General features: G+C 39.5%; 1 protein-coding gene across 5 annotated transcripts; it reads left to right on the top strand.

Moving 5' to 3' along the window:
* Positions 1–56,580: 56,580 nt before the first annotated feature.
* On the top strand, positions 56,581–139,115 carry LOC101870626 (TLE family member 1, transcriptional corepressor). Of its 5 annotated transcripts, none has more exons than XM_034072683.1 (20): positions 56,581–57,444; positions 58,098–58,198; positions 59,906–59,969; positions 60,063–60,107; positions 79,383–79,445; positions 80,365–80,439; positions 101,156–101,357; positions 102,096–102,112; positions 109,108–109,224; positions 112,326–112,379; positions 113,902–114,054; positions 114,757–114,901; positions 115,603–115,793; positions 117,082–117,158; positions 123,953–124,202; positions 125,942–126,189; positions 136,882–137,029; positions 137,437–137,587; positions 138,369–138,445; positions 138,603–139,115. In XM_034072683.1, exons 1-20 carry the CDS (start codon positions 57,421–57,423, stop codon positions 138,708–138,710), a joined length of 2,310 nt encoding a protein of 769 aa, XP_033928574.1. In that variant the 5' UTR covers positions 56,581–57,420; the 3' UTR covers positions 138,711–139,115. The 5 variants fall into 5 exon arrangements, with proteins under 5 accessions (XP_033928574.1, XP_033928573.1, XP_033928571.1 ...); XM_034072682.1 differs by having other exon boundaries at positions 101,153–101,357; XM_034072680.1 differs by having other exon boundaries at positions 80,365–80,469.
* The last annotated feature ends 5,064 nt before the right edge of the window (positions 139,116–144,179 follow it).

Genomic DNA, 144,179 nt, shown 5'->3' with positions numbered 1-144,179 from the left:
GTTCCCTGCACTCACACAGGAACTCATTTGAATACATGGACTAATGTATCATTTACGAATTCTGTAAGGTCTTTTATTTAAAAAATAAACAAAAAAAAAAAGGAACAAATCACAATAGGACAAAGCTCCCAGACCTGGGAAGAAACACATGTTTTCAGAAAACACATCTAAATTAAGTTTAATACTGATTTAAGGTTTAGAATATTATTGTCCTATCACTGAAACTATACCCAGTTTTCTAGTGAAAATCCCAATTTCACATGATATCACTGACACAATAATTTCCTGAAGAAGAATCTAGTTTCTGTCATTTTATTTCAGGTCTCACAGAATACTCTAAATAATCAGTTCATGTAACACACCATAGTACTCTTTAAAAATTAGACCTGCCTCTTAAAAATAGGTCTATTTTCATTGTAGTGGGGTTTCCGTGCATCTTTAGCTCTCACAGCACCAAAGACTGCACAGGATTTCTTAAAGACAAGTGATACCGAGAGCAATATTTGAGGGTTTGAGGGTAAAGATAAGGATTCCTAAATCCAGGCAACCATCTAAAAGACATCTCACTAAAACTTCTCAATAATTCTCTCACAAAACACTTTTAAGATGCAGAACATACTCTAAAAACCTCTATGAGCCCCTTGAGGCCAAATTACAGTAGAAACAATCTAGATGTTTTGTAAGCAAGAGTAGGGATAGTTCAAAACAAGACAAGAAGGTAAAACACATCATAAACAAGCATCAGTTTTTATGCCTTTCTGAGTATAAATCTCTGATGAACAACTCCCAGTACCTTCAAGCTGTGGTGCTGTAAGGGAAAGCAAAGTGATCTGGCTCTAGTGGTTTTCCTTTTATAGTCATAAAGGAATCTCATAATGGGCTATCCCATCAAAGCTATTCTATCTGTCCCAAAGCCATTTATGTAGACTGTGTCTACATAACTTTGCACAAGAATGTTCACGCTTGCCAACATACCAGTAGATATCTGAAATCTCTGCTTAGACCTTTAAGCTCCACTCTCCTCTGCTGAGCCAATTCTGCAACTGTAGATCTTAAGAAATATGACTGAAGAAAAAAATATAAGGCAGCAGTTGTCCTTACTTTACAGGAACTTACTTGGAAAAAGGACTTCTGCTAGATTGAGCACTGATTTTTCTAAGCACTTACCTGGTTTTGGTCACATAACCCTAGTGTCTGCACAAGGAGAAGAAGAAATAGTTGAGTGCTACTGACAGCTGGGTGGTTAATGTTTTCTCTGCTAGATGTCAGCACTCGCTTCTATCTGATTGCTGCAAGCAGTTTTCCAAACAGTAGGCAAAATCCTGCCTCTGCAGATTTCAGTGACAAAACTCAGCTGACTTCACTGGGCTCAGGATTTCATTTAGTACCTCCGTGTTTTAAAACTCAGAATTTGCCAGAGGCATACAGTCCTTCAGAGATAAATAATTCTTAATAAAAACAACAACTCCCCCTCAGAAAAGCCCAACAAAAAAAGCCAAACGGAACAAGAGAGTAAAACCCATTGCTTTCCCAGCAGCTAAAAATCTTTTATTGCAATGAGTACAACAGCAAATAATCTTTCTCACTGTATCTTGAGGGGATTTAGGGTGTATGTGAAGTGTAATCTCTCACTGGATCACAGCAACCAGTTTGTTGCATTCCAGTGAGAGACGCTGTTCCTACGTATGCAATTGGATGATCTGTAGTAAGTGCTGTCTTGGTGTTTGCTGCTGCTGATAGCTCCATTTCCCATCAGTGAGGCTTCACCTAATCAGGGAGGTTTTGGGTTGCTCTTAGGCAAAGTGAATTTGCCTTTAGTTAATAATTCCAATTTAACTACATAAAAATATAAAAATAACCAATAATGATGTAAGAATAAATGAACAAGTTAAAAATTGCACCATTAAGCTTAACAGCTCATTGTGTAAATTCAGTCCCACTGTCACTAACCTCAGGTACTCAACACCCACAGCACTGACAGTCTCTAGCGAGTACCATGGTGGTTGTTTAGACAAGTTGTAGGTCCTAATAGCCTGGAGAAGGGTGTATGAACCTATATCCCAGCAAAACTTTTACTTTTAGATGATGCATAAAATATTGGCCAAGTTGGGGCTTTGGTGTAATTCTTTGACATATGTTTTTGGTATGCAAATACAGTTCATTCAAAAGATGACTAAATATTTCCTCCTCACTTATCCTGAGGAGGAAATATTGAAATAATGTCTGAAAAAAAAAGCAAAGGACTAAAGGCAAAGGACTTCTAAAGAAGCAAACCCCTTCAACAAGGATCAAAAGTACTGGAATTAGATGAATTATATTACCTGTAAAGCCAACAGCTACTGCTGTCATATATATATATACACACATTTATTTCTGTCTAATCAGGAAGTGTCTTTCTACAGCTCCATAACTTGCATGTACATAAAAATTGTCTGATTGTATACCTGGAATGACAGAATTTGAGTAAAGAGTTGTACAAATTGGCAGCATTGTTTAAATGCACATGCATGTACAGCCTATATAAACAGGACAAGCGTGGAGCCGTCATATTTTTTAATCTGTGATTAAAACAAATTGATCTTGTAGCCCTCAAGTATTTTTATATTAATGACATAATGCCATTAGTTGCTTAGTTTTAAAATCTTCAGCACACTTTATGACAAGTGAGAGTCCAAAGCAAGGTCAGATTACTATATCTTTTATTTACCAGGTTCTGCCTCTAAGGCAGAAAAAAAAATCAAAGTTTTTTTCATTACTGTGTGTTGGCTGTATTTTACAGCATAGGTTTTGAGCCCACAACAAGATAAGTACAATTAACTTGGCATGAAAATCATACTGTTTTCTACAGTACTGTTTTTTAACAGCCCAGTGTTCTATTTGGCTAATCGTTTCATGCAAAGTGGGATGGCAAACATTGAAAATACATTTTGTTCCCCATTTGAACATTGTAGCATAGTTTTTTTGTGATTTTTTAACATATTTTTTATTTTCATGCAATGAATATGAATTTATTGCTTGAATTGATGTTGACTTTGAACTGTTTCCAAATTACTCATTACTGCCATATATTAAAATTGATCAAATAAAAATATATAAACATGTACATGTTCATAAATATATGAACATGTACATGTAAAAAAACCTAACACTTTTCACATGAATATTTCTGTTTCATTCCATGTTAAAATCTTGGTGATTTGGGTGTATACTCTTAAGATGCATAACACAATAGGCTTCCCAAATAACTTTATACTCTATGTTGAGATGCAAGTCTTTTTTGCAGGAATTACGAGCACTTCTCATTTCTTGGTTCATTATTTTCCTCTTAAGGTTTTCTATTTCTTCTAATGTGTGAGTTTATTTCTATAGGAAAACCAGAAATAAACAAATGCATTTATTTATTTTTTTTTACTTGGCATATCCTGATTCAACAAGTCAAAACAAAACAAAAAGGAAAATCTTAATTTCTTAAAGATGGGGAAAAACGGAATCATATACATGGCTTTGGGTGAATACAACAGATGTTAGTTCCTCCAACCATAGTCTACAACACCAAGTATTCCTTAAAGACTCTGTGGGGAAGTGGCTTCCAAAATGCCTGGATTGTCATGATATTGCATTTGAATTCTAACTATTACTCATTTCAGTTAGGCTCAGTTTCAGGAAATCTGAGAAGCTTTGAAACGTATGTGCCTACATTGCTAACTGTCTCCCCTACAGCCCCCTCCTCTTCCTTTCATTATCTTCTCCCCACAACCTTTTCTTCATTTCCCTCGACTTCATTCAGCTTTCTCATGCTGGCATCCATAATGAATAAATTCACTGGTACAGCTAGGAATATATTACTGTTGAATATTCCCTGTGGCAAAGTTTCATCAAAATTGCTTATCAGTGACAGATGCCTGCTCAGAGATGCAAAACTGCCTAACTCAGCCCTCCCGTTCCTACCCAGTTTTCTGAAATGTGAATGAAAATGGAGGTGGAAGGACATCAACCTTTGCCTCTGCAGTACAAACCTTGTAAGTGTTCTAATTATTCTGATTCCCATCCAGGCTGCTGGAAGTTTACGTATTACATGTGCTCTGGCACCCACAAGCCAGCAAAAATAAGGCTGGCTTGAATAACCTCATTGTTTGAACTGCTTTCCAAAATTAATACTCTCAGGACATTCTTTCAGAAAAAGAAAAGAAATAGGAAATAACACTCTCAACCTGTAAGAATAATTCCTGGTTCACTCATGTTCACACACACACAGTACAATGCCAGCACTTTCTCTAATGACAGATTCATTTCTTTGCCTCCTCTATTTTGTTCTGTAAGAGGAAAGTTCCTTCTGCTTTAATATCACTAAACCACATTATTTAAAATTTGGCCATCACTTCAACATCACTTCAACAGAAATAACACTCTCAACCTGTAAGAATAATTCCTGGTTCACTCATGTTCACACACACACAGTACAATGCCAGTACTTTCTCTAATGACAGATTCATTTCTTTGCCTCCTCTATTTTTTTCTGTAAGAGGAAAGTTCCTTCTGCTTTAATATCACTAAACCACATTATTTAAAATTTGGCCATCACTTCAACAGACAGAGTTTCAAGTGTGATACTAATGTGAGTAGATTTGTTGCCATTAACAAATGGCAAGATACTTGGGATATGTACTTGGCAAGATGGCAAGGTACCTGGGATATGTGTCCATGGCAGGGGTGCGAAACTAAATGATCTTTAAATACCCTTCCAACCCAAACCATTCTACTATTCTGTGATTCTGTGATATGTGCTCTTGAAATCTTGCACATAATTTCTGCCTCTGGGAATGCAAGAGGGTGCAGGTACCTTTCTACTCTGTTGTTTTACAGCTGCAGTTTGTGCTAGGATTTCTGTGTTAGATGAAAAGAACATTCACCTGGTTAGCAGTAAACAACACAGGATAGACTTCTTAACCAGTTATTCACCCTAAAATACCCAATGACTGAAAAGGGTTTCAGGCACCAGCTTCCCAGTGTGAGTTCACTAATGTAATGCCTTTGGCACGGTCCCTTACAATGTCCTTCTCTCTAAAATGGATTGATACTGATTTGATGGATGCATTGTTTGGTTGGATGAGGAACTGGTAATGATCACAGCTCAGTGTGCACATGGAGATCAGTTACAAGTGGTATCGCTATGGGGTCATATTAGGACCAGTACTGTTTTATATCTTCAACGACATAGGCAGTAGGATTGAATTCATTATCACTAAGTTTGTTGACAACACCAAGCTTAGCAGTGCCACTGACACACCTGAGGAATAGGAAGCTATCCAGAGGCACTTGGATAACTTTGACAAGTGGGCCCATGTGAACCCTTTGAGGCCAAGCACAAGGTCCTGCACGTGGGTCAGGGCAACCCCCAGTATCAATAAAGGTTGAGGGATGAAGGGACTGAGAGCAGACCTGAGGAAAAGATACTGGTGGATGAAAAGCTGGACATGAGCCAGCAGTGTGCTCTTGCAGCCCAGGAAGCTGACCACATCCTGTGCTGCATCAAAAGAAACATGGCCAGGAGGTTGAGGAGGTGATTCTGCCCCTTTACTCCTCTCTGATGAGACCCACCTGGAATCTTCAGTACAGGAAAGACATGGACCTGTTGGAGAGGGTGCAGAGAAGGATGCAAAAATGACCAGAGAGATGGAGCACTCTCCTGTGAACAAAGCACTGAGAGAGATGGGGTTGCTCAGCCTGAAGAAGACTCCAGGGATACCTTATTGCTACCTTTCAGTACTTGAAGGGGGCTTATAAGAAAGATCGGTACAGACTTTTTAGCAGGCCCTGCTGCCACAGGACAAGGGGTGATGGTTTTAAACTAAAAGAGGGGAGATTAAGACTAGATATCAGGAAGTAATTTTTTAAGATGGGGAAGGTAAAACACTGGCAAAGGTTGCCCAGAGAGGTGGTAGATGCACAATCCCTGGAAACATTCAAGGTCAGGTTGGGTGGGGTTTTGAGGGACCTCATCCACTCTAGATGACCTTTAAAGGTCCCTTCCAACCCAAACTATTCTGTGGTTCTATGATTCTGTGTGTGCATGGAAGGGCATAGCACATGCCTTATGCAAGGCCCTGCTTATAGGTGGAGATGGAGTTATGAAAGCCTGTTTTACCAAAAGCCATTGAAAGACATGCTCAGACCTACAAGTCTGTGCCACTACTTAGCAAATCTGAGCTGCTCAGTATTTCTTCTGAGGAAGGGTAAAAATATGTGGTTTTGCTGCGCACAAACCACATGAAACCTGGTCATTTTTGATGTGTTGGTTTGGGGGATTTTTGGGGGTTTCTTGGTTGTTTTTTCTTTTCAGATATGAAAAGCATCCCCCTACTGTCAGGTTGAACTATTTTATATTAAGACTGTAGAGCCAAGAGGCAGTCTCCAGACAAAGCAAATGTATGTCTTTCCTACAGGGACTATGTTGTAATAGAAGTACCTTGTACTGAGGATTCTCAGTACTCTCTCTTTAAAGAAGCATTTCCAGAAAAGTAAACTACTGAAACATCCATACATTCCCACTGCAAAACAGTTTCCTTTTTTTTTTTACTTCTAATTTTACTCCTTCTTCAAAGTCAAACATGGAGTGTAAAATAAAACAAACCTGAAAACAAAAAAAGCATTCTGCAGTTACATTACTTATAATACTGCTGTTTGCAACATGCTGTGTACCTGGGTTCAAAATGTAGTTTGTTCTCTTGCCAGTATTTCTGCTCTTTTTTGGAACTACTGCACACTTATTGGCAACTGTAGATCTCCAGCACATTCTTTAAATTCGAGCTTGGAAAAAAAAAATTAATAGGAATACAGCAAAAAAGAGAAAGAGACTTTAAAGAGAATTGTTACGGGCTTGCAGTACAGAGAAATACAAGAGCGCTTATACTACTTACAGCAAAGACTCTCTCAAGTCAGTTTCCCAGACCAACTTGCTGCAAGCAGGAAATGTTGAAAGCTGCTGAAAACAGCTTTCCCTTTCCCACTCCATTTCTCTCATTCCTTCTCCTCTGCACCCCTATGCCATTAATTCAGCTTAAAGATATTTTGCACAGGTGTTTATGTAACTGTGATACACTGGGAAAATTCCAACTCCGATTGATTCAGCTCAAAGATCTCCTAACTGCACTTCCATCAGCACAGTGGGGTGGTCTATATTCATAGTAAATGGCTGGTTTAAGAAATTCTGCAGGCTTTCTCTAACCTCCAAACACAAGCTCCTTAGCACTGCTGTGTATCAATGACTCCATTGCTTGTAATGAATTTCCTGTTAGGAAAAATATTGCACCCCTGATGCAAGCAGGGTAAAAGTTTAAGTGACTGTCTTTTCCCTGTGGTTTCTGCAGAAAACACATCCCCAATTGTTTTACCATAAGCTAAGTTGGTTCAACCAGTTGCCACTATAAAATTAAAAAGTGGCTGAGGAGGCATTTAAGTCCCAGCTATTCCGAAACATTACCTTGCAAGGTTGCAAAAATTAATCTTAAGAAATAAAATTAGCTTGTATAGTTAAGGTAATTATTTAGCATTATAGAAGCTAAATGCTGAATAATTTTTTGATGCAAAATAAAAAAAAATATTTTGGGAAATTGTTCTCTTGGCAAAGTTACATACATTCATTTGAAACAAAGGATCATTTAAAAGCAAAATAAAGGAATCTGTGGTGCACATAGTCATTGAGAGTCTTTGGCTGTAAATTCTCCTCCCTTTCCTCTGTGGAAGCACATGTCTTTGCCTGCTGTTCATCAGCCTTGATTTTGATGGGGTGGTTTTTAGTCAGCTGTCTCTATCATTTTGGCACAGACAAAAATCCTTTAAAAAATGTTACACTTCATCAAAGTGTATCATGAGACTTCACGGTCATTATCTCAATGGTCGCTCTTGATGTGCTACAATTGGCAGGGCCACAGACGGTGGGGGGTGTATTAGAAGAAAGCCAGTGTTTCATGTGGAAAGCTGGCAAGCCTCTCCAAGCTTCTGTCAACAACTCAGCGGTCTGATCCGATGCACTGAGTGCTGATTATGCTCTTGTTTCTGTAGGAAGTAAACAAGAAAATGAATTCCACAGCACAACACAGCCTCTTTGTATCTTCAAAATGGTGTGGCTGGAAGCCAGCCAGACTCGTCGAAAGTTGGGCCATTTGTGTCATCAGGGCCCTGGTACTGATGGAGGCTTTGATTACAGCTTGGATCCAGCACTGAGACCTTTCATGGACAACCACTCAGCAAATAAAAGCACTGATAGGTTGTTGGGTCAATTTAGCCATAAGGGTGCAGAGCAAGGTCCTTTTGAAAAGACTAATGGATTAGCTACACAACCAGTCCCACTGTAGGGCCTTATTTCTCAAGTAACTTCATGACTGCTTTCCAGCTTGGCAGGGACTCTCTGCCTCTAAAGCTAGCTCCACCGCATTCTTGTTATCAATAGTGCAGCTCAAAGGATTAGACACAAAGAGCTTTACAATTTAATGAAAACAGCTGTTGAAACAACCATTAAGGCAAACAATAGCTTGCATGAAAAACTATTAATTATGCAAAGTTATGCAGAGAAAGTAGAATACTCTTTTATTCATAATCACCTAATGTGACTGACAGAAAGTTAGACACCTTCTTCACTGTTGATTTAAAGGCTTCAGCAAGTGGTGTTGCTTATAATAATATTCACCATTTTTTATTTTGTTAACATTTGAGCAGCTAATGGTTTAAAGCCTGTGAATTCTCTGTGGCATGGCTGCAGCAGGAACAAGTAAAACAGTAATCTACCAGCTAATATTTCAAGTCAGGGCAATGCTGAGCTCTAGAGTTTACTGTGCTACTTTACCAAAAACAATGCTTTATGCAAGCAGCACACCATATCACTATTTAAATGTATTCTTCCTTTTTTTAACCTGCCTCCTTTACACAGTTTTTTCCATCATGTGCCTTTGTATGGATGCCTTAAAGGCAGGCACTTGGCCAAATCACTCACCACAGGTTACTTCAATAATATCCACTTGTTGCCCTCTCTTCTTTCATTGAACTGTTAGCCCCCTACTTTCTTGTCTTCCTTCTCACTGACTCTCAGAAATTCATTGCTTCTCTATTTGCAGCCTCCATCCTTGACTAGCAGTGCTGAGAATTGACTTATAGTCTTTTAAATATGGTTTGTTCCACATCTTGCCTTTTTACAGCACCTTGAGCCATCATACCAAGAAGTCCCATTTAAGATATCATTAAATTTGCAGATTTTAACACTGTCTTGTGCCTCCAACTACTATTTATTTCAGGCTGCCAGTTAATTGGCATGCTCTAACACTCTTATTAAGCCAACTTGAAAATATAGCTTCAAAATGCCCTGGGAATTTAACTAATTTCATGCTAGAACCTAATAAGTAGGATCTGACGCACTTTCATATCTTCAGTAATCCATTAGGTGACTGTAACTACTTTCAGAGACTGGATGAAAGCTTTATTAGTCATAGGGTCTCTAAACATGTCACTAGAATTTAGTACAGCATCAGCACTAAAACACAATTGACTTTCTGACTAAGTAGACCTGCAAGGATGACCCAGAATGTAGTTTGGTTATCCATTTCAAAAGCTTTCTGCTAAACAAGATTATAATTTTATTCAAGCATTCATTTGTGTTTCCTTAAGCAATTTTAATTTAGGAACAAATACATAGTAGTGACATAAACTAAACTGAACTAAAATAACCAATCCATACTGGATCAGCTCTGCAAATGATGCAAATGGAGTTGTGCCAAATTATGTTATTTAAGAATCTCACCCAATATTTAAATTACTGTCCTGTAAATCTACATCCTTCTAAAGTCCACTGCATAAACTTTCTTCCCTCCCCCACTTCATCTGTTAAATATCTTCCTTTCCCCCTTTTTTTCCACTCACTTTCATAAAGCGAAGAGTTGTTTTACCCAAGCTGGCTGATGCTTTAAGAGCAGATCTTCTGTCACCATTGTGTCAGCCTGTGACAGTTCATTAGCACATTTGCTGGCAATAATCCAAGTTAATGTATATTTGTTTAAAATATCAAAGATAATTTTATTATGAGAAAATGCAAACTCATTTTCCAATGATAGACAGAAAGCAAATGTCCTATACATCAAGTTGCAATTTATATTTTCTGCTGTAGACTTCTAAACAGCATCTGAAAATTTAATGCAATTACACCAGTTATCCAGATGTGATCTTTCAAACATTGTGGGTTTTGGGTTTTTTTAACTTTTTAAAAAAATTTTAGCAGTTCTTATTCAGTGGTACTTCTCATAGCTGTCACGCTGGCACAGTGCCCCCATCTCTTCATTAGTCATTCAGCTCATGGAGCTTAATTGGACAAGGCTAGAGTGAATTTGACAAACATCACAGCAGCAGAAAAAGCAATCACTCTTTCAAGATGAAAATTTGTTTGATGTCTTACTGTGTAACTCATTTACTCTCCTTGGGCATCATGTGACCTGAATGTTAATCAGCCATTGATTGGCTTCTCTCCCTGGACAGTCACGTGGCAAGAATATTAATGGGCTGGGACTGGTAGCAGCACGGGTAGGCAACCTTTGGATTGGCTGCTAGGTTAAGATAGGGAGATAAGTGGGTGCTTGATGAACACTTGACAGAACTTCACAGAAAATTAAGGCCCTAAAATAGCATGAGAAAGTCTTGTCAAATCAAGCATGATTATCATTGAATGCTTAAGGAATTCATCATCTGCATGAAATTGATACACTTCAGCACCAGCAGACCCTGCAGTCAGCAGGGACTCATCAGACTTTTATTTATATGTGTTCACCAAATCACATTAATTCTGAGAGCTAAAACATGCCAAAGATGAAGGTTATTTTCTGTTCAATCTAATTTATCTATGACAATAATCATCACTAATAATATGTCAAGTTAGATTGCAGTCATTTTATGCATGCATGCTGATTTGGAGAATAGTGTTAAACCGTGCCATAGTAATTAACAATTGGTAAAGGTGTGCAGGGCTTGAAGTCGTCAGCTTATCTAGATGGAAACTTATTTTATAGAAGGGATTTATAGATACATATTCTTCCTTAATTCTGAATATAAATTACAATCTGTAAGAAGCAGATGTAATTTTTTTTTATTAAGACTAATAAGAATTGAAGAAAGTGTGTCCCTTTCTCCAAATTATTTTAGGCCAAATTCTTCTCCTTTAGAAATGGAGTTATACAATGGCTTTATAAGAACCAGCAACTGATTCTTTGTTCTATGTATTTTCCTTTTTCTTTCTTCTGTGGGTTAACTTTCTCATAATTTACCAACTTCCAGCTTTTAGTACAGATTGAGCAAGGTTCTTTAAGTACTTATGCACAAGTCTGTTCATTGCACAAGCAGTAACAGCAGCTGTAGTACTGTAATTGCATGTATTATAACAATGCAACAATTCTGTAACAATGTCACAATTCTGTAACATCTGTCGGTGTTATTAATTTAGTACCTTCAGATCTCAAAGTGATGTTGGTGGGTGGTTTTATTTTTTGTTGTTGTTGTTTTGGGGGTTTTCTCTCATTTTTTATTTTAGATGAAAGATCAGAAATTGTGCAGATTAATGCTCCCAGAATCCCATATTCTTACAGAATTAAAGCAATAACTGCTGAAACACTCTTTAATAGGAATTACTTTTTTTTCACAGTAGGTATTTCATGGTAATGATTGCTTTAGTAATACTTTTACAGTCTTTTGACTTATAAAGTATTACTGTATTACAAAATACTTGTTTTTAAAATGTCTGATTGGTAATGAAGTTTTAAGGGAGCATTCATATCCCTTTTGGCTGGTTTGGCTACACGATTTTGCACACACACATGCATACATATACACACACAAAAAATCATGCTTTGGCTTACAGAATTATATTTTAAAAATAAGGGGAAAATAATCTGTTGTTTCTTATTTTCGCTACTCTAATCTCTTGTGATCCTGGTACTGCTTCTCTCTCTCTTTGGAGGCCCTCTTTATTGATTAAATGAATCTGCTTGAAAGGCTGGTTCCCAGGCTCTTTGATCTAATCCGATCTGATCTTATCCAATCGCTTCAGCAGGACATTGGGGAATTAACAATAAGCAGCTTTACCACAAGTGTTTAATAACTCAACACAATCTCCCTATAGCTCCGAGCTGCTCATGTTCTCATCCAGTCAACAGCTCACGGTGTAACAGATTGGACATCCCTCTGAACCTGAGGAATTTTCATGCACTGTGAAACTAATCGCTTCAAGTTCCTTCATAAATCACACAAAGCAGATTTCAGCATCTTAACAAATTGGAAAAAAAAAAAAAAAAAGGACGTGGGGCAGAATTCATCCACTGAGCTAAAGACCAAGAAAGGGAATGTGGAGGGGAGGAGGTATAATCTAAATTCTGTCATCTTATTTAATGTGTTTTTCATCTGCTTAACTTTCACAAGCATAAAATAATTCAGGCAGACTAAAGCTTTGCAACCCTTCAAGCCCTCACTGGCCTTATTTTTTAACCCTGTATGATAGAAAACATGTGGTTTCTACGGCAGTTGTGTTATTTTTGTCCCTGTAACAGTCCTTGAGTTTGCTGCAGCATGTAATTAGGCAAGTAAGGTGATGTGGAGAGGCAAGATTCTTTTACTTCCCATTGTAGATACATAGAAACAGAGAATGGGAAAGCAGAAGGGATACTTAGATCAAGGTTATTTTCTTAAAATTTGAGAGTAGCTTCATCTTCAGAATAAATCTAGTGTAAGATTTGCTTAATCCTTGGACCTTCCCATGTTACAGCCTTCCAAAGAAATTGAGTTTTATTTCCACTTTCCAAGCATCAGAAGAAGAATCAAAGCCGTTGACATTTAGAGTCTGTCTGACTATCATCTCCAAACAACCAGACAGACATCTGAGACCGTGTAGGAGGTAAGGAAAGACAAGTGGTGATTCAACAGAGAATATCACCCTTGAGAAGAAGTTCACTGAATGAAAGAGATGGCAGACAGGCTGTTTAGACCCATGAAGAAAGCATTAAAAAAAGTGGCAGTTTTACTGTATATCCAGCTCATGTGGTCAATGCCTTTGGGATTCAACTGAACTAGTTTAAAATTTATCCAACATCCCAAAATTAAATTCACTAAGTCCTTTTACACAGTTGCAAAGACTCCTACAGAGTCAACAAATAGTGCTAATAATGAAAATGCACATATCAACATACATTAACCTGAATGATTTGTGAACCTGCTTCAACAAAGTTTTGAGTTTTAAGCACACATGAAAGATGTTTATTGGTTCTGTTACCAACATATTTATCAAGTTAAGAAACCTGGTTTTGTCAAATAGGTTCTACATAACACCAATTCCATATCTAGCTACTAATTTAGCTCTTGCTTTGGAAAGCAGTTATCTACTGTCAGAAAATTCCTTGCTGGATTCCTTAAACTCAGAGGTTACTCCACGGTGGAGCTTGTAACTGAGAATGAATGCCTAGCCAAGATACTGTAAAGGTATCTCAGCTTGTTCAGATATTAGATCAATGGGAACATCTAAAATTATTGAAGCTACAGCTCATTTTCAAATAAATCTTTGAAATTCAATGTTTAAATTCAAATACAGGTATGAAATTCAAATATAATTCAGTGATTCTCTTACTACTCTGTTATAAATACTACTGAAAATATCTCCATAAAGGATTTAAGGTGAATAGGAAATTATTTGATCTATAGTTTAGTCAAGGGGCATTAAAAAAGCCTTAAAGGTTAACTGCAAGACTATATATGTATTGTTGAAGCCATGTGAATCTCTAAACTGACAGCAAAAAATGGTCATATCGCCTATATATGGAGTCATCTTTTTTGTATAGGTTTGTTTCCCAATTACAAAGTTTTTTGTCTAGTTCATATCATGTGCCACCATGAAAGAGACCTTTAACTGCTCTCTCTAGCTCAATAGCAGTCACCAGCCACCACAGACTTATTTATTCTGTATTTACTTGATTTGATATTAACCAGTAATGATGGCAAAGCCACGGAAAACTTTGCTGAGAGTTATGATATGTTGATCATTTGAAAACTAACCACAGAAACTAAAAAATATTATGAGCTCATCATGGATGATTACTGGAAACCAGTCCAAGGAAGAAACAAAACACAGCATACCATCTTAATACAGATGGAGATATTTTCTTAGCAATGAAGAAATATTGCTAGAATTGATATACTAAAAGATCCAACAGGGGCGTTAATTCTGCTGCTATTGTGCTTGGAGATCAGTGGAATTTAACATTGATTTATAGCGTTTACACCTAAACATTTTCCAGAAATGTTGCTGCATTTGGTGACTGAATTTTTCAAAAGTCAGCAAATTAACAGGGCTGATTTGTGTTCATGTGCATTAAAAAAAAAAAAAAAGAAAAAAAAGGATGCTATTCCTCTTCATCCAAATAACCACCAAAAAAAAAAAAACCAAAAAAAAAACCTACCCAAAACCAAAAAAAACCCACTAGACTTGGAAAATAATTCTGGAAAATATTGTTGTCAGACTGTTTTTGGCTTTCATGATAATGGCCAAGAATTTTCCAACAAAACATTTTTTGTCAGACCACTTATTTGATTAAGGCTTTGCTGTGTCACAGGAGACACAATAGTTCATTTTTATGAACTTTTGATGAAATACAATCAACATTCCTTTGGAAAGCTGTTTCTTCTGCCATCTCACCTGTTGTACTACCTTGCAGGTTAAAACCTAATGCATTTCAGTAACATACATGTTATATAATTTGCCCCTAAGGCACTGGACTGTGGATGTAGACAGCTTGATTTGTGAAACTCATAGTATTGTGAAACCAGGGTCTGGAAGCCTGTCGTGGTTTAAACCAAATCCGCACAGTTCGCTCACTCACTCCCCCCTTGCTCCCCCGACTCCTGGAGAATTAGGAAGGAGAATCCAAAGAATGTAGCCCGCACAGATTGAGATAAGAACAGTTTAATTGCTAAGGTATAACATAAATCACTACTGCCACTACTACTACAAATAATAATGATAAAGCAAACAACTAGCGAAGAGAATACAAACCTCACCAGCCACCGACCCATAACTCACTCCACCCTGCCCGGCCGAGCACCGCGTGCTACCTCCTCCATTACCCCCAGCGCTCCACCCATTCCGGCTCTCTCCCAGTTGCATCCTGGGCATGACGTGCTATGGTATGGTGTCATGGGTTCAGCAGTAGCTCATGCTCTGCCAGGGAGGAGGGAGAGATAGGGCGCCTGATCTGGGGAGTCGAGGAGGTATTCCATACCACAGCACGTCCTGCTTGGGGAGGGGACTGGAAGCTGGCCGGGAGGGAAGGGGTTAACATGCTGGGCTGAGCTCGGGGAGCCAACTGGAAGCTGGCTAGGAGGGGGGCGGGAAGCTCTCTCTCTTCCGGGCTGGCCTCGTGGTGGCGGGTGGTATCGTATTCTCTCTCCCTGATTGTCTCCTCTAACATTGATTTGTTATTGGTACCGGTAGTTATTTCTGTTATACCTTGATTGCTGGACTGATTTTACCTCGATCCGTGGGAGTTGTATTCCTCTGGCTCTCCTTCCCATCCCTCCGGGAGTGGGAAGGTGAGGGGGGGAGGGGAAACAAAGGGGGAACTGTGCAGATTTAGTTTAAACCACGATAGTTTTTGGCGCCCAACGTGGGGCACAAACCCACGGAATAACAAATCTGACAGGATTTATAGTCATTTGTCACAATGCTGTTTTATTGGCTCTCACAGTTTTTTCTCTTGATCTCACGGTTTCAGGATTGTACCAATTACTTTTCATATATATTAGCTGTGTTAGTGTTTATCAAGTATGGGGTTTGGGCTAAGGTTCTGGTCTCATTGTACTTTATGTTAATGACTTGTAATACAATAGAAGCATTGATCATGAAACTGATCTGGTTTATGCTCCCGGTATGGTCACCAACTTTATATTTTGGGAGGTATATAATAGAAGTGCTTAGCAATGTCACATCTTTTTTCTCCTTCTCGGGTGGTCAACCTGTGAAGGAGACATTCTGCTATCCTCCCAGTGTTCTCTCCAGATGATCTACAACATCATTTGAGGGTTTTGAAGTTTTTGAATGGCCTTTTAATACTGTTGAGGCTTGTATGCTGATTGTGATGGGGATCACCATAGCAGCACGCATACAGAGTGTGTTTTGCTCACAGTTATTTCATCTGATTTCAAGAGTTAAGCAGAGTCAGGTTTGGTCCTGTATTGGGGTTAAACAACGAAATAGGAGGACCAGGAGATCTTCCCAGAGGCTGGACAACCATGAGTGGCAGGGTGTGTGGGATAGTATGGGCAAGCATCTAGGTCAGTGGGCCCCTCCAGTACTTTGGAATTTTACTCCTGAACAAGTGAAGAATCCGGAAGAATTAGTAAAACACCTAAATGAGGTGTGTTGTCGTCCTGGCCATAACAGTGATGGACAAATTACAGCAACGTGCTGGGGCTTGGCCTATGCTTATAGGGCCTTGATCGACATTATCCGACACCTTCAAAAGGAAAAAAATGCCCCTGGATCTGAGAGCAACACAGAAGTCAGCGCAGCTGTTTCAACTCCAAGTACAGCAGCTACACCATCCCCAGCGGCAAGTACAGTTGCTACCCAAACTTCAGCTGTGACAGACAGTGCAGCTACCCCAGTAACGAGTACAGCGGCTATTCAGCCCTCGACTGTGACAGATAGTGCAGCTACCCCAGCAACAAGTACAGTTGCTACTCAAACTACAGTGATAATGACTGCATCTGAACTAGAGGACCAAGTCGTACCAATATCGGTTGCTCCTGTACACAAGAGAAAAACCAGAAAGGAGGCAAGAAGGAAGAGGCAGGATGAAGAAACTATGCATCCACTACCTGGTCTAGTATCTGATCAGGGGTCATCATCACACGACAAAGAAGAAGAGGTGACTTCTCGATCTCGGACCTCAACTGAGCTGCGGAATATGCAAAAAGATTTCACCCGTCAATCAGGGGAGCACATCATCACCTGGCTGCTCCGATGTTGGGATAATGGGGCCGATGGTCACAAACTAGCAGGTACAGAAGCCAAGCAGCTGGGATCACTTACTAGAGAAGGGGGAATTAACAAAGCAATTGCAAGAGAGAAAAAGTCCCTCAGTCTTTGGAGGCGGCTTTTGGCAGCTGTGAAAGAAAGGTTCCCATACAAGGATGATGTTATGAGTCGTTCGGCCAAGTGGACTACTATAGACAAAGGCATCCAGTCTCTGAGGGAATCAGCTATCGTAGAGATGATCTACCACACCAAGCCGAATAATGGGAATGTACCCATAGACCTAGATGAAGTCGAATGCACACGACCCATGTGGCGAAAGCTTACACGAAACGCACCGTCGTCATATGCCCATCCATTGGCAACGGTAACCTGGAATGACATAGCACCACTAACAGTGGATGAAATGGTTTCATAAACTCCGAGAATTTGAAGACAATCTTACCCCTTCCATCATCTCAGCTGTGGAAAAACTGTCTCATGATCTCAAACAGTTGAGGGACGATCTCTCTGATTTATCCAGCTCCTCACGTGTGCCAACACGCATTTCAGCTATTAACAAAAGGCGTCCTATTGCTCGAGAGAGAAAATATATAAGATATACACCACGGGCCACCCTATGGTTTTACCTGCGGGATCACAGAGAAGACATGACAAAGTGGGATGGAAAACCTACTTAAGCCTTGGAGGAACTTGTGAGGGAATTGAAGAGAGGAGCAAGGGCCATGACTGATCGCCCCATGAGAGCTGCAGCTTCAGTCTCTGGTGAACAGGTTCCCAGATGGAGCGGAAGAGCTGATGTTACTCCACCTCCTGTGATAAAGAAGAATAATCCCTTTCAACACGACTTAGGTGTCCAAGATTGTGATGACGATGACTATTGGAGGGGCCCTGCCTCCAGCCAGGTGGAGGTAGGGGACAATCGTATTTACTGGACTGTGTGGATCAAATGGCCTGGCACATCAGCCCCACAGAAGTATAAGGCTCTAGTTGACACCGGTGCACAGTGTACCCTGATGCTGTCGAACTGTCAAGGGGTGGAACCCATCTATATTTCTGGAGTGACAGGAGGGTCCCAAGAGTTGACTGTCCTAGAGGCTGAAATTAGCCTGACTGGGAAGAAATGGCAGAAGCACCCCATTGTGACTGGTCCAGAGGCTCCATGCATCCTCGGCATGGACTACCTCAGGAGAGGGTACTTCAAAGACCCAAAAGGGTACCGGTGGGCTTTTGGTATTGCTGCTTTGGAGACTGAGGAAATTGATCAGCTGTCCACCTTGCCTGGTCTCTCAGAGGATCCTTCTGTTGTGGGGTTGCTGAAAGTTGAAGAACAACAAGTGCCAATTGCGACCACAACAGTGCACCGGTGGCAATATCGCACCAATCGAGACTCCCTGATTCCCATCCATAATCTGATCCGTAGACTGGAGAGGCAGGGAGTGATCAGCAGGACCCGCTCACCTTTTAATAGCCCCATATGGCCAGTGCGAAAGTCTAATGGAGAGTGGAGACTAACAGTAGATTATCGTGGCCTGAATGAAGTCACACCACCATTGAGTGCTGCCGTGCTGGATATGTTAGAGCTGCAGTATGAATTAGAGTCAGAGGCAGCCAAGTGGTATGCCACGATTGATATTGCCAATGCATTTTTCTCAATTCGTCTGTCAGCAGAGTACAGGCCACAGTTTGCTTTTACTTGGAGGGGTGTCCAGTTCACTTGGAACCGACTGCCCCAGGGGTGGAAACACAGCCCCACCATCTGCCACGGACTGATCCAGACTACACTGGAACAGGGGCAAGCTCCAGAACACTTGCAATACATCGATGACATTATTGTGTGGGGTGATACAGCTGAAGAAGTTTTTGAGAAAGACAGGAAAATAATCCAAATCCTGCTGAAAGCTGGTTTTGCCATAAAACAGAGTAAAGTCAAGGGACCTGCATGGGAAATTCAATTTTTGGGAATAAAATGGCAAGATGGACGTAGACATATCCCTACAGAAGTAATCAATAAGATAACAGCAATGTCCCCACCAACTGATAAGAAAGAAACACAAGTTTTCTTCGGTGCTGTGGGGTTCTGGAGAATGCACATTCCAAATTACAGTTCAATCGTAAGCCCTCTCTATCATGTGACCTGGAAAAAGAATGATTTCAAATGGGGTCCTGAGCAACAACAAGCCTTCGAGCAAATTAAACACGAGATAGTTCAGGCAGTGGCCCTTGGACCAGTCCGGACCGGTCCAGATGTGAAAAATGTACTGTACACCACAGCTGGGGAGAATGGTCCTACCTGGAGCCTCTGGCAGAAAACTCCAGGGGAGACTCGAGGTCGACCCCTTGGTTTTTGGAGTCGGGGATACAAAGGCTCAGAGGCCAGCTATACCCCAACGGAGAAAGAGATATTGGCAGCTTATGAAGGGGTTCAAGCTGCTTCGGAGGTGATTGGCACTGAAGCACAGCTGCTTTTGGCACCCCGCTTGCCAGTGCTGGGCTGGATGTTCAAAGGCAGGGTCTCCTCTACACATCATGCAACTGATGCTACTTGGAGTAAATGGGCTGCACTAATTACACAACAAGCTCGGATAGGAAATCCCAGTCGTCCAGGCATTCTGGAAGTCATCATGGACTGGCCAGAGGGCAAAGATTTTGGAATGTCACCAGAGAAGGAGGTGATGCGTGCCGAAGAGGCACCACCATATAATAAATTGTCAGAAAGTGAAAAGCAGTATGCCTTGTTCACTGATGGGTCCTGCCGTATTGTGGGAAAGCATCGGAGATGGAAGGCAGCTGTATGGAGTCCTCAGTGACAAGTTGCTGAAACTGCTGAAGGAGAGGGTGAATCGAGTCAGTTTGCCGAGGTGAAAGCCATCCAGCTGGCCCTGGACATTGCTGAGCGAGAAAGGTGGACAGTACTTTATACTGACTCCTGGATGGTGGCAAATGCCCTGTGGGGGTGGTTGCAGCAATGGAAGCAGAGCAACTGGCAACGCAGAGGTAAACCCATCTGGGCTGCTGCATTATGGCAAGATATTGCTGCCCGGGTGCAGAAGCTGGTGGTGAGGGTACGCCATGTAGATGCCCACATACCTAAGAGTCGGGCCACTGAGGAACACCACAATAACCAACAAGTGGATAAAGCTGCTAAGATTGAAGTGGCTCAGATGGACTTAGATTGGCAACATAAAGGCGAATTATTTTTGGCCCGGTGGGCCCATGACACTTCAGGCCATCAGGGCAGAGACGCAACATACAAATGGGCTCGTGATCGAGGGGTGGACTTAACAATGGACACTATTGCCCAGGTTATTCATGAGTGTGAGACATGTGCTGCAATTAAACAAGCTAAACGGTTAAAACCCCTTTGGTATGGAGGACGATGGCTGAAGTATAAATACGGGGAGGCCTGGCAAATTGACTATATCACACTCCCACCAACCCGCCAAGGCAAGCGCTATGTGCTTACCATGGTGGAAACAACCACAGGATGGCTGGAAACATATGCTGTGCCCCACGCCACTGCCCGGAACACTATCCTGGGCCTTGAGAACCAGATTTTGTGGAGACATGGCACCCCAGAGAGAATTGAGTCAGACAATGGGACTCATTTTCGGAACAACCTTATAGGCACTTGGGCCAAAGAGCATGGCATTGAGTCGGTATATCACATCCCCTACCATGCACCAGCCTCTGGGAAAATTGAACAGTACAATGGGCTGTTAAAAACTACACTGAGAGCAATGGGTGGGGGAACTTTCAAGCATTGGGATACACATTTACCAAAGGCCACCTGGTTGGTCAACACCAGAGGATCTGCTAACAGGGCTGGCCCAGCCCAGTCAGAACTTTTACATATTGTAGAGGGGGACAAGGTTCCTGTAGTGCACATGAGGATTTTGCTAGGGAAGACAGTCTGGGTTACTCCTGTTTCAGGCCAAGGCAAATCCACTCGTGGAATTGCTTTTGCTCAAGGACCCGGATATACTTGGTGGGTAATGCAGGAAGATGGGGAAGTCCGATGTATACCTCAAGGGGATTTGATTTTAGGGGAAAACAGCCAATGAACTTACTTATATGTTGTTGCTTGCTGTGTAATATTTTTATAGTCCATCAACTAGATGTCTTCAGGTCACCAGCGACTGGCCCTGACTTCCCTCTAACCATCGTCCCAACAGAGAATGAACTTTGATAGAACCAGATGAGTTCTGCAGTAAAAGGATGATCAACATCAGTAGGCAACAATCCAGCACTGCACACAGACACTCCTGCTACAAAAGACTATTACAAACCTAACATCATGGACCAAATGGACTCAATTGCATTATAGGGATTGGTCCATGTATTAAGAAATGATTTCTTTTTATCTGTCTGGGTGTACGCAGATGTATAGATATATATATATGTATATCTATAGGATGGTATATTGAAAATGTGGGATCTGAGCATGACGTGAATGGTATGGAATAAGGGGTGGATAATGTCATGGGTTCAGCAGTAGCTCATGCTCTGCCAGGGAGGAGGGAGAGATAGGGCGCCTGGTCTGGGCTAGTCGGGGAGGTATTCCATACCACAGCACGTCCTGCTTGGGGAGGGGACTGGAAGCTGGCCGGGAGGGAAGGGGTTAACATGCCGGGCTGGGCTCGGGGAGGCAACTGGAAGCTGGCTAGGAGGGGAGGGGGGAAGCTCTCTCTCTTCCGGGCTGGCCTCGTGGTGGCGGGTATCGTATTCTCTCTCCCTGTTTGTCTCCTCTAACATTGATTTGTTATTGGTACCGGTAGTTATTTCTGTTATACCTTGATTGCTGGACTGATTTTACCTCGATCCGTGGGAGTTGTATTCCTCCGGCTCTCCTTCCCATCCCTCCGGGAGTGGGAAGGTGAGGGGGGGAGGGGAAACAAAGGGGGAACTGTGCAGATTTAGTTTAAACCACAACATATGGAATACCTCATTGGCTAGCCTGGGTCAGTTGTCCTGTCTCCCCTTCCTCCCAGCCTCCCCTCCTCCCTGGCAGAGCACGTGTTCAGAAAAGGCCCTGAACAAAAACACCCAAGCAGTACCTCAAAATATGCTCGCTATCAAGCAACTGTTCCCAGCCCTGAAGTCAAAACACAGCTCTGCACCAGCTACAAGGAGAAAAATGACTGCTACGGCTGAACCCATGACAAAACCTGACAAAACCCAGCAACTCAGCAGGAAGCTTGGATATCTCAACGATGAGGACTTGAACTTTTGTTCACATGACTTCCATGCTTCCTTATGGAACCAAACGCCAAATCTCTTCTGCTTTTATGTTTTCTGCACAGACTATTTTGATTAATTCAGAACTAGTATAATTTTTAAGGGTGATTTTCCTATCCATGTTGGGTTTGGATTTGTTGTTTTGGTTTTTTTTTTAACATCCAGTTAACATTAAAAAAAAAATAAATTGAACTCTGGGTAGTAGTTGTTTTAGGTTTAGTTTTAGTTTTTAAAAGTTTTCCAGCAAAATAGGAATGATGTTTTCGACACTATGCTTGTAACTGTTGGATCCAGCATGACTGCATGGTTATGTCATTTCAATGTCTTTCAGAATCATAGTTCTCCAATCTTGTTTGGTATTCCCATGCAGGACAATAATGGGAATGGATGCTTGCCTATAGCTGGTTTCCCTCTTGGTTTATTAAAAATGGAATGAAGAAAGATTCAGAATTCTGCCCTCATTTGAGGGCCAAATGTTACTCAGAGCCTTACACTTTGAAACTACAGCAAGGCTAAAGACATCAGTCTCTGGGGAAATCTGTCCTGTAAAGCAAGCTGCACAGGCGTCCTTAGCTGCACAGACTGAAATAAAAATAAACATACTGTTCTTGTGAAGCTGGTTTATCAGAGAGTGTGGAGACAGGCTAAAGGTTTAGATGTTTATATTCATCATGCTCACTGCTCAGTTTACCTCTATCGAAAAGATATCTGACAGGATAAAGACCATGACTGACAGCCAGTATCTCTGGAATAGTGCAACTTTAAAGCCTATTAGTCATTGTAGAAGTGCTTTTTGTATGAAATAATGTAAGAATATGAAAGTAAATTAAAGGTCTTAACAATTTTTATCATTTTCTACTCCAGCTTCCAAGACTTCCAAGACGCTTTTTTTGCACAAGCACAACACATGTTTACAAGAGTATAAGAAGAATATATAGAACTCTAACAACAACAAAAAATACTGTATTTTGTATATAAGATAAAGGGTAAGAGCAAATCACATATGGAAGATATTAATCATGGTTATTTAATGACCAGCTGAAGGTAATTCACATATCTAAGGAAGAAAAAGGTATAAGAACTAAGTGAAGAAGTGTTAGGTCATTTATCCAGCTGTACTGCCTTTGCCTGGAAGCTACATTTCTGCCCTTAGCCTATGTTTGCACACCAGTGTATTGCACTGTGTAGGGCAAATCATATTTCATAGAATGAAGAAGGTGATGAACATGTTTTCTTAATGTTACATTGATTGGGTGAGCCTGCAAAGTCTGAAGCAATGGTGTGCAGAGATACTATGTTTGAAACTGAACCAAAGCAGTGAAGTCACATCCTTGCATCGTAGCTCATGGCTGAGCAAGTATTTTGCAAGGTGCCATGCTGTGCTATATTGGCACAACACATCTTTGAATATGGCATAGGTTCTTTTTGCATGCCTTACTAAAGAATTGCAAGCCACCAGAGATGTTTTGCCTGAGAAGTATGAGAACAGTACCTATTTTTGTGTTTTTCTCCATACTTTACTTGTTCATATTACTATCGCTGACATTTGGAGAATTCCTATGAACTATACTGACTACTGTGTCTGAACGCATACTTATCAAAGCTATAATGTGTAAGCTACAAGGCAGGGCATCAGATTTTTCCTCTTTCTTATAAGCCTCCATATGAAAGTAATAGGATGTAAAATCCAACAAAAATTTCATGTTCTGCAGTAGTAAAAATATATTTTTTACTACTTTAAGTAAAGTATCATGAAAGCTTTGGAAAACAGGCTGTCTCCAAAAAAGAACATCAGCCTTTGACCACTGTTTTAGATTTAAAAATACAGCACCAGCATTGTAAGATATTTCCTCCTTTCAAGGTCACAAGACAATTTTGAAGTGCACACGGTGTAGTTATGCAATGAGTAACTAAAACCTAAATTCATAGCAAACACCTCTGTTTATATCAGAAATGGTAGTGCATTGTACTCAGGGCTTAAAGCTGAGCAATTGAGAAAACCATGAACTATGACACTGATTTTCAAATGTTTTCTCCAGGTCAACCTTGAACATCCAGAGTACTATTGTTAAACTGTTAGGTTACATTTTCTTTTTTATAACTATATATATATATAAGTATATATAAACATAATTATATTTATCTTACTGAGGTAAATGAGCTCCAGTGTTCTGAATCAAGGAACTTACCTGATCAGTAAGCCTTAAGTTCTTTAATGTTTATGAGGACAGGAATCATGGTGCTTCATACCACCTGTGCAGTTATCTAAGCCAGTTCCCTAGGAGCTTCAGGCCAGATCATTTTAAAGGTGTCAAGATGCCTAAAAATATGATAGAAATAAAGTCAACATACAGGGATCCTGCAGTCTTTGAAAATTGAAATAGTGAAAGGATTACTTTCTCCAAATCAACATGACTACACATAAGCTAGTTTTTGGGACTTTCCTCATAGTAAACCCAGAAAGAGAATTCTAGGCTGTCATTCCTCTCACCCTGATTTGAAATGAGTCACATGAATCATATTTTAGAATTTCCAACTTCTCTCCATTGACACTCAGAGGTTCCTAGCTGAAACAAAGATGTTCATACTGTAAGCCATCTAGGTGAACTATATTTCACCTTTGGTGCCCACTTGCATCTCCCAGTGTAATAGAAAATCTACAGATCATCCCAGTGTGTTTACTGATTCTTAAATCCTGACTCTTCAAGTCCTTCACAAAAATTGTTGCTACCCTTCAGCTTCCCCAGTTAGATTACTATCTCAGTCATTACAGTGATATTCAAGATTTTAAAATTATTAGAGCAACATATAAACACATTCTTGACAACAAATATTGCAAAAAGCGTTTTTTCCTAGTAGGCTGAAGCCATTCATATGTCAAAGAGCATACTGTTGTTAAAAATAAAATTCTCCAAATGAAAGACAAAAACTGGAAAAGAAGCCTACAATATAAAGGTGCATCATGTTTTGTCTGTTTTTGAAATATCGCCAGACTAAACCATTAAATGGAAATTTTGTTGCACAAAGTCTGTAGAATTCAACCACAAAGCCACTACACCAAGAACGCTGTGCCAAAAAAAACATATCAAGACTAGTTATAGTCAATAAACTCTCTAAACCAAATTAATGTTCTTCATGCTTGGAACACTTCCTGATGTCAGTGAAAATACAGATGACTTTGCTTATATATGGGGAAGACTTTTGGAGTCAATCTGTCAATAAAAAAAAATAATAATTCCAAATTTAATATAGGAAAAAAGAAGGCCAGGAAATCCTTTATCCAGTTTAGTAGATTTCTAGTGGGTAAATTTGCATCAGCTAAAGTACGCATGGGATTAAGTGTTACTGTAGTGGGCCAAGAATCTCTTTTGTTTCTCATGAAACTTGGATGCAGGGATGTAGGAATGTTGAGCAGTGCAACTGAATAGTTTGTATGATTATATATATACATATACGTACATATAGATATGTGTGTAAAGTCTGGGGAGAAGACATACAGGCTCAGACTTGAGAAAGGAGGTAACATTCATGTGCCATGACCTATAACAGAAGTACATTGTCTGTTTTTGAAAAACAGGCATTTGTTATTTCTCCAGTAAAAACACATGCGACTGAGAGTGAAAGAAAACTATTCTAACACTGTGGTGGGTTGACCCTGGCCAACAGCTAGGCACCCACAATTCTTCTTGCTCCCTTTTGCCCTGCTCAGCAGGACTGGGGAGACAACAGGAAGAGCAAAAGCAAGAAAACTTCATGGGTGGAGAAAAAGACAGCTTAGCAAGTGAAAGGAAGATAAAAAATTAGTGATGCAAATGTAATCAATCACCTCCCACAAGCAGACTGATGCTCAGCCAGTCTTTGAAGAGCAGCCACTCTGGAAAACCTCCGAACAACACTTTTGTTCTGCTGCACCAGCTTTATTGCTGAGCATTTCATTGCATGGTAAAGAATTTCCCTTTGGTCAGCCTGGGTCAGCTGTTCTAACTGTGTCCTTTCCAATTTCTTGCTTGGCTTCAACCTACTCACTGTGGGGTTAGAATGTGAAAAAGAGAAAGCCTTGACACTGTGCAAGGACTACTTAGAAATACATAAACCACTGGCGTGTTATCAGCACCGTTCCAGTCACAAATCCAAAATACAGCACAATATTGTCTGCTAACAAGAAATTCAACTCCGTCCCAGCCAGACCCAGTACAAACATTGAAACTGTTAGGTGGCAGAATGTGTAGTGCATTCAAACAATTTCTCTCTATTATAATACTATCTAGTGGCATTTCTTTTATCAGCAATCATAACTATGTGCTATACAATGTGCTTCACTCAAAAGGACTCTGGTTTTCTTTGGTGCATTCCAGTTTCTCTACAGCTTCAATCCTAGAAAAAACTTATTCAAAATACTGCTTTACAATACATAATCCATTATCAGTCTGGTTTAAGGATTTCTGCCAGTTACCTAAACCACAGTGAATAAAAGAATGTATTACATTGTCCTGTATGTCTTTCCTTGGTCTGCTTCAGAAACACATTAAGACAGTAACATTGTTCTCATTTGGAGAGGAAACAGATCTCATTATTCACCTTCTTGTAAAATTCATATTCCTAACAGACAGCTGAACTTCCTACTTAAGCAAGGTGATAAAATGGTTAACAGATTTGTTGAAAGTGACTGGTAACAAAGAGTCAATGCTTAATGTAATCCTCTTCAGAAAGCTAGTTGCTGTTCTAGCCACAGTAATCAAGGTTGTCATGTCAAATTAGGTTCTTGATCATCTTTGCATAGCTTTATGCATCATCACAGGTTCAAATACAAACTCATGGTAAAATAGCTTTGTTAAACAAAATGAATTTTGTTGGATATTTCATGCTTCTCCCCTCATCTCCAGCCTAACACACACGTCTTTTTCTATACTGACCTAACTATTTAAAAATCAGACTTTGTGGGTGATTACATTTTCAGTTGGGGAAAGAAATAATTAAAGACTGACTGCGATTATGCTTGATTCTATAGCCAGCCTTTTTAGAATTCTTCTCATGAGAGTATTCTTACTGAACCCAATGAGCTTTCATAGGCAAGTATTTGAAAGACCAGGCTTTAGTAGGTCAATAGTGTTTATACACACAGTACAAAGATTTATTAGCAATACTTAGAAACATTCAAAGACCTAGTAGCCAAAACACATTTATTTTTACAAGCATCTATGAAATAAAGACTAATACCCTATTTCATGGAGGAAATTACTGACAAGCAGGAAGATCAAGCTGGTCTTACCTAAGCTAAATTTAATGATTTGGCAATGAACCTTGTACCATCCTTAGCCAGAGGAATATCCCTTATGTTGTTCTTAAGAAAAGTGATGAAAAATTTTCTGGAGAACAGTAGAATTTCTACATGGTTTCTTCTGGAAACAAAATTCCTACAAGAATTTTAAAGTTTTGGGGTTTTTTTGCTTTAATTTTGGAATGAAACATAGAAATAAGTTAAATGTTTGATCTACTAATGTTGTAAAGTTGCACTCTATTTCTTTGATTTCCCAGATTCAAGATAAAAATGATACAGTGAGGGGGGAAAATCTTCTATTTTAATGGAAATCCAACTTTGTTCTTCAGAGATTTGCAATGGCCATTTCACCAATGGTACAATGAAAGCTGCTGTATTTTACCTGCATCTGCTTGCAACAAATGATTTTCTGTGAGCTTAAATTATAAAAGTTCTTCAGAGTTTAGCAAAATTCATAGAGTTGTTAGCATATCTTCTTGTATCTGCAAAACCCATTAAAAAAAAAAAAAAGGTTTTCTTGCAAGCCCAGTTTCTGGGATTCATGAACCTAGTCATACACATAGTTTGCAGAGGACACACAGAACCTTCATGTAAACTAATGCAGCATATTTTAAAATGACTTTCAAAGAATTTGAAATTAATTTGAAAATAACCTCTGTATGCATATGATGCACAGTTATATAATAAAGTAAAACAGATAACTCTTCATGGAACATTCATTAAAAAAACTGATGGACATAACTGGCTTGAATGTCTTTGTTTCCAGAACATTAAAAGCCACACCTTCTGTAGCTAATCACTAATTCTATATATAAGACTATATATTAGATGGTCTATGTCAAATGTTTCTTTGCTTTAGTCTGTAGAAAGTATCATAGCTGAGGTTAAGGATTTATCTTTCAGTTACCATTTGAGGAAGAAAGCAACAAGAATTAATATTTTCCCTATGACCCCGAATGTATATTCTGGCATCTTAAGCTTGGCCTTGACTCTACTCGCATTCTACCAAATGGAAGAAAAGAAAAAGTCTGGAAAAGTTATTTGATTTTATTTGCTGTTTCTTAAGAAACAGGAGAGCTAAAGTACTACTGGCAATAAATTAATTTTTTCCTGAAGCATATACATTAATTTATTGCATCTCACATAGTCCTAAACAACTAGAAAACTAGCAGAAACACCTGGAACTGTTATCTCCCTTTTGTAGGAGGAGGAATAATTCAAACGACTTCCAGTAGGAAGAATTGTTTGCACATTTTCCTGCAAACTTCCACCACCCTGTATGAGGTAGTATTGTGATCTAATTCATCATCTGATTGTAATTTCACTGACTCCTGGCACTATATTCTAAACTTTAAATGACTGTGATATTTCTTTTGATTTATGAGCGAAAGCAATTATATGTAATCAGCTCTCTAAGGAATACATAGATATTTCAGTGGTTTAAAACACAATTCTTGTCCCATTATTCCAATACAATAACTTCCCTACTGTTACTTTAAACATTATACATAATTTCACTTCTTTTCTAATAATTGGAAACTTATGCAATTTTGTGGCTTAATATTCCATATGTAAATATAGGCTAATTGAAATTCCCAACTAATAAATGTTCCTAATATCATATTCATATACTGAGGATATTTCATACAAATACTTGGTTGCATATGAGACATCTGAATTAAATTTTGCTTTGAATTAAATAAAAAATTAAGGTGCTTTCTTTTTAGTTAATTAGGTTTAAAAAGTCATACTAGACATTGGAAAAGTGAATGAATTTGTACAGCAAGTTTAAAGCAACTAAGAATATCAGAACATGCATAATCATATTGTTCTTCTTCAATTTTATTTACAATTCATACTGTAAAAAAAACAACTCTGGATAACAAACTGCAATAGTTGGTAGGTAGAGGCAGAACAGAATCATGTTATAACAGATTCATGTGTTTTCTTGTCAACATTCCTAAAAATGTCTCTATTTCAATGTATATATGTTGTAAGTTATGTCCTCAGCTTGCTCATGGTATATATTACTGCTTATAGCTTCTAAAAGGCAGCAGGTGTAATATGGCGCTAGTAAATTTTCTAGTCAAAATAATTATTATTTTAAAATAAGACAATAATCTTGTGAAAATGCAAGCCCACTGCACTCTTTTGTATACTGTATGTTTTGTAAGAAACACAGCTGCATGGCAACCGCCAGGTATCTTCAACACTAAGCTAAAAAAGCCACTAATACTCAAGCCCCTGAATGTGAACCAACACTTCAGGCAGCCCTTTTGCAATTGCCTGCAGGCTGTGTCATGGGTAACTACCTGTCCTCCTCTCTGCACCAATGGTCTCAGGTGATAGAGCTCAGGCAGACTTTCCGCAAAAGTACTGGCTGAAATATCTAGACTAATAAGGCATTAATCAGACTACCAAAATGGTAAATTGGGAAGGAGGAGGAGAGCATAAAGTGCAGTAATAGGATGCTAACTCTAAAACCGAATGACAGCTGTAGCATAGCTTTATGCATTGTTCTACTGTTTCTCACATCATGCTAATATATAAAAGGGTGATGGAATTTGTACTGTGTCAATGTAATTACAAAAAAGCCTGAAAATTACCAGCTACTGACCTTGAGAGTACACAGACATCTGTAAATAAATTGCTACTGGTTTTATAAAAATTTTTAGTGTCCTCTGAATGGGTCCCAGTATTTAATGGGTAAGTACTTTGGGGAACCAGCCTTTGACACCTGCACTGGGAGGTGCAACACAGCTATCTGTGAGTTTGCAATAGCACAATGCTTCTTCTGGCCATTTACCCACCAGTGTTTTCTGTCTGTAGCCATCAAGAAGGTGGTGAAAGTGTATGTGATTTCTCTTTTCTCTGAGGCACTTTTCATGACTGAATTTGCTAAATTGGAAACATCACGTGCTTTGATGCCACAGAAAAAAATTAACCTTACATCTGTACATACATTAGGGTTGTGTCTGCATACAAAAACATTTTACACATCTGTCTTCCCAAATAGTCTGACTTTTGTCTTAATGCACATGGCTTTGAGATGTCAGCAAATTGCCAAGAGCTGAAGACTTGGCCAGGGTAACTTTGGTTAGCAAATTGGTCAGCATGTGTTTCCAATATGTATGCTATTGGCTTAATTAGGTTTAATTAACAAGTGTTTATGTCTGTTGTAGGGGACAATGGGTATCTAGTGAAGTCTTATTTATTTGCAACATATGGCATTCTGGTGAATGATTGCCAGAATAACGACAATGAAGCATTTGAAAGAACTTGCTTAGCTCAGACTTTGGAATACTAAACCTGTTCTTCATATGTGTGTATAGTCTGAGATATGCCTCTTACCTCATTTCTATGGAAGTGGATCTAGTGATCCTTTCTGCACCTTATGACCTAAGGGGATGGGAAGTGGGAAGAAACTGTCATAGTATTAAAAAAGTAAGCAAAAACTTGCATATAAAACAAGAACGGTGACAGAAAGCATAACTAATAGTATTATTTTCTTTTTAAATTTACAGAAATTCCTCATCTCTAACTTGAGTTATGTATGTCCTAGACTTTACAGTGACACCTAAAGAAGTAGGATTTCCATTTCAAATGACCCTGAAATTTAGCATTAGTTTTAAGTAACTTGTAAAGTAGGTCACAATTAGAATCGCAAACTTTATACAACCACAGATACTAACTCTAGTTAAAAAGATTTGCCCCTAAAATTTATCTAAGAAAAAAAAATAGCCACATACCACATAGTAACAGAAGCTGGTCTAAGCAAACACAGATTTTGTAATACAATGCTTTTTAAAAGGATTGGCCAGTAAAAGCACCAACTGCAGAACAATAGTTTGCCATTAAAGTTAATCTTCTGATCCAGGGTCAATGCTGACTGCATTTGTGTCTGGATTTTAGCTAGAAGCTTGTTGGCAGTTTAACTGCCTCAGAATAAAAATCTTTATTATTTCATGGAACCATCTTGAATTTTGCTGGAAACAGTAGGGGTGTTAGCCATCATCAGAGCTCTCTTTCTTTTCTTTTTTTTTTTTTTTTTTTTTTTAATTACAACTTTGAATTCTTGCTCTTGGGCCTGTACTTGCAAACCAGCAATGGAAAAAGAGTCACACCAGTTCCGGCACCCCTGTGGCATAAAGTGGCATGCAAACTGAATTTACAGGCTTCTGAGGAGGTCTCCTTATAAATGGAAATTTCCAGGGGCAATATTTCGCTCTGGCTCAGTCTTCTCACCATAAGCCACACCCCTTATATTACTCTACACCATACCCTTCCCCATCCCTCAGAGAAAAAGAGATACATTTGCAGTCTGTAGGCAGCTCCCCCAGCTCCTCTCCCTGGGTCAGTGAAGTATGTAGTCTGTCTCTGTGGCTCTCAGCACAGTCAGATTTTTGCATGCAGCCCATAGAGTCAGGATCTTTGCCCACTCATGCACTGCACAGCTAAATTTACTTGCCTTCCTTTTCACAAACTTCTGCAAGCTTGAGCTTGACCACAGCTTAGCTGACAGTCCAGCATCTTTCTCTCTTAAACATTAAAACTGTTTCCATAAGGCCATGTTGGCAGCTCTGCACCTCAACAGAAGCTATCATACTTCTGAGAGTACTCTTAAGAGGCTTAGAGGAAATCTGATCACATCCTCATGTGCACACCCAGGTTTGAAAAACTATAGGTAAAACCTTTTACAAGATAAAAAAGCTTATAGCTTATTTCATGGTGGTGGTGCTTGAAACTCTATCAACGAGGCTATTCTTATCTCTAGTTTGAACACAATTTAATGTGATGATGGTAAATGCAACTGTATCTTTAGATTATATTTTATTATTGATTCACATTCCTACACTTACTCTCTTTTTCTTGTTTGTCTGCTTGAACAGTCTGTTTTCAGAGTTGGTCTCTAACTTTGCTTCACAAACACAGAAATTTGCAGTTCAACTTTCCTAGAAGTAAAGAAAAGGTCTTCAGGAAGTTTTTAAACAGGAAAAGCTTTTCCCTTCATTGAGTCAATGTCATCTTACACATTAAAATATGCAAATGGAATAAACACTTGTTGGAATTTAAGAAATTAACTACTTACAAAGATAGCTGTTTGTTGCAAAAGGAAGGATGCTGATTACTGTTATTTTGCCATGTTAGCAGTCAGATTCACTTCTCAGTTGTACTCATACAGTTGCTTATATTTTTTTACTTTCAGACCAATACTATTGCTCCCATATATTTTCTACTTAACTACATTGGGCAGCTCCTCTAGACAAAGAGCAGCACTTGCCTGTAGAGTTTAACAAAGATCCTGGAGTATAAAATAACAACAGGCATGATTAACTGCTTCAGATAACCAGCAAGTAGCCCTAGAACACAATCACTAAATACAAATTTTTTTGAGGTGGGGAGTGAGTGTTATATTCTTAAATTACAAGCTATTTCTTTTCTTTTTTACAGAGCATAATGCATAAAAATCCTAGAGGAGGTGAACCTACTACTGTGGTCTACTTCAAAGTGGCTATTATTTTTTCCTGCCCCTCCTTACATTATTTCTCTACTTTACAGATAATTCCACTAAAGCTAGAGCAGTTATTTAAAAATAATAGATTTGTTCAACACAAAGAAGTGTAAGGAAACTGATTCAGTATATTTAATTTACCATAGTGTCATGCCACTGCCAAGAGTTATTATCAAATACTGAAATTTATTTACAAATGACAAGTAAGATATATCAATTTTAAGGGACTGCATCATTCAGGGGTTTGGCAATAGGACACATACACTTGATTGCTGGTTGAAGTGTGGACAGTCACAGGATCAGTAGTTCTATGTGACTGCTTCTGTGAAAATATTCTATCAGTATATAATTTATAAAGAGATGTCACAAACCTCTAAATCATTGAAATTTAGCCAAGGCTGGCTAAAAACAGATGGTATCTCAGTTTCTTGTTCTGAGAAAAGACTATAAAGTACTCAGAGTGGGCAAAAGCTCACAAAACTAACTTTTATAATCCCAGCAATATGCTTTCAAGAACAAAAGGGAGGAACTATTTTCCAGTAACTGAAGTGCTATTATTTATATGCCTTATTTTGACACAGGACAGAGATGATTTTAAAACTATCACAGTCCTTCAGTGCCTTAAGAGCCCATGATTCACATGAAGTTTAAAACTCAGCACAAATGAAGCCCTAAGACCACCTGATAGGAGCCAGTGATATTACACTTCTCATCCCAGCTTTTATTTTAGTATGTACTTCCTTGTTTTAGCAAGTAGACTTGCTACTTGATTTATACTACAGTCATTAAAAACATAAGCATACACATTAAGAAAGTTAAAGTTCATTTGTTTGGTCAGATGCTATGTGAACTAGAAAAGTCCTCTGAAATACATTCTTACCTGTGGAAAGGTAAGAGACATCTGAAAAATGTTGTTGTGGTTATGAAACAGTAATTCATCAGAAGATGCAGAAATACTTTGAGAGGTTTAACTGCAGCTAGGATTTTTATTTCATTGATTCAATCCAAGGAAAGAATAAAATACGTAGAAAAAATATACTTGAAAGTGGAAATTCTGGCTGTCCAATAAGTCAAGAAACTAAAAAGTCAGATTTCTCACTGTAAGCATGATGATGTACCTCATCACTTCTGAAGTTCATGACTGTTTTCTTTATAATTGTCTAACATACACATTGTGTGAAGTCTCATAACTGAATACTTGACAAGAAAAAATGTGGGTTTTCCTACCTTTCAATTTGCTGAACAACTTTTCACACAGTATTTTAGGTATGCTGGTGCAAAGGCAGAAAAAATGAAAGTATCCTCACACAAAAATAACTTTGAATTCTTCAGGCTGAACCCTTTTCCAGGAGAGTACTTGAGTGACTGGCACTCAACAGAAACAGGGTGCTATGCTGGAAAGAAAAGAGAGTAATTACTCTCTCTCCCCTCTATTTCTTCTATGCACTTAAGAGACTCCGCCTTGCCCAGCTGTCAAAAGAAAATGTTAATGCCCTGGGCTGTGGAAGGCGGGTGCTCCCTGTAAAATGTATCTCCTCACAGTCCCAAGCCTAAACAATGGACTGAGATAGAAATTAAGATGTCCACTGTTCTGACATTTTGTTACATCTTAGTTCAGGCAGCTCTGTTTTCTATCCAGGCTCTCAAGAAACCTCACCCTTCACATGCATTGTACCAGTAACCTGAATGCATAACACAAAACTGTGCATTCACCATGGAATATGAGGGACGAGTGCTTAACAACATTGTTTGTCAAAAGTCCTAGATCCTCACATGGACCAGGGCCTCACCTCATGGCCTGACCATATCCCTACACACATCAACAAAGAATCAAGTTGCACTAGCAGTAAGGCATCCGTTTTACTTGAAATGGAGGAAAATGTAACTAAAAATATCAGAACAATTTTTTAACCCAGCAGAATCTTTAAATCATTCCTCTTCCTACGTTCTTCAAAATCCCTATGACTGTGACCTTCATCTTAACACCAAGCACTACATTGCACAGAACCAAGATTAGCCTTGTCATAGTGAAAAATAACCATCTGGCAGTCCTGGTACAGTGTAATAGCGTACTACTTTAAAAAGAAAGCACATTCTAATTACGAACAATTAGTCTCATATGTAATACTGTTACTGTCTTCAAAAATAACTTCAATTGTTTTCACATTTCCTAAGAGGATAAATGACATTTTCCTATAAGAAAGTGGGTGGGGACAAAACTGGAAGGGTTCATGCAACAAAATCTAAATTTTGTCCCTATGTTCAAATGTCTCCTTGCCTGCAGAAAATCATAAAAAATATCTAGTATCCACCAGAAATGCAATCCCAGGTGTCAGCTTTCTGCCTCAGAGCAGTATTACCATTTTCAACTCATCTTCTGCACATGTCATGCAGCAAGGTAAGCACTACTGCTGACATGACCCTGATAGGCTGACATACAAAAATAAATGAAAATTATGATGTTCAGTCTCATGCTCATTGCCTGAATGCCCTTATAATGATACTATTCAGAATGAGTGTACACTATTAAAAGCGGGTGTTTACTCTGTATGCCTTGCATAAGACTACCATCACATTTTCTTTAACATAAAGTGACTTTTAGAAGTTGCTTTAAGCCCTGAAGAAGCAGAATTAAAATCAGGAAACTATTTCCCTTCTATATGCTGACACAGATCAACACTAAACAAAAGCAAATCTTAACAGTCTTAAACTAGTTCTTATAGGCCAAACAATGCAAGAGCATTCATGCGCAGATAAAAAGGAGTGATGAAAAGAATAATTTATGATATTATTCATTAGATAGCATACTATTCCTCAGACGTTCCACTGTATTGGCCTTGAACTTCCGACAAGCATCTGCTACATTAAACACTGACCTTGAGATGGGTAGAGCTTTAGTTTCCATGCAGTAGCTGACCGACTTTGTAAAATCAGAAAAAGGCAAAGTCAGCACAGACGGTCTGCAGAAGCACTTTTGCTATCCCGCTTTTTTTCCATCCAGAAATAATTCCACTCCTCCATGAAGGTTTTCAAAGATAACTTACTAATTGGATTACACTTACAAGTTTTGCACTGAATTTCATATTTGTTCATCTGGACATTAATTGTGTTTTCAGTTCAGTTAAGGGTTTATCCAGCATTTACTCATTATGTACATTTCAGAACTATCCATGACAGCAGGATGAAGAACTTTGGCATGCATTTGTTTTGTACAGTTCATAGAAAGACACTTCAATAGAGCCCATCTTTCCCTCTTTCTGCATTGCATCTTTCACAATCACTCAGTTAGCAAAAAAGGTAGATCAGATTTTGTGTATCTGTTAGTAAAACATCTTCAAAGAGGGATGATGTAAAGTAACTTCAGATTGGGAGTCTCTGAGAAAAGAAGTATCTTGTTTCTTCTTTGTGTTGTGTGTATCAGAAAGGGATCACAAATCTCACCTGGAGTCCCTACAGTAAGGAGATGTTAATGATTTTCTGTGAAAGGCACACAGAGGCACAATCATGTGAGCACAAGTTTTTCAGCGTAAAGTGTCTATCACCCATGTCAGAGTGCATTCTTTTCTTACGGCATTAAAGAATTCCTACTTTCAGAAGACAAGAGAAACCAATAGTTCAGGAACATTGCAATACCTAAAAATATTCAAAACTTCTGTAAAGTAAAATATTAATAGTTCCAATATAAACTAATTTAGCCAGTTGCAAACCTATGAAAAATGGGCTCCATGTACTGGAAATGGCAAATGTGATGGTCTAGTTATTACCCCCAAACAGAAGTCAAAACTGAGTTGCAATATTTAAAGGAAAAATAATTAAAATAGTATAATTAGGAAAAAATGTTTAAGGCAAATACAGGGCTCATAAGTAATTGTTTAGTTATTAAATTTGTATTCTAAACTGAATCATCTTCTAGTCTCAAATACTTTCTTTAAGTAAATTGAACTTACTTTAAGGATCAATAAAAATTCAATTGTAATATAGCACAATGAAGTCCCATACTATAAAAGTGGTAGTCACAACTGAAAGATGCATGTGAGTGTTTTCGTTTGTTTAACTATTAAATACAGAATTCTAAAGGCAGACAGTTTACTGTTACAATTCATGCAAGGATATTTTTATAACGACACATATGGAAGCAGGGGACAGGAGTCAGGACCCAAAAAGTCCTTTTCTGTCATATTTACCTACCAAACATTCTCATTCCCTTTCCTTCCTTTCCCTTCCCTTCCCTTTCCTTCTTGCTCCTTTTGGGTGAGTCTCAGCACAGCTGTTTTAGTGGTGGAGAGCAGAGAGAATAAATGTGCCTTTATTCTTTTGTTCTGGCAGCCTGGTTACTAGCCTGCCAGACAGTCAGGCTTCAGGGAAATGTCATTAGCCACCTGCTTTTACACACTCTAGAATATATATCTATATTTTTCAGAAGTAAAAAGTAACATAGATACAAAGAATATAAACAAAGAGGTGTAATAAAAGGCTTTGAGCAGTAAGGAAGTTAATTCACTTTCTATGAAGGTTTTTGTGTTTTGTTGGGTGGGTTTTGTTTGTTTGTTTGTTTGTTTTTAAACAGTGTTTACTCATAGAAGTGGATTACTGGAAATGAGAGACAAGTAATTACTTCTTGCAGTGATAAATATGAATTACTACTTTGTTTCAAAAGGATTTTCACACCCTTTCTAAAAGCTGAAAGGCATGTAAGGTGAAATCCAAGATTGGAAAGATAGAAAAGTTTGTTGCTGATTTTAAGCTCACTGGAGAAGACAGAGACAAAAGAGCCATGTGTTGGCATCAGACATGCACAGCTCAGGAACATTAGTGATGTGAATAAGGGAAACTGAAAGGATTAATAAAATAAATTGTACCCTAGTTACCCCCACCTGAAAATCTAAAAGAAAATATTCTATTTAGGCAGCACATTACATGTTCCACAAACAAAGGATAAAAGGTGATAGTCTAGCTAATAAAACAGATTCTGATAGCTAAGTTACTGGTTAAAAATGGATGGAGTCCATGCTCCTGGTTTTGCAGTGGCAAATACCTATGAGCTTGCCTACCAGTGAACATTTCTCTTTTAAGCGAAATATAATCATTTCCCCTGCACTAAGAACTTGGGCCAGAATTTTCAGACACTAAACCTCTGAAGAAGCTCTTTAGTAATTTAAACTCACCATGATATGATTTATTGATTATAGAAATCAGTTGAAACAGGCTATCAGAAATTTGTGGTTTTTTTTTATCAAACTATCACTGATATGTAAGAGGGAATGTGTTAACTTTAGTTCATAAAATGTGCAATCAAAGTTTAATATTTTTTATCTAAAGAGCTATATGTCAGTGTTTGAAAACTACCTTAATGCCTACCTGTTTTAACCTATTGAAAGCCTGGTTCCTCATCACTTACTTAATACAATTTTTTTTGTCATTAATTGTGGCAGTCATGGGATTAATCCATATAGGAAAACAGATAACTTTTCTTTCCATGGAGATACCTATAATAGAAAACACTGAAAGAAGAGATTCCACTGGAAGCCTTTTGCAGAGATCTTCTTAATCATAGACTAAGAGCAACCAGTATTGAACAGAACATAAATTTTGTTCTCACCCTCATTCATGTGTTTTAGGAAGTATTTTGCGGAATATTTTGCCACAATGTGCCCAACATACTCTTGTTTCAAGGGAAAGGTGCACCTTAAGTTTCACAGATGAAGAAATCTTAGCCACAAAATGTAAATACTGCTTTTCACTTAGCTTGAAATTCTGCATAAGATTTTTCCCCACCCAGTAGTAATCCTGGACTACCTGTCTGCCAGGTATCCACTCAGACTTACAACAGAGGCAACATAGAATCATAGAATAGTTAGGATTGGAAAGGACCTCAAGATCCTCTAGTTCCAACCCCCCTGCCATGGGCAGGGACACCTCACACTAAAACATCTCACCCAAGGCTTCATCCAACCTGGTCTTGAACACTGCCAGGGATGGAGCATTCACAGCCTCCCTGGGCAACCCATTCCAGTACCTCACCACCCTCAGAGTAAAGAATTTCTTCCTTATATCAAGTCTAAACCTCTCCTGTTTAAGTTTCAACCCATTACCCCTTGTCCTATCACTACAGTCCATAATGAAGAGTCCCTCCCCAGCATCCTTATAGGCCCCCTTCAGATACTAGAAGGCTGCTAGGAGGTCTCCACGCAGCCTTCTCTTCTCCAGGCAGAACAGACCCAACTTTCTCAGCCTGTCTTCGTATGGGAGGTGCTCCAGTCCCCTGATCATCCTCGTGGCCCTCCTCTGGACTTGTTCTAACAGTACCATGTCCTTTTTATGTTGAGGACACCAGAAATGAACACAATACTCCAAGTGAGGTCTCACAAGAGCAGAGTAGAGGGGCAGGATCACCTCCTTTGAACTGCTGGTCACGCTCCTCTTGATGCAGCCCAGGATATGGTTGGCTTTCTGGGCTGTGAGTGCACACTGCTGGCTCATGTTCATTTTCTCATTGACTAACACCCCCAAGTCCTTCTCCGCAGGACTACCATGAATTTCCTTTTTGCCCAACCTGTAGCTGTGCCTGGGATTGCTCCCACCCAGGTGTAGGACCTTGCACTTGGCATGGTTAAACTTCATGAGGTTGGCATCAGTCCACCTCACAAGTGTGTCAAGGTCCCTCTGAATGGCATTCCTTCCCTCTAGTGTATCAACATTACTACACAGCTTGGTGTCATCAGCAAACTTGCTGAGGGCACACTCAATTTCATTGTCCATGTCAGCGACAAAAATATTAAACAAGACCGGTCCCAACACCGATCCCCGAGGGACACCACTCATTACTGATCTCCAGCTGGACACTGAACCGTTGACATGTTCTCACTTAATTATTTTCTTGCAGAATCAGCATTTTGAGACAAAATACTGTACCACTGAAAGTTTTTTAGTGAGGTCTAAAGGCAGTAGAATCATGGAAGAGAATGATATAATTAGGCAGATTGTAAAAGACTTTTAAAACCCTCAAGCCCAACCATTACCTACCACTGCCAAATCCACCACTAAACCGTATCCATAAGCACCACATCTACACGTCTTTGAAATACCTCCAGGGATGGTGACTTAATCACTTCCCTGGGCAGCCTGTTCCAATGATTGACAACACTTTCAGTGAAGAAATATTTCTTAATATCCAATATAACCCTGCCACAGCTTGAGGCTGTTTCCTCTTTTCCATTTGTTACTTGGTAGAAAAGACCAACACCCACCTCACTACAGCCTCTTTTGAGGTAGTTGTAGAGAGCAATAAGGCCTTCTCTTCTCCAGACTAAACAACCCCAGCTCCTTCAGCCATTCCTCATCACACTTGTGCTCCAGATCCTTCACCAGCTTTGCTGTCTTTCTCTGGACCTGCTCCAGCACCTCAGTGTCTCTCTTGTAGTGAGAGGCCCAGAACTGAACACAGGATTTGAGGTGCGGCCTCACCAGTGCAGAGTACAGGGGGAAAATCACTGCCCTGGCTCTGCTGCCACACTATTGCTGATACAGGCCAGGATGCCACTGGCCTTCTTGGCTGCCTGGGCACAAACTGGCTCATGTTCACCAGCCATCAATCAGCATCCCCAAGTCCATTCCCACCAAGCAGCTTTCCAGCCACTCTTTCCCAAGCCTGTAACATTGCATGAGGTTGTTGTGGCCCAAGTGCAGGTCCTGGCACTTTGTCTTGTTGAACCTCATTACCAGTGGGCACAGCCCATTGATGCAGCCTGTCCAGATCCCTCTGCAGAGCCTTGCTACCCTCCAGCAGATCAACACTACTCCCCAGCTTGGTGTCAGCTGCAAATTTACTGAGGATAATCTTGATCCCCTCAGACAGTAATTCTATTCTCACAGATCTGCCACAAGAAACCAAGGCTATTTGTCTGCCAGTTATGTGCCAGGATACAGGCTCTGTGGCTCTGTGCTGCTCCTAAATATTCTTCAGAATGATAAGCAGTTTTTCTATTACTCCTTATTTTGATATTGTCCAGAATCTTTCTGTTTGCATTTCTACTTTTTGAGGCCTGCCCACACAGTCCATCTCTAGGACTTGCCTGTGCTCTCTGCATGAGCCCTTCTCAGACTTCTCAAGGGGATGCTTCCATCTAAGAGTCAGGGCCTGCAGAACTGGGAGCAAAGTGCCCCACCTTGCCCAGTCAGCAACCAAATATATGTGGATTTTAGGAATGCATTTTATTTTACATAGCCCCTTTTCTTGACAGCCACTGCTTTGGAATTCCTAAAGGGGTCTGCCTCCCAGGAGTCTGAAACATGGTAGCATGCCTACTCAAGAGTCCTGCAGGATATCCCTCACAGAAGCACCTAGATGTTGCTCTAGGTTCTTAGTGGGTGAATATAGCATTCTGATGGTCCTTCCTGGGTATCTCTATGTATTTATTTGTAGCATGCAATAAGCTTGCATGTAATAAACAGCTGACAATTCTCACTTGGAGTATTGTGTGCAGTTCTGGTGTCCTCAACATAAGAAGGACATGGAATCGTTGGAACAAGTCCAGAGGAGGGCCATGAGGACGCTCAAGGGGCTGGAGCACCTCGCATATGAAGAAAGGCTGAGAAAGTTGGGTCTGTTCAGCCTGGAGAAGAGAAGGCTGCATGGAGACCTCCTAGCAGCCTTCCAGTATCTGAAGGGGGCGTACAGGGATGCTGGGGAGGGACTCTTCATTAGAGAATGCAGTGATAGGACAAGGGGTAATGGGTTGAAACTTAAACAGGGGAACTTTAGATTGGATATAAGGAAGAAATTCTTTACTGTTAGGGTGGTGAGGTACTGGAATGGGTTGCCCAGGGAGGTTGTGAATGCTCCATCCCTGGCAGTGTTCAAGGCCAGGTTGGATGAAGCCTTAGCTGACATGCTTTAGTGTGAGATGTCCCTGCCCACTGGCAGAGGGGTAGGGACCAGATGATCTTAAGGTCCTTTCCATGATCTTAAGGTCCTTTCCAACCCTAACTATTCTATGATTCAAGGGAACATCAACATTTCTGAAGTTTACCAAATTGTTTCAATAAAAAAGTATTTTCCTTTAGGACAAGTGTTATTTTTAAATACAAGTTTTAAATCGTATGTTCTTTAAACCTTATAATGTGCAAATCTACTGATAGGTATAGTGGGAATACGTCATAAAGAAGCAATAACATTACATCACAAGATGGAGAAATTGCATGTCCCTTCTTTCAGGCAACTTGGATGCATCTGCATTTCTATAACAAAACATATTTTTTTTAATAAATATAACCAAAATAGTTGATTTCTGAAGGACCAGGAAGTAACTCTAAGGTAATAGCAACAATATGCCAGGAAGTGCAGTCAAGCACATTGAATACTGAAAGCTGTGACCATATGTTGATTGATCTACTAATTCCAGTTGAGAACACTATCAAAATGTGGGTGTCAGTCATAAGAAAATATAGTCCATGACTGACAGAGAGTTTTTTTTTTATTAGAAAGAGTCTGATTTCCTTCAAGATAGACTAACTCTTTGCTTTTGCTCACTATGCTGGGTTTCAGACAAAAGGAAGTGAGGTATCTTTGTTATCACATCTGACTACACACTCAAAATTCTTCAAGAAGTAGAAGGAAATTTTATGGCAGTACAGAAGGAGCTGGACTGGCTGTTATGCAGCTATCAAGTCCAAGTATCTGATAATAGCATCTCCATGACACAAGGAGAAGGAAACCATGGGCACTATTCCTTGAAAAGAAATGCAGACACTACTCTACTTTGAAAAAGCAAGCTTTTCCTGTTGCTTTTGCACCCACTGGCTATTCTGATGTTCTATGGAAAGGTAAGACAAGGTCCATGATGGCTGCCATTGCTCTTCTCTTATGTTGGCACACCATCATTTTGTGCTGGTGTCATTCCAGCAGTTTGCATTGATTGTAAAGTCGGGTTACTGTTCCTGTATCTCAGCAATTGTAAATGCCAAACAATCAAAAAAAAAATCAATGTTTTGACTGTTAGGGTTTTTTTGTTTTGTTTTTGTTTTTTTTTTTTTTTCCAGTGAAAGCCCGAGTTTGCTCTTTGGAAATTATTTTAATATATAACATTACCACACATTCATATTTCTTCAGTCTATGAGCATAGACCCATATATTTTGAAGCAGAATCTTAAGTAGGATTTGGTCACACGAATCTTTGTTTCTGCCCCTTAGAAGCTCACCTCTGATGAAATGAAAGAAAAAAATAAATATGCATTACTTATTTTTTAGTGTTCCTAACCCTATTCTCCACTCTTACAAAAATGGTACAATAACCAGCTAGGTGAAGCTAAAACTAGGCACTTTGAAAAAATACTCTAAAACAGTTATTAAAATATACTCTAAAGGAAGTACTTGCTGTTTTAGCTAACATTTTTAATGAATTGTAGTTGCCAAAGATACAGCCCTAAATTAAAATTCTATGTGACACCTCTTTGGTAAAAAAAAAAATCTTGCTTATGTGATTGCTTCCCTTTAATAACCTTTAACACCCACAAATGTAAATGTAACCCTAGTACTTAATTTCCAAACTACAGACTTTTTTTTAAAACTAAAAGGAGAGGTCTTTTAGCTATGAGCTGTAGCTAGACCTACAAGTCCTCACTGAAATGAATCCGTGGGCACATAACCAGCCCTATCATCAGTGACATAAACCTTTCAGTCTTTCAGATAGTTATGGATAAAAGGCTGGTTTATGACAAGCAGGGTATTGACAGGGCCCAACCTACCTGCAACAAAGTGATTAACAATGCCACTTGGCTAAATCCTTTTTTTAAATATCTCTGGCACAAAAATATTCAACAGATTTATCAACAGATAAGTATTAAATAGTAACATAACAATAGACTCTTTGATCTAGACTAACAAAACCAAAATTTTGAATTAAAATATTTTAATACAATAAAAGAATGTATCTGACTTTCTTTTTCTTCAAGGAAACATTTTCACTTCCTTTTAAAGGAAATGGGTTAGACATCAAACCAAACATTTTTTCCAATCTGCAATTACAAGACTGGATGAAATAGCATTTCATAATTCACTGGTTTTACCCTGAATCCTTGGGTTATTACTTGGCATGTTAGAAAACCCCTCAAACACCTAGTGGTGCTTTTGCGGGACCAAGCCAACACAACTGTATACATGAAGTAGCACAGGCATCTCTGGATTGGCTCTAGCATTCTTCCATAAAACAAGAGTATGCCACAGCGGAAGGTGCTGGATTGACCTAATGAACCATTAACTTGTTCATTTTGTTTCACAGCAGCTGGAGAGCAAGACATAACTTTTGAGCACATCCCACTGTAATGCTCTGCAGCCTTGCAAAACACATCTTTTCCTTCTTCTCACCAGTAGGCATGCAAATGGGAAATGAGGGAATGGTGTGTGGAACAGAAAAAGTGTTATCTCAGAAAAAGCATTATGTATTCTAAAACCAGTATCTGACAGTTTTAAATTAACAGAGGAAATATCACCCCTCCATATGAGCTCTAATATGTCATTCTTCACGATACTAAAATGTCAGTCTGGTGCCAAGCATAGCAGACAGTCACTTCGCTCTTGCCTACCAGATCCAGTGTGAGCCATATATAAGCTAGCTACATATTCTCACAGTTTACCCTTTGTATGCAGGTGAAAGGTACATCTATTCTTATTGACTCCTTTAACCATCCTTTACTCAAGGATAAAAGCAACTTCACAGCTTGTTTGCTTCCTATTTATAAATGTAAAATGCTATGTCAGCTTCAATATAATAATCTAAAGAACCAAGTGCATTTATCAGCTAGGATATCCTTTACACCAGTATACAATCAAATACTTTTCATCATTTCTTCTGCTCTGCATACATTGATCACAATTCCCAGTGGCTTTCCAATTACACATCATGAAACATCTTTTGATTAGCATTGTATTTGCTTATGTGAATATATGAATATGTATGAGTGTGCATATGTGTACATATGGAGACAGAGAAAGAAAATTGAACAATTCATTCTCATAGTTTAAAAAGTGAACATTAAATCCTATCTGAAGGAAGCATAATGGTCCAGAAAGGGACAGACTGGCTTGAAAGGGAAATGCAGTAATAAAACAAAGTAATCTAAAGCACAACTTTGAATCAGTTAATATGATGGCACTTTTACAGCTGAGTTTGCATTTAATAAAATCAGATTCTTTACTGAAAAGGGAGAAATATACTTCCGCTCTTTTTTTTTTTATAACACTGCGAAGAAAAAAGAACTCTGATGCTGCAAGAAGAAAGTTTCGTAATTTGTTAACGTATAATGAAAACTTAAGGTCTTTCAGACTCTTAATTACAATTAAGAAGCATTTTTTCTTCTTAAACTCTCAGCAGATATTTGATTTCATTTATATTATTCTCCAAGTATTGATTTGTTGGTAAAAGCTACATTAATATGTCTGTTTTCACAGATATACACATTTGAAAACAGATGATCTAAATTAAAGTGGTATTTCTTCAACAGGCTGTTTGCATTTATCAACATCACTCCAATCTTCCAGTGTGTTTTAACACCTTCTCAGGTGCCAGTTGCAGTTTGCCATTTATACTGATGAACAGAAGGTATAAAATGGTGAAAGAAGAAGACAACAGCATTCCCTGGCATCTGATACTTTAACAGAGACATTTTTAACCATCCTGCATTCATTTTGAATAATTGTTTGAAACAAGGATAGGGGAGATGAAGAAGTGAGGTTTTACTTTCAATTAGTCACTGCACAAACTGCAAGTTTTACACCTCTGGATCAGGTTGTCTCTTTCCAACACTTCTGGTTCACTTAATGTCCTGCCTGGAAACTGAACAGATTAGCTGCTACCTCATACTGTTGTATATGTATACGCATCTTTGTACATGTATGTAAACTACCAATATATATGTATTCGTGCATAAATAACTTCCTGATTTACTGAAAAACATATCTTCTTTTTTTTTTTAGGACAGTCAGGAAACACATTACACCCTGTATCATGCAAGCTTTTATAATATATCCATCATTTTGTATATACCACACTGAGTGTCTTAAACAGTGCCTGTGAGTCTCCCTTTCTTCTTAGCTGATGTGAGAAAATGATGGGATATTCATATTTTTTTCTATTATTGTATGTGGAGATGATGCTTATAAAATAGTGCTTTTTCAGAAAATTTGGGAAAGTATAATATTCTCTTTTTCATTCAAGTCACATTTTAAAAGTGTTAGTCATGAATGAGCAACTGGTAGTCACATACTAGATAGAAAATGGAGCTCAATCAGAATCTTAAGGCAGTACAGTCTATCTTCTATAAAGGAATAATCTTTCTGGCTTGGGTCGGATGTTAGTAGTCCAGCTTTTCTGTAATAATCTTCCACTCATTAAGAAAATATCTAACTAGGCCCAAGACTTCGTGTAATGGTTTCTCAAATAAAAATAAATCCAGCAAACCAAATAACTAAAGTAGCATTTAAAAAGAAATTAAACGTTATTTTCCATTCGCTCATGATTTTCAAATACTTACTTATCCAGATGAATGTGTTCCTTGCTTTTACTGGAGAGTTACTGCAGAGATTTAACTTCTTGTAATGATATAGCAATGTTCCAGGGGATCGCCAACATAATAAGCTGATTGACTTGAAGGTGTATATTTTTAAGTTCCACTACATTCCCACTAGAACTTAAAAATTCTGTGGAATAAAAAAAAATATATATATATATTTATATATATATGTAGGCACTATAATTTATTATGTTTATTTATAATTACTTATACATAATATATACTACAGATAGATTTAAAAGCCAGTGAGAGAAGGCTATCTAGAGAAAGACATGTTTTCTTCTGAACTCAACAGTTGCTGTTTAAATATTTTCTAGTACTGTATTCCAGATAAACTATATTCTAGCACTTCTCTGTACAAGTAACAAGTCCCAGATGTTCTTTTCAGGCAAAATAAGTCAGCATTCACACAGGGCAGCAAAATTATGAAATACTTTAAAATAAGAAAGAGTGAACAAAGAGGCACAAATATTCCCACAGTAAAATACTGCAAACTGTACCCAGCACCATTTCTGCGGTTGCACAGGTTTCTTGAGAAGAAAGCTATGCTTGACAATTAGGATAAGACCAGTGACCCTGGGTGGTTGCTCTTATCAATCCTCTCATACCTCAAGCAGGAAAACTGTCAGTGTATTTTAGGATAGTCAGCGTATTTTAGCAGATGTGTCTGATACCTGAAATGAAATGAACAGGACCTGGTGAATATTGAATACAGTAAGATATGTGCACTACTGGTATTCCTACAGTTGGCCTTGTACCTAATGCATTTAGGGTCTCTCATTCTTTATGACCCAGGTGACAGGGATGCAAGTCAGCTTGATTTATGATATTAACCAAGGTGGGCTGATGGGTGGCGCAGAGAAAAGGAAACCGGTTTATGGCTGTGCTGCAACTGACAGCCCACATTCAAGTGAAACTATTAGGAGACAATCATCCTTGTGCTATAACCCTTCTGTACATGACCTTCTCCCTTCCTAGGGCCTTCTTTGAGGTGTCTCACAACTTGGGATAGAAGTCAGGAAATATGCTTCCCATTCCTATTGTTTTAAAACACAGGGGCAAAATATGCCAGGCTTTGTTGAGCAATTTGCTTGTGGGAGTTTTGCTCAATTAAGGACTCAGAAGTTGTCTTGTGGTTTGGCTGGCTAGGTTGTAGAGAACCAACCAATATTCAAAAATTATTCAAAAACATGTGTGACCTTGTCTGCACCATCCGGCCAGTTCAGCAGGAGCTCTGCCTGAACCACTTAAAGAAAATCGGTTTAGAACATGGCCTCTTCTCTTTCCACAGAATCTCCACCTAGGACAGACCAAAAGTTGAACAATGCCCTGTGATTTGTTTTCATTTCCTACCTTTTTTTTTATTCCAGTAGAATTGACGATGTAAGAAAAGAAACTGTACAGCCCTCTAATTCATACTAGAGCATGTGATTTCAAAATAAAAATATCTGCTTACTTAAATGTCAAATTGAGATAAATGGTCAGACATACCACAATTTATAAGAAATGCAAGCAAAATCAAGCTCCTGAGAAAAAGATGTAAATTACAACAATATGGACGAAGCTTTACCAGGTTAATTAAATGAATGAAACACTTCCACTTTTAAAAGAGTTGCATTGAAGTAACTGCTCTCACTGCAGGTAGTACATTTCTCCTGAATATTAAATGCCATATTCTGAATTGTTCTGCAAGACTGCAGAATTTGCCATACAAAAGGCATGTGAAAAATATCCCTAAATGGTAACCCACTTTTTAATTATGTTAACCAATTATCCACCTTTGTTGTGCTAAAAGCAAAATTTGGGGATTGTCAGTGTGTTATGATGCAATGGAACGTTCTCAGAGAAGGTGCCTAACTCCATAAGACCTTATTAATAATGATTGACACAATTGGCTTTCTACAAATTGCCAAATACTGTTTTTGTCTTTCAAGGACATCTCACTTGCAGATGTGAAGAGCACTGGTAAAAGTGCTCTTGTATTGAACCACTTTCAGAAGACTAATCATATTCCTCTTTCATTTAAATGAAAGACCTTAATTCAAAAGCAAAATACTTAACAGGTATCCATCCATATGGGCAATATGAGAACATTAATCTAATGTATAATTATGCTAAATGGTGCATATGCACATCTGTATGCCTTGTGCTGCTTCCTCTCTGCTTTTCATGGTTTGCATTGGTGAGATTTGCAAACTGTTTTATTGCAAAATTAATGAAGATATAGTGATTTCACTTATATGATCTAGTCTGCTCCCAACCTAGCACGAGTGTTAGGGCACAGACATTCTCCTGAGCTATACTCTGAGGTCATGTAACACCAAGATTTTCTTCTGCATAGATGCCACTTAACTTGAGATAGCTAAGCACCTGAGTATGCATAAGCACATTAAGACAGTAAAGCTACAGTGGAAAATGTGAGAGGCTGGCTAGGAAAATATCTCACTACCAACTATTGAATTTATAATGGTAAATTATAAATATGTGCATATTTTTCATTGCTTTTGAGCTCAGGTGGATGGATGGCAAATCATTCCTGTGCAAAACACCAAAAAAAACCCACCCCAAAACCCAAGGAAAAAACTCTTATGCAACCAGCCCTATCCCCACAAGCAATTCACACATAACATCCCATCTATACTGTTCTTATTAGGCCTCTGTTTTCCCAAACAATATCTTTTCAGTGACTTTCGCTGCCCTTTCCTCAACAACCAGCATTAATCGGAACTCCTCATCATGCTTTCTAATGGCTAAATATTCAGATATTTGGATTACTGGTGCAAGGTTTTCTTGTCATGTGGTTTTCTGCAGTAGAAGATTTATTAGTATTTTAGACACAGTAATACTTAAGTGGAATTGCATGGGGTGGATATATATTTCCTCTTCTTTCTACTGGGTGATGCCACTGATTACAAGCATACCAGTGTACCAGAAAAGATCAACAGTTGCAAGACATTTGGTAGGATATTTCATTTGAGCACTCACTTGTGATGATACACGTTAGTGACAGTCCTAGATGTATGTCAAACTATGGAAATTATTATTTCATGTTTTGGAGAATGGATATGCTCTATTAATAATCACAGTTGTCATTACACATTAGCCCTTCAGGATATAAACTGAGACACCTGCATTGAAAGTATTGGAAGGGCAGCAAGCTCAAAGTAACAAATAAAACATAGAAGTGGATAGTGCTGTATGAATGAGACATGTCTTTTCACACGGTGAGCAACTATAACTGCTTACAGTCTTGCCCGAAGTTCAGTGGATGATTTTCTACAGAAATATGCACATTTGTTAAGAATTGCATCATACTAGTACTGAAATGTTCCCTCTCTGTATACTTACTTTCCCTCTCTCCAGTCCTCCTCCCCATCAGTACCCCTGTCTAGCAACTTCTTTCTCATCATCTCTCCACTTCCCATTGGCTCCTGAAAGGTATATTGGTAAATCCATTCCCTCAGGAATATGGGAGCGCAGAGCTTTTACAGCATGGGGAAAGTTGGAAACAGACCCAATGCCTCTGTGCCACCAGTGCTGGAAGAGCATCTCCGCAGATGTTGCAGCCATAGCATGCCAGAGCATTACAGCATCCACATTATGAAGAGACAGCAGGACAGCACAATCTGCTCTCATCTAGACTCCACCATACTGAAGTCTGCTGTCCGGAGTAGAATGCTGGTCTGAGAGCAGCTCATAGGGGGTTTATAATCTCAGTGTAGGCAAGAACTCAAATTCTGAAGAATTGTGAGGAAGGAGTATTAGAGAAACAGCTGCCCAACTCCAGCCAGCTTCCAGTTGAACGTAATTCCTATTGGATGACAGTCATGATTTTGCACACAATATTTCTGTATATTTCTGGTCCCTTGAGGCTGCTGCTTTTATACCGGGAGAACAGATATTAGGGTAAAGCACAGGCCTTCATGTATCTTTGCAGTAGCAAGCAGTTGTTGTTCTTAACCCTGAAATGCTACTGCACCCAGAGCCATCTCTCCCTCTTAGATAATCCCTTTCTTTCTAAGATGAAAGTTCATTCAGTCATTTCAACAAATGTTGTGGAAGCAACATTTCCACAAGACCATTTGTGTCAATGCTTAAAAAAAGTCAATGACTTTTTTTAAGTCTAAGGATCTTTGGTGACCTGAAGACACTTTCTAAGATGCTACTGACAGCTTAGAAAAAAGATACTTAAAAAAATCTACTAGTTATGTCAAAAGACGGTATATAGGAAACCAAAATAGGCTGGAAAAGTTTTAAGATTTTGCAAGTCAGGGAAAAATAGTGTACCCTGACTAGTCCACTGAAGCAAAACCATTAACCATTCTTCTGTGGCTCCCTTCCATTTTAGGTAACTCTTAAAAAAAGGGATAAAACTATGTCTTCTATACTTGTACAGCCCCCTTGGTAAAAACACGTTTTGCATATGTATGTCACTCAACCTATGCATTTTCTATGCATGGCCCTCATCTGGTGAAATATGACACAAACACATTCTTTTAAATGTAAGTATTGCCATTGACTTCAAAGGGACTATTTCTAGGAATAAACTTAGTCATGACAGGATCAGGGAGCTGGTATGAGCATGTGTCCCCTTTTACTGTACAAAGTAGATACACATTGCTCTTTTTGCTGTTGCCTCCCGTGGTGGAGACCTCATTCTGAAACAGGCTGAAGTGTGATATGTTGGCAGGTAGTCTTTATTAGAACAGTCATTGACATTGTCAAGCACCTTTTGAAGGATGACATTGCACCTAGAAGGTTATCAGGCCAGAGCCATGAAGTCTACAACAATTTCTCTGACAACATCCTAAACACGTAATATCTCTGCCCCCTTTTTAGACCTAACAAAACACCGGAGATTGAAGTTCTGAGTGTCTTTCATCCCTCTGTCATCCATGTATACACTTCCCCTAAGCTTTGTCTTGAAGTACCCTGCAGAAGCAGTGAAGTTGTGAGAGAGATACTTTAATTATAAGTACCACAGTAATGAATTCAAGTACACTCATTTGTCATAAAGGGCTTCCCCATCTGTCTCAAAAGTATGCTCAAAAGTGTTGTGTATTTGATAACATGAAAGTTGAGAATTTAACACATTTTAGTTTCAAACACTCCACTTTGGCTAGCTTTCTGAAAGATTGTACAAAAGCATTTTGACTGAAACAGCAGATTGGGGGGGAGGGGGGGTGGTGTGGGTGTGTGCACATGCATGTGCGTGTGGGTGGCCTCTTCCTAATTTATTTGCAGTTCCACCCATTGGGATCAAGCTGCAATCCCTGTAGGCAAAAGAAGATTAGGGAGAGACACTGACTGTTTTTTCCCAGACACAGAAGGGAAAGCAACTTCTCAAGTACCGCAAGTTTTTCTGGCCACTGTACAAATTGTTCCTGAGTATGGAGAGTTTCCAAAAGACCTAATTAGCAACTCGCTACAAACATTTCTTTGCATTAGCTAATGATCCGACTACACTTGTAAGCAAACAGTACCAACATATCTAATCAATGCAGAAAAACCAACAGAATGCCTATTAAACATCTGGATGTAATTTTCTAGTTAGAAATAGAACAAAACGAAAACATATGCAGGTTTCTTTGATCCATGCCTCAAAAAAGAAATTGTTGATAAAAAAAAAACCAAACAAAAACAAACCACACTGGCCAGTTGATGTGTCATTTTCATAAAGCCTGGTCATTTCTCTTCAAATGTTTCCAGTTTAATTCTGTTGGTTTCTTGCAATCTCTAATTTTACCATATTGTGTGAAACCACAAGGGATTCTTAGGATCTGATTTTATTTGGGGTTTTACTGCTGTACGATCTGCTACTGACTGTTTTTTTTTTTTTTTGTTCAACTTGGGGAATTTTTAAGGGTGAAAGAATGGGAGGAGGGATGGGGAAATGACCTAGTGTAACTTTCTGAACATTCTTGCCTTCAAGGAAAGCTACTAATTAAAAATAAATCAAATTACAAAGAGGGTATGCAATGGCTATCAGCCAAAAGATAGTTAATAATTAGAAATGTAATTGCTTTACCCTGCTCATATCATTTGCACTTCATAAATAAAGAAATATTTTTAAAGTGATATTGTTTTGCATGCCCTCACAATAATTATTATTATTGCAGCTGTATAGGTAGTCACTACTATAACACGTGCACTCTATGACTCAGATGCTATTTTTAACTCTATTCTATACCTGTGCCATCCTGCCATTAAGAACAGTCCCACCCTCCATGCACATAAACATGATTTTTAAACATACACTGTTTCTCTTTCAGTTGAAAATCAAATGATCTCTCAATCTAAAATTTTGAAAGCATAATATCTATTGAGTTCTGTAATGGCTTTCCCTACTGATTTTCTCTCACTGTATAGATAGTAGAACAGTGGGATAAATCACAAATTTGCTAAATAGTTTCCCACCCACCTGCAGCCAACTCCTAGTGATTAACATCATCAACATTTTTATTATATGTGCCAGCCTGTGGGAAGTTAAAAAATATTGCGTGTAATAGTACTGTTAACAGTAAAGGAAAAAAAAAAACCCAACCAAACAGTATCGTAAACAGAACATCACACAATAGGTCATTTCCCTAAAGAACAGATGCTATACCTGAAACCCTCCCAGTATATTCAAACTGTATTTTGAACCCAGTACATTTTTTTCAGCTCAAAGCCCCATCTGCTTCCAGTGTGAGCTTTCATTATATAGTCAATGCAGGATTAGGCCCTTTGCTATATGAGATAGGAGCACTACATTAAAATGTTTACAGTGAAAAACAATTGATTTCAAACAGCAAAATTGAATGGATGCTTAAACAGAACATTTTTTTTTTTTTTTGTGGGGGTTAATACTGAATGCAATCTTTATATTATATTATTAATACATGAGACAAAGGCTTAAACACAATTATGTTTAATCCAGTTTGAGAATTCTGTAGAGTATGTATAGTTTTGTGGCATAACGATCTGGCATAAAATACTACCTTCAGTTGAATAAGGCTCTTTACTATATGCTCTAAATGTTTTGTATGTGACTAACAAAAAGGAAATTTCTATGGTCTAGTTGGCCAATGATGATGCATTATAAATTAAATATCAGATCATATTGGTTATGGTTCATGTCATGTAATGTCAGTGAAAAAAAAAAAAAGAAAAAATAATCACATTTGATTCCAGTACTGCTTTTACAGCTCTTTATCTTGATTATAATGAAGAAGATTCAAAGTGTGTGAATTCTGAATCTAAGTAGGTTAAAAACACTTGTTAAAAAAAAAAAAAACACCCTGAAAGCTAACAGTAAAATACAGAAATTGTCTTTCTGTTAAAACATGCCTTGGACATTTAATGATGACAAATAAAGGTTACAAGATATTTCAACTTTCCTGTAGGAAAAAAAAAAAAAAAAAGCTTCTGTTTACTTTCCAAAACCTTGTTGTAGTGTCATATCTGTTAATATCTCATTAACAACTTGTGCTAGCAGGTTAAGCAAAGTACAACCAAAGTTAGGCAAGTGTTACATTATTACAGACTCCATAGCTACTAGGTACACACACAAAGTATATAATAATACCCAGCATTTTTACAGCATCTTTGATCTGAAGATCTAAGTACTTTATGAGCATTAACTAATTAAGCTTTCCAATACCATGAACAGAGCAGTGGTTTGGCTTGTCCAAGACTACAAGGAAAGAGCTGGGAACAGAAAGCAAGTTTTTTAGGTTTACTTATGCAGGCAGAACACCAGACAAGTTTACATTCCCATCCTGGGAACCACAAGCTATCAAAGGTCACTATCAAGGGTATTTTGCCTTATCTCTTAAAAAAAAAAAAAAAAAAAAAAAAAGACCCAAAATATTGAAAGGCCTCACATCTATTTATGGATTCACAAACACGTATACAGAAATGTGCTGTATAATACATATAGACACACACACATGCATATTCATAGGTACAGACACTATTACTCATACATATATACATGCGCAAAGACACATGCACTCAGGCATACGTGGATTCAGTTTGGATTCCCAATGAAGGCCAAGACTTCATTGTAAAAGACTCGGGAAAGTTTAATTTTTTTTCCTTTGGTCATTTCTAGGTAAACTGGCAATAATGTTGTACGGAAATAAGCACTCTGAACAAGTAAAGCTGTATCTTCATATTGCAACATAGAATCATAGAATAGTTTGGGTTGGAAGTCACCTTCAAAAGTTGTCTAGTCCAACCCCACTGCAATGAGCAGGGAACCTACCAAATTTTGTATCAAATTTGAAAGAGAGACCGCTCTTTCCTTAGGATACAAGATGAAGCATAATACAATTCTAAATAAGTGTGTCTAGAAAACATTAACGGGGAATTGTAACTAAAAAGAAAGCAAATTATAAGAATTAGCGAGTTTAAATGATGCTATACAACATTTTGAGGCCTCTTTTTAGGTAGTATAAAGGCGCATGAACAGCATAAATACATCTTAAGGCATTGTTTTAAGTCTGAAGGTACTAGTATTTCACACTCTACCGTGTAACTCTGGTACAAATAGGGTGGTTGTTAACAGAGGATATGTTTTGAAGTTTACTTCCCACTGCAAGCTGCACAGCCGTTTGTCATCTCATTAGCGCCACACGCAGAGTCTGTGGGATTTGTTTGACCCTCACCAACCTCGAGTGGGCCTATAAAACACTTACAGCAGCAAAGCTCTTGACAGCTTTCCCCTGCCTGTGAGACCCCTCTTACGCAGAAAACCACTTTCCCCCAAAGACGACGCCCGCCGAACCAGGGGATCACTGTGACCCACGCTTCAGCTTACGCGCTGAAGCGAGATAAGCAGCCGGGAGGTTCTGTCCTTCACATAGAGTTCCTGTGCCGCCAGCAGCACCGTCAGCGGGTGCTACCGCACGCACCGGCACAGGCGTGCACGCAGGGAGGGTAAAGAGACCGTGACGGTCGACAGCTCCGGCTCCTGGGATGGGGAAGCCTGGGTGCGCTTGCGAATCACCAGCAGACTCTGACTCGCGCTGAGTGAACACCCGCGGGCGAGGGGAGGGCAGCACAGCCCCTCCGCCGTCGAACAGCCCTCCTCTGGCCGCGGGATCCTTGGGCTACAGGCGCGGAGCTCGCGCTAACACAGAACTGCAACCAGTAGCAACACAATCGAACACCGCAAAGACACTAACCCGCCTGGGAGGACGCGCAGGCGCCCTATCATCCGCTTCCGCCCCGCCCACCCACCTCCTCGCTCTCTCGCCCCACGTTACTTTGAGTGACAACTCAGCCTCTCCACTCTCCTTCCCGTCGACCTTCCCCCCTCCCAAAGGCTTCGCTCGCTTCTCCCCCTCCGATTGGTTGGCTCGCAGAGCCCCTGCCGCCCCGCCCCAAACGGCTCCCAGCGAAAGGCTGAGAGGCGGTGTGAGACGCACTCTCGCCATTGGTTGGCGGTGCCCTCCGCATCACGGCCCCACGTTGCCTTCGGGATCAGCGATTGGTCAGCGGCGGCGGCGCTCCCCGTGTAGCCCCCCCGTCGGAAGGGTGGGCGGTGCCGCGCGGCCGGTTAGCTGGCGGAGTGTGAAACCGCGTGCTAATGTAAGCGGCGCGGGCGATCGCGGTGCGTCCCGGTCCTGTCCCGCCGCGCGCCTCCCGTCGGGTCGTCCGAGCCACACCGACTCGTGCACGCGCGCCGGGCCCTCAGCGGTCCACGGCGCTCCTGCGGCTTTCGGTCGGGGCGAACTTTGTCCCGGGCCGGTCGGGAGCGGTGGGGCAAGGCCAGCAGGAGAACGATGATGGTGGTGCTGCCGCGATGTACCGTGCTCGGGGGGCTTTGGTGAGATACACAGCTCTCCGATGCGCGCCTGCCCAGAGGAGGCTGCAGTGGAGCCGTTGCACGAAGGATTTTCCCGTCTGAACTAGCCCCGATACGGACGCTTTTGTGTTTTTTTTTTTTTTTTTTTAATTTCTTTATTCTCCCCCGACGGGGCGGGCGGATTGGCCAGTCGGGCTGACGGACTTTAGCGCTAAGTGTTTTTTTCGTTTCTCTTTTGTCCGAGGGACCTATCTGCAAGTAACGGAGGAGTGTCGGCTGCGTGTGTGGCTCCCTCTCCCTGCCCCCCTGCGTGTCGTGCATGTGCTACTGGATCGGCGCCGGTCGGGGCCGGCTGCGCAAAGCTCTCCCCCGCCGCCTCCCGCCTTCCTCCCTTGTTCGCCGCTCCGTGTCTTGCTGATGACCTGGTCCGTTCACCGACTCCCGGGAGCAGAGCGGCTGTCTTCGGAGACTTTTTCTCGCCCCCACCGCTTGCGACGGTCCCGCCGCTGACACCGCGTTCTTCCGGCTGGATTTCCCTCCCCCCCACCACCCCGTTGCTGAGGGGCAGGAGTTGGGTGAGGAGTTGCCTCCGCCCGGGCTTTCCAGCCTTACAGCTACATCTGCAACCCCAGCGCTCAGGAAGGGGAGCGGACCGTTCATCCGGGCGGCGGTGGTGCCCCCTCGCTACGCCAGATCCCGTCCTATCTCGCCGCACCCAGGCGCTGCGGAGCGTCGGTGACAGTCCCCAGCGGAGCCCACCCACTTCTCCCGGGACCCCCAACACTCCCCAGAACAGCAGCAACAAAAGACCCCGCGCCCGGAGGATGTTCCCGCGTCGGGGGCACTGAAAGGCGCGGCAGAGGAGGGAAGGCTGCCGCCGAGCGTCGCTGCTCCTGCCCCTCGGCGTCCCAGGCGTGAAGCCAGGGCAGGGCGGGGGGCTCCCAGCCAGAGCCGCGCTGCGAGGGAAACCCTCCGCGACCGGAGTCATGTTTCCCCAGAGCCGGCACCCTGTAAGTACGGCCCGGGCGCCTTTGCGCGGGGCTGGGGCTGGGCATTGCTAGCTGTCGGCGCTGCCCGCCGGTGTGCACCCCCTGCTCCCCGCCCGAATGGGGGAGTCAGAGTGGCTGGACGCCCTCTCAAGTTTGTCCTGTCCAGGGAGAAGCGGCACATCCTGCCTTCGGGCGTGGCAGAGAGGGGACGTTTCCCCTGATCCCTCACTTCGCTCCCCCATCCCTTCTGTTTCGCGGGCAACTTATTTGCCTTGGGGATGCGGAGGGGTGTCGCCGCCTGCCCGAGCATCCCACATCACCGCCGGATGCGACACCCGGCCGTACCCCTGCGGCGAGGGTCGGCGGGGAGGAGCCGGCACGCCCCGCTCTCCTGTAGGCGGTGGCGGCTGGATCGGGTGGGTCGGGGTCGGAGCGGCTCCCTGAGCGCGGCGAGCCTCGCCTCTCGCAGATGAGGGACGGGAAGGTGGGTAACAAGTGAGCAGCGCCCCGGGGCGGCGGCGTCCCTGCCGGGCTCCCCTCTGCCTCCTCGTTTCACTCTTCGCATCCCTGTGGCCCTGCCGCGGCGGGCAGCGCCGTTCTTCCCTCTTCCCGCGGGGCGGCCGCGCCGTGTCTGAACGTGCTTCTCTCTCCCGTGCCGGCCGCCACCGCGCCAGACCCCGCACCAGGCTGCGGGCCAACCTTTCAAATTCACCATTCCGGAGTCGCTGGACCGCATCAAGGAGGAGTTCCAGTTCCTCCAGGCGCAGTACCACAGGTGAGGGACGGCGGGCCGCCTTGGGCCGGGGGTTGTTCTCCCCGTCCCCGCCCGGGCGTGAGGGGCTGCACTGAGCGGCAGCGTCCAGGCGGTGGCGTGCGGCGTCGCGGTTCAGCCTCGCCGCGCTGCCGGGCCTGGCCCCCGGCAGCGTCGATTAGCGTAAGGGTGGCGCGGGGAGCCCGGTCCCCAGCGGCGGCGGAGGGTACGGGGAGGTGGGAGTGGGGGAGGGGGTGGAGGGGGGGGGTGGGGGTTGGGGGAGGCCGCCATGCCTTGACGGGTCGCTCTGCAGAGCTGAGGCACGGGCAGCGGTGGGAGGGTGGTACGGTGGAAGCTAGAGCGGTTCGACGTTTGTGTGCGCTTAAACCCCTCTGTTTGTTGGGGATCCTTGCGTGGAAGATTTTTTAAAGTATAGAGAGAAGACCTGCGCCAATTCTATGACACAGGGCATTAAGAAGGCAAATTCTCATGTGTGCTCATTTATGTGTGGCGCTAATGCAAAGGTTAATAAAATGCCAATATACGGTGCTTAAAGAGCCAAGAAGGATTGTGAAAGCACGGAAGTACTCGAGTACTAACACAGAGTTGATGTGAATATACTGACATGTGTTTGACTGCTGTGCTGGCCTTTAGGTGTGTTACTGAGTGTATATGTTCTTGCTGATGAAGGCCCTGTAGAGATTTAGGGCATTGGTTCTTGGCGTACACAGGACAAGTGCCATTAAAGGGCACTGATCTTACTTCATTTTGTACTTACATGCACCAGCAAGATCTGGCAAAGAATAAAATGCTTTGCATGTTTCTCAGGTGGAAATAGCCTGGTGTTGCTTGGGCTTCCTTTTTATTACTCCAAATGCTGTATTTTTAGTTTTACCTGAAATCATTAGCTTGTTAAAGTCATTTATTACTTTAGAAATACAGTGCAAACTGTAAACATTCAGTATTGTAATGGTAAGTGATAAATGCTGACTTACATACTTAATTGTTCCCCAGGATGCTTACTAGTGTCATTAAAAATGAACAAACAAAAAAACCAACAAATATCCAAACCAAAACAACAGGAAAAAAACCCAGAACAATAATAGTTTCCAGAGAACAAAGGGACCATGGAGGTATTTGCCCTCAGTGAAATGGGTCAGAACTGTGCTGTGGTTAGTGATGAGATATGCAAGTACCAAATTCAACTTCATTTATGCAAAAAAACCCAACAAACCTGTTATCAAATGATAGTCAAAGTTACTGATATTTAAACTGTGGGCAAGATAAAGCTAGCTTGAGATTATTTAAGCTTAAGAATTATATAGACATACTCCGTTGTAATTGTAAACGTGAGTGGTGTTACTTGGCAGTAATTTACTAAATGCTGTGTACAAAGAAAGGCCTCTGACTACTGAGAAGTAGTACTTGGGAGAAATTCAGATCCTTTTATAGCTTGAAAGTTGTAGCACTTCATGGCAGCTCCCTGTCAAAGCATAAACATTGAATATGTTTGAGTTCTGGAGGCAGTTTGGGTCTCACACAGCACCCACGAAGTACCTTTTATATTTCCTGTTCAGTCTTTGTGTTTTATGTGTGAATTAAGTTTTTCTCTCTGTATTCCTCTGTTAGTTTATGATTTTTTTTTAATTAGTTGCTTCTGTCAAATACAAATAAAGTGGGTACATGTCAAAACAAATGACATGTTACATTAAAGTGTGATCTGTTTTGTAGCCTTAAATTGGAATGTGAGAAACTGGCAAGCGAAAAGACAGAAATGCAAAGGCACTATGTGATGGTAAGTATATTTGTTTTTTCTTTATTTCAGTAAATATCTCCTAATATAGTGTAAGTCAGCATAACAAGATAACGTATGCTTCTTTATTTGCAGTATTATGAAATGTCGTATGGATTAAACATTGAAATGCACAAACAGGTAAGGTGCTTTGTTTTCTAAACCACAAAATATTCGGTCTGTCTAGTGCATTTAAATTTACAGTCCAAAGAACTGTATCATGTATCTGAATCAATAGCTGTGATTTGTAGCCATGATTAGTAAACCCTTGCCTACCTGCTGTCAAATGAGGTATAGATTAGGTTGAGCAACAAGGCTTTCTTGGTATTGGTCCTGTAAGACATTGGCAAAAATAAGAAAGGTCTTGTGTCTGAAGCTTCAAAATACAATTCAGTGCTTTATGCTGTTTTATTTTGTTAGTGATAGAGCCTTTGATGTGCAGAACTGTTCTTATGCTTGTGTAACATGCGTATTGACAGTTGCTCAAATCCTTGCCATTTAAAGGTATGAAAAGATTAGTGACTTGGAAAGCTCTAGTTATGACGATGAGCTTGCAAGTTCCCATAAAATTCACACTTATGGCCACTATAATGGTGAATAAAAACAGTATTGAACTGGAACAAGACACTAAGGACCTCAAAAGAGAAGAAAAGCTAAATGATTGCTCAGCCCAGAGGACCCTCAATTGAGTAGTCATTGTCTGCCAAATAAAGCATTAATGGCAGGGTGTAAGTATTCTGTAGATATGCTGACATTCACTTTTTCATCAAGATGCTAGTACAATAAGTCTTTCAGAAATCGATGGCCTCTTAAAAAAATTATCATTAGATGAAGTTGCACAGTTGGACACATTTCAAAGTGCAACAATACAATTCTTTCTTGATGTGTATGTGCTATTTCATCTAAAACTCTTGTTTCATTAAATTAAAGAGCATGGCTGACCGGCTAGGGCACAGCGAAGAAATTGATTAGTTCAGGCTTCAGATCTTCAGTATATTCAAAGACTTTCATTAAGCAAGTGAACTGCAGAGTTGAATTTTGCTTTTGTAACTGGACTCTTTGATTTTAGTTCTTCTTTTTTTTTTTATATATAGATATTTTCTTTTCCCCCTGAAAATACTATATTTGGTAAGATGGTATTGTAATTCCATAGCAACTTTTTGTCTGCAAAGCTGAGTAGGTGTTCTCTTGGTTCTTAGAAGTACACTTGCTTGAATCCAAAATGCCAGTGAAAACAGAAATATTATGACAACCTCTTTTGGTGTGTTTTTTTAAGGCAGAGCAGCTACAGTTGTGTTTGATGTTGTTATCTGCTGTAGCTGCAATAGTCTTCATGTTTCTAATGTTCAAAAAGAACTTAAGTTTTTCTGTGATGTGACTTTTCCAGGCTTTGTGATTTGGAGACTTGAATTTTATTTTTTTTTTCCATTCTCTTAAACAACTTTTGGGCACACTGTATCCCATGAGGAAGCCAACATCACCTGTATAGGAGCCTTGTTTGATGTGAAATGGATGTTGTTCTGTGAAGACCTTTGAAGAGAGCATGTGACTTCAGTAAATGTACTGGGAGTTAACTTTAGACAAAATCAATTAAGCCCAAAGGACTTAACGAGTGGAAACTGAGGTTTTCACTTTGACCTTAACATCTGTGTATTGCAAGGGTTTAATGTTCTGTATGTATGGCAAATATAATTCCATACCCAGTAGGCAGTGATACTCTGGGAACTTTTAAGATTTATGACAGAGCACTATACTTATATGGGTCCTAGCTAAGGAGAGCAGTACATCCTTGCTCTGTGTAGGCTGCTAAAAGAGTAATAAGCATTTGAAGGGGTAATACATTTCCCTGCATATGAGTTTTAGATGCTGTGCTTTTACATGTTAACTAGTTATAATTTCCAGTAAAAGTAGCACCTCCATGTTAAAGGTTCCTGATTTAGATGCCTGCAGTGAGGATGCCAACTGGTGTTACAGTTCAGTGTGTAGGTGGTCTTAGATTACAGGAAACAGAAAAACCCACAACCCTACCAGTGACATTCTTCTGTATTTTCCACCGTTAACAATAAGTTCTGATGAGGCTTTTGGCAGATAGTAATCATAATTCTTATTAAAACTGGTGACGTCTAGCCCCAAGGGTGTAGCCAGGCTCAAATTGATGCTTTTTGCTGGCTGATCACCAGCATGGCCTAAGTGCTCATTATGTTGTAGAGAGGGCCTTTGGAGCTCTCATTACATTTGACAGGAATTCTCTCTAGGGGGAAACTGGGCATTAGCTAGACTCCAGACAGGCTGAAATTATTCCTGCTTTATGGCTTATAACCAAATGCTAGCAAGGCACCATCAAGGGACATTAAAAATTGCCATTTCTTACAACATCTTTGTTACCGAAAAAATGCAGTGATAGGGAAACTTTCCACTGAACAAGCTTTAATGTTTTTAAGGCCTGCCTGCTATGTGGATGCTGCACTCAATCTGTGTGAAGCCCTTCAGAATGCTTGGGCTGCTGATTGAAAACCAAAAAATTAGACTGGTGCAGTGTTTCCTTATGCAGTGTGGTGTCTAAATAATTGTTAAGGTGGAGTCATGGATAAAATGAAGTAGTCACAGTTTGCCTGCATATGAGAGGGTTGAATTGTACTGATACAGTGGCATCAACCAGTCCCTCTTCGTTTAATTTGGTAATTGTTTTGATGAAACAGAGTTACTTGGGACTTAAATATTGTTATAAACAGATTTAAATTGAGGTGAACTTCCCATACATACTGCAGAGCTTTCCACTTGAGTATGTTGCATTTGAGTCCGGAAATGGCCATGTAAGGCTTCCGTCACAACTTTAGCTTTGTATCTTAGTGTTTAATTGCTTAACTACATGCTTAAATTGAGGCACTGCTCCTGCATTTCAACTTGCTGGCTGAACAGTGGTCAGGAAATAATGTTTTTTGCATATTTGTGGCTAGTGGGTTTTGTGGTTTAATGTGTGTGGGTTTGTTTTTTGTTGTTTGGTTTTTTTTTTCCTTGTTTCCTGAGTTGTTTTTTTTAGTTTTTTTTTTTTTTTTTAAGAATTTCAGAGGTTAGCTATTTAGAGTATGCTGTGTGTGGATTCTTCTGTCTTGTTTACAGATAAATTATTTTAAGGTGAATAGTCACTAAGTTTTGCACACCTGAAACAGAAACAAGCACCTGAAGATTCTTTTAGGATAGATGCAATAATGTTTTTGTATGTGTCAAGAAGACTGAATGAGTTAAGGATGTATTACGTGGTCTTAAATTTCTCTTCTGTGATACACTGTCTGAGTCAGATTTTTCCACTGTGACATCTGTGGCTGGCAAAACAGATGCATCAGCTGCTAGTGCCAAGATGTGGAGTTGGTTGGGTGTTAAAAATCACACTGTACTTAAAGAGTTGCTTCGCTTGACTATTCAGGGCAGCGCCTCTTTATTTTCACCAGCTGTGTGTGTGATCTTATGTCATAAGTCAGAAGATAAGGCTTCTTGTGCATTCAATGCCTTGATTGTTTAGGTGAAAGATTAGCTTTTGTTCAGTGGCAGGCAGCCAAAGAAAGAGAAATTCATCACTGCTGAACCAACTGACAAGACTATATAAACTACTACAGTATGTGGGTTTCTGCTATCCCAGCAGTGACAGCTAGGTTTCCTTCTGTTTGGATGGGTTATTGTGATCTCTGTGACCTGACTGAAGGCAGATCTGTCATTCAGTACCTTGCCTCTTGTAGAAAAGTATACAAACAATAAAACTGCATTATGTTAACCAGTTGTGCAAGAGTTAAAAGTCTGGTTTAACCTGGACTGTTCTGTGGAATAATTGCTAGTGTTTTACAGCAAAGGACGGAATCTTATACTGATACCTCATTAGAACATTATGATGTTCTTTAGGAGTGGGTTAAAGAGGAGGGATTTAAGGAGCTTTGTTAGCCCTCTGCAGCTCTTGAGTAGGATGACTGTGCTGTGGAAAGGGGTTTAAAGATGTATTTTCTTTTTCCTACTTGCGTCTTAATTGTTGGAATGAAAGACTTCATGAATCATTCAGGTTTTGGTGGTGTGCAGTGGGTGTTTCAAGAATGTTTTACAGTTGGCACTGCCACATAAGACATGCAAAACCTATTTTTATTTAGAAGAGGAAATAGTAAGGTTGATAGGGACATAATTTTTTTTTTCACTCAAAAAATTGTACATATTATACAAATATTTGGTTTCTAAATGAGTACAGTTGTATCAGCAGTGCAGGCTATTCTACCACAACTAGAGTTGCCTGTTTGAATGTAGAGAAAAGACTAATGACCTTAGCTTATGAACCCCAGTTTAAGCTTGAGGCCAGAGTTATTGTGAAGGAATTCTCTGACAGATTCAGGGCACTGTGTGAAATACATCTCTATGTAGCTTTTAGATAACCAGCTTGTCAGATACTATCTTCTATGTCAACTTCATATACAGCTTAATCTGAAAGTATGTCACAGTGTAAAAACTGTACTTACATTAAACACTGCCTGATTATCTCACATTTTAGACTTGATCTACAAGGTTTTGGCTTCCTCATAGAACCATGGAGAGAGAGATGAAACGTGTTCCTCCAGCGTTTCTCATTCCTTGCATTACTGGAATGTACATTACCAAATGTCTGATGATGTACCTTATATATTGGTTCAAGTGGGCAAAAAAAATGCCCTGGTAATTTTTGGGGTAGGGAGAGGAGTAAGAGGGAAGACGTTTTGTGAATGTATACTACCCTTCTGTCAGAACAGATTCCAGGGAAAAAAGCTTAATGCTTTTCCTCCTGCTGGTAGTTACACCAAATCAAGGTATGCATTTGAATTGCTTTTCCTCCCACCCTATTCAAGCACTTAAGTGTTCATAGCCAACCAATAAAATTGCATTATGTTTCCTGTGCAAAATGAAAGATCTTTCAGGGTTGATAACAGGTCACCATTGGCATACAGTAAAAGCCTTTAAAAACAGCTTTAGGTTAACTGGCACTTACCAAAAGACTGCACAGTACCGTTATTTTAAAAATGCTAACAGCTTTGAGGAGAACTGGTGAGGTTATCTTTCCAGTTGAGGTAAGATTTAGGGAAATACAATGGCCATTATGTCAAACACTACTATTTTTGTCTTTTGCATCACACTTCTTAGTTGGGCTCTGAATGTAGCTATTTGAGCAATAGTAGTTTCTTATGTAGTTTCTTTCAGAAAGGGAAGAACAACAGCTGACAGGGAGAAGTTACTATTTTTCCCCATGTAATTTTCAAAACAGGTAATTTAACAGATTAGTCCTCAGGATTAATTCTATGCCATGGCTTTTGAAGTACTTGCAAGTTGGTCTCATGTTCAAACAACCTTCTGCAAGTATCAAGTTTCCATCTGAAGTATTTTGTGGAGGTAACAGTGTGACATTTCCTCGGCAGCACTTTGGAGTGTCTGACCCACCCTCATAGGAAGAACTTTTTCTTTCACTGTGACTTTGCCTTTCTGCCCTGGTGATCATTGCATGCCTTTTGTCTTGCTGAGCACCTCTTAAGAAGAGTCTCGTTTAGTCTTCTCCATAATCATCTCTGTCAACAATCAAATCACCTCTCCTATTACTCCTCCTCTTCCTGAAACTAAAAAAATCTAACTTCTTCCTGGTATATTGCATGCTCTGATTGCCTAATCATTGTACTGGTGTTACTTAATGACTTGCTCCACTTTGCCAGCGTCTTCCTTTTTGCCCAACAGGGGGAACACTTTTAAATTTTAATCAGCTAGCCGCTTGCAGTCATACTATTGCATTCTAATATAGGATGTAGCCTTCACCAACATGAGGGTTAGGGGAAGATGCATATTCAAGAGCTAGGACACCTCTTGGCCTCTTCTACACAATTGCTTTATGGTGTGTTTCCACCCTGGCGGTGGTGGAGAGGAGGCTGACCCAGGTGTAGGGCAAAAAAACAACCTTTCTTTGCTTTGAACTTTGTTTGGCTGCCCCTAGTTCTCAGAATAGACAAGTCGTTGATGCCTACTTGCTTTTTTCAATGAACTCAAAATTTGGTATCTGTGTTGTAACCCATCTGTGTTGATTTCTTTTCGGGTTGGGCAGTCCCAACCTACACAGTTGTGTGGCTTTCTTTGGTCATCTTCCTTGCTTTTCTTTCAACCTTTCTAATTTTTAACTTCGCCTGTTGAAATGAGGGGACTATAACTACATGCACTTCTCAAAGTGCAGGTGAACCAGAAATTTATATTATCACATAATGCTGTTTTCTGTATGCTTTTCTTTTTTTTTAATATTTTGTTTTGCTTCCCCTCTCATTTTCTTCTTTAAATTTCCCAACATTTTATTTCTCTTTAGACTGCCATGAAATGCTGAACTTCTGGACTTGCCTTTTACGTTTGAGTTTTGGCTCATGAAGGATGATTTTAATGCCAGGAGCCATCATTTCACATTGAGGCTAGGGATGGCTACTCCCATTGTGTGAAAACTTCGTTTAGATAAAATTCTTTTCATTGCCCACTTAGACTTCAGCCACTGTTCTTACTTTGAATGAATTATCTTATGGAGCAAGCTTTCTTACTGCTGGTTGTCTTTTCCAACTCACAGCTGAACATGCTCATTAAATGAATTGCAGTAAAGGCCCCAGTGAAACTCCACTGGTGACCTGTTGATGGCATAGTGCTGAAGATGACTGAAGGGTAGAGCTTGCTGAAATTGTTCTTAACAGAACTCTAGTTTAAATCTGATTAAGTCTGAAAATCAGTTATTTCCTGAGGTTGTCTCTTTTAAAGAAGGCCTAATGATGCACTTTTTTTGGTACTTAAGAAAAATGGCCTGTCCTGTTGCTGTTTCAAAATTCATATAAACAAATTGAAACAATGTTGAATTCTCTCAGTTGGAACCATAATCATGGCATGTTTAAATTAAATTGAAATACAGAAAGGTTTATAGCGTTATTTCATAAGGTAGTAGTGGTACTTCAACCTTGTGTTGAGTATTTCAGTTGTTAGCAAGCCTAACTGTTACAAAACATACTTTCTAGTATGGGGCAAACAGTTCAGGAAATGAACCTGTTTGGTAGGTTTCATTGAGCTTTTATAATGACAGTAGTATTCTGTGGGTAATGATGGTTTGCAGTGTTTAAAGACATCCCAATCTCTAACTGGGGGTTAGCCAGTAGCATTCACCTTTTCTTTATGTTCTTCAGATGTGTGAACAAATTAGCACAGATTATTAAATTGCAGATTAAAGTTCTTTGAGGGGTGTTAGGTAAGCTTTGTGTCAGGGCTGCTTATCTGATCCAAAGAGCTAACAATGTGACAACAAAACAGCAACTGAGGTTAACTTGTGTTTTGATGTAAGGGTTTTTGGTGTGTGGTTTTCTTAATTTATTTTCTTTGGTTAGTCGTTGTTTCATTTAATTTTTTTTTTTTTTTTTTGTACTCTTCCCCAAGTAGTATTGATGTGTTTTTTTTTTCCGTTCAGTCTTTTCTTATTCCTCTTGAAGCTTTTTGATGTTTGTGTAAACAGCTGGTCAAAGCAAGTCACTTGTAAGGTGACCAGTCAGTGTACTGACAAGAACAGACAGAAGAGAAAACTGCATTAGGAGGCAAGCTGTTGGGATTTGCAGTAAATATATTACAGAACACAAGTGAATTGCCGATACTGCTTGTTTAGCAGTTTGCAAGGGCAATGGTAGTATGGATTTTTGAATTAGAAGGGAAGGACTGTTCTTTCTCTGTGCTGGAACATCTAGTTGATGGCTGAGGGTAAAATTGATTTAGAGAACAAAGTGCTGCTGTCTCTATTTGTGCCATTTTAAAGGCTTCTATGGATTAGCAAGCAAAACTAGAAAGATAGCTTTCACTTTCAAAGATGGGGAGCAAGAACTGGTATGCTTGTTCAGCTGCATCTTGATTAGGTGTTAAGTCTATGAGGAAACCTGTGTTTGTTAGGTCAAGAAAAGGAAAGGACATTTGAAATTAGGTGGGGCTTATGATCTGTGGAAATCTACCTATTAATGAAATTGATTCTAAGTTTTACTAAACCCCTTGAATTGCTGTGCTCTATGCTTCATGGTATGAAGATCTCAACTTTTTAAATGTAAAACTGAATTAAATCCCTGGGGGGAGGGAATAAAAATCCCACAATTTCTTCAGGAAAATTACTAATAGATCATTCTTTTGCAGTATTGCCACAACAGTTCTTATTCACAACATTTTTGCTTTGCTAACACGCTCCTCCTCCCCCCCCCAGAAAAACCCAACCCCACAACTGACTCCCCCATCGCTCCCCTACCCCCCCCCCCCAAAAAAAAAATCCCCAAAACCCAGCAGAGCCAAACCACAAAACCAGAACAAATCTGAAATATTTACTGCTGTTTTTCATGTGTGAGTTTGGGTGTAAGGTCACTCTGAATTTCTGTTTTTTGAACTGGTTGTCAGGTTTCCAGCTGTTACTTTACAGATAGCTAGTTGTCTGTGGCCTCAAATGATGAACATAAGCTGCCAGTTAAGCAAACACAAAATCTTCAATTAACAAGACCAATGGGAAGCTCTTTGTTTTTTTTTTTAACTGAAATATGAACTGTAGAATTGCAGCACTAGAAAGGACCTTCTGTGCCCTGTGTCCCAGCAGGGTTGGCTAAACCAGTGTCATTGCTAATAGGGTGCTTGTCCTGTCTGTTAGCAAAGACTTAACAGTAGGGGTGACTTGCAAGCTCTCAAGGTAGTAGTATGCTTTTATGTCCTTGCTGTTGAAGTGCTGCTTTAGTTACAGCTTCAGTCTGCTCTTTATTAATTTTCTTTAATTTTTATTAATTTTCTTCACCCTGGGTAGGGAGAGCAGATCCCTTCCAGAGCCTTCTAGAACCATTTTGTATACTTGTGCAGCCTAATGTTCATTCTCTGAATGTTGTTGCCCAGCTGATGCACAGTGCCTGAAATAAGTGCAGTACTCCAAGGGAGGAAATGCCGTGCTGAGTAGCATAGAAAGCTTACTTAGCTTACGGCTTACTGTGGCGACAGTCTTTTTTGCCACAGCATGCTTTTGACTTATGTTCAGCTTCTGATCCACTGTGACCAAGAGATTCCTTCCTGGCCCATTATTTCCTTTTCCTTTATGTTCCTGTCTAGGCATGCTATGGTCCTTTATCCTTATTTATCCCTATCCTTCTTTCTCCTTTGTAGTCCACTTTCCCATTCACTGCAAAGTGAGTTCTGAAGCTATTCTCCAGCATATTCTGTCTTGCTCAGCTTGAAGCTCTCTGCAAATTAAGGATTAGAGCAAATGAAGAGATCTTTACTCTTGTTAGTGGGAAATACTTAAAAATACTGGACTTATCATGCATGCAGATCTTCTTAATTTGAGGAAGAGAAGGATGTATTCATACATGGGTTAATTATCAAGTAGTTTTGTGCTTATTTCCACAAAGTAAAATTTTAGCTGTGCTGTGCTGTTTGTGTTGCTCCTAATAGTGCTACCAGTGTCATTCTTAGTGAAGATGTTAACATCATCTGCCTCTCTTACCCATAATTTTTGGACATTGCATCATTATGATGTTGTTTATCCTGAAAGTACTTCCGAGTTGAGATTTATATCCCTGTTTCACAGAGATATTTATGGATAAGAAGCTTTTCAGTGCCCCACACTTCAGGAATAGTGATTAAGCTGGAGTATCTTTGCTTCTTCATTTGTTGTTTTCTGCCCATTAGGCACTGTCATTTCATAATTTCCTATCCACTTGACATTGGCAGGTTCTGCAAGGTGTCCACAGTCTTCTCTAATCTGCTTTTTTTTTTTTTTGTATTTCATCAGGTCTGGTCAGTTTGAAGCCTCTGTTTTCTTGGAACTCTCTGACCTATTGCTTTTCTGCTTAAGCTGCAGTGTTTACCTTACATGACTATCAATTTGTATTAATTATGTGCTTGGTGGTAGTTCTTGTATAGTTAAGATGGGTGCAAAAATGTATAGACTTTCTGGCCTTCTCAGCGTCCCTTGGTTATGTCCTTTTCTAACTGAAGGAATTGTACCTCTTTTGTTCTCCCCCAACTATTCCAATCTGTAGAGCAGAAGCTTTACTTTAGCTGTCACTAGTGACACATAGTTACAAAATAGGAGCACCTGTGTGTGTGTTCATACTGCCTCACTTGACCTAATTTATGCTTCTTGCACATTTTCTTGTATGTCAGTTAAGAATTTGGGATTTAGTCTGTTGGCACAATTCCATCCCTTCCCTTTTTTCTCTGTCCCTTCCTCTTCCATTCTCAGATGTATTAACTGTCATCCATGTCCTTAGTATTGTTCCATAAAAAAAAAAAATGTGAGTTCTCCATAATGCCATTTTATCTACCTCCTTAGTAATGGATCTTACAAAGCTGATCTTACCAGTTGCCATTTGCTTTCCTAAAGTCGTGCTGGCTTTTTCATTCTTTGCTCTTGACCGCATAATGATAAACTCTGCAGTGATTGTAGGGTTTTATCAAATTAGTTACTGTTTGGACAGTTTTGCTCAGTTCTTCTCTCTTAGAATGTAATCTTGATGCTATAATTACTATATTTTTCTATTCTGTGTGCAACAGAATATATATAAAACAGAATAAAATGGGCAAGAAATTACTGATGTATTCCCAAAGTTTTGCTTGAAAGATTTTCAAACTTTTTTCCCACATAGTGAAAATCTGTTATTTTCACCTTCCTCCCAAATCCTATGTGGTAGATAACTCTGCTAGTTGCTGTTAGTGAGTCACCTGATAGCACCTGAAATATTGATATGAAGACAGCTTTAAGGCCTTAAATTGGTTCTCTGATGTGACAGATTTTTGAAACTGAGCTCTGGATGTAGCTCTGGGTAAGTATTTTGAAATAGTAAAATCATATTTAAGATACAGAAGTGCATGTGGCTTTATTGGTAAGTTTAATTAGGTAGTTACTGCTAAAGTTCTGGTGAATGTAGTGTATTTGATTCCCCTTCCTTCCCTTTCCCCAGGTCTTTGCATTAATGTGGGTTGTTTTTCTTTTTTTTTTTTTGGGGGGGAGGGGAGTTGTTCAGATTGCATGCTTATTGTCAAATCCAGTTTATACCTGCTATTATAGTCTTAGTTGAATGCTAATAAGAACTGAATCCTGACTGGGAGTTTTGTTATTAACATTGAATGCTTTCATTTGAGGAACTTTCTAAAAATTAAAGCATCAACTGTGTGGTTCTAGGCACATCTTCAGCTGTACAAGAGCTCTGACTTTGCATTGCCATCCCAGTAAAGTAGTTTGGTGCTGCAAGGATGTATGCAGAAATTTGGATGTGGCTTGTGTAAGGAAGAGCAAAATAGGACGTAGCATTAAAATCGTGTCCTGAACTAAATGAAAAGCCAACAGAGCTCTTTCCTGATAGGAGTGTAGCAATTAACAGGTACTGGGGCGTTTTATGCCTCCTTTCTTTTTTATTTTGTCTCGTTCTTGTATAATGCAGTGTTGCTCAGCTGCCCAGAGTAAATTAAGTTCTTAATGTCCTTGAGCTAATAATGTGGAATATGGTCGATAATTTTGAAGACCATGGTGCTTCTAGTCACCATGAGAGTGCAGTCTTATTGGATGAATTACCCTCTTCCTACAGCTTCTTTTTCCTCACAAAACCTCTGCTTGTAGCTTGGTTCCCGTGGTACTTTGGGGTCCTCTGCTACCTGATGGATGCCTCCTGTGAGCTTATTTAACTTACTGAAGTGATGGTCCACTAAGCTGGCCCTTTCTCTCCTCCTATAGTAATGTTTCTGCCCGACTAGTTAGTTGAGATGTTGGACAAGTTCAAATGTCTCCAGCATGTTTTGAAAAACGTGCACCTCTGGAAGCAATGGCGGCAAGACCTCTTCTGAGTTTGAGTGAGTCTCCAACTCCCTCAGTATCGCATGGTATCTAATTAAAAGTGGGAACTGTGTTTGCTGGAAAACAACTAGAAATTAAAGCTGTGTGCTTACTTCAAAGATTTAAATACTTGTGTGCATACCGAAGGTTAGTTGAGGCATGGAAACTAAGCTGTGGAACTAAAATTTGAATAAACACACCTTTTGTAGTTGTGAGTGCTTGCGCAAGATGGGTTGAAGTTGGATTAAAGGAGAAATGTGGTGACTATTCTGTTTAGCCACGTTTAAGAAGAGTCTTGAAATAGTGGGGATGTGTGAAAGGAGGGATTTAACATCCTGACAACAGCTTCTTTGTTGCCAGTTGGCTTGTGTTCAGCAGGATTTACAGCTGCAAATGGGATGGGCAGTTTTGTACAGTGGTTCATTGAGAGCTGTGCCAGCAGCCTTTATTATTATAGAGAGCTTTGAAATTAGACATCTGAAATATATCCGGTCACTTGACTTTACAGTTGAATGAGGTCCAAACCTGTAGTAGATGTTTGGCAAGTGTATGTGTTGACTTGTGCTTATGTTTAAATTAACATGACCTTTCTGTAATTTAAATTGACATCTAAGGATTCAGATAAATGTACTCTAGGTGCTGAGTTAAAAAAAAGATAACTGATTTCACCTTGGAAACTATCTAGTATTCTGTGGCTTTATAATTTTGAGTTTTTATTCTGTTAATATTTCTGTTACTTTCCCACACTCTCACTTGCAGTATGGAGGTGTTTTGGGTTTTTTTCATAGCTAAAGATTTTTTATGGCAGTCTTTTGGAGTTTTAATATCATCTTGTGGGCAGCTGATTTTGCAATTAAAATGTGTAGTACACATGTGGGGCAAAGGAAAAGCTGTATTTGTTAATGATACTTTATGGTAAACTGACAGTGTACACTGAAAATACAGAGATTGTTCCTGTCGCAGAAATGAATACTATTCATTGCCACTTGTCAGATTGAATTTAAAGTATCTGTTTAGAATAAACCTTCCTACCGCCTTCTGTTGGTGAGAATATTAGTAATGACAGTGTTTATAATTTAAAATAGTGTTTGAAGGCCAGCTTCCACAATTTGTCACAGGGTGGTTAATATGGCGGTAAAGGGGAGATGAATGTGGCTACTTGTGCGAGTCTATTACTCAGGAGGCCTGTAAATTTGATTGGCTGCTGCAGTTCTAGCAGAATCATTCGATTTGAGAGCAATAGAAAGATAAGATATCCAATTACCCAAATGATTTGCAGGGTTAGCCAATGTTGTCATGGAGATGCGAGTTGGAACAAATTAAATTTTAAGCAATAAAATAATCTTAAAGCACGTCTGGGAACAAGAAAATTTGTCAGTGGCACTTACCTGAATTGAATCTTAGCTTCACATGCAGTTGTTTGACATTGATATACTATGGGGGGCCTAAACTTTTAAATACCATGTTGCCTTTATTTTTTTTTTTCAACTTCAGCCATTGCCAAAACTGTACTGTATTCATTTTAAGTGAAAGGGCACTAATAATATATGGATATCTCTGTGCTCAACATGGATTCAGCTCATGAACAGCAAAGTTCATAGAATGCTAGCCTTAATCATTTGAGGCTCTTGAATATTTAAATTTTGAGATTTAATTATATCTCCAACATCCCCTCACCCCCCCCCCCCCGCCCCAGTTCTTAGCAACAAATTTTTGGAAATGCTTGAGTCCTTCTGTAGAAAACTTCCAACAAAGCATGCAGAGTGCTAAGCACAGTGAAATGTTTCTTTTTTTTGTAATTGCTTTGTGAATATGTGTGGTTTTTGTTGCCTTTGAAGATCTCAATGATAACAAGAATAAAGGCTACATTGTTTGAATGTACTGCTTGTTTCTGTGAATCTACTAAATAGGTACTAAATGACTGAAGTATACACATTGCAGTTTCTTGCTCTAGGTGTTTTGAAATACCATATTTAACTGATATCTGGCTTGCAACAGATTAAAAAAATGGTCAAGCATGGCCAATAAAGAGGGTTTTTATTCACGTCTGTTAGACAGATGGAAATGAAAATTGGTCTGAGGTCAAGCCATTTGCAATATTCTTGTAGCCTTCAATTTTCTTCTCATCCCCACCACAGATAATCTCAAATGATTCAGTAATGACCAAAAGTGCAACACAGACTTTTACTCCCTAGTGGGTTACTGTGTTACATGCTGTGAATGACAGGGAGTCCATTTTGTTCTTCCAGGAGTTCCATGTTGTCTTTGTCTATGTTGGAAGTGGAGGTAGAATACAGAAGAATTAACCTTCTAGAGGTTTTATGAGTGTGAACTTACAGTATATTCTGTGAATTAAAAGCTGATTCTCTGTATCTTTTCCTTTAAAAGAATGGATGGATCAGGGCATGCTTTTTTGGTATAGTCAGAAATGTTGATTTTCTTGCTTTACTTTTAATTATATTGTTTTTAAAATGTGTTCTTCCCAGTCTAATGACAAATGTGATTCTCATATTTGGGTTGAAATAATTAAATAAAAATGTAATAAATGAGAATACATAGTCTGTCCCTAAGTAGTGGTGATAGAATGCTTCCAGATACTGATCTCTATGATATAGGAAGCGCAATTTGCAAGAAAGAATAATAAGCTTTTAACATGAAATGGACATTTTTAGCAGAGCATTGTTTTGTAAGGGAAGGTAGGAAGGTCTGGGCAGCTCTCAGGAGTCTCTTCACTAATAATATAGTGGTTATCAGAGCACATTGTTAAAAATGATGTGTTGTAAGATACAGTTTTTGCTTTAGATGACCATGGATGCTGTACTTAAAGTCACTACTGGGACATGTGTGGTAGGTACTGATTGGAGGAAACCCCATATACTTATTTTTGAACCCCCTGAAAGGTGATTAATTAATTCGTCTCAGAGGAAGGTAACATTCTTCACTCAGAAGTGAGACTGGTGGCTTCCATAGGCTAGGACTTCCACCACTAGTGATAAAAGACACATGAGTGTTAGGTGTGGTGAGAAATACAGTTAGAGTTTGGTTACTTGTATTATACTTTCTTCTTTTCATTTCAGTGTAAAAATTGGTAGTTAAAGAAATCATGTTGATTTAAATACGGTATGTTATATGGTGCTTTGGAAAGTACAGGTTGTCAAAATCTGAAATAATCTGGAATAGACTACTGTAGAGGAAAACATATTGATTTTTTTTTTTTTAACAAGGCAGAAGAAAAAAAAAGTAAAATTGTATATCCAAGCTCTGTGTTATGTGTTGAGTAAAATTACTTATTTAAATGTGTATTTAGTAGTCTGGCTGCTTTGTTCTCTGTCATTATGTTAAGAATTCACTTTAGCAAGGGACAAAAGTACAGACACTTGAGTTTGCAATGGTTAGGTCAAAACAGTTATGTCTTTCATTAGACAGAACAGAGGTAAAAAAAAATAAAAGTGAAGAAAAATCCATTGGCTCATCTTAAGTTTATAAATTGCATCTGAATTCTGTCATGTTAATTTTTAATGATATTTCAGAAAGTAGGGTAGTACTTTAGTTAGGGGTCTTGCAAGCTTGCCATTTGCAAATAAATCAAAAGACAATCATTACAACAGCAAGAATCAGTGAAAGATGTAGTTTTGTCATGCTTTGATGGGTCCCACTCTCACGTCCTCTATTAAAAATGAATGCATTCAAGAGGCTCTGCATTAAGAACACAAACAATTAAGGGCACTTCAGATGCTTTGCTAAGAGCTGTCATAGAGCTAGGAGAGCTTTCATGAGAGATGCAGGCTTCCACAGTCTGCTTTACCAAGGAGCCAAAGAACATGGGTAATTAGTCATGTTTGTCTATGCTCAAGTAGCTTTCTGCAGAGTTTTCTTCATTTACTCATTCTTCTGACTTGCCCTATGTATCTCAAGATCAGCATTGAGATAATAGCTATGCTACTTTGGAAGGCCTCTGGTAGTAATTGTAAGTACTTCTCTTAAGACTTTCAAATGCATGAGCCCCAAATCCAGAATATATCGTTTATTCTAACGCTACCAATTACTGATGTCTACTCTTGATTAACAAAGCTCTTCTATACTCCTTCAGAAAAGGTTTTTGCTTTCAAGAATGTGTGTATATATATATATACATACATATACACACACGCATATATACTTGAAGATAATTTCACCTTGAAAGTTGAACATACATTGCTTTTTGAATAGCTAGATTCATATTTAAAGTAATGAAAGTTTTTTTTCTCTATTCCAAAAACAACCTTTTGAACACTGAATAGGCAAGATTAGGTGAATTGTGCATTAAACCTTAATTTTCATAACTCACTAGAGAATGAAAATAATTTTTAACATGTTTGTGAATAGGAGTAATTTCTACTGAGCATTTGAAGCCAGGAAACAGGAGATTTATGAAATCTGATAGTGGATAAATAATTTTAAGTACTTTATTTAATTGTGAGGGAGATACTTCTAGTAGGCAAACAGCTTTTTAAAAGTAAGCAGACATTTGTTATGTAGTGTAGAACAGTCTTTTCAGTTTCTTTTCAGTGTAAATGTCTCTTAACTGTCACTTGAAACAGCAGCAAGGAATCTCGAAATAAACTTATTTATGGCATGTATATTTACATTTATTGTGGATGGATATTAAAGGAGTTATTAGTATATGATCATTGATGATGCCCTCCTTTGGTAAACACAAACTGAAGGATACATTTTTTTCATACCTGTACTCAGTACTATCAGTTTACTCATTCTTCTGGCTTGCCCTGTATGTCTTAAGCTCAGCAGCTACATAATAGGTGTGTTACTTTGGAAGGCCTGTAGTAGTAACTGATAAGTACCTTTTTTAAGATTTTCAAATGCATGAGCCCTAAATCTGGGATATATAGCTTACGCTTATGCTATATGTATAGACTAATTTTAAAGTAAGATTGACTGGGAAAGGGAGAAAGTTGATTTTTTTTTTGTTTTGTCTTTTAATTTTTAAGAAAATAAAAATAATAAAAATGAAACCAAGACGCCCTCCCCCCCCCAAAAAAAAAACAGAATGACAAAAAAAAAGCCCAAACCAAACCACAAACAAGTAAAATTCCCCACAAACTAACTGATGTGTGTTGGGACTGGTAATTATTGCATAATGTTGAGTATGTGCCATCCTTTATGCAGTGTTGTTACAGTGAAGCTCAGATATTTGGGACCTGCACAGGAAAATCCAGTAATTTGACTACTTGTGTATTTTATAGACTCTGTTGAAACATTTTTTTTATTTCCTTACAGCTACAATAAGGATACTTATCTCAGTATTACAGAATAGGGACACCTTTGTGTGGGCCATACAAGCCAAAGAACTTTTCAGCAGAAGCCAATTTGTGTTTCATACTTTAATCTTATTTCCCCTCTTATCACCTGCTATGATTCATCCTGGCTTCTGTCTTGAAAACAAAGGTAATCCCATTGGTCTAGGGCAATTAAATTCTTGGACCCCAAACATTTTAGCTAGACATCAGCCAGATAGATTGCTATGTAACAAACTTCCTTTCCATAGCTAGCATACCTTGCTTTGTGGGGAGACATACTAAGCATGTGAAAAAATGCCCTTCAGTAAATAGGTTTTCACAATTGGGATAGAGGAGTTTAGAGATGGAAATTGTGTGTGTGTGTGTGTATTTGTGTAGTGGTTTTGTGTGTTTTTTTTTTCTTTTGGTGTGGTTTTTGTTTTGTTTTTTTCCCCTCCGCTTGTTAACCTACACTGAAAGTACCAACAGAATTGGTAATAGTTAAGTCTGGTAACTGATAATAGTTAAGCTAGTAACTTCCTTTAATTGCCTTTGCTGGTAGGTATGTAGTACCAGTAATAAAAGTCATGCACAGGATGATGGATATTTTGTGGTTGTGGTCCAAACAAAACAGGAACAGGCCATTGTGGTACCTTGTGAAATAGGGCTGTTTCTGTTGAGAACAGGGATCTGTTCCCCGTGTTGCATGAGAACCAGCTTTGTTGTAAAGCAACTGTCACTTCATTGCCCTCACTTAAGCAGAACTATTTTGTCCTAGGTTGAATACATCCCAGAACTACTTTGGAGACTCTTGTCTCTGCAAAACTTTTGAGTGGATGTGTCAAATGCCAGATTTTGGTTAGGTGGAGTACTTCAGGTTATGTCAGAGGCATAGTGTTTTACATGTTTCAGTGCTATTCAGCAGTTTCCCCTGTGTCTGTCAGAGGTGGGGAAAGAAGTGTTAAAGCTTGCCAGTTGTATTTAGATCCCAAATCACCTGTTTGCTGAAACATACCGAGTGGAGGGTGTATCCTGATTACTGCTTGATTGACATGTAAGGATCAGCACATCACAATGTCTTCCTGAAAATCTCAGGATCATAAGAATGCTCTGGGAAGGGTTTGTCTGACAAGTTAGCAATGCTTTCATTTGACTTTGAAAAAGTTTGGTTTGCTCAGGTTTATGGATATCATTTCATGGAAGGCCTAACAAGTCTCAGCAGGGATCTCTTGTTTCTTGTGTCTTAAAACAGAAACCCCAGGAAATACCTGTATGGTTTAATGATATAACAGAGATTGACAAGAGCTCTTCAGAGTGTTTTGTACATAGGCTGTGTTCACATGTCGATGCTAAGTTTGATTTTGTGTAACTGCTACAGAAATTGCAGGAGATGTTTTTAAGAAAAACTGTAGGAGTTGTCCGGGGCTAATTATAGTGGTTGTTTTGAATAGTAGGCAGATGTATAGGCCTGAAAAGCTGTAAGCACAGGTAAGTCTGAGTAATGAGAGAAAAAGATCCCCATTCCCCTCCAGAAATCTTGTGTTCAAGTATACAGGCCAAAAGTGGGAGATAAGGCTGCCAAAAAGTGGGACTCAAACACTTTGACCTGCTGTCTTCTTCTGCTTCTTTCAGTGAAGGATTGTTCTGTTCTCTGCTCGCTCCTAGTCTTACAGTTTTCCTGTTACTCATGGTTTCACTCATTTGCTATTATTGACTATAATGTTCTCTGATCTGATTCTTGCTTGTCTGTATTATCTTAATTCTCTCTCAATATGGATGTTTTAGAAGTCTGTGCCTTTTGTCTTCATGCTGCTTTTCTTCTGTTTTGGTATTTCTTTTGTACTCATGATGGCGTGTTTCTGTCAGCAAAAATAATTTTAGCTCCTAATAGGCAGAAAAAATCGATTGTGGAAGAAACGTTTTTCTTCCATGCCTGTCACCTTCATGTTATGCAACTTGATAATTTGAGTAATAATAAATCTACCTTTTGAAAGGCTTTATCTTGGACTTACAGGATTTTAAAAATGCTTTATTTGTTAATGACCAATATTCAAGGACCAGATTTGTGCTCAAATGTGTATACAGATTAGATGCTTTAGATATGGCAGATGTCCCACAGTAGTTTACTAATCTCTCTCCTCATGGGTTTATATATTAACTTATACTTGCAGTAGAATGAAGAGGTGGATTTTGTTACTTTCTTCACTGTGTGAACTTAATATAATCTTGTACACTAGTTCATGTTTGTCAAAAAATCTAAACCACAGTTTTTTTAATCAAAATACCTTTCCTCTATAGACAGAAATCGCCAAGAGATTGAATACAATTTGTGCACAAGTCATCCCATTTTTGTCTCAGGAAGTAAGTAAAACTGTTCAGCTGTTTAAGTGCAATTATGTTGCTTTTCTGTTTGCAAATTAGCTAGTTTTAAGATGTTAATTTTATCACAATGCACAAGTGTAAGGAACATCTGTTATAGCTGACGTGCACAAACCCCCTGCTAATTTGGTTTAACAAATCTGAGTTCAAACTAGTGACAATGGCTCAGCCTCATTCATTGCCTGGGGAGAGTGGGAGTCTGTAAAATATTACCAGTGCAACAAGATGCTTTAGTTTCTAATCATGGTGATTAGTTATTTGATATTCAGTTGTCAAATGTGAAGCTTAGTGAAATAAGCATGCTTATCTTGTTGACATAATTTGTATCAAATTTCTGTTGTAAAGGTGTATAGTTAGCTCAGATGCAAAATACTGTTTAAGGTTGCAAACCTGCATCTGGTCTGAATGACTTCAATTGTAGTGTATTGTGAGCAGCTGCTGTTACATTTTGAAGCCTATTATTTTGGTTATGGCTTTTCAAACTCTAGAGTTTACGAAGAGTATTTGTAATTCTTGTTTAGTTCAGGACTATTTTTCCCTGTTTGAAATTTCAGTAGGTTTTGCTGTGTGGCCACAGAATATTTAAGTGTTAAAACTGACACTACTGTGAAGTTGACATTATTGTCCTGTCAACTCAATTAGAAAGTGATCATGCATTTGCCAGAAAGTTAATATTGAAGTGGCATGGGGAAAGAGGTGAGCTGGTTGCCTTCAAGGCTGTTTTAATTTTGAACAGGTGAGAAACGGGGCACTGTTGCATTTTACCTGTGCAAGATGTCTTGCAGTAGGTAGTTTGAGTTTCTACAGACAAACTGGTTATTCAAGTGTTTATCTTGGTTTGATTTGGTGTGGTCAATACCTTAACACAAATTCCTCCCTGTGTCCCTTCTTTTTTTAATAGCATCAGCAACAAGTGGCCCAAGCTGTAGAACGTGCCAAACAAGTGACCATGGCTGAGCTGAATGCCATCATCGGGGTACGTGGCCTTCCAGGTCTACCTCCTACAGTGTGTATAACTTGCTTTCATATTTTATTGCTTTGCTATTTTTAAAATAAGCTTGATATTTTGATATCTCAATGTTGCTGAAGTGTTTGCCCTGCTGCACTCAGATTTGAGCAGGAATAAAGTTAACAGCTTATTTTGTTGTTCTGTACAGCAGTGCTGAGCATAACAAAACCTTTTCTGCAAGAAATATAATGATTAGGAGAATTGCTTGTTTATTTGTAGGTATTGTGTGTCAGTTGATCTAGTTACCTTTGCCTCATGCTTTTTGTGACACTTGAGTTCTTGGAGCCTGTACAGCTATTCATTCTTCTTTCTTTCCCTTTCTTGTGAATCTTTCATGAATTTTAAATTAGCAAGCTACTGAAAAGAAACTTCACTTGCTTTTGAACTAGTATTAATTGTCTTGACACTGTTCTAATAGCCTTTCACCATGTATGTGCTTCTAAATATGCTATTACTTGCTTGTGACTGGTTGTCAATCACAAGTCATTTGGTTTATATTAAGGAACTTCAAGCCATACATTCCTTCCACTGTATGAGTTCATTTCCCCTACCACTAAGTCTAGAATATTTCTCATGTTTTCTGCCCTTCCAGACTAAGTGAAAGAAGTATTTGAAACAAGAACCCATGCTTTCTGATTTTATTCATATGTTAGTGCTTTGAGCGGATTCAAATTACTCATTTATCAGTTTATGTTAATTGCTTGTGAGAAGATGCCCTGCTGGTCTTTGTAGTTCCCTCAGACACTTTGTAATGGTAATTAGACATGCTGCTGTATGGATTAACAGTGCCATAGTCCAATGACGTCTACAGACAATGGAACCAGTTAATCCATCTGTGTTTAAAATTACATCCCAACTGGAGATGGAAAAAAAAAATAAAAAAAATAAGAGGAGTGAGGGAGGATTAAAAGAATGAGCCTCAGCTTGAAAATGCTCCTTTCATCAGTTTCTCAATTGCAGATCTGCAGTTGGTTTGCCTGTGGAAAGCTATTGGCAGTCAATTAGGTGAAATAAACTGGGAGGGTGACCTTCATTTCCTTTTAATAGCGTTTCCTTCCTGAAATGGGGAGCTTCAGTGAATTTTCATCTTAAATTTTATTCAAGCTGTTTTATTACACTTGACAGATTAGTTTTGCATAAACATAACCCCCGCCCTTTAAATATGTGCTGGTTTTCCCCTTCGTATCAAATTTTGACTGTTAATCAGTTGATTTGCTAATCACATCTTAGAAAACCACACAATTACATCTGTATTTGTCACAATCTCCTCTATGCTTTGTTTGTTTAATGAATTACTGTGTAATTACCTGATTTGATCTTTGAAATACAAAGCATGTACATTTGCGGTATTTGATTAGCAAAGATTAGTGAAATGTACGTTCCTGCTTTTTTTTTTAATTTTTTAGGATGAAAAATTGAATGAAAAACCTTTTTAATGAACTGGTTTTAAAGAATATTTTATGCAGTAAAAGGAAATATGTATTAAAATATATCTAAAACACTCATACTGGACCTAGCATAAGTTAGCCAAACCAAATTTTATCATCTCAGGCATGTCACATACCCCTTTTTATAGTCTGCATGATGCAATATTCTAATAGCAATCTGATCTACAAGTACCACATGCAATTAAGAACTTTTTTTTTTTGGGGGGAGGGGATGTAGAGGAGGGGAAGTGGGCAGGTCTTTGGGAGCAGGCTTCTGTGCCTCTGCCTTTTCTGTTTTTCAAATACCTAAGATTCATCAGAAGAGGTACTTTCCTACTTTTCTGTGTCTTTTGAAAGACTTCTGAATGATGCTGTATAAATCCCAAACTACAGATTAGGAATTCAATACCTTGTGCACAGAATTTGACTGTGTATATGCATGCATGCTAAAAAAAGATGCATGCTAAAATCAGATGTATGTCCCAGAGGTCTTTTACAGTCTTATATAATCAATAATTATCTTGTGCTGCACAGTAAGTTTCATGCTCTGACATATACTTGATTTTTTTTGAAAGGGATGGTGCGCATCCTAGAAAACTTGAATAGCATAAAATTGGGTTGACAGTTCAGTGGACTTTTGTTCCCTTGCACTGAGCACACAGTGTGTCAAGCCCTCTCCCAGATGGGAGGACACATCAGAAGCCTGTCTGTTCCTACAAGCGGCAGCTGCACTGAGAGTGAGCACAGCCGAGTTTGGTAGCAGCTGTCAGTATTGTCCAGGGATCCGACCTAGTGTAAAGAACAATGGAAAGGCCATGCTGGTAAAGTGCAAAGTCTTTTGGATAAGAAAAGAAATAGTAATTTAACGGTTTAGACATCTATTATGGCCATGAAAGATCATGAAACTTCTTTTCAGAATGCAAATAGGCTGTGCCAACAGTAGGAGATGCAATCAGGCAGCTTCTGACATCATACTACTGAGAATACTTACAAACAATAAGTTTTGAAATGGGAAGAAAGTTTAGTTTTCATAGCTGATACTCACTTTTGTATTTTCTCTTGACTGGATAAAATCTGCATTTTTGTCAGGGTTTGACATTTATTCCCTCCTTCTTTTCTCTCTTTATGGGCCATTGGGTTCAAAAGATTCCCAGTTGCCTTGCCTGAGTTACAGCAATTCCTGTTCCTGCAGGAAGGGAGCAAAGCCTTTAATTAGTGGGAAAAGTTTTCTGAAATGCAAGATGATTTTTTTATCATATTTATTTAATACTTTTAAGTATCAAGATAGTATATATAAATATATAGCAATGTGTTTATTAAATTTTATTATAGTTGAAAAGGTGGAAGCCTATTAGATGGCAGTCTGTGAAGATAGGAACTCTGTAGTCTCATGGGACTGAGATTTTCAGAGTTTACCTACAGTCAAAAGCAAGTTTGGAATTGGTGTATATTAAGCATGTACAAAAGGGAATGAATTGACACATTAAAAAAAAAAGTAATATAATTGGACCCGATGAGCTTGTGAGCAGTGCTAATCCTCTGTGTTGATTAAAAGTTCTTACTTCAGCAAAGAACTGTGGATGATACTTGATTATTAACAGTCATAGCCATACACTTTTACTGCATATTTTTGAAGGCTTTAACTTCCAACCATGGGCTTAGCAGTGTGGTTAAACAACTTCCTGGCTTTTTTTTTTTTTAATTTTATGGCACCACTTTTATACTGAATTTGAATGAGTAGCAATTTTTCTAGATAAAGAATAAACAAACCAGAAAGCTTTAAGGGATAAGTGTACTTCTTAACTCCCTGTTACTGCTGCAGCTACAGGCAGTATCCATATGTGGGGTTAAGGGAAAATCTAAATTATGATATAAAAAAATTAGGTAGATGATTATGATTTAACTTGAAGTGTTTTTTTTTTTGTGGGGTTTTGTTGCTGTTGGGTTTTTCCTGTGGTTTTAGTTTATTTTGGGTGGTTTTTTGATATTATCTGGCTGGAAAATCAGAGGTGGTCAAAGTTTGTGGTAGGAAGTATAAGGGACAGCTACATTGGTCTATCTAGATGTAAACAATGCACAGTTTGTTAGATGTGCTTTCAAATTAATAAACTAGGTAGGTTTATGAGTAGAATATGCAAATATTTGCATGGGAAATACAAGCCGCAAACTGGATCTTTTTTAGTATTGCATTTTAGATGCATGATTTCGGTGTACCACTGGGTAGCCAGCTATTTTATTTTGCCTTTTGAGGCATGTTGCTAATGGTTCTGTGAAATATGTATCTTTTGGATTGACAGTACTCTTGAGACAGATTGAGTTGTAGGCCTTGGAGAGGCCTCTCCACTGTTGCATGAGGTGATTGGTTAAAGGATTAGCAAGATGTGGGATTATTTTTTTCTCTCTTGGCTGTGGTTGCCAGCTATCTCTGGGATTGTAGTGTGTGAAGTTTAAGAGGATGAGGTTAATCTCTTGAGGGTTTGTTCTTACGAGTGCAGTTAATCCTTAGAAAGCCTATAAATAACTAGACTGTATGTTTCATTATAAAATAGAAATACAGACTAGAGCAGAAGTGAATGCAGAACTTAGTGCGAGGAAAGAGCTAAGCAGCTGTAACATTACTTTAGATCTCCTCAGACATGATCTGCATTATGTGCTGAGAGAGGGGAAATTGCGTAGCTCTTTTAAATTAGATAAAATGAGATGTAGTGAGCACAAAACTATCCTCTCTTTTAACATTAACTAGCTAACCCCAAGTCTGAATTACTTAGCTTTGACAATAGGAATTCTCTGTGGTAACTTCCTGGGTTATTCTTCATATTTTGCCTCTTTTAAAATACATAGAAAACTTAATTACATACTGGGATTCTTCACAGTAGATGATCTGGAATAAAAAAAGCTCTTCAGAGCTGTAAACCAAGAGAGCAGACTTTGGGCTCTTCAGGAACATGCTTAGCAAGGTTCCATGGGATATAGCCCTAGAGGGCAAGGGGGCCCAAGACTCTTGGTTAACATTCAAGGATCACCTGCTACAAGCTCAGGAGTGTTGCATCCTGACCAGAAGGAAGTGCAGCAGGAGGGCCAGGAGACCTCCTTGGATGGATAAGGAGCTGCTGAGAAAAATTCACAAGAAAAAAAGAGGCTTATGAAAGGTGGAAACAAGGACAGGTGGCCTGGGATGAATACAGGGATGTTGTCCTGGTAGTTAGGGACCAAGTTAGGAAAGCTAAGGCCCAATTGGAGCTATACTTGGCAAGGGATGTTAAGGATAATAGGAAGGGATTTTATAGGTATGTAGCAGCTAAAAAACAGACTAAGGACAATGTAGGCCCCCTCCGGAAACTTTCGGGAGAACTGGCTACACAGGACTTGGAGAAGGCTGAGGTTCTGAATGGCTTCTTTGCCTCGGTCTTCACTGGCAAAGGCTCTGACTGCAGCACCCGAGTCTTGGAAGGCGGACGCAGGGACTGTGAAAACCTAGACCTTGGGCCCACTGTAGGAGAGGATCTGGTTCAAGACCATCTTCAGAACCTGAATGTACACAAGTCCATGAGACCTGATGAAATCCATCCGCGGGTCCTGAAGGAGCTGGCAAATGAAGTTGCAAAGCCACTGGCCATCATATTTGAAAAATCATGGCAGACAGGTGAAGTTCCTGATGACTGGAAAAAGGGAAATATAACCCCCATTTTCAAGAAGGGGAAAATGGATGACCTGGGGAATTACAGACCAGTCAGTCTCACCTCTGTGCCTGGCAAAATCTTGAAGCAGATTCTCCTGGAAGGCATGCTAAGGCACATGAAAAACAACAAGGTGCTTGGTGACAGCCAGCATGGATTCAGTAAGGGGAAACCCTGCCTGACCAATTAGATGGCCTTCTATGATGGGGCTACAAAAGTGATGGACAGGGGTGGAGCAGTTGACGTCATCTACCTGGACTTGTGCAAAGTGTTCGACACTGTCCCACATGACATCCTTGTCTCTAAATTGGAGTGTCATCAATTTGATAGGTGGACCACTCGGTGGATAAAAAACTGGCTGGATGGTCGCACTCAAAGAGTTGTGTTCAACAGTTCAGTGTCCAGCTGGAGACCAGTAACGAGTGGTGTCCCTCAGGGATCGGTGTTGGGACCGGTTTTGTTTAATATTTTTGTCGCTGACATGGACAATGGAATTGAGTGTGCCCTCAGCAAGTTTGCTGATGACACCAAGCTGTGTGGTTCTGTTGATACGCTAGAGGGAAGGAATGCCATTCAGAGGGACCTCGACACACTTGTGAGGTAGGCTGATGCTAACCTCATGAAGTTTAACCATGCCAAGTGCAAGGTCCTACACCTGAGTGGGAGCAATCCCAGGCACAGCTACAGGTTGGGCAAAAAGGAAATTCATGGTAGTCCTGCGGAGAAGGACTTGGGGGTGTTAGTCAATGAGAAAATGAACATGAGCCAGGAGTGTGCACTCACAGCCCAGAAAGCCAACCGTATCCTGGGCTGCATCAAGAGGAGTGTGAACAGCAGGTCAAAGGAGGTGATCCTGCCCCTCTACTCTGCTCTCGTGAGACCTCACTTGGAGTATTGTGTGAGGTTCTGGTGTCCTCAGCATAAAAAGGACATGGTACTGTTAGAACATGTCCAGAGGAGGGCGAGGATGGTAAGGGGACTGGAGCACTTCCCATATGAAGACAGGCTGAGAAAGTTGGGTCTGTTCAGCCTGGAGAAGAGAAGGCTGCGTGGAGACCTCCTAGCAGCCTTCCAGTATCTGAAGGGGGCCTATAGGGATGCTGGGGAGGGACTCTTCATTAGGGACTGTAGTGATAGGACAAGGGGTAATGGGTTGAAACTTAAACAGCAGAGGTTTAGACTGGATATAAGGAAGAAATTCTTTACTGTTAGGGTGGTGAGGTACTGGAATGGGTTGCCCAGGGAAGCTGTAAATGCTCCATCCCTGGCAGTGTTCAAGACCAGGTTGGATGAAGCCTTGGGTGATATGGTTTAGTGTGTCCCTGCCCATGGCAGGGGGGTTGGAACTAGATGATCTTGAGGTCCTTTCCAATCCTAACTATTCTATGAAACCAAGCTTAAAATAGATAGCAAAGGAAGAAGGTATTTGTCAGCATGACAATTGGTATTATCAGAATACTAGTTCCTGAACAATGGTCAGATCCTTGTTACTTGTGTCACTAAGTTTTGAGGAAAAACAAGAAAGTGTTATTGAAGTTTGGTAGTTTGTCGTATTCAAAACAGGAAACCTGAGAAGAAGGCATGTAAAATATGAATGAATAGATAGTATTAACCAGAATTGTTTTCCACTTGACATCCTCCCATCCGCTTTGTATACACTGTGTACTGGTGGGGAAACAGAGAACCTTGGAGAAACAATATAGAGAGCAGTGTCTAAATAAGACATTTCCTGGAAAACAAAATATTCTAATGAATGACTCTTCAGTCATTGTGGAGAGGGAAAAATTGCATGCAAAAGTCAAATGTAATTGAGAAGCAGCCTGGACCCCTCTTATCTTGCAAAGTTTCATGTGTGGGTGGATTGAAAAAGCTGCATCTTGGATTTTTTTGAAAAACAAAAAAAAAGTTAGATCTAGATGGAGAACCACCTAATGTCTAAGATACAAGTCAAAGTTGAGACCAAATATATGGTTACAAATCTGTGAAGCTAAACAGCTTTCAGGAAAGGAGTGAAAGGGAGATGGCTGGGGAAAAGCGAGGTTACATAGAGCTCAAACCTGAAGATAGGCAGCTGCAACTGCAAGTGCAGAGAGAAGGTAGATTCTGAGGAGATGACTGTGTGAGGTACCAACAGTGAGGTGGTACTACTTGCTAGGTTACTGTCCACTGAGCAGATGGTGGGGATAGGGAATGTACATGTTGAAGGGTGTAGAGTTTGTAAGTTGGTCTGCTTTGTAGTAGGAGAGAGGTGCAGGGGATACTGCTAAGATTAGAAAAACCTGTATATGTGTAAACAGAAGAGCAGAGAAGTCCATGGGAAATGTGGTTTCAGGAAGGGCTAGGTAGATAGAGGAGATTGATCTGCTAGCAGGGATAATTCCTTATTTTTGTGAACTCGGCTCCAGATGGTTCTGTTAAACAGGTTTAGAAGGAATAATTTCATTGGAATGGAAAGGACTAAATGAGTCGAAGTGCTTCAATAGTGTACAATTCAAGGCAAGGATTTACAGGAAGTGTGTTCAGTGAGCTTTAGTAAAGAAAACATGGAAGGGCTGTCAGACAAAACAGGGGTTAGGGATAGGTTTACTTTTGACTGTGGTTGAAGGAGAGGAGTATTGATACATATATATGAAGTTATTGGCACAGAAGAGTAGGTTATTTAATCTGAAAGGAAAGGATTACTTCTTCTAGAGAGTGATTAAAAGCACCTCTCTTGATTAAAGCATATGGAGGCAGAAAAGCTTTCCAATGTTTCAAGATAGTTCTTGTGAATATTATCCATGTTTCCCTTAAGTTATCAAGGAAGTAAAAATAGGCAATCTGAAAAGATAAGCATATTTTCTCTCTTGAAGCTAGACAAGTGGGGGAATTGGAGTAAGTAGTCAGTAGGCTCAGATAAAAATGGGATGCGACCTTCAGTGCTTCTCTTGAAGGAAGTCTGAGATAGGTAGATTTGGAGAAGGATGGAAGTTTGATGGGAAGAATGAATTGGTTGGCCCAGACTAAAGAGAAACTCAGGTGGGACTGCACATAAGGTGAAATCAAATGCAGAGAAATTAGCTGAGTAAGAATGAAGCAAAGCATTAATGATCGTGGAGCTGTCCTGCAACATGAGTGGGAAGAGAGAAAGGTGTTGGGTGTTTACATGTTGAATGATGTACAACTAAGCTGGACAGCTGTGTGGTAGGAGAGGGGCAAAGAATTAAGCATATTGATCAGAAGGGAGCTAAGGTCTTGTTTTGAGAATCCAACACTGATACACTGAGGTGAGCTGTCAGTGTGCGGATGGGAGTGGTGTGTACTGCACAGGCAAAATACACCTCTAAGTGGGTGACTGTAATAAATATGGAGTAGGAGAGTGCAGAGTGATAGTAGCAGAGGATGTCGAGTAAGATATAGGGGACAAATGTAACATAAATATTGAACATCAGAAATGTGAAAGAAAAAAGTTTTTCATGGGGAAGAACAAGGCATACTTTTCAGAGAGGGGGCTGTGTTGAAAGTGTGGAAGACAATGGAGAGAAGCTTGTTTTCCTTTATTCAACTGCAAAGTGAGGCTGGCATAAGCATTTGTGGTAACTTTTGCAAATATTATAGGCAGTGCAAAGACAGTTTGTACAGAAGTTTGCTGTAACTTTTCAATAAAGAGTTTATGGTAATTGCATTACTTTTAATTAGAGTATTTGCTGAGATACTAAGGGTGCTGTCTTGTATAACGCTGAATTTCTGAGAATGTCCAGTACTGTTTTTAAATGTACTGGCTGTCACTCTTAAAATTGAACACTTGCAAGCAGTAGTACTGAGGTAGTAAACCCAAGGATTAGCAAATGTGGGTTGCTCAAATGCATGTTCAGAAGTGATGATCATTTAGTAAGTAGAAGTTGTTACAGGATGTGTATGAAATTTCTGGTATTTGATCTATGGCTTGGAACAGTAGCTAAAAATCAGTGTAGGTTTTCTCATTACTGTCAAACTTTTAATTCTTTGATATCTGTGAAATATTTTTGTAGCTATTAGTAGCTGTGACAAAAGTGTGATGAGCACAATTTAAATTTCTGGATTTTACTTTTCCAGAAAGCCTTTCTGCTTAAGCATTACTGTCTCCATGTTCGCAAGATCTGAATTTCTAGAGACTGTAAGAGCCTGGAAATAAATACTTTTCAAGGTAATCATAGGTCAGTAATGAACCCCCCTAAAGTAATATTTAAGTAATTTCCAAATTCATACATGCTTGAACTAGTTGGTTTTGGTTGCTGTGGCAGCAAGAGCGTGCTTTTGAGGTGGTGATGGATGCTAGTTGCATCCTACCAGTAGTTAAAAAAGGCAGACACATAGATTTGAGGTTAGAAGGTGATTTTTTTATGGTTGCCCCAGAAAAAGCATGCCCTGGCATTTTCTGCAGACCAGAAGCAATGTGTGCTGTCATTCTAGAGGCCTATGGCTTGCATCTGAGCCTTCAGAGAAAGCAATATTTACTTGTCTGAAATTAAAGAAAAGCTTTGTTCTTGAACTGACTTACAGTGACAGTGGCTAAATCAATGTAACTGTTTTCAGAAAACCAGCCTTTGTCTTGTTTGGACCAAGAGAATTTAAGCTCCTCTTCTGTGGTTTTTAGAATGTGGTTTTGAATTTGTTACTTTCCTTTAGAGTCTGGGAAGTCCTTTGGTGAAGACATGTTTTCATGTGCAAGGATCATTTTTTCCATTTGTACTCAGACTCTACCCCTCCATTCCCTCCTGCCCTGTGGCAGCTGTCCTTCATAAAGGTTCCTCCATTGTTGCCATCTTTTTCCTCCAGTGCAACTTCAGCTTTGCTGTTTGTCCCTTATCTCTTCAGAATTTAGCTGGGCGGAGGGGGAACCACGCCCCCAAAAAAACCCCAAGAAACCTCCAGCCCCCACCCCATCCCCCTGAAAAAAAAACTCCATGAAAACTACCCCAAAACAAGAATAATATTACTTAAGGGGAATAAAAGAGCAAACTGAAACATTGTTAATGCAATGGCCTTTAGGACTTCTGACTTGTTTTTATTTCCTTTTTCTGCTATAAACTGTTTGAGACAGGAACTATTCTTAAACCAGCTCTGCAATATACATTTTTAGAATGGCTGTCAGTCGAAAAGCTGTATATACAAACATAGAGAACAACGTATATATTTTCATCTTAGTATAAGCAATCAATATATGTGTCATATATACAAAATATTATACATGGGTATCATATATGTAGTGTATAGCAATATATTAATGATACAATATATTAAGATATAAAATATAAAATTGTGCACATATGATAGATAAAATGTTATATGTTTGTATATAGTAGTTAGATTACACTTGCAAAAGGACTTCAGTTTGTGGACTGTTTGTTGTGTTGCCTACCTAGCTGCTGATAAAAGCAGTAGTCATGCTTCAGTGTGTCTGCACTTAGTACAAGCTGCTAAGATTCAGGTTAACTTACAGTGCCTAAAAGCATGGAGGAGGGAAGAAAATCTTTTTGTTGGCAAAAGGTCTTATGTGGATGCAGCTACACTGGTGGAGTGCTAATGCACCTTGGGGAGAAGATGTCACTGAACTGGAAGAATTCCATCTGCTGGCAATATCCGGCTTCTTCACTGCAGGGCTCTGCCAGCATGGCAGTCTTCACAGCGTAGCTAAGCTCCTAGTTTAGATATACTGTTGTGAAAATACTAGTCATGCTGGTAGTACTATATAATTACTCCCTCTATGTCAATGAGATGTTAAAAATCTTGCCATTTAACAATTATCACTAAACTTTTGTTAAATAGTTAATTGCTGATTGCTTTAGTGGAAAAAATAGTGCTTATTCTCTGGGTGCAGTGACAAATCATTCTGGTGGGATCACCCACATCTGTCATTAGAGTTTACAAGAGTGATCTTTTTGAAGACTCCTGAAGTGTAATTATCTTTTTATCTTTCTAATTCTGGTGCTTGGGCTTGCCCTCCAAAATGCTAGAAGAAAGGGTAAGAGAAACCTAGCTGTTTAAAGTGAGCAGAAAGGGACAGCAAAGATTAGAGTTGCTGCTAAGCATAGGGCTAAGGAAGAGAGAGCTGTCTGAAGTCTGTGTCTGGTGTAAGATGGTGATGTGATAGCTAATCAATATTTAATAGGCTGCTGTTGGATATTATTTTTGTTTGCTATTTGTGTTATACTGGGGAGCACGGCAGACCTGTTTCTCAATTCTATAGGTGTAAAGCTAACTACAGTATTAAAACTTTAAGATGGATCTTGTGATTCAGCAAAAGTACTGTGTCTTCTACTAGTAGGTAGGCTGGTATTGACCATGTAGTTCAAACTGATAACAACCCAAGCCTTTCTCATGTTGGGGGGAAAAAAAATCATTTAGATACCCTCATGAGATACAGAGTATATTCTAAAATACAACCTGAAGAATATATTTAGCAATTATGTCTTATATAATGATTTTAAGGAACTATTATAAATTTTCCTGTTGTAGTAATGCAAAATGAAATTTAGAGTTTTGCTAGGTAGATGAAGGCTTTGGTGTAACTGCTTTGGCGCTTGTTGGCTCTGTGGGCTCTTCGGAGGTGAACCATGCACACCAGTGGTTCATTAGCCCCATATTAGAATCTGTATTCTCTTCCTGTGTTGTATCAGTAAATATACATTTTTGTTTCAGAGAAGTTAGTGTGGCAGCTTCATGACTGCAACTAGTTCTTATTTTCTCTCTTTAAGTAAAGAACTATTAGCCTTGCAGAGGAAGTATATAAGGAATTAAGCTTGTGTTTATGCTAGCATTCCTTACTTCAGTAAGGCTAAATAATGTGGTTTACTCTCTAATGTCAGGAGAAAAAAAGAAAAAGGACTGACTGTAGAGCTGGCCAGGTGTAGTACAGTCTGCCAAACCTGTGTAGCATGAATTTGTAGAAGAAATTCAATTTATAGTAAAACATGCATACATCAATGTAAAACTGGAATGAGAGCACCGGAGCCTAAAGTGGTCTTTTTATTCTTTGTAAGCCAGTTGAAATCAACATTGCTTTTCCTATTTTGAGTTTTCTGAAGAACAAAGAGACAAGACTTGATTCCTAAAGGAGGGTCCTGTAGCAGAGGACTCAAAGGGAATTCTGAAAAGAAGGAAATAACACAGGCAGGAAGGAATTAAGTGAGCAAGAAAAACAGGAGTTAAGAAAGGAAAACAGAAAAGACTAACTGAGAACTGTAAACTTAATGTCGTTTTGCAGTAGCTTCATAGAGTTCTTTGGACATGCTGAGGGTCTTGCATCTGATTATTTTTTTAGTAGATAAGGTGGCAAAGGGGGCTTAGTTTCTTATTGTTCTTACAATCACTGTATCAGCAGAGCAGTGAAATACAATTTCACAGGCTTATTTAAATTGCCTTAGAGATTATGTCAATTTGTGACAAAAGGACTGCTTGGGGAGTGTGTGCTGGGGGAGAAGCTGCCTTTATCCCACTATTGCTTTGGTCCTCTGGTTTGTGATGCTATTTATACAACCCCTTAACTATTGAAAAAGTTGATGTGCAGCTGAGACTTGCTAGTATGGTCTGAGTTGTTTGAACAAGTGGAAGCAGGAGCTGTGGAAAACTTTGAAGAGCTTTCTGTTCAAAAATTTAACATTAGTTTGAAGCAGATCACCACATAGAATATAATATCAAAGAACAAAGTTAACTTTTTCATCTTCTTTCTGACTTTGATACTGGCTTTGACATCAATTCTGTACATAGTTAAAAGCTTGGTTTTTTTTTGTTTTATTGTGGTAGAGTGAAAAATAAATGGTAAGACCTAAAGACACTGTACTCTGCATTTTCTGTAATAAAGCATGAAAAAAAATTTTTCCTATGAGACAGTTGGGTCTTTAATCATGCTGCTGCCACACAGCTTTTATATATAGGAAGTATATTGCTTAGGATAGTTTTCGCCATTACTGTCCTGCTGTGGACTTAAATCTCTGTAGTACAATGGCATTTTACATGGTTTATAGATGGAAGAGGTTTACTGAAGACACTATTTCATTGTTTCTGAGGGCATTCTCTTTCTGTACCCAAGCCACTGTGGCTTTTTCTCATAATGGATAGTTTTCAAATAACTTCTACAAAACTACAAAGCCTCCATTTTCTGCTTAGTGGCTAGAGCTGCAGTGGTGTGCACTTTCAAGTTTATTTATTGTGGTATAGTGTAGTTTCCTATCTGTCAGAATAAAATCTGAACATTTAGAAGACGATGAAGTAAGGAAACAAAATGAAACAAACACAGATGTTTCAAAGGAACTGGGAAGAAAATGAAGCCATGATAGTAGCAGCTGACTCATTTTTCTAAAACATTTTTAAATGGGAAGAAAACAGTAAGCAGTAACAACTGCAGAATCACAGAATGCCTAAAAGGGACCCCGGAGGTCATCTGGTCCATTCCCCTGCTCAAGTTGGACCATTTGTAGCCAGTTGTATAAGACCATGTCTGTATGGCTTTTGACTGTTCAATCAGGGAGAGTACCACCTCTCTCCCTGAGTAACCTGTGCAGTGCTCTGTCACTATCTGTCGTGGTTTAAACCAAGTCCGCACAGCTCGTTCACTCACTCCCCCCCTTGCTCCCCCAACTCCAGGAGAGTGAGGAAGGAGAATCCAAAGAATGTAGCCCCCACGGGTTGAGATAAGCACAGTTTAATAGCTAAGACATAACACAAATCACTACTGCCACTACTACTACAAATAATAATGATAAAGCAAACAACAAGCAAAGAGAATACAACACCTCACCAGCTACCGACCCATAACTCACCCCACCCTGCCCGACCGAGCACCGACCGATACCTCCTCCATCCCCCCAGAGCTCCAGCCCTTCCGGATATCTCCCAGTTACATCCTGGGAATGACGTGCTATGGTATGGAATGCCTCTTTGGCTAGCCTGGGTCAGGTGTCCTGTCTCTCCTTCCTCCCAGCTCCCCTCCTCCCTGGCAGAGCATGAGCTCAGAAAAGACCTTGGACAAACCAAACATTTGAGCAGTAATTCAAAACATGCTTGTGATCAGCAACTGTTCTCAGCCCGAAAGTCAAAACACAGCACTGCACCAGCTACCAAGAAGGAGAAAAAATGACTGTCACTGCTCAAACCAGGACACCATCACAGGAAAAAAGTGCTTTCTGAGCTTAAGGACAAACTTCCAATGTTTCAGTGTGTGCCCATTACCTCTTGCCCTGCTGTTGGGCCATCCAGTGATGGGCCACAAAGTTGATAAAGGGACTTTGCATATCAGGACAGGCTGAGAGAACTGGGACTGTTTAGCCTTCTCTATGCCCATCATTGGATGCTGTCCGGTATGTCCATGTCTCTCTGAAGAGCCCAGAACAGGACACTAATTCAGGTGTTGAGTAGAGGTGAAGGATCACCTCCCTCAGCCTGCAGGCAATGCTTCTCCTAGCGCAGTCCAGGTTGCCATTCACCTGCTTTACCACAAGGGCATATTGCTGGCTGATGATCAACTTGGTTTATATCAAGACTCACCACCTGCACTCCAATCTCCAATCTAAACCTAACCTGTTGCCCCTTTTCCTGTCACAGCAGGCTCTGACAAAAAGTCTCTGTCTCTTTTATAGGCCCACTTTTTATGCTGAAAGACTGCAGTAAGGTCTGCCTGGAGCCTTCTCTTTCTCCAGACTGAACAACTCTAGCTCTCTCGGGCTTTCTTTGTAGGAGAGGTGCCACATCCCTCTGATCACTTTTGCAGACCTTCTCTGGACCTGCTGTGACAGGTCTATGTCTTTCTTGCACTGTGAACCCCAGAACTGGATGCAGTAATCTGGTTTGGGTTTCAAGATAGTGAAGTAGAGGACGAAAATAGTCTCCCTCAGGCTGCTGGCCATACTTCTTTGGGTGCAGCCAGGACATGATTGGCTTTCTGTGTTGCAAGTGCACATTGCTTTTGCATGCCCAAATTTTTTATCCACCAGTATCCCAAAGTGTTTTTACAGAAAGTGAACACAGGGCTTCTCTCAGTCCATTCCTCCTCCAGTCAAGGGGACTGGGGAATGCTGAGACCCACGTGCAGAACCTTGCACTTTGCCTTGTTGAACTTGAATTTCACATGAACATAATGAAGGTCTTGCTCTTCAAACCTATAAAAGTGCATCTGGGTGCCACCCCTTCTCTCAAGTGAGTTAACTGCACTACTCAGTTTGGTGCCATCTACAAACTTTCTGAGGGTGCACTTAATGCTATTAGCTACATGTCCTGGATGGTCCTACTGATGAAGATATTGAGTAGTATTGGTCCCATTATGGACTCTTGAGGGGCACAAGTAGTTACTGGTTTCCACGGGAAAATTAAGCCTTTGACTCCTTTGGACTGAGTCTCATTGATTCTTTGGATGTAGTCATCTAGAAGGTTCCTCAGCCATCTAACAATCCATCCATCAACCCCGTATCTTTCCAGTTGTGTGGCAAGAATGTTGTTAAAGACTGTATCAAAAGCTTTCTAGAAGTCTAAGTAGATGATGCCTGTAGCTCTTCCCATGCCCACTGGTGTAGTCAAGCCATTGTAAAAGAATGTGGATATATACTTAAGGGTGGTTGGTTGTCATCCTGTAGTGAGTTCTTCTGGGTAACTGAAATACTCTTAAAATACCTACAGAAACTTAAATGTTAGTTTTAATTAATGGCTTAAACTGTCTATATAAGTTTACTCCTGCTAGTTTTGCATGTTAGTAGTATGGGTGGTGTGTGCAGGGTTTTGGGTTATTTTAGAATAAGGAAGAAGACTGGATCTGACAGGAGCATAACCTTGAGCTTTTTCCTTTTTTGAAAGGTTACATTTGCAATGTTAGTTCTGTAAATATTTCTAAACAGTGAGGGAGAAGGTTATTGCTTGGCTGGCTAGGTGGTATGTGCTTGGACACTAGCCCTTATATATTCATTGATCATAGATACTTCATGCAGGCTTTCACTTCCTTCTGCCAATGAAGAAAATAAAAAACACTGATTTCCGTTTGGGAAAGAGAGGATATGACAAGGAAATTGAACACAGTAATTCTCTCATGACTTTATGCCTGCTTGAGTTTAACAAAATCATATTTCTTAGTTTTACAGAAGTTAACATGAAATCGTGCACTTCAGATTTCAGATCTCTAAATTACTTGTGCTTGCCAGAGTTTCTTTCAGAACACCTCTGTGGAGCCTTGGGGAATCTTGACAGTAATACTGGTGCTAGTGCTGAAAAAGTTTCTGAGAACTTTTTTTTGCTCTCAGGCATTTGTTTAGAAAGGCATGAGAGAAGTCATCTATTGTGCTTTGGGATCAGGTATAACCTTTTTCCCACTGTTCATGTACAGTCACATCTGAACTTTTAATTTGGTGCTTTTCAACAGATACTAAATAGCACATCACACATCTGTTGAAGAAGAATGTATCTGTTTAATGGTAGGAATTCAAAATTAGACTTTTAAGTAAGCCATAGGTGTTTGTGACCTCAGCAGAGCTACTTTAATGTGGGAAGTGGGGATTGTAAGAGCTCATGCTCAATCTTGGTAAGGAGTCTAAAGAAGATATGCCATTGTTTTATGTACAGGAAATCTGTTTCACAAAGATTTGTTATGTCTCTGGCAGAGATTTCTGGCAGAGATTGAAAATTAATTACAAATTTTAAGTCCCTGTTAAAGAGTTCTTTATAGCTGAAAACTGCCTAAGATGCTTGAGGTGAAAAACTACTCCTTTAAAAATTGTTAGGAGATGCTCACTCAACAAAGCAAGTGCTGTGGTTTTCATATGTTGATTCTGGGTCCTTTGTGGCCTGATTAGAGATAAAAAAAACGAGGCAAGAAAACCTACATCTGGAAGTACAGTAAGTTGAATTTGCCATTCCTTTGGTCCTTTTGCAAATACGAAGATCTGGTTTTGCAACAAAATGGTGGATGAACTACTGATGCTTTAAAAATCACTGCTATAGCTAATTAACTCAGTGCAGTCACTTATGTATGCATCATTGCACTCTTCTGTACCTTCCCACTTCCCTCTGAAAGTGGACACAGCCGTTGCTCTGCAAGTAATGATAATAATTGGTAGTAAGACAGATCTGTTACTCATCCTTTTTTGAGCACATTTCTTATGGCAGATGTCTAGTTTTTAATTAACTGCTAATGAACATGCCTAGTAGACCATGATACTGCTGCCAACTTACTCCGTTTTATATCTTACTGCTGCTGAGCTCTTAAAAGGTGACAGAGCAAGCATTAGTGTCTTTGAAGTGACGGGAAGGTGATTATATGCGTAGCATAATTGTTTCTAAGATCTACTATGGCAGATGTCTAGTTACTAAATACATCTGGTCAATGCTGCTGTTATCTATCTCCCTCTTCCTTTGTGTGCAGCACTTACTCCTTTTTCCACTTCTAGGAAAAGAATACTTCTTAAAATTTGAGATTTTTTAAATAAAATGATCATGAACCTCTGGAAAAGATCATCTTTATGTGTTATGGAGAACTTTACACCTATTATGAATGGGTAATATATACCAATGAATCAGTATTCGTCAGTCTTAAACAGCAGTGAGCCTCAGATAACAAACATTAATTCACAATATACCTTTGACTTAAAAGACCATGATCAGGTTTTCAGTCTTAAGTCTTTTTATTGTAGTTGGATATTTAACCATTTTTTGTACCATTTTCAAGTACCATTTTCCTCCGCTACCATCAGTAGCCTTTTTGTAAAGCCGCAGAAATGTTAGGCGAAGTGATGCATTTCCACTTGCAGTTCTCATAGTCTGTTCTACACCTTACACTGGACACTGCTTCCCAGCATTTGTATGTAGTCCCATCAGAGAAACAGGGCATAGCTCTTCTCAACATGTTCCTTCAGATTCAGAACCTGTTTAGAGGGAATTAATCTGGTCCTCAGTTATGTGTCTTTCAGAATACCCTGTGTGTAAGCTACAAAGCAGAACCAAGGAAATCGTAGGCAATATGTCTCTAATGGTTTGTATTCTAAAGACTGAAATTGTGCTGATTAACTTGTTTGCTAATTAAACCAAGCAAGAGGCATGAATAAAGGAAATTTTCAGAGGCTTCCTGAAGGAATGTGGATAAGAATGGAAACAGTTTAATTTTATTTCCCCATTTTGACCTTCCCATGCCTTGCAGAAGTTAATTTGAGGTCACTGTTGGAGAAGGGAGAAGGTTTTTCTCTGTGAAACCCATTTGGAAGGGATAAATGACATTTTCTTCTTAGCCAAAATTGAAGGCCACAGCCGAGTAATCCAGTGTGATAGTGCAGTTGGGGACAAGTAAGACGGATTCCATGAATGCCGTACAGTACTGCTGATGTATGTTGTCTCAAGGCTAAGTGCAGATGACTGACCTGGCTTAAGGCCATCAATAAGAAAGGGAACAAGTGAAATACTGTTTCTCTGGGAGAGCCTGCCAAAACATCAGGTTATTTCCTGATTTGAGGAAGCATGCTGAAAACTACTATAGTCTTCATGAAGTCTATACTTCATAAAGTGAGAAGAGACATGTCGTCTTTTTCCTTAGAAGCTGGATCAAAAAAAACCCCAAACAAATGAACAAACAAAAAACACCAAACCCTGCAGTCCTGTCAGACTTCACAGTGCTTTTTACTGATACTTCTTCAGTTAAATGAACTTTAAGTAATAGTAGCTGCTTGCTTAATAGAAGGTGGCCTACTGCTTTAACTACTTCAAATAAAGATACCTCTTAATATGTCCTTCAAAATGTTGCTTTTTGAGTTGTTTGTAAAACACACTAAAATAGAAGAATAAGAATTACCTCTTCCTTACCTTGCTTTTTAAGCATACTGAAAAGTTGTTGAGAATAGTGATCAGATGTATACATTACAGTGAAGACTAGCAAGGCTTTTTATGTGGCATATGAAAAGAAAGTCCTGATACAGGTTGTGAGAGATTGGGTAAACTTCTAAGCATGTAGAATTGACTAAAGGGATTGTGGTAAATCTTACTTGTATTGTGTATCAAAAATAAGTAAATGATGGCTGTGTTACAGCTGGAATAGTAAGAAAGTGAAAGATTACCAGGTCTAGTCCGCAGTTCTTCAGTATCTGTCACTTGTGTCACTTATAAATTTATAAACTGCTCAAGGCATGTCTTGGGGTGGAGTTGTAAGAAATAAAAGTGTAGGGTATAGTAGTTATATAAATAGAAATAAATTAAGTCATTCATATGCCAGTAGATGTTTGCAGGTTTTGTTGACAACTTGTCTTGAAGAGTCTTGGGACCTATGGAAGCAGGTAAAATACTTTTTGGATTGAGTTATTTTGTAGTAACTTGTGAAATATTGTAGGCTTTAGGTTTGATTTCAGTAGCTTCCAGCAGTACTATAACAATTCTGCCTGCTCTTACAGGACCACTGACATTCATAAGGTCAAACTCATGTCTAGCTGAGCTCATCCTGTCCAGATGTTTCCTTATCTGTCTTCTCTTTGATCCAATAAATTGAATAGTACTCTAGGTTTTTTCATGGTTCCTACCTTTGTCAGAGGGATGGTGGAACATGGCCAATGTGGAGAGGTTTGTTCTGTCTTCTGTTTGTAAGACCAGGCACAAGGAAGGAGGAAAGGGGCAGAAAATCTGTTTACCTGTAGTAGACTAAAGTGGACCTGTGACCAAGCTAAAGTTTGTTTTGAAGCATTATTTTCTGAATAAATCTGTGTTGAGCATTTTGGACAAATTAAATGGTTGGCTGAACTTAGAAAATATTAATAAAACCATAACAGCCTTAACTAGAAAATACCTTAATATTTAAACCGTGGGGAAGACATTCTATTGCAAGGACTGCTTCTAATAAAATTGCTTAAAGGTTATTTTGCCAGATTGGTTACAGGGTTGTATGTCTAGTTATTACGATACCAATCTTGCAGCTGCTCTTGAAACAGATGGAGGTATTTTAATTCATTGATATAATGTTTCTTGTTGGGAGTTCCATGGCCTTACTGATGCTATCTGAAATACCTCGATTTTAAACTTACAGTTGGTTCATAAACACCGTGGTCAGTTCATGAATTTATTTTTTTTCCCCCAAAATTTGGCTATAATAAAACATAATTACTCTAAATATGAAATTGAGCAGTGTCTTCTAGTTTTTTGAGATTCAAAATAAAGAATGTACTTACTTTTTCCAGATTAGGGGAAGAGAGGGATGTGAGTTTGAATGAGTCTTGCCAGTGAAACTTATTTTTTTCTCAGAGTAGTGGTTCTTCTTTCTTAGAAAGGGAATGGTATTTGGGCTTTCTGCTGCTGCTGTTTGTCACCCATGATCCTGTGGCAGGCAGTAGCTGCCTGGAACAACCTACAAGTAGTTGAACCTATTCCTTGGGCTGCAGAACAATTATGCAGTGAGCCTTTTTTGGTTCGTGGGACACAAGCACAGATTTTAGTATAATGCAGTATGTGTATAGCTGGGACAGAAAACAGAGATTAAATTTAAACCAAACAAGCAACTGATAAAAGTCCACTGTTGGTTCCTGGTAATTAACCAAACTTCTTGCTTCTCCTTCCCCATTTATGTGCTATGTGTTGTTCATCTGGGGATGATGATACCACTGGGAACAGCAGCAGCAGTTGCAGGCTCAACATCTCTCCCATGGCCATGGACCTCCAGTGCCTCTAACACCGCATCCATCAGGACTCCAGCCTCCAGGAATCCCTCCACTCGGAAGCAGTGCTGGCCTTCTTGCCCTTTCTAGTGCTTTGGGTGGGCAGTCTCACTTGGCAATAAAAGATGACAAGAAGCATCATGATGCAGACCACCACAGAGGTGAGAGGCATGGCAGGCCTGATTAGGACATTGTCACATTTGAGCATTGCTGCAAATTATGTGCATCTCTAAAGATTCCAAGTTATATAGAATGAGAAAAAACTGTTGGCAAACTTAAAAATGTCTGCATATATACCACTGAAGCAAAATTCAGCTTGGAATTTTTAAGTATTTTAAATGGGGATCACTAGGTGTCACCTGCTCTATAGTTTGCAGGGCATTTTGACATCCTGGTAAATGCTTAGTTGTAATAGCAGTGGCCTGCACCATATTGTGGAAAACTGTTAAAATGCATAATGGGTAATTTTTTTAAAGAAGTAATGTTGTTAAATGGGTGGGTGGGAAGGTAGGGGGAATGAAAAGTTAAAATTTTGAAGTGAATGTGTTCAAACAAGAAATTATATAATTGCATCTGTTACTTTAGTTTCATAGGCGTAAATTCTAGTACTCAAATATTGGGCAAAATTGCACTTGACTAATTTTTGAAAAGAAAATAATTTATTCTGTCATGAAATAAAACTAGGCTTTGTGTATGGTTAAATTGTAAATCATGTTTACACAATACTGTAATTTTCAGGAAATCACTGTATTAGGAATGTGCAATGACTTACATAAATAAAAGCCATTTTAAAACTGTTTGCGGCTTGTGTTCTAATTTTTCCCCCCTTTTTTATTTCTGTTCTTGCCTCTGTGTCTGAACGGGCATGTCTGTGCATTTCTTGGTTACTACGGGAGCAGACAGAGAGCCGGGCACAGTAAGTACCAACATTCCTGGTAATGTTTTCACTTTTACAAAATTTAATAATCAAACCTTGCACTGTGTGTTTTATCTTCCTTTTAGTCAGTTTCATGCCACTTATGTGTTTTCTGCTCAGATACTCTTGGTTAATGCAGAACACTCAGTATGAACCAGGTTTGTTTCTCAGCAGAATGATTTGCGGGAAGAGTGAACTTTAGTTTGTTTATTAGGGGTGTGGGGGAAGCTGCAACTCAAACAGAAGGATAACTGCAAATTATAGTACAACATTATTAGCCAGAGTTAAGATTTTTTCTGTAGGATTTTCATGTATTAGAGTTGCAGAACAGGTGAGAAATTTTAAATTCATGTGTCATGACAGTGTTTGGTCCTAGTTTTTTCTTTAACTGAATCTGTTTGAGCCTCACTTATGTTTTTACTACTTAATCTGTGCTTCAAGTATAACTTCCGTAGCAGTACCTTTTTCCCCTTTATGCATAAGATGTAATAGTATTAATCTAAGGCAGTCTTATTAAAAAAACAGCCAAAGGACTACATTGTTACAGTGTTTTATATTGTTGTGTTTTGAGAGATACTGCTATATCAAACTGTTGGAGATAGGCATGGCAACTTTCACATAATTTCAAGTAACAAAGCTAATTCTGCTTGTTGAATTCATAGGTGAATTTGGGCTCTTGTTTCATTTCTTTTTCTCAATCAGAAAATACAAGAACTAGGAAAAATTACTTGACAGATATCTTTACGTAGTGCCTTTTTTTTTTTAATAATAGGGCTTGACATTTACTTACTGGAAGCAATATGCATTCATTTCTGCTCAATGTTATTAATGATAGTGTAACTGTGGAAATAGTTTTAAGCTGGGTTTTCCTGAAGACATACCAGCAGGTCTGTGTAATTAATATGTGTAGTTCCAACTGAGTGATAGACTCTTATTGTGCAGATTAGCTCATAACTTTTGGGTCACCCAAATAAGATCGGTTTGATTTTCAGAGTAATGTTTTCAGTGTAATGGTGCTGCTACAAATCCTGACAAAGGCTTGCTTTCATTATCCCAAGACACCAAACCCCATGCTGTCTGTTGGTTACCTGAATTAACCATGAGATTTGGTATTACATTGCATTTAGTGTGACTTTCCAGTATCATCAGTAGAAGCTGACAACTTTAAATGTGCAACTTGGAAAGACTACAATAAAGCACTTTCTTATTTGGTTTTAAGTTGGTTTTAAAATAACTTTGAGTTAAAGCATATTGTGTCATATTATTTAGGTATATTCATTTTTAAATGAGATCTGGTTTTATTTTTTTAAAGTGTCCTTAGGCAAATAAGCATAAGCTTTTATTTATTGTGTGTTTAGGAAGACTTAATAATACAGTGAGACTCAGGTATTTATAAAAGAATATAAAGAGCTAGTGATTTCATTATTCTTGATTGTGATCAGTGTCTGTTTAACCTCTTTTTGCTATATCTAAATGTCAAGGGCTACTTTATTATTTGTTCTGTTACTTAAATTTTTGGGAAGTAATATGAAGGAAAATTCTTTGTAAAGATATGTTTGTGAAATATGTAACATTTAAGTTGGTAATAATAGTATACCTCATACATGAACTGCTAAAATTATGTGGTCAAAATTAAATTATATGACTATATGGAAATGGCAGGTGGGGTTTGGCTGATACAGCTCTAACCATCCAAAACTGGGTCTCATTATTGTGGAAATGCAGGCATCCCTACTGTTATGACACAGTCTAGCTCCAGGTAATAAAGCCAGGCAAAGTAAGCAAGTTTTGCAGCTGAAGTTTAGTAAAGTTTTGGGAGACATCAGTACAAAACATCTTTGATGTCTACATTTTTTTCTCTAGGGAACATACTGACAACATTTTTCAAACTCAGGTGTTCATTTATTATTTGTCTTCCCACTGTTCTAGTTTAGACAGGATATAGAAGTGCAAATGTTCTGAAGTGATCTATTGTATCAGTAGTAATTTGTAAACAGTGCAATCTGACTTTGTTATGTGCTTGGGATTTACATTGAGGTTGTCCTCATGAAAAACACTGAGCTTATTTTCTAATACTTGGGAAGTACTCACAGATTTTCCAAGATTTTTTTTTGCCTCCATCTTTAAGCATAAATATTGGTATTGTTTTGTAAAGCAAGCGGTCTTTTGTTTTATACAGCAGTAAATATATTCTATGTCCTTAGCTTCTGTCCTGGTCTTCCAGTCTTTGACTAAGGGGGCATGCACAGTTGAATGAAAGTTTTTGGTTGATATTATATGCAAGCTGTTCTTGTTTTGTGTTTTAATTCTTCTAAATGAGGGGGGTGGGTAATCATAGAAGGTGCTACATTAAACTGTAGAGTACTTGTGTATGCTTCTTGACCACTGTGGAGAAGAGGTAGTATTTTCTGTATATAGCATGTAATAGAAAAACTTTAATTTTCTTAATTGGCTAAATGTTTTCTTTTGTTTGCTTTGTCAACTTAAAAAGAAGTTGAATTTTACAATCTTTATAGATGCAAACCATAAATCAGCTTCAGCAGGAGTTGCCCATACAGAAGAGCTGTGGGATGCTGTGGTGCAGTTTAGTTTGTAGCTGATACAAAGCAACATGAGACTGATGATGAAGGATGAAAGGGTTGGAGTAGTCTGGTATAACTTTTCATGGATACCCTGATTCTAACAAACATTAACTAGAAAAAAACAGAAATCAACAGAAGCCTTATTCTCTGTTAATGTCTCCTGATTATTGTGTCAGTGTGGAATGTGATTCAGATCCATTTAGGCTTTAGATTTCCTTGCTCCTAATACAAAGTAGTCTAAATATAACTTTAAATGGTGGACAAAAATAGGGCAAAGTTAATAGCCTTCCATCACTGGTAATTTCAAACAAAATCTGCTGACTTTTAATAGTCAGCTTTTGTGTGGTTGACATGTGCTTGCAAGAAGCATATACAACAAATGGAACTTAATGATTCTTGACTTGAATAACTTTGAGTGTGATCTTGTGCCTTGCAGGGGGGTAGGGAAAACACTGGTTCCTCTTCCAGTGTCGAGTATATTCCTGTTTACGAGTCCTGACAATGAGCAGTGGTAATGCTGAGTAACTGATGTTTTTGTTGTAGATGTTAGACTTGATCCTGTTTACTTACTCAACAACAGATTGCATTTGCTCCTGTCTACACATGGATGTCTGTAGACAGCACTTGTGTGTGATGCTTAGGTCCTCTGTAGTGGTTAAATAAACCCAGTGGCCCTGCTTGGTTATAAGGGGAAATGCAAGTTAGCTGTAGTAACTGGCTGTAAGGGCAGATGGATGCAGTTGGTTTGGATTAACAGGGAGTCAGTGAATGGCCAAGCACAGAGCAAGTGTGTGTCTATGTCTGGGAGAGAAAGGAGGGAGAGGGATAAGGAGCCCAGCACTAGAGAAGTTGTTAACTGGGACTAGCTGTAGTTGAACCATGAGCACAGATGTGATGTCAGTACTGTTATTTAATTGGTGTAATGATCAGCATAAAGTTACTTGTCAGTTCTGTATGTTCTAGTGAGTTGCCTGTGCTGTATTATAACTCAGGCTAAATGAGATACTGTGGGCTCTGAGCCTGTACCTCTGGCACTCGTGGTTTGGAAGTAGTTGCAGTGGGGAGCAGCATGGCAGTTGAAGAAGTGCATTTGAATGATGTGCCTTGTATTCCTAATAGGGAACCTGCCTTCTCTGCCTCATGATTAGGTTTTCATTTCACATTTGCTGCTGGTGGTTTCAGTGTTTGACTTACGCTGGCAGCAAAGTTGGTTTAGGATCGTAAGTTGCCTGTTACAAAGCCCTTATGCAGTCTGGTAACTGACAGGAAGCAGTGCTGCATTAGGGTGTTTTTTTTTAAATTCTTTTGGGACTTTTTGAAGCAAAGGGATTCATGTGGATAAATTTTGAATGAGTGGAAGGAAAAGGAAACTCATAAAATTGATTTTAACCATTTTTTCCAAACTGAGAGTCATGATTTGCGGATGTTGCACTGGCGATTCCTAGTAAATTGAACTCCTACTATGAAAGCAAGGATTATTCTCAATTATGCATCTAGTCTGTTGAAATGAATACAAAATGAAAACTGATGCCATGCAGTTTCTCTTTAGGAAATCAACTATGCATGTATATATCTCTTTGTTTTTTTTGTGCAAACTGATAATTATTGACGATCAATCCCAACCGAAAATTTCTGTAGTATTAGTAAAAAAAAAAATTGCTAAAGTAGAAATACTAGACCCAGTTTTGAAAATTAACTCAGATATTAATAAGCCTGGTAGAAGAATTTATCAGTTTTTTTTTTTTTCTCCTATAGGGGAGACAGGGAGAACTCTGTCATTGTGAAGCTGTTACTACTGTCTCCTCGGTGACCCTGTGTTTGATAGTGAACGTACAGCAAATACAAACTTTACCAGTGTTGAAATGAGGAAAGGCTGTTTTGTCATGAAAAGTTGTAGTTTACCTGATTTTAGTCACAGTTGTGAGAACTTCTTTGTACTCCTAACGGAAACAAAACAGTAACTTAATTACTGAGTTTACAGGTAAATTTTGCCAGAGCAGCAGCATGATCTTATTTGCAGCTGATGGTATAGCTATTGTAAAATAAGCTAGTCTACAACAGCTTCTGGATTCGTTACTCTGATTTCAGAGAGCAGTGCCTTTACATGGAAGTGGTAAATTAGAGAAAGGCAGACCACAGAGGAGATGTTTTGCAGAACTGGCTTATAAGGACTATAGATTACTGTTGTAATTATATGTTTATATGATAACTAAGCCACCAGTCTCGTGAAGAAAAATTGTATTGAATAATCTTGGTTTGGAATTTAGGACACAGTGGGAACTAGGTGTACCTAGGAGTTCCTAGGTATATTTCACAGTATTGAAATTCTGCAAGACAAACTGTGCAGAATGTTGTCATCATTGTCTAAGTAGACTTTACATTAAACAAGGAAAAAGGTCAGGAATTGTAGTTACACATTCTTGATGCTGTGTGGTAACTTCAAATAGCAGGGTTGCTAAATTTTTGCCAGCTGTTTCCCCTTTGCAGTCTTTCTCTTACACATAAATTTTGACAATCTAAAATGAGAAACTGAGTTTACTCACTTTATTACATTTGTTGTCTTTGTTTTATGCGAAAGTCTTTAGCAGTGAAATAGATTTTTTTAAATGATTTTTTGTTAAGGGAAGTATCTCTTAAATAAAAGATTTTTCTCCCGTATTCAAGAAAAGACATTTACAGTACTCAAATCTGTGGTAAAGTTTGAATTGGCAGCTTCTAAAGATTATTCTACTGCTACAAACATGATATATTAAAAATGTCATGGTATTAAAGATAAATATTATTAATATATTAAAATGTTGAAGATGTGTTTTAATGTTCTTCAAACAAGTGAATCCCTGAGTTTCTGTGCATCTGGGAGGAGCTAAAGGGTTAAATTTGGACTATATTTGTCAAGGCAATTAGTTCAGTGATCCAACAAGCCCACCTTCTAGCTGCAAAACATTGCAGTAAAAACATTATTTTGAGCTTCTTTATACTGAATTTTGTTAGACTCTCCTATATGCTTTATGTAAGCCCCTTGGCATTTGTTTAGCTTGAATAATCATGAATAAGAGAGCTTAGATTTGGCTTTAAAGTGCAGCTTCTGAAGTAGGAAAAAGAGGATTCAGATTGCCTTATGTACCCTGTTTTGTTTTCCTTCTTGGGACTAAACAATGTCTGAGCAAAACTACTGAGTTGTCCTCAGGTTTTAAAGGGAAAGCCATTCAGTGCACAGTTCACTGGCTATTAGTATGGTTATGATATATTAAATGAGTAAGTATCTCTCGCTCTTTGGTAGATCTAAGTATTTCCTTTGAGGGCTTACACTTACTGAAATAAGTGTTACATTTTTTCTTGAGAGATACGTGTATGCATGTAAATAAGTATTTACTTATACATGTGTGAGAGCATATATTTATTTATATAAGCATGAACTTGGCTTTTAGGAACTAGGCTTACCAAGTCTTTGTGAAAGGAGATCTTTTTTCTCAACTCATTCAGTATTGTTCACAGCATTAACACATCACTGAACAAATTGCTCTCTTGCATATGCTAATCCTGCACTTAAAGAACTCATTGTAACACGTTTTAATGCTTTGGCTGGAACAGAGATGGAGATGGGAATCACAAGCATGTCAAATTGTCATGTGACTGAAAAATGTCTAAAATGCCTTTCTCTTTGGGTCAACAGTTTGTACTTAGCATACCTTAACCATGAATGAAAGCAGTCCATGTAGTTTGAGAAAAAGATTAGTCTTTGCTTTTGTCTTTTGTGTGTGTTGGTCTCAGTTTTTCAGGTCAAATCTGACTAAATAACACTTTAGCCTGAATTTCACACTAGTAGTGAATGTTATGGTGGAAGTAAAAATATTTGATCTTTGTTTGCAATACCTTTATTGAAGGCATCCAATTGGAGTTTACCACAGCTAAGGAATGATTACTGCATCACCTTCTTTGGTAAATATTTATTTTAAGAGTTAAAAACAATTTTCCATGCCTGCAGATGTAAACATACCAAAGCATCATCTATTTATGATGATCTAAAAGTGAGCAATCAGATTAGGTTTACGAGGTCTCTTTCATTAAATGGGATGTGAATATTAAAAAAAAAACCATAAAAAAATGATTGTTGCCTGCTCATGAATAAACAGCAACCCTGCTTCTCCTAAACAATAAATTCAGTTGAATTAATTAGTTAAATAATGACTGACAAGTGAACTAAACTTTTGATATATTGAACAATGAAAAGCCAAGCTTCTTAGAATGCATTAAGCTGTACCTGTTTGCCTGGAGGACTTTGAGTTGAATTAAATGAAATGAAAGACTATGTAGGTATCACATTTCTAAAGCGTCTATCAGATCCAGCTTTTAAGCATCTGTGGAAGAATCTTGAAAGGAATTTTTGATTGACCTTGGTTTTTGTCTTTACAGAGTAATTCTCTTTTGGTCCCAGACAGTCTGCGGAGCACAGATAAACGCAGGAATGGCCCTGAATATACCAATGACATCAAAAAGAGAAAGGTGGATGATAAGGATTCCAGCCACTATGTAAGCAAATCTGCATCAAAGAATTGATTAATTTATTTGCACATACTGTGCTTGTATGAGGAGTAAAAGAGCTGAGAAGAACGAGGCAATGTGTTTCCTATGGCTGATATAGTACATGAATGTATGTGTCAGGCCATTATTCATGTTGTGGGAAGAGTTTGAGCTATTGTCGAGTAATACTCCTCAACAGGGAATAAAAGCCAGGAGTAGCTGTTCGGGATTCTCAAGTTTTCTGGGACATTTCTCAGAGTTGGAGCAAGAGATCCTTTCTGGACTGCTCTAAAATCTGCAGGTTTGTTTGAAATGAAGGATTTTGTTGATTTAATGGGTTTTAGTAAATTTTTCTGATACGAGCTATTACCTGTTGTGTCATAGTTAGGGGGCTGTACTATTTTACTAAAGTCTGCTTTTGGCTGATATGGCAGTTTCAGCAGAAAGCAGATTGAAATATAAAAAGTTCACGGTTGTGTTCTGCATTTTTTAGTAGCTTGCTTGTTGCTTGGTTTCCAAGAAACACGTCACTACAACAGTGTGGCATACGTGAGTCTCAAAAGGTTCATACAGGCTTTCAGCTTCCAAGTCTAAATGCTGAGCCAAATCACAGGATGATACTTGAACAGGCTTTAGGACTGGTGTGAAAGTACGGAAAAATCAGATCTTAAATCTGTCAGAAGATACTGTTCTTTGACATAGCAATAATGTGGCAGACTAGTTTGAATATGAATCTAATCACTAATTACTTCCTGGTTACTGAAACCCAATAGGAAATAAGGTGCCACCTTATTTCCTTGGTGTTTAGTAGTTTCTCTCCAGTTGGACTCAGAGTATCTCTGAGTAGCTATTGGATATCCCTGGAGTTACTGGCAGTAGTTAGGACTACTTTCCCCTTTCTGCACATTGTGGTTTTGTAGTACAGTTACAGTTTTACAAGTTGTATTTCCACCACTTTGTAATCTTGTTTTGATTACAGAGGGGTTTGGCACACTTCCCCGTGTTACTCCCTCAACTTTGAAGTTTTGATATTCTATGGGCATTTTTCATTTTAAAGGTTTGAACACTAAGCATTATTAAGCTACACTTGATAAAAAAAAGGAAGAAAAAGCTTACCATGTTTGGTTTTTTTGGATTTCTGACAAGAAGAAATGAAAAGGATATTATTGCACTGTAGAAGCAGTTTGTTTTAAGCCACATTTAAATGTTTGGTTGTGTTTGTTCTTTGCTTGAAATGGATTTTACAGGTAACGGCAGCATCAAAGAATTGACGAAAACAAGGATTATTGAAGGTTCCAGGTTTATTGTAATCTGGAAGAAGATCTTTATTTTTAAAGGTTCCCTAGTTCTACAAACAGAACTGCTGATTTCCAGCTCATTTTAGATGAGACCCTTTTAGGGATAAGGAAGTACTACTTTTGTCAGAAAGGAGACAAGTTGCAGGAATAGTCATTAATGAGAATAAGATCCCAAACTACAATTGTTATTTTTTTCTTCTTTCCGATTTCTGTGTTAGGACTTCCATAGTTTCAACCTGTGGGTTTGTTAGTGAGGAGATATTTTGATACTATGTAGTACCTGTAGGATATGCCTTTGATAGTCCCAGTAAATTTCAGTTTCTCAAGATGACAGTCAGTGAAGTGCATTTAATCATTGCTCGGCAGCTATTTTGCCCTCCTCAGGAGTGGTATTTCTGGTGAACAAGTGTTCCACCCGCTGTGCTTCCACATACTCAGATGTGTTCTAACCTATACTTGCTTTCTGGATATTTCATACTTTTCAAGAGGTGGCAGATTAATCAGGTAAAATTTTCCTATTCCTTCTTTTGCAACTTTTGTTTGGACAGCTTCCTGAGTGGCAGAAAGAGCCACCATTGTGTATTCAGTGGCACTATTAGGTCCCTAATATGTTTGCAGTATTCCATGGACTAATATTCAGCTACAAAAACAGAAGGGAAGGGTTAAAACACTACCTGTTGGGGTGGGTTTTCTTTGTTTGTTTGTGTTTGGTTTTGTTTGTTTATTATGATTATTATTTGGGTTTCTTTTTGTTTGTTTTCGGGGGATTGTGTTTGGGTTTTTGTTTTGTGGTTTTGTTTTTTTTTCGTGGTGATGGTGTCTTGTTTTTAATGTTTATGGCCTGAAGTGAGGAAAAAGAACTGGCGTTTTACTTTGCCATGATTAAAGTGGGATAGCCCAGGCACATTGAAAGCAGGAGATGCAGGACAGTTTGATCGATCTTGTATGTCTGATTTATTTGCCTGGAAACCTTTTAACTAAAAGAATTTCTGTTGGGAATTTCCAACTTGTCCATACGATAATTCTAAGTTCTGTCATTGACTTGATTTGTTCATGAGTTAAGACTCACTTTCTGGTTGAACCACCACAGTGGACAGTGAAAATCACTGTGTATCACAGAACAGGCATTCCTGCCTATATTGGAGACAGGGACCAGGAGACACTCAAAGAACAGCTATTGTGAGGCACTAGAGCAGCTCAGGTGAACAAATGAGAAACGGTCAAAATGCAGCTTGACAAGCCATAATAAATTGTTTCCATTTAGGAATGTTGAAGTATTTTGGTTTTGTTAGAAATGTTGAAATGCCTTGGCATTTCTGAAGCTTTTTCTTCCCCAGAATTTTTCATTTCAAAACTTTCCTTTCTGGAAAAGGAGAAAAATTGTTCTATCACTTTGAGGAAGATCACTCATCAAACACATGCCAAAGCTCCAGTTTTCTGAGGTCTGTTGGGATTTTTTTTAGGTATTCACAAGTAGTAATTTCCATAAGATTAACACATAAGATTAGCATATGAATGGAATGAGTTTCTCTTTTAGGAGCAGTGATGGTAATGAGGAGGAGCTTTGGACCATCTTGCAGTGATGGTGGGACCATCAGCTTTCAACTAGTTCCATATTATTTGGGTTTTATTACTGAAGCAGAAATAAGGTGTTGTGTTCCTGTTTTCATTGTTTTCCCTATTACTAATAATGAAAGGCTGTTTGCTTTTTGTTTAGGAAAGCAAAAAATGTCTGAGTAGATACATAGTCTTTCTCTGGGGGCTCTTAATGTACTAATTTAAATGAACACTATATTTATTTATTTTTAATAGGACAGTGATGGGGACAAGAGTGACGATAACTTGGTTGTAGATGTATCCAATGAGGTAACTTTTTTCATTTTTGTAGTCTTGACATTTCGCCCAAAAAGTTAAAGTGCATTTAGATGTTAGAAGAAAAAGAACCCTCTCTGTGGATATGTTAAAATATTCACAACTTCTCCTTTTCGCTAGTACTGATCACTATATCTTCTCAGAGCTTTGTCTGGTTGCCCTCTCAGCTTTTCCTTCTGCTGCATTGTCCAGGTCTATTCCCTTGGCAGTTATATTCTGATGCTTCACAGCTGCTCTGCTGTGGGAAGAGTTGTGGTGAGATGCAGGTGAAGGGCTCTGATTTTCAAACTATCTTCAAATGAAAAAGAAAGACATTATCTAATGTTGTATTTAGTAGTAGGAGTATTATTAAAAACCTTTTTGTACCTTAAAAATTACAATTATTTTACTGTCGTATGTTAAAGATAACATTTTTCAGAAATGTTTGGTTTTTGGAGGGAAGTCAGCTGAAGTCAGAATGAAGTTAGTTAGTTCACAATATTTTCCAGAGGTTGTATCACTGTGGCTTTTTCCTTCAGGGAAGAGACTTTTCAGTCACACCAAAGTGAAGGGATGGGCCTTATCTCTTTTAAATCTTTTATTTCATGCAACAAAGAGATTTAGGAAGCCTGAATATGGTAGCGAGGTTCTGCTCTGTGAAAAGCACAGGGATAGAAGCTGACAGAGCAGTGTCTTCAGCAGCTCCAAGTGCCCAAATGATGTCAGCCTAGTAGCAAAATAGGTATCAAACAAGGGAGTTTTAAGTAATCCTTTCAGAAGCCCTATTTAGGATGAAATTGCTCAGTTAATCAGCCAGTATACTTAGTGCCCTCTTGTGAGGACTGCTTCCTTCCTGCTGCTGTTCTCCTGAGCCAAAGGAGCATGGAGAACCTGCAGACTCTGATGGCATGGTAGCTTAACTGAGCTGGCTTTTTCAGATTAAAGTAAGTGCTGAAAGTGCCTCTGGAAGAAAGATAATCACCTGAGAGATGATTTCAGGTTTTCCTGTAGATTCAAGTAGCGAGGCAATTGCAAGTGCTAGTTAGAAAGAAGTGACAGATATTAAAACATAAAAACCATGTCTTTATTTCTTCTTCTGAAGATAGAGATGAGCAAGGTTCGTATGGCCTAAATAGATTATTGGTATGTTTGTTGTCACTAGCAATGTGTGGAGAATGTACATGATAAAAACAGTGTAAATTTACTGCATTACTGTTGGTCTTTCTTGCTTTTACCATGTGTCATTTGTGCTTGCATTAGTTTGTACTTAGATATATTTAGATAGCAAGCTTTATGCTTGGAAACAGTTTATGATTACATGTAGTGTAAAATAAAACCAGATTGTTTACAATATGAACTATGTCTCTAAACCCATGAAGGGATTTCAGCTTTTTTTCCATATAGATAACAAAATGTCTTGCAATTTGAACTTGCTCCTAAAATTTTTCTAGCTTTTTTCCCATAGACTCCTTAGTGATGATTCTATACCAGCCCGTGACAGGGTTCTGTGCTGTTCTTCCCTTCCAATTGTTTTTAGGATCCTTCTTCCCCAAGGGCAAGTCCAACTCATTCACCACGTGAGAACGGTATAGATAAAACTCGGCTGCTGAAGAAAGATGCCTCTAGCAGTCCAGCATCTACAGCCTCTACAGGAAGTTCCACTTCCCTCAAATCCAAAGAAATGAGCCTGGTGGGTGGCAGTCTGTTGTCCAGATATATATTGTTCTTTCTTGTGAGGTCTAACTCCCATTCTTTTGCAACTATTTGTGGCAGAAAGTACATGGCTTTAAACGTTTGAAGCTGAAATAGACTACTGTTCTTCCAGGCAATGCTTAAGCATTGCTTATTTTTTCATGAGCAATAGCTTATGGTTTAAAATAGTCTGAACATAGACACTAAGAAGTCCTACAGGCTTTTGTTAAATTCTTCTAAATTAGCTGTTATTCTTTGAAAATGTTTCCTGCAGTATCACTAGTAGCTTGATGAGATTCTCTGTAGTTTTTGTGTCACAATTTTTTGATGCTATCAGCTGAAGAGGTATTTTGGTTTTGTACTTAGATTGGCTGTGTATAGTGTTAATTGAGATTAATGTTTTCAAGCTAAAATAACTTGGTGATGCATACTATATTCTCTTGGAAGAAATTAGTTGAGGCATTTTTTTTTTAATGCCAGTGGAAGAAGGAAAAATAACTGTTTTCTTTCTTAGTTTTGGCAGCAGTCAAAAAGGTCAGCATTTCTCTCTCACAAGTTAATGTTGTCAACATTGCCTGGATTTATGAGAATTGGCTGAGGGACTAGATAGTAGGTGCCCAGCATCCCACCTGCTGTTGTGATAAATTGTATATGTCCTGGATTAAAAATAATACTAATTTAATTTGTTTAATTATACCAGCACGAAAAAGCCAGCACGCCTGTTCTGAAATCCAGCACACCAACTCCTAGAAGTGATGTGCCAACCCCAGGCACTAGTGCAACTCCAGGACTTCGTCCAGGCCTTGGCAAGCCTCCAACAATGGATCCTCTGGTTAACCAAGCTGGTAATGCATTACCTCACGTGTTTTTATGGTTCCAAAATTAATCTTTTTTATGTATGTAGTTCTGTGCAAAAGTTAACTAAATATATTGCTTTGTTCTTGATAGCAAGAGAGGGCTTGATGAGAAGCAGATGTTTGGATTATCAAGAGTTTGAATATCTTTGTGTCTTATCCTTCTTTGTTTACTTTTGTCTTTATCTTTTTGCAAATAATCCAGAGACTGAATGCAATATAAAAAGACTTCTCAGAAGTTTCTGGTGCTCATTCTGAATGCAATCTCTTCTCCAGCTCATTGCAGTGAATATTAGTAGACTCAGACAATGTATATCTTGACAAGTGCAGGGGGGAAGTTTACTTTTGCTCTTCAGGCTGGTACAGCACAGTTGCTTCAGACATGAGCTGTGTAAACCATGTCTGTCGGTTTTACTGCTTAATTTGGCTAAGGAGAGACTAATGTAAACAGGGAAATATTACAGCAGTGGAAATAGGTAATGCTAGATGAGATTGTTAGAAGTAATCAGCAAGTTCAGACTTCAGTAGATCTTATTTACACTGAGTGAAAAGAGGTGGCAGTACTGATAAATTGTGGCATTTGACAATGTGCATATGGGAGAGGGGAAGGCTAGGTATTATAGGAAAAAAATGGACTGGTTTCTTTCATGTGTGTGGGAATATATAAATAAAACTGTTTCATTGTTTCGTAGCTGCAGGCTTGCGGACACCATTGGCAGTACCAGGACCTTATCCTGCTCCATTTGGAATGGTACCTCATGCTGGCATGAATGGAGAATTAACCAGTCCAGGTGCAGCCTATGCCAGTTTGCACAATATGTCACCCCAGATGAGTGCTGCGGCTGCTGCAGCTGCTGTGGTTGCCTATGGAAGATCTCCTATGGTAGGCCATACATTGCATGAAATCTCAGTTTTGTGCACCGTGGTTCACTGAGAAGAGCTACATGCTTCATTTAGCACTGTCAAATTCCCAAGTTATAACAGTGCCAGAGGCTTGACAGCTTCACTGTGTTTCATTTTATTGTGTAGCTAGAGAAATAAATTTGCACCTTGAAAACAAAGAATCTTGGTGTATTTATGTATGTTTCCCTTTTTTCTTCACCTTCATCAGTGCTCTGACTAATGAATAAATGGCAAAAAAGATATTTTCTGCTTTGAGAAGGTTGTTTTGGTAGGTATAAAGTATTTCATTGCTGCTTTGGACATCATCTTTTCTCTTGCTGAAACAGATTTGTGTTCCATACAGACATGGCAAATGAATCTTGAAGCGTGTAGAAGAATCTTAACTTTGTCTCTTTCTTTGTATTTTGGTTTTTGTGAAGTTTGTTTGGTACATGTCTTGGAGCTCTGTGATAAGGTGTGTTAAGAATAGTCGTTGTGGGTGTAGCAAGTAGATGGAGCGTAGCAGTTAGAGATGTCAAGCAGAATAACCTAGGGGCCTGATACTGCAAACATGAGCTTGGTGACAGTTTTGTGCATAGACAATCTTACCTATTTGTAAATTTGCAAGACTGGGCTTAAGCTTGTAGTCATCTCACTAGGGCAGAAATGGATACTTTTTAAAAACGGGTAAACAGGGCTTTTATGTGAAAATGTGGAAATTCTAAATAGCATATGTGCTCCTTAAAGCAATTTTAACTTGGGTGAAAAATAAAACTAGGTCTGTTTAGTCCAGAATTTCTGTTTGTATTTTTTTATGTATATACTCATCCAGGATATAAAAATTTAGTGGCATTGCAGTATGCAAAGGGAGCATAGCATATTTAAGATCCGTGAGAGATCTCCTAACTGATGTGGCTACACAGTGCAATGTGGAGCCATGCAGGTTCTAGCGGAGGTCTGAAGGTGCTTTCCAGCACCATGCTGTGCCTGCATGGGTGCACACTGCTGTCACAGAGTTTACAAGCACAGGCGTGGCAACACACAGTGGTATTTGTGTTCAGTGGTGTGAATGCATAATACATATTACTGGTTTTCTGTTTGCCTATGAACACTTCTAGCAGAAACATTCCTAGGGAAAATGCCTTGTTCTACCCCCCACAAAGGGCCATGCACTTATCTGATACTGTGTATAAAAGACACATTTTGTTTAAATGAAAGTATCTTGGGAGTGAAGGGGTTTGTTGAATTAGAAATTGCAAGTGTGAGATTAATTAATTTTTCATTGTCAGGTTGGGTTTGATCCTCCTCCTCACATGAGAGTACCTGGAATTCCTCCAAATCTGGCAGGGATTCCCGGGGGAAAACCGTAAGTAACTTTTAACATTTTTGTAACATTTGCAATATCTAGAGAAAATAAAGTTATCTTGTGTCAGTGAATTAAGAGTTCCAAAGTAGGCAGTGTCTGGTTGTTCCCAGATTGTTTTAGATTTCTCCTGGCAAGAGGTATAGCATGTAAATTCTTAAATGTTAGTTGTCATATCCCAAAACAGGTGTGCATATAGTTATTTTGAAGGAAAAGCTGTTGAAGGTATACTTTTAAGGCTTTTTTATTTCCTCCTTTCTGGGAGAAGTTAAGAGGACTGCAAACTGGCAGACAGTGATAAAATATGTAAGATAAAACTTATTGAAACTAAACTTTTTACTGTGTTGAACATGAATGTGTAGTGCAAACTCACAGACTCCTTGCCTGGCACAGGCATGAGAGTCTGCAACTGTTGGTCACAGTCGCTTTCTGAAACAGCTACTTTAGCAGCCGATGCATACCTTGCATAATAGAAAAAGCTGTTTTAAATGTTTATGTGAGTGTATAGCTGGAGAGCAAAAGAAATGATGAAGCAATTGTGTAGCAGGGGGTGCAGGGATGTAAGGTAGCTTACAACAGGTTCTTTTATTGAAGAGTTTACATTATTGAAGAAGGGGTGGTTAAATAAAATACTTGTGATGCTGTGGCTCATTAATGTTACAATAAAACAAATTCATCAAAAAATATACATCAATTTTTTCAGTAATTTAGCTTTGGCAGACTGTTCAGATTTAGCTTACACGTGCATGGTAGGCTCATAATCATGTCATGATAAAAAAAAGTGATTATTTTTTAAGTATTTCTGGACAACTAGTCTATGCAGGTACAAACAGAGTATAGATTCCAAATCTGAATAATTTCTTTTCTTGGAAAGAGTGGGGCAGAGATAATTATAACAGGTTTTTCGACACTGTACAACCTGTTCTTCATCCCTTCATGCTTGGCATTAAGTCCTGTCTTCTCTTTCAACTGGAAGTTGCTGTTAGTTTCTGTCTAGGTAGTTACAAGTTTGAAATTCTCTTAACACTTTACACTTTCTATGCTGGGTGTTCCTGTTACATGCTGTCTTCTTTACCAGTCTATCATGGTTTAATTTTTCCTTTTGCAGCTTCAGGAAAAATTTAGAAACTTATTTTTAGAATACTAAGTTACAAGACATGCTGTAGTGAAAGTTACACACTCTGCCTTCATTTTGAACTCCTGTTAATGATTAGTGGTACATTGTAATGTCAGTCATGCAGACATCCATAGAAGTACACCAGATTACAGGAAAAAAAAGTGTGTTTTTTCTTCTCTTTTTCCATAGCAGTAGGAAAAGAGCAGACTTAGATTAGGAAAGCCATTCATCGTTGTTACCCACTGTGCTTCTAGAACAGACTTAGCTATCTGTTGGCAGCATGAAAAACCTGTTAAATCTTTTTTAAGGATTTACTTAAAGAAAAGTTGGTGGTATGTTGATAAGATTCCTGAAGTGAGGGCTCAGTGAGTTGGTGTAATGTGTCAGATGGTGGTATATTTAAATTTAGTGCAGTAAGGAACAGGCTTTGTTCTCAAAATGTTCTTTTATTAAGGGTCAGGGTCGCTTTTGCTGACTTCAGTTGAATTTGGCACTTACAGAAATTATTTTTTGAGATTGCATAGTCCAGTGGCTGTAAGTTTTTACTTTTAAACATGTATATTCATCAGCTTTCAGTGACTTACTCCATTAGTAATGTCTGTTAATATTTTATATTATCAGCCACGAAATCCTATTTTTGTTCAGTCAGAAATTTCCTGTGGCTGAGTTCTACTTGTTGCACTGCTCAAGGCACAAAGCAGTGCATGTGTGCTGCTATACTTTGTATCCCGTGATTGCATAGCTAAGTTACAGGTGGGGGAGGTTGTGGTTTGGGGTTTTATTGTTGTTTTTCATTTCTTTGGTGGTTGGTTGGGGTTTTTTTAATCTTTAGTATTTTCAGCACTTCATTTACACTGCTTTGTAGATCACCTACAGTGTTGCTACATACTCTCCACTTGATTTGCTGATGTGCTCTGTAATATTATTTTGTGGTTGTGTTACTTTGACTGAGTCAGTCATTTCCTCTTAAAGTGACTTCTTTTCTTATCTTTATTGTGAGGCAAGCCTAACATTCCATAAACTGATCTGTTATCTTTCTATTGACAGCTTTAGAACAATCTTTTTTACTGTTGATTGCTATAGCTAGCTAATGCTGTATCTTTGAGTATCTCTTACTTATGCTAGGCAGATCTACTGTGTTTTCTATACCACATACATGGGTTATGTAATTATGAAAACTAGTGGAGTATTCCTGATTCATTTACATAATTTGCTTTTTCCTAGAATGTAGTTAAGGTGCCACATTGATGTGATGAGATGTGGAGATTTAGTCTTGTTTTGCAAGTGGTACAGTTAATTTTCAAATTGAACCATCGGATCCCAAGCTGTATGTGTATGCTCATGGCTGCACCATTTTTATCAGTAGTTATTCTAGGGCTTTTCTTTATTTTGCTTTGGTTTGTTGTGTTGGTTTTTTTTTTTTCCACCTAACTCTTCTTCCAAGAGAATTAAATTATTTCCAAGGGGGTGACATTTATTACCACCTTTTTTTTTTTTTAACCCCTGTGTATTCTACGATCTGTCAGTGAGTAGCTTGTTAGAAAAATTTGTAAATGCTGAAGTAACCACTCGTACGTGTCTGCCTTTTATCAATGGACTGTTATCTGGAAAGCTTGCCTTTTTCTTGCCTTCTTCTGTAACTACATTAACTGCAAGTCTTCTCTGTCATCTGTGCATGTTCATGAATGTTAATCTTTCAGTTTTGCTCTTTGCAGAGTCGTAAGTTGTTAGAAGTAGTATAAATAAAGTGTATTCAGCAATTTCCTAATTATACAAGTGAGCTAGTCTTTGCATGTGGTAGCAGGTTGGGGGTTGGGGTTTGTTTGTGTCTATGTATGTGTGTTTGGAGTTGTTTGTCTTTTTTGTTTTACATGGATGTCTTTGGGGTTTTGTTTTGTTATCTTTTTAGTTATTTCCTATAAGGGTTTTCTGGTTTTACATTTTGTTTTGATATTTTGGTGTACACAGATATGATCTCATGTTGTTTTCTTTCTTCAGCTGCTTATAGTTCAGTAATTAATTTTGCAGACAGGGACTTATCTGTATGAATGTGCATCAAATAGATTTCCATGTTCTTGGTTTCAAGGTTGATTCCTATGGGTAGTAGATTATTGTCGTTTTAGGAGCTCTTCTGTTTGATTTTTGGTGGTGGTGGGTTTTTTTGGGGATTTCCTTCCAGATTGTCTTGAGATATCACCTAATCAATAATTATCTTTGTCTTAGGTTGTGGGCAGGAGATCAGTTCTAGTTTTGGACATGAACATGTGGTGTGAGAGTTTTGCACTCTGTCATTTTGATACATTTAATTGTGCCCTGGATTGCAAGTTCTTGGTGTGTTTTTGTAATCATGTTTTTTGCTTTGCATAGCAAGGTACTTATTTAGCTTTTAGTCTTCTACAGCTGCTACATTAATATTCTTGTGGATTTCTTCTTGATGTGAACCACACCTTCTCATAGCTGAATTGTGCACTAAGCACAGATTTTCAAGCTCACTGGGAAGATTTATATGCACATTATTGCTTCCCTGCAGTCTAAAATTGTGAATTAATGGTAACATTGAGAACAAACGTATTTCCCAGTATTTTTTAAATGTGGCTTTAATTGAAGCATGAGGTGTTACGGACACAGGGCTGAAAATACACATTTCTCATTTTAGTGGGAAAAGGAAGTTCCGTGTGGGAAATGTTAACTCTTTCAACTTCTAGTTAGAAGCTGACTTTTGTATGTGTTTTTGGAAAGAAATAGCATGCTGTTAGTGAATAGCTCACAGCAAAAATAAAAAATACTTCAGTTCTCCTGACCTTCAAATTTGTTCAGTGAATGCACAATGAGAAATACGGTAATGGAAGGTTGTTTCCAGTACTTCGTTCTTCTGGAGACAGAAGCTTTCCCTGTCCAGGGAGTGTCAGTCTGGCAAATGATGAAAGATTTTTCAAAGTGAAAGGTATGTGTAATGCAAAGTTATACCATAACAGCTAGTAGGTACAGGTTACTAGTGCATAGAAGTATGCTGACCATGGTGATGTTAGCATGACATGACTCACATCTTCATGCAAATAGGAACATTTACTGTTCTGCGTGCTTCTTTTGGGAGGGACAGAAGAATTTGGCAATGTGTAGCCATTTCTTTACATAGATTGCTGATAACTTGCACTGCAGAAAAAAGCTGTCTTGGCTTGTAAGAAATTATAGATGGTTTGTTAAGCCCTAAAACTCAGTCATCTTGAGTCCTGACCAGCTGGTCTTGGAAGCAAATGCCTACTCAGGATGATAAAAAAGAGAGACTACTTTTATGATATATATAACTTCACTTTAAACACGGGCACACTGATGAAATTCTACATGGTTAAAAGTACACTGCATATCAGAGCAGAAGAGTCAACATGATTCTACAGTATATATGTAGTACTTGAAAAATGTTCCTATTGTCTTCCTCCCACCCCATCTCAGCAAGAACTGAGAAGCCTGGTGTGTGCAAAGAAGCATTTCAAAATACCAGTTATTTAGGTGTTTTGAATTGAACAGAACATTTACATTGCAATCTTCCATTAAAAGAAAAAGTCATGTAAAGTGGATTATTAATTTTATTTATGCTGGAAAAAAATGGCTTAATACTTGCTTATTTTTTACTGCCCATGATAAAAGCAGGGACAGGCTGAGACTTCAGAGTTGTGCGGATCTTTGTACACTCTTACCGCTAACAAATACTCTGCAACTGACTTTGATCTGGAGCCCAGGATGGGGCCTATTTTTTCAACATCTTAAGTGCTATGACTTTAGCTGAATTCTGTACCTGAACCAGAGCAGTTTTTGACTTGTCTTGTTGCCACTCCTTTTCTGCTTCCTTCTCTCATCATCTGTTTAGTGACTAATTACTTTGGGACAGTCCTGTCTCTACTCCTTTTCATGGAAGTTAAATAAATTTTTAGTTAAGCCCTTATCATTACTGTAATTCTTCATACAAGTAACGATAAAGGGTCCTGTGGGAAGAAATACGTTTGGTAGGCTGTGAGTCTTGTATACATGTAAAGGAGTGAACTTTGCACTCCCTTTCTTATCTTGCATTTCCCATTCCTGACATTTATGTGACCAAAATGATTTGTCATCTTTTGCACTCTCTCATCCTCCATTTATGTGTATTCTTTGAGCAAGCTTATTAACTTCTTGTTTAATAGCAGTTATTGTTAACCAGTTTTTATCCTTCTGAGAAAATTGTGGTATTGCGTGGGGCTGTTTCCACTGTTACCATCTGTTCAAAAGAACTGCAGAGTTCTTTCAGCTCTCCACTTCTCACTGTCTTTAAAAGGAGTTATCTTCTGCTCTGCTCCTGGGGATATTCAGTTGCTTTGTGATGTCTGTTACAGATCCAGTCATCTTGCTTGTTCTCCCTTTCAAATTGTGCAATACTAGGTAAAATGCAATAAAATACTTTGAAAATACTAGCTCAGAACAGAAGATTAAATTGAATTATCTATTGTTTGCTCCTTGGTAGAGGGATGCAACACTAATACTTGAGCTACACTGACTGAAGATTTCTGAGAAAGAAGGTACATTTGGAAAAGAAAGGGCAATTTTGAACACAAGAATGTGTTAGAAAAATTATCACTACAAAGACCATAGCTTTTTAATGGGGAGAAGGGGAAAGGATCTCAATATTTTTTTATCCACTTTGGCCTCTTGAATAATGATGTTAATGTAATGACAGCATCGAAAACATGTGCTATGGATGTGTTTAAAACAGAAGAATTGAAAAGAGATCACCAGTGTAACAAAAAGCAGCCTTTTGCAGTAGTATTTTCATTATTATTTAAAGCAAACAAAGAATCCCCCTCTGCACTTGAAACCTTTATTACCCACTGTTTGTACTCTGGTCTGTAAGTATAGCTGTGTACTTTCCCTAAAGAAGAGGTTTTATTCAGTGCTGCGATTCATTTCCTCAAACCTCAGTTTCATATACTTGAAATCATGCACTGAATACAAATAAAAGGTGTTACAGAAGTGCCAAAACTACCTGGGAAACCAAGCGTTTCAGCTTTTCTGAAACACTCACTCAAGAAAATATTATTATGGGAAGATGGTATCAGGTTCCTCATGAAAGGTGTGCGCAACCGCTCCGCACATTTCTATTTTCTGTTTAAAGCAGTAGTTACCAGCTGGAAAGAGAGGCATGTGAGCACAGCTAGTGCTGATGTTAAAGATGAGGTGCAGAAACAGAGAAAAAAATTGAGCTTTAGCTAGTGGTTCTGCAAGGCAACAGGTGCAGGTCTCATGGAAGAACACCTGAAGAGTAGTAGTGCCTGGTGAGGGATTGTTGCTGCAGGACTTGCAGGCTGAGACTTGGAAATGCTGGCTAGAAACAAGGGCCTGAAAGAGCCTTTGATTGTCCAGTGGCTGACAGATAACCAGCCATGACCTTAGCGCACAGAGTTAAGAGTAGAATTTAACGTGTTTCCCCACTGCACGAATGCTTCAGTTAAGGCAAGCTGAAAATACCTATTGTGAATCCTTGTGTCCCTCTGAGGTTTCATGTGCATGCATGACTTGGCAGTGTAGCTCTGATTATCTTGAAAAAAAAAGATTGAAAGATCAAATAAAAAAAATACTGGTTTTCTTGCGCTGTGCCGCTCTAACTGGCTGATTATTATATTTTTGGTTTTGTCTTCTCTCCCTACCCCAAAAGAGCCTACTCCTTTCACGTTACTGCAGATGGTCAGATGCAGCCAGTTCCTTTTCCTCCTGATGCTCTCATTGGTCCAGGAATCCCTCGCCACGCCCGTCAGATCAACACTCTGAACCATGGGGAAGTTGTGTGTGCAGTTACCATCAGCAACCCCACGAGACATGTGTATACAGGTGGGAAAGGGTGCGTCAAAGTCTGGGACATCAGCCAGCCTGGCAACAAGAGCCCTGTCTCCCAGCTGGACTGCCTGGTAGGTCAACAGGAACTTGTGCGCCTTCTCCGTGAAGACTCAATAAGGAAGTAGCTGGCCTTATCTGGATTCTGTTCATATTACATGGAAATGGCAGGCAGTTCTGTTTCTTGATTTATGTATTTAGCTGTCTTTTTTTAACACATAACAGGTGGAGTTGTGGAGAAGAGTTCTGGTTTGTTTAGGGATAAATATCATCACTAGGGGTCAAGTAACAGATAAGATTTCTGAGTAGAGAGTGTAGCTGGTTTTTTTTTTTTCATTTTTTCCCCTTCTATCCATGCTGATGATTTTTGTGCATGAGTTTAAAAGTAATGTAGCCAGGCTTATGCAGGGCTGCACAGAACTTTCCTAGGTGTTTCACTCACACCAGTACTGACAACCTCTGTGTAAGAGGACAGCAACCACGTAAAAATAATGTGACAAAGTAACAGAATCAGTTTAAGTCTCTATGCTTTTGTTGGTTATCCACAAGTTTACACATTTTGGTTGGTTATTCTCACATCTGCAGGATCTAAAAGGGACTGAGTATGTCAGTATTGGTAGCAGAAAAGCTAATTAAAAAAAAATGGATGGCTCAATTAAAGATGCTTCTCATGTTAGAAGCAGCGTAAACATTTGTGAAATGTTAAGAAGACTTATCACAAAGCACAGTAATGTATATTCTGAATGAAAATAATTCTAGATTCAATGTTGATCTAATTATATGTAGTGCTGTTTTTGTTTTGGTTTAGTTTGGATTTTTTAGCCTTTACCCTTTATTTTATGCTACTCTTATGTTAGTTGTCCAGTAGTAAAAGTATGGTTGAATATGTATTCTGTTCTGCGGCAGGTACAAATCTGAATGCACAGTCCTAGCTGCCTTCATTTTAGCTACAGAGCAGTAATAACTGACAAGACTAAGCCAACTGCAGTAATTAATGCCCCTTTTTTGTGAATAAAAAAGAGAATAGTAGTAGGAATGCTCTTGACTACTTCTTGCAGTGTTTTTTTGTATGTTTTGAGTTACAGATCTTAACCCTCCATTTCCTAAAGAGCTGTCAGTTAATTCAGCAACTGTTATGGAGAAGTTGGTATCCAATACACTTAAGAAGTCAAGCTTATATTAAGTGAAGGTTGAAATGTTTTCCAGCTCTAAATCCCCTGTAGTACCTCTCAGTCAGCAATATGAAATGTTAATGTAAAGCTAATGATTTAAGCATGATAAGAGTCATGCTGAACAAGGACCAACATAAATTCAGGAGCACTATGGGATTACTTCATATTTTAGCTTTACAGCGGTGAATACAAAATAGTATTTGAAGCAAACTCCAGAACTTGAAGAGCATGAGACATGAAACACACTTTCGTGTAGAGTTGCCTAAATGCCAGATGAAAGGTTGTTTGCTTTAATATTTCTGTTGTTGGTGACCTTCACTGGTGGAGTGCACTTGCAGAAACACAAGCTTACTTTGGCTCTTTCTTTGTGTAATGAACTGGCAGACTCGTCATTTGTCAGGTTTAAAACAGAGTAGACTGTGACAGCAGAAGTCTGCAGTTTGGTTTCTGCAGCTGCAGTCTCTGGTTAGTGATGAGAAATAGGTGTCTGAAACCTTTTAGAATCTCCTGGTTTCTCTTCAGTACTCTGGTAATGGAAAAAATTGCATACTGTTTAAAACTTGGATGAAGTCAGAATTGTATTAGTGGTCATTATTGGCAGGCCATGTATTAACATAACTGAGGTGATTTGTGTTGTACAGAACAGAGATAACTACATCCGCTCTTGTAAATTGCTGCCTGATGGATGCACCCTAATAGTTGGTGGAGAAGCCAGCACATTATCCATATGGGACCTGGCAGCACCAACTCCTCGTATAAAAGCAGAGCTGACATCCTCAGCCCCTGCCTGCTATGCTCTGGCTATCAGCCCTGATTCCAAGGTATGCTTTTCGTGCTGCAGTGATGGGAACATTGCAGTGTGGGATCTGCACAATCAGACATTGGTCAGGTGAGTCATTGCTTATTTACAGAAAACTTTAATAGAAGGTACTCTTTGGACAGCTACATAAATATTTATCTTCCTGAATAATGGTTCATAACAGCAAAATAAATAGTATTTCTTATACAAAGAATGTGGTTTGCCACCTGAGTTGAGCAGAAACTAGTTTTGGTAGTGTCAACCTAGTTTTGGAAGACATGCTTCAGGGCCTACCTGAAGGATTGGTCCATAACATGCTGAAAGTTTCTGTTGGTTTTGGTTAGTTGGGATTTGTCTGCATGTTCCTGCAGTCAGCATTTTTACTAGTTTGTGGCTGGTGAAGACTGAACATGACTTAGGGAACTCTTTGAGGTGTGTTCTTTTCCTTTGTCTTAACCTTTGTTAAGTAATAAAGAGAATTTTCAGTTCATATTTAGTGATGATAAATATTAAAATTAAACTTACAAAAGCAGTTGAAAGTGTCAATTCTTCAGGAAAGCATAAAGGACTGACATTAGGTCACTCATGAAAAAAGCTCCTTTTTGGGGGAATTTGATCTCTAGAAGTTTTGGAGTGGATTGCAAAGAGAATAAATGGATTGCCATGTAAGTTAGTTTTGAAATTTTTTGTTAGGTTTATGATTAATAAATATATCAGTAGAAGATTAACATTTCTGGCCGGTCAGTATCCAGTATTAGTGCTCTGACAGAGAAAGAAAGAGAGAGCTGTGTGTGAAATGGATTTGAGCAACCAGTTGTGTAGTTCATGAGAAGATAAATTTTGGTTTATACTTACCAAGGTAGTAGTGTTCTACACTATTACAATGTACTGGGTTCAGCAGTAGCAGTCATCTTTCTCCTTCTCGGTAGCTGGTGCAGTGCTGTATTTTTGACCATAGAGCCTGGGAACAGTGCTGATAACACCGATGTTTTTAGTTGCTGCTCAGTAATGTTTACTCTGACCAATGACTTCCTGAGTCTCGTGCTCTGCCAGGGGGAGGGGAAGCCAGGAAGAAGCAGAGACAGGACACCTGACCCAAACTAAGCAAAGAGGTATTCCATACCACAAAATGTCACACCCGTTGTATAAACTGGGGGCAGTTACCCAGAAGGGCTAGATCACTGCTGAAGTCGGCCTGGGTATCGGTCAGCAGGTGGTGAGTGGTTGTATTCTCTTTCCTTGTTAATTCCCTTATCACAGAATCACAAAATCCCAAGAGCTGGAAGGGACCTCGAAAGATCATCTAGTCCAACCCCCCTGCAAGAGCAGGGTAACCTGGAGTACATCACACAGGAACTTGTCCAGGCGGGGCTTGAATATCTCCAATGTAGGAGACTCCACAACCTCCCTGGGCAATCTGTTCCAGTGCTCTGTCACTCTTACAGTAAAGAAGTTCTTCCTGATGTTAACGTGGAACCTCCTATGCTCCAGTTTACACCCATTGCCCCTTGTCCTACCACTGGATATCACTGAAAAAAGCCTAGCTCCATCATCCTGACACCCACCTTTTACATATTTGTAAACACTGATGAAGTCACCCCTCAGTCTCCTCCAAGCTAAAGAGACCCAGCTCCCTCAGCCTCTCCTCATAAGGGAGATGTTCCACTTCCTTAATCGTCTTTGTGGCTCTGCACTGGACTCTTTCAAGCAATTCCCTGTCCTTCTTGACCTGAGGGGCCCAGAACTGGACGCAGTATTCCAGATGTGGCCTCACCAAGGCAGAGTAGAGGGGGAGGAGAACCTCTCTTGCCCTACTAACCACAGCCTTTCTAATGCACCCTAGGATGCCATTTGCCTTCTTGGCCACAAGGGCACATTGCTGGCTCATGGTCATCCATCCACCAGGACCCCCAGGTCCCTTTCCCCTTCACTACTTTCCAGCAGGTCAACCCCCAACCTGTACTGGTACATGGGGTTGTTCTTCCCCAGATGCAAGACTCTACACTTGCCCTTGTTGAATTGAATTTCATCAACTCTCCAGCCTGTCCAGGTCTCGCTGAATGGCAACACAGCCTTCTGGTGTGTCAGCCACTCCTCCCAATTTAGTGTCATCGGTGAACTTGCTGAGGGTAAACTCAGTTCCCTCATACAGGTCATTGATGAAAATATTAAACAGTACTGGTCCCAGCACCAACCCCTGAGGGACGCCATTAGTCACAGACCTCCAGCTAGATTCTGCCCCATTGACCACAACTCTCTGCCTTCTTCCTTTCAACCAGTTCTTGATCCACCTCACTACCTGATCATCAAGCCCACACTTCCTTAGCTTATCTATGAGAATGCTGTGAGAGACAGTATCAAATGCCTTACTGAAATCAAGAAAAAACACATCTACTGCTCTACCATCATCCCTCCACCTAGTCACTTCCTCATAGAAGGCTATAAGGTTGGTCAAACATGACTTCCCCTTCATAAAACCATGTTGGCTGTTCTTAATGACTCCCTCATCCTTGATATGCCTAGAGATGGAGTCAAGAATAAGTTGTTCCATCACCTTTCCAGGGACGGAGGTAAGGCTGACCGGTCTTTAATTACCCGGGTCCTCCTTCTTGCCTTTCTTATAGACTGGTGTTACATTTACCATCTCCCAATCCTCAGGCACCTCTCCCGTTTCCCACAATTTACCAAAGATGTTGGAGAGTGGCCTAGCAATGACGTCTGCCAGCTCCCTCAGCACCTGTGGGTGTATTCCATCCGGACCCATTGATTTATAGATGTCCAGATTGCATAGCTGATCCCTAACCCAATCCTCATCTACCAAAGCAAACTCCTTCATTGTCCTGACTCCTTCTGGGGCTATAGGAATCTGGGGCCCGCAGGGAGAGTCTGCAGGAGTAAAGACAGAGGCAAAGAAGGCATTCAGCACCTCTGCCTTTTTTGTATCCTCTGTCTCCAGGGCACCCACCTCGTTCAACAGTGGGCCTATATTAGTTTTATTTGCTATGTATTTGAAGAAGCCCTTTCTATTGTCCTTAACCCGACTAGCAAAATTAAGTTCCAAGGAGGCCTTAGCTGTCCTAATTACCTCCCTACATCCTCTAACAACTGTCCTATATTCCTCCCAAGTGGCCAGCCCTCTTTCCATAATCCATAGATTCTCCTTTTCCACTTGAGTTTGCCCAGCAGCTCCTTGTTTAACCACGCTGGTCTCCTAGATCCCTTACTTGATTTCCTACCCATTGGGATCTCCGATCCTGAGTTTGGAAGAAGTGGTCCTTGAATGCTGACCAACTATCATGAGCCCCTTTACCGCCTAATAGCCTTTTCCATGGGACTTCCCTTAGCAGTTGATTGAACAGGCCAGAGTTGGCCCTTTGGAAATCCAGAACTGTGGCCTGGCTAGGTATTCTATTCCTCCCACACAGGATCCTAAACTCCACCATCTCATGGTCACTGCAGCCAAGGCTGCCATTGACCATCACCACTTCAACCAGACCCTCCTTGTTGGTGAGTACTAAATCTAGCAGCGCTCCTCTCCTAGTTGGTTTGTCCACCGTTTGCATTAAGACGTTATCATCAATGCACTGGAGGAACCTCCTAGACTGTGAATGATTGGCTGTATGAGTCTTCCAGCAAATATCGGGGTAGTTAAAATCCCCCATGAGAACCAAGGCATGTGGTCATGGGGCTACTTCCAGTTGGCTGTAGAAAGCCTCATCAACTCCTTCATCCTGATCAGGAGGTCTATAATAGACCCCCACAACTGTATCACCCGTACCAGCCTATTCCTTAATTCGTACCCACAGACATTCCACTTTCTCCTCATCTGCCCATGGACAGAACTCAATACATTCTAGTCGCTCTCTCACATAAAGGGCAACTCCACCACCTCGCTTTGCTGACCTACCTTTCCTAAAAAGCACATGGCCATCCATGACCACATTCCAGTCATGTGAGTTGTCCCACCATCTCTCTCTAATTGCCACCGAATCATAACCTTTAGACTGCACATAGACTTCTAACTCCTCCTGTTTCTTCCCCATGCTGTGTGCATTGGTGTATAGGCATTGCAAGGAGAGAGCAGAGCACGCTGATGGCACCCTCGGGAGGCAGGAGGCCTTCTGGTCTTCATTAATAGTAGAACAATGCCCCACTAGTTCAGCTATGACCCCCTCGCACTTTGAATCTAACCTGAAGCTCTGTGAGTTAGCTCTGCTACCTCTTGACCTAGTACCCTTTTTCCCCTGCAGGACAGCGTCTAAACAACTATCCTTTCCCACAGATAAAACAATAGATTGATAGTCCTCCCTAGTCTACCATCCTTCAAGCCCTAGCATGTTTCTCTTGGGCTTGTCCCTAACAGGCCCAGTTCAATCCCCTCCCCCCTTCATATCTAGTTTAAGGCCCTGTCAATAAGCCCTGCTAACCCCTGCCCCAAAACCCTTTTACCCCTCTGGGACTGGTGTATCCCACCTGCCACCAGCAAACCAGGTGTCTCATACAGCAGCCCATGATTGAAAAACCTAAAACCCTGCCTTTGGCACTAGTCACGTAGCCATACATTAATCTGCAGACTCTTCCTATGTATCTCTTCACCCTTGCTTGTAACAGGTATGGAGGCAAACACCACTTGTGCTCCAGACCCTTTAACCAGCCGTCCCAGAGCCCTGAAGTCTCTCTTCATTGCCCTTGCCCTCCTTGTAATAATTTCATCACTGCCAACCTGAAAAACCAGCAGCGGATAGTAGTCAGAGGGCTGCACCAGATCAGAGATTTTCTTTTTATCATCTCTAATCTGAGCCCCAGGTAGGCAGCAGACTTCCCTGTGGGATGGATCCGGTCGACAAATGGGCCCTTCTGTTCCTCTCAGAAGGGAGTCAGCCACCACAATTACTCTTCTTTTCTTCTTGGTTGGGGAAGTTCTAAGGCATGGGGGTGAGTGACAAGCCCTAGGTGACTTACTAGGTAGATGTTCCTCTCCATCTCCATTTACTTGGCCCTGTAGTTCCAAGACCTCATACCTGTTATTCAAGGTCAACTGGGAGGGAGGAAGGGATTGTGAGGGTTTTCGCTTACCTTTCTGAGGAGGGACCTCCCTCCATACCTCCTTGTCCCTTAAGTTCTCTCCTTCTGTCTGATGGTAGGAGGGAAGGGGATCCATCACTTGTTCAACCACTTCCCTCTGCCCCTGCCTTAGGGTGTGGCTCCACCAATCTATTTCACTTTCGCATTCTCTGATGGCTCTCAACCTTTCTACCTCCTCCCTCAGTTCAACCACCTGCCTGAGCAGATCATTTATTTGCTCACAGCGAACACAAGCAGTGTCACTGGCTCCCTCCAATACAAGTGCCAGGCTCAGGCATTCGCTGCAGCCAGAGACTTGCATGGCCGCATGTCTGCAGGAAGGCTCAGTCTGGATACCCACATTATTCCTCACTACAGCTTTTGATCGTGTTGTAACCATGACCTATCTGGCCGATCGATCCGTCTACGTCTCTCCACTCCTTCCCCTCCTGAGCTCCAGGCGAGTCCTCTTGATAAGGCGGTTAGCCCACTTGCCAGCCCGTGTGAACTGCAGCGCAAACTGCCTCGACCTGCTCTGTTTGCCTCTCTCCTGGTCGCTGTGCTCCCTGGGCAGGTTTTTAACCACTCACAGCTGGTGCCACTCCTCCTGGCTCCGCCCCCGGTGAGTCACCTCCTTACGGTAGCTGAGCTGCCGGCTCCTGGGTAAGTCCTGTTGAGGACTTGAGGCTCCCTCCTCAGTGGCTCTTGTCGCTCTGAGGTGAGGGTCCTGGGCATTGATCTCTCCCCTCTCCTCTCCAGTGTTGCAGGCATCCTCTCTCAAGCTACTCACCTCAGCAACTTATCATTATTATTATTGGTTGTAGCAGTAGTGCTTTATGTCACACCTTAGTTACTGGACTGTTCTTACCTCCGCCCATGGGAGTTCCATTCTTTTGATTCTCCTCCCCATCCCTCTAGGTGTGGGGTGGAGGAAAGGGGTGAAGTGAGCGGGCAGCTACCTGGTTCTGAGTTACCGGCTGGGCTTAAACTGTGACAGTTCTTTTTGGCATCCAGTGTGGGGCACGAAGGGTTGAGATAACAACAGATCTGACCGGAGTTTGTCTAATTGTATTTGTGATAAGCATTCATTGGTTTGGATTAATGATCACTTGTCACAATGCTGGATTATTGGCTCTCAAAGTTGTTGCTCTTGATCTCACAATTTCAGCATGTCATACCTTACTTACAGCCTGTATTCTCTGTGTTAGGGCTTATTGGCTGGAGGCCTTGGCCTAGGTTCTTGTTTCACTGTACTTTATGGTAATGACATGTAATACAACAGAATCATTTATCATGAAAGTGATCTGGCTTGTGTTCCCAGTGTGGTCACCACCTTTATACTTTGGGAGGTATATAATGGAAGTGTTTAGCAATTACACATATTTTTTCCCCTCTTTGAGTGGTCATACCTTGAAGGAGACATTCCTTTATGCTCCCAGGCCCCCCACAGACCATTTACAACATCATTTGAGAGTTCTGAAGGTTTTGAATGGCCTTTAGGTACCCTTGAGACCTGCCTGCTGATTGTGATGGGGATCACCATGTTGGCACACATACAGAGGGTGTATTACCCACGACCATTTCTTCTGATCTTGAGAGTTAAACAGAGTTGGGTTGGGCCTTGTCTAGGTTTAGACAAAGATACAGGAGGACCAAGAGATTATCCCTGGGGCTGGACAGTCATGAGTGGCAGGGGGTGTGGGATAGTATGAGTAAATATCTAGGTCAGTGGGCCCCTCCAGATAGTTCATGCAGTGGCCCTTGGACCAGTCTGGACTGGGCCAGATGTAAAAAATGTACTGTACACTGCAGCTGGGGAGAATGGTCCTACCTGGAGCCTCTGGCAGAAAGCTGCAGGGGAGACTCGAGGTGACCCCTCAGCTTATGGAGCTGGGGATACAAAGAATCTGAGGCCAGCTATACCCCAATGGAGAAAGAGATACTGGCAGCCTATGAAGGAGTTTGAGCTGCTTTGGAAGTGATTGGCACTGAAGCACAGCTCCTCCTGGCACCCCAGTTGCTCGTGCTGATCTGGATGTTCAAAGGCAGGGTCTCGTCTACACATCATGCAACCAGTGCTACATGGAGCAAGTGGGCTGCACTAATTACTCAGTGAGCTCAAATAGGAAATCCCAGTCATCCAGGCATTCTGGAAGTCATCATGGACTGGCTAGAGAGTATAGATTTCTGGAATGTCACCAGGGGAGGAGGTGATGTGTGCTGAAGATGCCCCACCATACAATAAACTGTCAGAAAGTGAAAAGCAGTATGCCTTTTTTACTGATGGGTCCTGCTGTTCTGTGGGAAAGCATTGGATATGGAAGGCAGCCATGTGGAGTCCTCAATGACAAGTTGCTGAAACTGCTGAAGGAGAGGGTGAATTGAGTCAGTTTGCTGAGGTGAAAGCCATCCAGTTGGCCCTGGACATTGCTGAAGGATAAAAGAGGCCAGTACTTTACGTCTACACTTATTTATGTATGGTGGCAAATGCCCTGTGGCGGTGGTTGCAGCAATGGAAGCAGAGCAACTGGCAATGCAGAGGTAAACCCATCTGGGCTGCTGCACTGTGGCAAGATATTGCTGCCTGCGTGCAGAACCTGGTGGTGAAGGTCCTCCATGTACCCAAGAGTCTGGCCACTGAAGAACACCAGAACAACCAACAAGTGGATAAAGCTGCTAAGACTGGAGTGGCTCAGATGGACTTAGATTGGCAACATAAAGGTGGATTATTTTTGGCCCAGTGGGCCTATGACACTTCAGGCCATCAGGGCAGAGATGCAACATAGAGATGGGCCCATGATTGAGGGGTGGACTTAACAATGAACACTATTGCCCAGGTTATTCATGAGTGTGAAATATGTGGTGCAATTAAACAAGCTTAATGGTTAAAGCCTGTTTGGTATGGAGGACGATGACTGAAGTACAAATATGGGGAGGGCTTGCAGATTGACTGTATCACAATCCCACCAACCCGCCAAGGCAAGCACCATGTGCTTACCATTGTGGAATCAACCACTGGATGGCTGGAAACATACACTGTGCCCTACACCACTGCCCAGAACACTATCCTGGGCCTTGAGAAAGAAATCTTGTGGCAGCACGGCACCCGAGAGAGAACTGAATCAGACAATGGGACTCATTTTTGGAACAACCCTATAGACACTTGGGCCAAAGAACATGGCATTGAGTGTGTACATCACATCCCCTACTACGCACCAGCCTCTGGGAAAACTGAACGGTACAGTGGACTGTACCCCCATTGGGTAAATTGGAGGTACTATTGGAGGTAAAAACTACACTGAGAGCAATGGATGGTTGGACTTTCAAACATTGGGATACACATTTACCAAAAGCCACCTGGTTGGTCAAAACCAGAGGCTCTGCCAACAGGGCTGGCCCAGGCCAATCAGAACTTTTACATACTGTAGAAGGGGGCAAAGTTCCTGTGGTGCACATGGAGAATTTGCTGGGGAAGACAGTGTGGGTTATTTCTGTTTCAGATAAAGGCAAATCCACTCATGGGATTGCTTTTGCTCAGGGACCTGGGTGTACTTGGTGGGTAATGCAGGAAGATGGGGAAGGCTGACTTATACCTCAAGGGGATTTGATTTTAGGGGAAAACAAGCAACTCAGTTTATGTGGTTGCCTGCTATACAGCACTTTTATAGCCCATCAGCTAGATGTCTTCAGGTCACCAGTGACTGGCCCTGACTTACCTCCAACCATAATCCCAACAAAGAATTAACTATGATGAAACCAGACGAGTTGTGCGGTATCATCAGCAGGCACCAATCCAACACTGCACACAGCCTCTCCTGCTCTGAAAGACTGTTACAAGAGATGGAGTCTAACATCATGGAGCAAATGGACTCAGCAGCTTTATAGGGATTGGTCCATGCAATAAGGAACAATCTATCTCTCCCTGTCTCGCTGTGTTGATGTATGTATATGTATGCATATGAGAAAAGAGTGATGATATATTGAAAATGTGGGATCTGAGCACAGCATGAATGGTGTGGAATAAGGGGTGGAGACTGTCCTGGGTTCAGCAGTAGCAGTCATTTTTCTCCTTAGTAGCTGTGCAGTCCTGTGGTTTTGACTTTCAGCCTGAGAACAGCACTGGTAACACCAATGATTTTAGTCGCTGCTCAGTAAAGTTTACTCTGACCAAGGAGTTTCTGAATCTCATGCTCTGCCAGGGAGGAGGGGAAGCTGTGAGGAAGCAGAGACAGGACACCTGACCCAAACTAACCAAAGAGGTATTCTATACCACAAAACATCACACCCGGTATATAAACTGGGGGCAGTTACCCGGAAGTGTAAGATCACTGCTCAGGTTGGGCTGGGTATTGGTTGGCGGATGGTGAGCAGTTGTATTCTCTTCCCTTGTTAATTCCCTTATCATTATTATTGGCAGTAGCAGTAGGGGTTTTTTGTCATATCTTACTTACTGGATTTTTATTATCTCAACCCCTGGGAGTTTCATTCTTGAGATTGTCCTCCTCATCCTTTTGGGAGTGGGGTGGAGGAAGGCGGGGAAGTGAGCGTGCAGCTACGTGATTCTGAGTTACTGGCTGGGCTTAAACCACGGCATATGAGAAGAGCGCCTGAATTGGGAAAAGGCATGAGAATTTAAAAGTTCCAAATGCAAACAGTGAAGAATTTGCTTCATCTGCTTTGTTTCAGTTAAATTTCCTGTTTGTCAATAATTAGCCTAAATTTATTTTCAGAGTTATATTAATGTATATGCAAATTTTACTTTCTGTTGAGCAAAGAAGCTATTAGCTATATACAGTCTTCAGTTTCCCCTGTGGGTGCTTGGTCTCTGTAAAGGTATACTCACTCGTTTGTTACTGTCTTGCCTTTTAAATGCTCGCTGTAGTTGTTCCCACCTAAGCTTGCTGGCTTATCTTGCTATTTGATAACATGTGGTAGTTTGAGACCAGAGCTACAAAACGTGTGGCGTGACCTTTCTGTGGTGATTCATACCCTTCATTCCCAAGCTAGCTGTCTTTTCCCCCATGCCCTCCACCTTTCACTTAGTCACAGGACTTTTCCTAATGCTAATTGCTAATGAAAAATGCAGGAGCCTTGAATGGCTTTTGCCGAAGTATTAAGGAAGGCTTGAGATGATCTTATGGTTGCCGAAAGCAAAGAATCACTGATGAGAAGTTTTTAGAACAAACTAGACCATTTAGATTTTTATGATCTCCTGCCACATAATTTGCAACTTTGCTGATTCATCAATGCTTGTGATTAACTGTCTGGATCTCTATCTGGATCCCTTTCTATTAATATATCTGCTTTTTATTTATCATTGTGACTTGCATCCATGGGAAAATACAGAAGCTGTTTTCTGAAACTAGAGGAGTTTTGTTCTTTCAGCACTTGTTTTAATCTCAGTTGTCCTAATTGTTTTTAAGTATAGTTACTATACTTTACTGTTCTCCCAAGTTTTGGGGTTGATTTTTTTTTTTTTTTGCTTTCAAAACCCAATAGGAAATACTTGCTTTTGTTCATCTAACCATCATGCAATTAATTTCTCCTAGCACCTGGAAAATGTTTTTGTAATATTGTTGTATTTCATGCTTGGTAAAAAGGATGGAGGGACTGATTTTTGCCCATCAGCAGACATAGAGAGTCCAAAACTAACACCACAGCAGTGTTTACCTTGAGCTCTGGCAAGAAATCATTATTCAATCTGGTTTGTTTTATCAGGCAATTCCAGGGCCACACAGATGGAGCCAGCTGTATTGACATTTCTAATGATGGTACCAAGCTCTGGACGGGAGGTTTGGATAACACTGTCAGATCCTGGGACTTGAGAGAAGGAAGACAGCTACAACAGCATGACTTCACATCACAGGTATACCTGGATTTTCTTACAGTGTGGGGAAGGGCGGGGGAAGGAAGAGGGGAAGGTGGGAGGGAAACATTTAGGATGAAAGCTGAGATTGAGCCCAGTGCAGCTGGCAGATTGTTCCCTCTCTTCCTTTTGACTGTTCACAACACAATATTTTGCAGCTTTCATATGCTGAGCTTCCAGAGCAAAATGATAGCCTGACACTACTCACTTTCCCTATTATTCTGTTAATATGTAAGAGCAGGATTATTTATAATCACTTAAATTTTGAACAGCAGTCTTCTATTGAACTGTGTGAATTTATTTGGCTCCTCTCTCTTTCTCTCCCTCTCCCAATCGATTTAATCACTGTAGAATAAAAAGTATTTGTAGGCAAAAAATAAGAAGTGTAAGTGTTGTTTAATTTTCAGATATTTTCCCTTGGTTATTGCCCTACTGGTGAATGGCTAGCTGTGGGAATGGAGAGCAGCAATGTAGAAGTGCTACATGTAAATAAACCAGACAAATATCAACTGCACCTTCATGAGAGTTGTGTATTGTCACTCAAGTTTGCTTACTGTGGTAAGTTGCACTGCACACAAACCTGGCAGTCAGGGGTCTAGTTCATGTTTCGCTGATAAGCTAATACATAGTCATAGCTCATTCAATAATCATAGAGTCATAGAATAGTTTGGGTTGGAAGGGACCTTCAAAGATGTTCCAGTCCACACCTCCTGGAATGAGCAGGGACATCTTCAACTAGATCAGGTTGCCCAGAACCACATCCAGCCTGGCCTTGAATGTCACCAGGAATGGAGCATCCACCACCTCTCTGGGCAGACTATTCCATTATACATACTACAAATTAATTAGCATCTCCAAAGTAAAAATGTAAGTGAAGCCTTTATGTTCCTCAGCACAGACAGGCTAAAAATTAACAGAGCACAGAGCAGTATCATAACTACAAACCACTGTGGAGGAGTCAGTATTGTGCGCCTTAAGGTGCATATGTGGCCAGGGCACTCTCCATAGCGGGAGTGTATTTCAGTTTCTTAAGTTATGAATAAATATCTCTGCTTTATGAATTCAAAGGTACTTACCTACAACCAACCATCTGCTTATCTAAAAGCTGCTGTGATGGTTGATTTGTGTGTAAAAAAACATTTCAATTTATAGAATCTAGGGATTTCCTAATATGTTAAGACGCTACAAAAGCATCAGCGTCCACACTGATTGTAAGCAAAAGCATGTGATTAGTGGTGAGAACTTTTACAGCACTAATTAGATAAAAGACTTCATAGGTGTGAGTTGAAAACCCATATGTGTTTCATGTTTTTCATAGCCCTTCTGTTTTATATTCTAGGTAAATGGTTTGTCAGTACTGGGAAAGATAACCTTCTTAATGCATGGAGAACTCCTTACGGAGCCAGTATCTTTCAGGTGGGGATGATGATGGTTTTAAAGATAACTAGAACACCCAGAGTCCCAAGAGGGGGCTTAGACATCTTCATTTATGTTTCTACCCAAACTGGGATGCTGAGATGAGAGTAACAGGCTTTTTTTAAAATTATGTAATATATTTCTATTTTTCTTCTAGTCCAAAGAATCTTCGTCAGTGCTTAGCTGTGACATCTCTGTGGATGATAAGTACATAGTCACTGGCTCTGGAGACAAAAAGGCTACAGTCTATGAAGTTATCTACTGAAAAATATGATGGGGATATAACTTAAAAGTTGAACTGGGCCAAAATCGTTCCTAATTGTAGAAGTAGAAAAGTTTTGCCTTTTAAAAAGGAACAAAAGTATTGAGGTTCCAGACTTTGCCATGAACCTACTTCAATTTTTCAAAATAGAAGGCAACATCCAGCAACTAAATATTGGCTACGTGGACCAAATGGAACACAGAGGCAAGACGGACAGATGTAGCCTAGGTTTTTGACATAGTTTTTAAAAGCCGAGTCTACTGAAGACTGTTGGAGCCTTTTATTTTTTTCCTTTCTTTGTAACCTCATGCAAATTGTTCTCATTGCCTGATTATGGGGGATAAATACTTTTATGTTCCGTGCAGTTCAAGTTGCATTCTGTCCTGTGTAGAGCAGTGGTGTCTCAGATGAACTTGTTTCCTGGTTTTGCATCTTGTGATATGTTTTTGTATTTTTGTTGAAGGTCAAGCATTTGTATAAATTGTAAATATATTTAGTTTATTACAGTAAAGGCTTTAGTACCAACAACCAGTCTTCCCCCCATCCTCTCCCTGCCCACCCTACTTATTTAAAATTAAAAACCTTTTGGGGATATAAGTACCTTTTTAGAAGCAAAAGCAAACACTATGTATAGTTTGAAAATGATGTCTTATTCTTTATAACTCTTCCTAGATTCCTTTATCATACTTCAAAGTAGTTGTTTTGACATATTAGGGTATCAAGTCTAGTAGAATACTGTCTTGTGCTACAGAAATCTTAAAAGGCAATTTTGTACTAATTATAGTGTAAATATAAAAATTGAACATTTCATAAAGTTGTGCAGTTTAAGTTTATTCTGATGTCCCATGGATATGTTCTTTGGCAGGTACAGTAATATGTGCTTGATCTTAGTTCATTTGGTTATTTTTCTAAAAGAGGAGGTGACTGCCCTCACCTTTCTCCCTCAGCTGAACAGAATTCATACAAGAACTACATTTGAACTAAGTACATTAGAGCCTTTATTCATTGACTGAGGATGTCTGTGATTAAACAAAGTTAGATAAGTTGCATCCTTCGTATTTTACAGAGAAGTGGTAGTTAAGGACCGTTTCTTTTTTAATGTCTTGGCTGTGCTTAGATATTCAGGTAAATTTAATCAAATTACCAAAAGTGTTAGTTTTACAGGGAATCACTTAAAACAATGTTAAATGCTTGCAGGGTGCAAGTGAAGTGGATTAACCTGAACTAAGTTAAACTCACTTCTTCAAGTTCTTGTGAGAATTATTGACGAAGGAATATTTTGATTTTTAACTAAACTAATCCACTGTACATGTTAATTAGAAATTATTTTCTTGAGTGTCCCATGTTATGTGGGCCTACAGGCTCTGTACTGAACAATCTTTGAGTCCTTTCCACTGTTCAATCAGTGTAACATTGGTGAAGAGCCATGCTAAGCAGCCAGTTACCAAAGCTATGCATCTTCGAGTTTTTGTGTACTCAAGAAATGAATGAGGAGACAATGTGTACATTTTATTCTAACCATGTTTTTCAGATTAACAAATTCTACCACTGTGTGCTAGGCAAATCTAACTGTTGCACCAGTGAGGGCCATATATTTCCTACATTCTGTAATTTAATTAGAATTTCTATTGCTAAATGAGAATACAGATGAACAAAAAGGTATCTTTGAACAAATAATTCAGATTACACAAACTGGGAGACTCATCTGTGAAGAGCTGCTTTCTCATTTTGCTAGAATTTGATGATGACCTATATCTGTGCTCTTTAAAGACATGTAACTAGGAAGAAACAAGTTTGACTGACAGATACATTGACTGGATAGGAAATTTCTCACCTGGGCACAAATTTTCTCTCTATTTCCTATCTGAAGAGACATCAGTTTTCTTCTCAATTTTCATGACCATTCTACTGAAACCAGTTTTATATAAAACATCTAGAACTGTAATAGCCTTAATACATTAACCTTGCGTTTGAAATGTAAAATGTTAACCATTCAGGATAATCTGGTCTCCTAGACATTTAAAATTAGTGTTCTATCCATATACATCTGTATCTTTGTCTATTGTGTTGTGAGTATGAAATCTGTACGAAAATGACAGACCAGCTTAGTTGGTGGTCATGTTTCTTTCACACATACTGACACAAGAAGTAGAATCATAGTGCTTTTCAAAGAAATAATTGCATTTGATACATTGAAACACAGTGAAGTGTTATGCCATTTTAAAAAGAGAAAGTTTAAAAAGAGAGTATTTACTAGGGTACTTGATTTTTACACTGAACGTGTTTTCATATTGAAGTTTTTGCAAATGTCTGGCTCTGCCAGTGATCATTGACTTTGTTTAGCAGCAGTGGCAAATTTGGAACACTTGGATTTCTGCCACACTGCTATCACCTTGGCTTTTACTTCATAGGTGTTCTTTTGCCTTTCTTTAAAGTTGGTATCACAGGAAGCAAGAATGCAAGTATTCTAACACATTTGCGTAACCTTTAAGAAAAAAAATCACATTTATATAATTGTTCTGCTGTAACTTGCAACATAGTGGTTGTTAGGAAGACCACACTCTGCAGTCAGGAGGTTCAAAATCATAGTGTCAGGAAAATAATGAAATACTTTGTCTTTTCTTGTTAGCTTCCAGAATGCACGATGAGTAAGAGAAGTTATGGAATTGGACGTTATTTGTGTGTGTGAATGAATTTAATCATATTTGTACCATATATTTCTTCTTTGTAATGAAGAAATTCTTTTTTTCCCCAATCAGATCTGCTTTAAGCCTTGGGTCTGCAAACCTGGGGATGCAGCATACAATAGTCCTCTCCAGATGTTTTTTCACGTTTCACTTGCAGTTCATGGAATTTTTTTCTTTCATTTGTCAAACAGTAAAGCCTGTTCCACCAGCAGATGTAATTTTTAATGAAAAGATACATTTCAAGAGATTTTGGCATGTTGGTCTGTGCTATTACGTACAAGATTTAAAACTAATAGAGTTTAAAACTTCCATAAGTTCTTGTAGTCCTGTGTAAAGCAGTGGACAAAAATAATTGCATATTGAATGAAGAAGCAGACCAACCCAGACCAGCATTAACAGAAAGGGCACTGGGAAACGCACATGGAAAAAAGAAGTACAGCAATAACTATGGTGCAGGTAATTAATTTGTGTGTGTGTGTGTGTCAATTTAATTATAATCCTGAAACATTCCTTTGATTAGCCCCTTCCTGGGACAGTATTTGTTTGCTGGGTGGCCCTCAGTATTCAGAGATACTAAGAATCATAGAATCATAGAATAGTTAGGATTGGAAAGGACCTCAAGATCATCTAGTTCCAACCCCCCTGCCATGGGCAGGGACACCCCACACTAAACCATATCACCCAAGGCTTCATCCAACCTGGTCTTGAACACTGCCAGGGATGGAGCATTCACAACCTCCCTGGGCAACCCATTCCAGTAACTCACCACCCTAACAGTAAAGAATTTCTTCCTTATATCAAGTCTAAACCTCTGCTGTTGAAGTTTCAACCTGCTACCCCTTGTCCTATCACTACAGTCCCTAATGAAGAGTCCCTCCCCAGCATCCCTGTAGGCCCCCTTCAGATACTGGAAGGCTGCTAGGAGGTCTCCACGCAGCCTTCTCTTCTCCAGGCTGAACAGCCCCAACTTTCTCAGCCTGTCTTCATATGGGAGGTGCTCCAGTCCCCTGATCATTCTCATGGCCCTCCTCTGGACTTGTTCTAACAGCACCATGTGCTTTTTAAGTTGAGGGCACCTAAATTCAGTTGCACTTGTCTGTTTATTCATATAACATAATACCTAATTTTCAAAGTTATACTCTTCATCACATGTCAGCTTCTTCATAACAGCCAACATGTTTGCCTAAGATAAATGCAGGTCTGGCAAACACTAGTGCCAGATACAAACAGGGAGTCCTTACAAATGATATAGTAGATGTCAGTGCAAACAATAACTGATGAAGAGGAGATTTGTGGTAATACCAGTTCAGCTGAACAAAATCCTTTGCCAGCTGTAATATATACATTTTGTTTATGTGCACCAGGTATAACCTTTTATAAATCAATTGTGCAGGAAAATCGTGATACTATTCCACACAATGCATTTGTCTGTGTCAGAGTCCCTCTTTGATTATAGTTACAAGCAAAGATCCCCACATTAAACCACAAGCCTTGAGAGAGAATTTTTATCCACATTAATTCTTTCAGAGTCATTTGGCATTTGAAAACCTTTTGTTCCTTTAAAGGGAGGAGGGAGCACAAAACAAATATGAAATGCATAGACTGTTAAAATAGTGATATTTTTTAATATAAACATCAAAATAGAATCTACCCTCTGATCACATGTATACTTTTGTGTATAAACAATTGATCATAATTTTTCGGTCACATTTTTCCGTTGGTGATGCAGGTGGAATTTTCAGAAATGTCTAAGTAAACTCAGATTGACCAGCTGTTTGCTTTTTCGTTAGTTGGTTGGTTTTGGTTTAGGGTTTTTTTGTGAAAGGCTGCCATTCTTGTGAGCCTGCGGGATCATGTAATCTGGTTAAAGTACTCCTTCACATTTTCTATTGTATTTGTACTATTTTGAGTAGATGAGGAATTTCAACCATTCTATCAACTTAAGAAGGGTGGAATTTAATGTTTCCAGGCTAAGGAAGAGTACTGAATTCAGATTTAACACTGCTGATATATTGTTTAGCCCTTAAGCCACTTCACTGGAGAAGCTGCGCTGACTCCAACTGTGCTGTCTCTTCAAGGGATTTTGTTTGGGTTGTTGTTTTTTTGTTTTTGTTTTGTTTTTTTTTTAATTACCACAAGTGTGTATAAAGAATGTGAGAATGTAGGTCTGTGCAAGACTTGGGTTATGGTGTCCTTCCAGAGAGAGGTCTTTTAACTACAGAATAGGAAAGATGAAGCAGCTCAGATCAGGACCCAGTGAACACCAGAAAGAAAGGGTTCATGGCATGGAATACATGTGGGGACAAGGAAGGATGGGAACATGCACATACCATACATTTTAGATATCATCTGATAACTGCAAAATTCAGCTAGAATGAGATTCTAGTATGATGGCACATTTCACTGACATGTGTTTCCATCAAGTTGTTCAGACATTTCTTCATAGTAATTCAAGGACACCTGAAATGTGTATTGGAGCTGGAAGCAGGTGTTTCTTTGACATCCATAAGCAGTTGTCTAATCCCAAGAAGAAAGAGAGTTAAATCACAGCCAGTTTTCAGTATTTCCCACTACCTAGTATTTTTTTAGCTCAAGATCAGCTTTCCAGCAATTGATAATCCCTTTTTCAGCAGTAAGCTCCCAGATGTCCTATTGCAGGTTAAGTGGTTAGTGCAGCATGGTAGATTTTTGTAGGGTAAATCAGACATGTAGAAACTGTGTGCTTTAAAATTTTGCCTTGTGAGACTACTGACATTTCTGGGAGGCTTACTCAAAATTTCTGTTC

This window comes from Melopsittacus undulatus, chromosome Z (genome assembly GCF_012275295.1).
Source record: "Melopsittacus undulatus isolate bMelUnd1 chromosome Z, bMelUnd1.mat.Z, whole genome shotgun sequence".
Classification (NCBI taxonomy): Eukaryota; Metazoa; Chordata; class Aves; order Psittaciformes; family Psittaculidae; genus Melopsittacus; species Melopsittacus undulatus.
Note: the sequence above shows the minus strand (reverse complement) of the source record. Positions and strands in the feature narration are given on the sequence as shown.

Bases quoted from the DNA above. Each gene is read 5' to 3' on its own strand.
- LOC101870626 (XM_034072679.1), top strand. From the start codon at position 57,421: ATGTTTCCCCAGAGCCGGCACCCT. The intron at 109,225-112,325 runs GTAAGCAAATCT...TATTTTTAATAG, and splicing joins ATAAGGATTCCAGCCACTAT to GACAGTGATGGGGACAAGAG. The intron at 137,588-138,368 runs GTAAGTTGCACT...TTTATATTCTAG, and splicing joins ACTCAAGTTTGCTTACTGTG to GTAAATGGTTTGTCAGTACT.